The 144,179-nt window shown below is 33.5% G+C and overlaps 1 protein-coding gene across 4 annotated transcripts; it reads left to right on the top strand.

The window, feature by feature from the left end:
* The first annotated feature begins 60,132 nt into the window (after nt 1-60,132).
* Nucleotides 60,133-140,492, top strand: LOC127856057 (MAM and LDL-receptor class A domain-containing protein 1-like). 4 transcript variants are annotated; one of them, XM_052392045.1, is made up of 9 exons: nt 60,133-60,166; nt 62,576-62,610; nt 135,899-135,997; nt 136,466-136,532; nt 136,689-136,772; nt 137,425-137,589; nt 137,927-138,192; nt 139,931-140,069; nt 140,211-140,492. In XM_052392045.1, exons 1-9 carry the CDS (start codon nt 60,148-60,150, stop codon nt 140,300-140,302), a joined length of 966 nt encoding a protein of 321 aa, XP_052248005.1. In that variant the 5' UTR covers nt 60,133-60,147; the 3' UTR covers nt 140,303-140,492. The 4 variants fall into 4 exon arrangements, 2 of the variants coding, with proteins under 2 accessions (XP_052248005.1, XP_052248004.1); XR_008037831.1 differs by lacking the exons at nt 60,133-60,166; nt 135,899-135,997; nt 136,466-136,532; ... (3 more) ...; nt 139,931-140,069; nt 140,211-140,492 and adding exons at nt 63,177-63,243; nt 63,418-63,502; nt 64,151-64,315; ... (3 more) ...; nt 67,277-70,296; nt 71,178-71,370 and having other exon boundaries at nt 62,297-62,709; XM_052392044.1 differs by lacking the exon at nt 60,133-60,166 and having other exon boundaries at nt 62,297-62,610; nt 140,211-140,487.
* The last annotated feature ends 3,687 nt before the right edge of the window (nt 140,493-144,179 follow it).

Below are 144,179 nucleotides of genomic sequence, written 5' to 3'. Positions count from 1 at the left end.
CTAATGCGTGTGTGTAAAATTTGAGAGCGTCTCTTTCCATAGGAAAACAATGGATTTTGAATTGGTCGATCACTATTAATGTGTTTTTTAAATGAATGAATCGATTCAGCATTTCTAAACTCTTCTGGAAGACAATTCCAATCGGATACTGTAGATGGTAGAAATGAATGTGAATAAGATGCGGTTCGAGCATAAATGGACTGGAAATGAGACGCATTTCTAAGAGGGTATTGGCTAGATGCTCCGACTGTGTCAGGAAGAAGTGACTGTAAATAGTAAGGTGCTTCTCTAAACTGCATTTTGTACATTAATACTAACTTATGTTTTCGTCGTCTTTGACTGAGAGTTTCCCAACCTATCTCATTATAAAGATCTTCAAGTGACACTAATCGAGTACAACCAGTTGATATACGAGCTGCCTCTGTTTGAATTTTTTCTAATTCATCCTTTTCATATTGGGTACAATTGTCAAAAATAACATTTGAATACTCAAGTATTGGTCGTACGAATGCAAAATATATAGTTTCAAGAGATGTCCTATCAAGCATTGATTTGAGACGACGCATTATATTAATACGCTTCCACGCTTTTTCTTTAATGAACGTTATATGTTCATGCCAAGTACAGTCATTTGTCAAATATACTCCTAAATGTTTGTGGATATTTACTATAGGTATGTCAACGTACCCCATTAAAAGTGGAGGATGATGCGGTTTATTAATTTTACGAGATATCAGCATTGATTCTGATTTGGAGGGATTAAAATGTACTAGCCATTGATCAGCCCATCGTGAAATTTTATCTATGTCTGATTGCAAAACAGCTGCAGTTTGATCCGGCGAGTTTACAATCATAAAGAGACTTGTATCATCGGCAAATAGGTTTATTTGGGCTTGTATATCAGCTACTATGTCATTGATGTAAACAAGAAATAGAAGGGGACCTAATATAGACCCCTGTGGAACACCAGCGATAATTTCTGCAGGAGTTGATTCTGCTAAGCAATCTTCGTAGTTTCGTAAATTTAAAACGACAACAACAGAACTCTCCAAATTATTCAACCGTTTCGCGTTGCAACGCTTTATAATTTTTAGGTTTTCAAATCGTCAAAAGATGCATATAATGGCTATATTGGACTATGGTAAATGTTCAGTAATACTGTTTCCTCACAAATATCATAACTGAAATGAAAATTTGCGAATCTGAAACAACTTTTTTCAATTTTGTCAATTTACCAAACTGTGAAAAGATCCCTTTAATGGATTGCAGACACTTTTTCAGAATATCAGTAACCAAAACCTGTTAAAATAATCCGTCATGTGCGTAATAATTTATATGTATTGTACTCTTAAAATAATTTCCTAATTTACACACGTTATTGTTATCTGAAGTTCCATTGATTTGATGCATGACTGCAGAAAGGAAGCGATATTGGGTCGACGAGTAGAAGAGCGTAGACGAGTAGAAGGAAGTGCATCTAGACCACGTCTTTTCATGCATATAACGCTCAGTGTGTTGTCTGATATATAAAAAGAAAGCACGTATATTGTCTTTTAAGTACAACAAGTACGTGCCGGATAATTAGTCATTATAAAAACTAATACACCATGGGTCTTCGTTATGTATTGAAATACAATAAAGTTGTATATTCAAATCTTATTGTATTGCATTATTTTGGTGCCTTTTTCATGTTTAATTGTTGATGAAGAGAATAGTGTGGAATATTCACTTAATACGAAAAATAAGCCATGTAGAAATCGTCTCATTTACGTATGTGAACCTTTTTTTTACCAGTTTTTATACTAAGTGTAAAAACATATTTAAGCAGTAATTTAGAACAATGCTAAGAGTTGATTTGAAAAATTGCTATTTAGCTTTGGTCATGATTATATACATCGCTGTATAACAATAACCAATTCAATATTAACGTTTATCATGAACAGTCGATGTAACGTATTGTTGTCTGGTTTTATTGTAAAAGCCATATGTGTGGCAATGATCAGATAAGTTATAGAAACTTGAAGATACATATTTTTCATTTTTTATATAAAAAAGCGGTATAGATGGCACTATGTAGATTTGTACCGGAAATTTTGTTTCGTAAATAGTCCGCACTATTATCCTTTACTTTTCAAGATTCAAGATATGTATTTACATTTTAACTTTAGCTGGTAGTTAGATTCATTCTAAAAGCATTACGATGTTTTTTATTTATTGCAATGGACCGTTCGATAACAACACGACGAGTTTCGAATATACGAGTAAACAATCACTACTCACACGAATGAAAAGTGACGTCGCCGCCCTGGGTAGGCAGATGAAAACCATTCGACGTTTGGATCGGTTTAGGCTTAATGGTAAATTTTTATATAGTGGATAATTACATTACCATTTGGGCTGAATCAGCATATCCTAATAATTGAATGGAACGTTTGAAAATGTCAATTATTTGTACACAATGTTACGGTAAAGACGAACGTTGAATTTGTAGTGACTAATTATCAATTTGAGCTTTAGTTTGCATCTATCTAACCGCTAAAATTTATAAACCGACAAAATGTTACCATCATCAAAAACATTAATTAAAACGTCTAACCTTTGCTTTTGACGTTAAGTCAATTTTCAATCATTATGTAATTTAATCTGTTGACAATATGTATTGTACGAAGCTACTTTATATTATGATTGTCGCTTTAAAGATGATTTCATTAACAATATTTTTTTTTATTTTAAAGTTGAGGTCGATTTTAACATAGTTTTGTAGGCTTTTAATCACCAACATACCATTTAGTACCTCAATCGAATCTGACAAAGAGAAGGATAGCACTTTTGAAAGATAATACTATGTACTTTACAGGCAGTACGTAAGCAGTGGTCCTAATATTGATTCCCACGTTTTTTACATTTCGAAGTAAAACATATACCCTTTCGACAAGACCACAGAAGTGTGTTGTCAGATTTCTCTTGAAATATGGAGTTTGCATGTGCGTAAGAATCAATGCATTGACGTTTTTCTTCTATTGATAGTCTGCGCCGGTAAAAGGTCGAGGAACAAATCAGAAGAAAATATATTTCCGATCTCTTTGACAAACATGCTTTTGTAAGCGACGCTTTTATGAAAGTGTTGGTCACAAATCTCAATCCTATAGATTAAAACCGGAAACGAAGCTTACTCAAGAGTGTAGCTGTTGTTTCTATTTTATAAAGACCTATAGAAGTTTGATTGATACAAACATGATTGTACATTCACTTCTTAAGAGAAAAATGGGAAAATATATCGCTATTTGTGAGTTGGCTGTTTTAAACGAGTATATGAGTAGCTCAATCGTAATGTTTCAAACTGTCGAAACTGGCGCCGTTGCAATGACGTCATTACTATGACGTCTATTTGTGAAGTGACACTCGATCGCAATTTGCTCTATTCTCCACAAGTTATGCCTTTGTATAAATGTTTGTGCTCACCATCATTTCAATTTAAGTTTCAACAATACACCCCGAGTTGTGTTCAGTTTAAATATTACAAACACGTTTTTCAAAAAATCAACTTGGAAATTAATGGCACGGCTTATTGGTTGTATACTTTCAGGATGAAGTTGAACTTTCCCAATTAAATCAAACGCTTTCTGTTCTCACATAGGAGAAGAAGTGCCTTGAATAGAAGCCTGCTGTTTCTCGTATGTTTTATTTGAATTATTTGTTTCCTTTTACTTCCGAATTCCACACACATCTATTATCGCGTGCTAGGTTTTATAACAGGAAGATCAAGGGGTTCATGCTTGCTTTTTTGTGATCGTTTTGTTCCCGATTATGTTTTTCCCCATACACTTGATTTGTTTTTAATTTGTTGTGCCTTATTGTTTTTCTATCGTTGAAACTATATTAGCCTTATTCGATAAATACATTTGTTTCAACCCTATGTATTCATGAAAGAACTAATTGGTTACCTTTTCGGTGATGACATTGATTCAGAAATGTCCTGATATTTTCCTCGAAAAACTATATTCACATGTTTATATGTAATTTTAATAATAACACAAATAGTGTAACCATTCTTAAATCAAATTAGGTAACATGCGGATTAAACAAACATTTTTACAAAAAACTTAGACATATCCACAAACTCCAAACTAAGCTTTCGGTGTTTGGTGTTGTTGTTTTTTTAAAGTGGATAATAGCATAAATTTCTCTGCTGATATAGTCTCTGGAGTTAAATGGTTTCGCTATAAGTAATACTACAACAGTTTTATGTGTGCGTTGTTGACGCATCAATTATGTCATATTTCAGTATTCTTTGGCTGTAAGCAGAAGAGCTATGTTTGTGATGTAGATGAATTTAATTCACGATCATTCTAACACCTACATTTTTTTTACAATTGTATGTACATACATCGCAAACCCAACAGTTTAATATAGCTTATATGTTGGTTATATTTTGTGTATATTGAAAACTTAAAAATCATATCCACTTATATGTTATAGAAAAACACAGACACGCTTCATTTCGAGGGTAGGAATAGTTTTGTTTTCGGTCTGGTTCAAGTCGTTTCACATTTGAGCATGATAGTTGTGTTTATGATACAATGGCCCTGGAATTAAACTTTGTATATAGAGGAGGGCATACTATAAATATATTCCCTATTTCTGAGTAGCAAATTTTAAATATTATTGTTAGCTTCTGTGTATGTACAACTGATTATTTAGTCGGGTAAGGCGGATTCTTTATGTGAAATAATTCATTTTTAACATGTAAGGGTACATTCTGTTGAAAGATCCATCTCGCATATCGTACTCAAATTGTGTAGAAATTATACTTTACAATATATTTTGATCTGACATGAATAGAAACTTGACGAATGTCTTAAAATAATATAATGCAATTCTGTAATACTTTATCAATCCAGACAACATGGGAAATACAAAAATTCCTGGTAATTTATCTAAGCCAAACAAGTACACATGATTTGTATTGACATTTACAATCTGAGACCCGCAATAATAAGTTGGTCGATCTTTACAATGCAATGTCCAGTTACCTTACACCAACCTTGTTTACCAACAAATGTTTTGACATGAATAGCCTGCCATTTAATGCTCGAAGGGTTTTCACCAGTAACAGCTTTAAACAAACATAAACCAGTTAATATTGGCAACTATATCAATATCGAAAGAGACATAACCAGATGTTTTTTTTTTTTTAAAATACGCTAATCTGTTATATTAGCGAAGAGCGGTAATACACGTGTTTAAACGCTCATTAACGGGTATGCACGTACTATATTGATGTTGTGGAAAGAACCACATCTATACTGATATACGGTGTCAATGTCGTTTATTTAACTCGGGCAGTATGTATCCAGAATGATTAGTAGAAGACGCTGAATTCATACCATTTCCAACGCCGAAACGTGTTCTCAAATAGTGAGAGTGGCAGCTTCAATATGTAGAATTGCCACCATTTATGTAAATAACATTATGTTTTAAAAAAATGAACTTATGTTGTGCAGCACTTTCCACCATACAAATTGGCAAAAGCCATATCATCAATTATCAAAATGGTTAATATCACCTTTATAGGTAATAACATCAGGGATTTTGTTACCCGCTAGGTGTTACTTACCAAAAACCCAGTTATAAATGTCTAGTGTGTGTCGAAACACAAGTGAAAACACTGCTGTGTTTATTTTTTCATAAATTTAATAAGTAAAGTAAATATTACAAGTGCTATTTATAACTTACACAACCATTACAAGTAGTAACATTGATCATGTCCGTACTCGCGACACTCAATATATGTTTAATTACCAACTTTTCCATTATAGAACATTCATTTGTTTCAGAAAACTGATTAAGTTGTGTTCGGATCACCATTACAATCATTGATATATGTCATATGAGCAATGTTTTATGTTATTAGTATTATCTTTTCATGTTATAACATGTGGGATTTCGGTACCCACACTTTGCGAAACCCAAGTTATTAATCGTTATATAATGTTAAATAAAAGTGAAAACAATGTTTTGGAAATATTTTCATTTCTGTTTTCATATTTTGATAATATCGGTTTATACTACGGTGGAAATATTATATTTTACAAAAAAAAACATTTCAATAAGTATTATTGAGGATTTCGGTATACGCGCATGCGTATGAGGGCTTGTTGAACTTACCGTTAAAGATAGGCAATGTTATTTAATGACGAATTGTGTTTCCATTTTCGTACCCAATAAACGATACATAATTTTTTCGCCTGTATAACAGAGGATAAAGCACCACAAATGATACCAAAATCATCCGGAATATATCATAATCTAGAAGTAAAGACGACACTTTTGGGTTAGCTTGTCGAGGTTTTCCAACCCCTTGGCCACGTGATTAAGCGGGTGGACCGACAATCATCCAGGCGAGATGCTTATTTATACTATAAACTGCTGGGCAATTTTCTGTCATATTTAATCCCGTTATGTAATTTTTTGCCGACAACTACTCTTTTTGCTAGAATAGTATATACTTGTCTGTTGTTTTAACAATCGCAACATCGGTGTGTGAACTGTTTTATTTATTAAGTTTTTCAAATATTCAATAAGAATCGTATTGATTAACTTATGGTGAATAATTTTAGCGATATTTGTACATATACAATTATCTCAAGCAATTCCAACACTAAATATAAACTGTATTGTATGAAGAGTCCAATGTGTTTACCGCTCACGTTTATATCTCCATTTAAATATATAACTATTGTTTTCAAAAACGGGTATAAAGTTTTGGTTTATCCTGTAAATATTGCTCATATTTTTATGCTATTGACAATCGTTGAACATAAGAAAAGTCGGCAACTTTATGTAAATTCCATTTTTTTAAATTTGTAATATGTAAAACACAATCATTATACTATTTATGATAAATACTCACGTCTCGAAGACGTCTAAAACACGTGAACATCCATCTGCACAAATAGTATTTGTGTAAGGCAACTTGTTATTTAAAGTTGTAGTTATGACGCAGAGTTTGTCATAGTATTCAAATGACTTTCTTAACTCTAATAAGATGCATTAATTCTTAAGTTTCAACGTCTAAAAAGAATAATACTTATTGAACGTAATTGTATTGATTTTTTTAATACAATGCTCCACAAAATGCTCATATTTTGCTTTACAGGCACAAACAATGTAACAATAGTAGTACAAACAAAACAGCATAGCAAAAATGTTTTGAAGACATATGTTGTAATGTCATGCAGCATTAAACAGCATTGTTTTAAAGGGACGTATTACATGTACAAGTATATTACAGTTTTCTAAATATTGCCGTGCCTAAAACATGTATACATTAAATTAAAACGATTAAATACGCATAGGAACCTTGCAACCAAAATTAAAAAATACGTGAATATGAGTAGAGCAAATAAAATATGTTATTAAGTTCATAAGACTGAATGAACCATTGATAGTGCCTTAGAAAGGTCACGGGTACAAATTCTGGTGAAGGTAAAACAAATATAAATCATTTTTCCCGTAAGTGTAAGCATGTTAGATTAAACAAGCACTTTTAATACACATAATTCACTTAGTAATTCTTGTTTATATTGGTTGTTTAAAAGCGATTATATTCTTTACATAAGTTTAAAAAACATAATCATCTGGTTTAGTTACCATTTAGGTATGTGGAGTCAAGTATGTTGTTTTCGTACGAAGAAAATAAAACAAAAATAAAATGCGAAATGCATTTTGTTTGAACCACACATTTTCATATTTATTATATTTATATAGATTCATCGATTTTTTTACCACATACTATTTAGATGCATACATCGTCTACATGTTTGTAAAAACTGCATATTTTTGGTGATATAGCAAAAGAAACAAACCATGTATCCATATAACAAGGATACATAAAAATCAAACATCTTTCCTGAAGCTCCGCCAATGTAACAAACAAGCTGTTTATGCCCAAATTGTATCTTTTCCCTCTATATGTGACCTTTCCCTGTGGAGTAATGAAACGGGTTACATTAAGTATTCTAACAGTAGATATGTGCGGTAAGCTATTTTCAAAGTTCGAAATGTCTCCCAAATGTAGAGCCGTGATAGGCTGTTTAATGGCAAAATGTGACTTTGGACCGCTGATTGTGACCATTTTCCTCTGAGATAGATTCACATTTACACAAAAAAAAACACAAACAGACACATCAATGTTGGTTATCAGAGGTAAGTTATTTTAAATAGAATGAAACACTTATCATTTACAGCAATTAAAAAAGTCCACATAAACTGCTTTATGGACAATTTGACCTTCGAGCTCTAAGCTCAAGCTTGATCATTAAGGTAGGAATAAAATTGTAAACAGAGACATGTGGTATTTTGGATTGCATTTGTCCCTGTTTGTATCAATCAATACATGGCAACGTTACTACTGAGGTAACCATTTTTAAGCTGATTTACTGCATTTTATCTGTAAACAATAACCCTGAACTTTCCGATCAGGAGACGGGTGTTACACGAACCATGTCGTCTTCTGATGGTCTACATTTGTACTGATATATTTTCGATCCATTAATATATGGCTAAGTTATGCCTAGTACGGGAATAGTGTATGTGTGTTATGGCCGTCTTTGATATTTGTCTTGAATGGTTACCTTTCTCTTTATAGTAAGAAAACGGGTTATACACGCCACATGTCGACTTAAAATGTAAAACGTGCTTGACAAGCTAATGTAAAATCCATTAATACCTGTACATAGATAATCGCATTATCAAAGAGGCAATGTATCAAATAAGTCATCCATTGTGTGATTTGTTTAATTCTTGTCTGCGCTCCTGCAAAATGCCTGCTTGTTGGACAATTGCAAATGTGTGCCCTGTTTTCCAAAAAGAGTGATCCAGCCTTAACGTCAAACTACCGACCTATTTCACTCCTTAATAATACTGAGAAGGTCTTTGAAAAGTACACAAACACATTTTTAATTTCTTTTATGCTAATTCATTCTTTGCGCCAACTCAATCTGGTTTCTTGCCTGGTGATTCGACTGTTAACCAACTAACATATATATATAATACTTTTTGCAGAGAACTATACAATATGAGAAAGATGAACTTGAAAAAAATCCATACTGAAGCCGCGCGAATAACATCTGGATGCATACGTCTAGTCTCAATTGAAGACCTTTTACATGAGCTAGGGTAAGACACCATCAGCCAACACAAATAAATATTAATGTATAAAATGAATTCCACCAATGTCCCAAACAATATGCAATCTCTCTTGCCTCCAACAGTGGGTTAATGTTACAATTATTCTCTAAGAAATTCATCACATTTACAAACAATTCAAGCTAGAACATCATTATATTCAAGTTCTTTCTTACAATCTACTGTATCCGAATGGAATCGTCTACCCGACGACATCAAAAATGCTGAAACGCTCCATTCTTTCAAAAGAATAATAAACAATGATCGCCCGATCTCAAATCCTTTATTTTCATATGGCGAAAGGCGCTTTCAAATGTTACATACGCGCTTAAGAACGGAATGTAGCGCTCTTAATGATCATCTGTTCAGACGCAACAAAATCACATCGCCTCTATGGCAATGTGGACTTCACGAAACTACGTCACACTACTTCCTTGAATGCAATCAGTATATACACATCCTTGATGAACTCATTAACACAATATCAATGTATTCGGCCCCATGCATCGAAACTATTATTTATGGAGACGCATCACAGGACTACTTAACCAATACTAAAATAGCTGATGCAAGTCACACATTTATTATTAATAGTAAGCGATTTGATACGTAGCTATGCTACAGAACGATTGACATACTTCTTTTTCTTTCTCGCTCGAAATCAACACGTCTTTACAAACATCTTTTTTCTTTACTTTCCTAACCTTTCTCTTTATTTATTACATTTAAAAAATATGTCAACATATTATTTATATTAAGCAAGTATACTTCTATAAATATAGCTTTTTTGTATCAACATATTGTTCACTTTGCCTTACATAGCCAATTATGTCCGTTAACATGTAACGTTTCATATAGCAAAGGAGAAGAACCATATAATCCTGTTCGAACATGAAAATATGAGTATTGTGTATGATATTCTATGTATAAATAATGTCAACTTGTTTGAAATAAATATGTATAAACTAATACATGTACATGTATTGGCTACTATTTACCGACTTACGGACCTTTCGATCACTATATGTCGTCTTCTTACACATTATGTCCAATATCGCAACACACGCTCTAGTTAATCAACAGAAATATACAATATTATTGAGAATGGGAAATAATGTATATATTTTTTAAATAAACATCAATTTGATATACAAGCTTCTTATGATTCAATCAACACATTTCGATTTGGAAACTTACAAAGAATTGCAAATGCTTATTAAAAAATGTTTTAAACTTTCAAAACTGTCGCAGATCCTACGAAAGAAGCAAAACAAACACACTGCAGTTCGGAATAAATTGAATAAATAAAAATAAATTTAGTGTCGCAATACATGAATCAATCCGTTGCCTGTTAAATCTCAATTAATGAAGCAATCTCATTTTTTTAAATTTTGTTTTAAATTTGTGATTTTCTCAAAACAATCTTAATATGAGCAATAATCACTTGCAGATTATAATCTTAAGGCGCATTGGTATTACACTATAATTCATACTACATTTATTTACGTAGGGCACACTCATCATCGAACATATGCGCAAGTGAATTACTATATATTATATCTCAACTGGCAATTGACGATATTAAAACGTCTGGAACTTTTTTGATGGATGTAAACCCGTTCGAGAAAGTAAATGTATGCCCGCTGCGAAATATGAGTCAGTAATTGGTATCATGCGTAATGAAATGTGGTCTTTCTTTTGCGGATAAACTATATTGTCTCGCAATATCGACCACCATATAAACACTGTCCATATTATAAGAGCAACACAAAAGCTTGTCTAGAATAATTACAGGGCTTCAGTAGTGAAAACAAAGGTACCGATTTACGGAATACAGTCTTAAAGTGTCGATTAATATAATTGAGAAAACGATTGTTTTAAGAAAACCGTATATACATTTTTATACCTGCTTCATATAATAATCGATATTTGTGCCGCAATTTTCGACTTATTAAAATTGTTTATGTATCCACGTTTCCAATTGTGTTTATTTGTTATATACGTCATTAGCTCTATGTTAGCAACTAATAAATACTGGTACACAGGAAACGAACCCGAGAGTGTTTCAATAAGTCATAGGCTTTCGGTACAATCGAGTTTAAATAAATAGGATAACTCTGAAAAGAGAAATGTTTCATTTTTCAAATAAATATTAAAAAACATGTTTCAATTTCAGGTCCAGATGGAGCTCAGAAAGGCCTGGTACCGGTTGTGCCAACGGCCTGACCCAGTCTATATTCAACAGAGGCAGTATTTAGTGAACGCTAATTGGCAACGGCGGCAGAAAAACTCCCGGCACTCGCTGAACTCCAGGAGCCACGCGTCGGAGAATCATCCGTCGTCGTCGGATGGTTCGACTGACACCGCCGGCTGTCTGTGTAAATGGACGCTCAACAAGAACGGCAAATTAACGCGCACGTTTGTGAACGCGAGTTCGTTGAAAAGGAACAAGTGGCAAAATGTTCTGAAGAATAACAACGAATCGCGGCTATGAATGTAATACAGGCAAGTGTAACTTGGTTGTAATGAAAGTAACCATAGGAATAGTCGGTCGTTAAAATCTTAACGGGGTTCGAGAGTCGAAAAAGGTAACAGTACACAAAATATCAATGAGTCGCGACCAGAGAATACGTGAACATTATTTATCACCAATATTTAATACCATTGGATGAAGCGGTCATTTTTAAAGCAGATTTAAGCAGAGTTAATAAATGAGAGGAAGTTTTGGAAAATAAATCGTTTCTAACTAAGTAACTTTAATTGGGATCTTGATGTGAAGTTAAGAAAAAATAAGCATTTTTGAAATAATGACGTTGATGGAAGTTTTATTATGAAAATACTGCATTTGTTTACTATCAATACTTATGCACTTTGAGTTGAATTTAAGTACTTAAAGGATAACCTTTATTCCACAGGACGATACTTGTTACTCAAACATGTCTATATTAAGGGTTCAGTTGAATTAGTGACACAATAACTAACATGATACGTAACAAATTTGATGAATACAATAATATTAATATATGGTATAGGCTTTACTGAAATGGAGTTTACTTTTGCGCTTGATATACATGATAAACAAAAGCTCAAGCGATTCCATCAATGATTATAAACTGTATTGTATGAATAGTCCCATATGTTTCTCCGCTCATGTTTACGTCTCCATTTAAATATATATTTATAGTGTTCGAAGGACGGGTAGAAAGTTTTGGTTTATCATGTAAAAATTTCTCAGATGTTCATGCTATCGGAAATTATTGTAAATAAGAAAAGTTCGTCAAATGTTTGTGAGTTCCATTTCTAAATGTTCAATATTTAAAACACAATCAATATACTATTTATGACAACTAACTACTCAAAGACGACTCAAGAACGTAAACATCAATCAGCACAACTAATATTTGTTTAAGGAACCATGAAAGGCATTGTATAATTACCTTGAATGTTAAACTGGTTACTTAAAATTATGGTTTTTTCCACAGAGTTTGTCATATTATTTAAATAACTTTGTCCCTCTCCTAAAATGCATTTATTTTGTATAATGTTCTAAAGATTTAACGTTTGAAAAAAATATTACTTATTAATACGAAACTGTAGTTATTCTTACATAAAATTTTGCAACGTACATGTACGTTTCTTAGAAGGCACAATACATGTCACATGAGAAGTTCGAAAAATAGCATTGCAGCGAAATGTTTTGATGATATATTTGTTCATGTCTTTAACATTTTAGAGCATTGTTTTCAAGAGACTTGTTTCAGGTATCTAACAGTTGTCAAAATTTTGTCGAAAACATTTACTTTAAACAATTATAACGCATTTGCAACTTGTATCGATATTTTTAAAAAATAAGTGAATGCTAGTAGAGCAGATGAAAACGCTTGTAAGGTCTTAATCCCGTTGGTAGTCCCTTAGAAAGGTCACGTGTAAAAATTATGGTGAAGGGAAAACACACATGTTTCATTTTATCGTAAAAATTTAATACAAGAAAATTTGTGAACAAGTCACACTTAGTAATTCCGTTTTCATATTGATTGTTAAAAAGCGATTCTGTGATTCCGAAACACAACTGTATTGTCCACTATAAAGAGGCAGTAAACTGCATTATATTATTTTATATTATATATTTAACTATCTCTTCGTCAAATACATAATCATCTGGCCTGCTCACCCTTTAAGTATGTGCAGTCAGTTATGTTGTTACGTACGAAGAAAATAAAAAAAATCATTAGGCGTGTATATTTTTACTTGGTTACCATACCAAAAGAGCCACATATTATGGATTCAAATAAACATGCGAAATGCATTCTGTTGTAACAAACAATGTTGATATATATATATATATATATTCATTTATTTATTTATTTATTTATTCGTCTTCATGTTGTTTAATAGAACATTTTTTTAGTATAACTGCAGAGGAAAAAACACATGTATCCATGGGGCCAGGATGCACTTAAATTTCACCTTTGTCCTAAAACTCCGCTAATGTTACAAAATAATGCTAATGGCAAACTTAAATTGTTTACCCCAATGTTTGACCTATACATTTGGGGAAATGAGACAGTTAGTATTCTAACAGTAGTGCGGTGTGCGGAAGCTATCTTAAAAGTACAACATGAATCCGAAAGGTGAAACCCGGAAAGGCTTTTTTTGGCACAATTTGGCCTTGGACCGCTGAGTGTTACCTTTACCTCTGAGGTAGATACACTTTCTACACACAAACACACGAAAAGGCATCTCTTAATAGTGGTAATAGTACTTAAACAATTATAACATTACAAAATCCAGATCCACGCGACACGTCGACTTATGATAAAAAACATGTCCTCTTAGTTTTTCAAAATCTGTCAATACGTGGCAAAGTTATGGCTGCGAAAAACCGACTTACGGACCATCGACCGCAATATGCTGCCTTCCTAGCAGAACCCTGTGGGATAAATATGATTTGTTTGTTAAGAAGACATGAAAGAGTATTGATATCAGAACGTTTTAAATGATAATTTACCTATCTGATTAGATCGGCCATGTACCGGAATTGCACGAAAACTCGAAATTCCGAAGTTATATTTTGTTTGCCCGTCTTGTGCTCGTGAAATCCAATTATCTTAAAATAACCCGATACTAATAAAGTAGGATAAAGACGCTCCATTTAATGGAACTATGCGAACTGTTATACAGGACTTTACGGTGAGAACTCATTTGCTTTTCAGACATTACTGGTTTGTCATGCCATGGTGTTTTCACAAGAAGAATCCTATTTTTTATCAACTTATTATTTCAGATACAATTCTATTTAATAACAGGGTCATAGTTTGCTTCGATTGGTTTCAACAACATTTTGCTTAGTAGTATAAATTTCAAAGAAGTACAGATTAAGATAGGGCATATATGCATGTCGGACCAAAATTGAAAAAGATTGTTAAGAACAATAGTTTGTGTAGGCAAAACATATAGATGAAATTATATAACAACGGAATATAAAAACACAACAACATGTAATTCTTTTGAAAAGCTTACATTTTAGATTATATATGTTGAATTATATAGTGTTCTAAGCGTGTCATGCAAATGGAACACAAAAAAATGAAACGACACCATTCTGAACGATATTTTGAGTGTTTCATTACAAATAGAAAAAATAAATTATTACAAAAATAGAAGACAAAATATAATTTAAAAACGTGTCTTCAAATTCTTAAGACAGAATGCAATTTAATGTGACATAAAAGCCTTCAATTAGCAGTTCATTTTCCGCAATAATTGCATAAAGTAAGTTTCAGACAACAGACGAATAGTTACTTTCTCGAACCATTTACATGAACATTTTTTGGACGAATTTACATTCTGTCCCATATCGCAACAAAAGGTTCTAGTTAATCAACAGAAAGTTATAATATTAATGATAATGTGCAACATTTAATCATTATATTTAATTTAGACAACCATTTGATATACATGCTTCCAGTGATTCGATTAAGGAATTTAGGTACAGAAACTCACAAAGAATTACAAATGTTTCTTAAAAATGTTTGGAACTTTAAACACTGCCGAAGATCCGAAAAAAGATGCAAATCAAACAAACTTCAGTTCGGATAAAATGACAATTATGTCACAATATCATTGACAAATAAATTCCCAATAAGTGAATCAATTTGTTGCATGTTTACATTTAATAAATGAAACAGTCTTACATGACGATATTTGCTTTACAAAAAAGACGTTTACTTTTACTCTTCGTGTATAACAATGGCTACGACGCAAACGTTAAATGTCTTAAAACGCAAATGAAATACAATGACACTTAATTCATCAGGCGCATTGACATGAGGCCTCAAAATTGTCTTTCGACGTCAATCCCGACGACAAAATGAGTTCAATTCCACAAAATGCGATCATATTACTCCATAAAGTATTTTGTTGAAGGAAAATAGGTGAACTACTTTTGAAACACAAACTGGTATCATTTGGTTTGCCACTTGTGTCAGTTCCTTTGTTACAAAGACAAAGTTTCTTGCTGTTCAGTAAAGAAACTTTTCTGACAGCTCGACACCAAACATTTTCGCTGTATTAAATAGTTGTTATCTATTTTTGTGGTTTGTGTATATCATATACATATTTCTCCCATAAAATCATTCAATCATACAAACATAAACAGAAGCAATTAGTGTACAACAATATGAAGAATACATATGTTACTTCTTTTTAACCCATGAATATACAATAGCATATATGTCTATACGTACACATTTCATACATAACACGTACAACTTTAATACAGCTACAATTTATCCACACATTTCTACCGTTTAAAACATCGCAATACAAAATATATTGAGACTGTATTAATTAAATTTATTCCTGTGAGTGATTCACATGTAAGTCAAATGTTGTATATAATTTAACATTGTACTTTGCATGCTGTGCACTCAATTTTGCTATACGTCATTATTATGCTAAATAAACGGTCTATGGTTCAATCAAAAACCAATTTTTGTATCCGAATTCGAATGTTTTTTTTCTGTTTGCAACATATTACAATACTTATAAAATGAACCATATTTTCTATTGAAAAATATTAATCTATGTACACATAAAACAAACCGAGACTTATTAGATTTATGCCATCAAAAGAATTCCGTAAGGACCCCTTTTTAACGCCAGCCAATTTTTTTATCGCAAATGTTAAGACAAACTTGTACCCATATATTCGCACCAAATGAATCTGTTGCCATTTTATCTTAAGTGTATTATATATGTATATGTTGTAATTAACATATACAACTCACAGGCACACTGGTCCCATTCTAGCATCAACTCTGAATATGTCTGCTTTTATAACATGTTGATCATCATATTTTGTATATTGACATTGAAACAAACTGACTGCATTAAGTAATTATTTATTTGGAGTAATTAGGCATTATTTGACAGGTACTAAACTGTTATTTGTGATATATACCAGCACATTTTGTGGATAGTTCTGTTAAAACAATACAAATACCTGTTGATGTATTGATTTTCAACATGATATTTGGTTATTAATTACACGCTGATGGACAAAATGATAAATGATAGATGCTGTAGTCGTCTCTTTGATTTGATTAATTCGAACGGTAATGAACTAATCGTATTAGTTACTTACTTTCGGATGCCGCTGACTTTTAATCGTATTTACTTTAGGGACAAGTTACCATTAGAATATTTGCACAGAATGGTTAGCGTTGAAAATGTTGTTTCATTAAATACAGTTCTATGTCATCATGCAATAAATTGTTCCACGTCCCACACCTACAAATCATGAAAATTGTGAACAAAGTGTCCATAACTAAACGCGATCCGGTGAACACAATGCATGTACTATCATCGTATGGGATGATTAGTATGACATTTATTTCGTGGATTCAAGTGTACCATTGAATAAGTAATCCATGATTAACAGGATATTTAGTTTCAGAATTCAGATGCAAGATAATGCAAATGCAAAATTGGACGTAACTATTAACGGCATCGCGTTGAAGACATTTCTACTCGAAAGCATGCCACTGGACTCCAAACTTGCCATACTTTCAATAATTCATTATTTATATACATTCAAATAGTACAATAGATATTAACATCATTATGTTCCAATGAAACTAAGTGTTCTTTTTGGTATATAGCATTGGTTCTCTACAAATTGTTTTACGGCAATGACCCCGTGTTCACAACTGACTTCTTCCCGGGTTAACATTGTTTACTGTATAGTAGCAATTGTTTACATATTTCGACATTGGACGTGAAGGGACATTTAAGTCTTTTATGGAAGAAGCATTATGCAATTGACATGAATCAATTTTAAATAATACGATACGGTCTACATTGTAATGCATACATTGTAATTTATGTTATTTATCATTTGATTTTATACGATTGCATTAACAATTTGAATTCAAGATATCACGCTTATAATGACCCATGCATGATGTTACAAAGTAAAAACATACTTATAAGTATACGAATCTCTAAACATTTTATTTGCATATTCTCTCCTGCTCGAGATACTTATATTTTGAACTAGTTATTGTAATGGCGATTAGGTTTTAAAATTGTCAATTACCTAAGTAAACTATGTTTGGATCAAAACAAACATGATTGTCTTTTCACTTCTAAAAAGTATCAATCAATGAATCAATCAATAAATCATCCAATCAATCAATAAATCAATCAATCAAGCAATCAACCAATCAATCAAACAAGCAGTCAACAAACTAATACAACAATCACTGATTCAATCAATTTAAGACAAACATACTTAATTATTAAGCTTTTATACACATTTAATACACACGGAACTATTTAAAATTTCTCAAAGCTTAATTAACCCTTTAATAAAAGGTTAAAGTAACTTAAGATGTTTATGGTACCCTCTGTCTTTCGATATGTACATACACCTTTTTTATACGGTGTTATCCCTGTGTGCTGATATATGTAACACAGTTGTAGGTGAACAGGGTTGTCTGCGTGTTGAAATGTAAAACGATTTTGCCACACAGCTTTCTTTTTTTGTAATAAATGTCATGAATGGATCGAATAATTTTACAAAGCGACTTCGACATTTGATGTAATGTTACATTTTGTGGCTAGGAAAAACATTAGGATATGAGCATAATATCTGAATTATCTTCCAATCATAATATAGTGTTTATTTAGATTGCTCGTAGATAAATATGGTAAATATAGGTTATAAAAAATATGTGCGTTACGTTTCAGGTTATGATACGAGGATATTGGTTCCAATAACGAAACTTTGTATTTACATTTAAAATAGAGACAGTCCATATGTTTAAATCAATTGTATGTGTATTCGTTGGGATTCTTTATGATGTGTCTCGTGTTGTTTTTACAATTTATCACTCGATGGAAGCCAAGTATCTCCTACAGCAATAACGTATTCCATAAGGCTGATTCAGCTGGCGTTTAAATTTATTGTTTTATTATTAATATGATGTTTTGCTTTTGCTTTTGTATAAGGTAATATATAAATATTATTGCTAAAGCAGCAATTGTGTTCGATCGATATTAAACTCATAATGCTGTTTGATTGCTTTGATCGTATTTTAGCAATGTTAAATGTTTGAATTACCATGTACTATATGGGTGTTTGGTCACTTGCCTTAAACAAAATGTCTTAACGATAAAGTTATCTCCTAATAATGTGTCTCAGATTTTATCATTCTTAAATAAAGGTTAAATAACATGAATGAGTACACATACAAATAACCTTATGTTTACCAGGGAATGTCAACAAAAGTATGAAAAACTATTTTAAGAATGTTCCACAATTTTGCATGTGATAAAATAAAACCAGTATCTTTAAACATTTTGCAATGTAATGAGTTGTTTGTTTGTCAAGATAACCTTGAGATGTGCTTTGATATTTCCTTATCGTCGGAAGCCGGCTTCAATTAATCACCCTTTGTAATAGTCCAAATAATTAGACGTAAGCTACCCCGCTTACGTCTAAACGGCTACCGTCGTTTTCCTATAGCAAATTGAGTTCAACTTAAACTTCAGTTTTTCTCGTTAAATCTTTGCTAATGCATAAAATTATCATTAATTAGACATAAATGTGAGCGATTACCTCTTAAATGTGTAAAAATTGTGCTTTTAAACCAGTTATGTACATTTTTAAAAATAAACATACACAACACACGAAGTGTGTTTGTCGTTTATAGAATTACATTGAATTATCTTGAACGAAATTATTTTTTGAATATGTTACACATAACCAATTGTTGTTGTACAACAAACCACATCACTTTTTAGCTTTCTGTACTCTTTAATTAAATGAAACCTATATGTGTGTGTTAAAACTACCAGTTGTATCGCGGAGTGTATATTGATAGGAGATGAATCGAGTATTTGACCCTTACTGTAGTAAATTCAATCTTATGCAAAAACTATTCATCCGATTTTATTGGTTTATACGTTATCTTGTTGCTTATTAATTCCTTTTTCAAAAAATATACGTTTTAGTATATTCCCGTTGTTATTAATGGATTTATAGCGAGATAAACACAAGAAATACACATTTTATGTTTTACCACCGCGCGTTTTACCGTGTTGTGGCTATCGATCTTGTACAATTAGCGTACAGCGAAGCGCCGAGGTTATACATTTTGATGTACCCACTCACGTCTTTTGTTGAATTATAGTTTCATTTCTCGGCTGATTTTGAAAAATTATATATCATTAGAAAGCTAACGTTACGTAGTAAACAGATATATAAATATATATTAAGTTTTTCTTCTGATTTCGACAGCCCGGCGAGTTATAACTTTAACTTTTGCAAATATCATACCGTTTTGGAGTTTTAGAATCTAGATTTATGGTTGACATGTTTGTACTTAATACCAATTTGTAGCGTTATTCTGATTTCGACAGCCCGGCGAGTTATAACTTTAACTTTTGCAAATATCATACCGTTTTGGAGTTTAAGAATCTAGATTTACGGTTGACATGTTCGTACTTAATACCAATTTGTAGCGTTTATATTTGGAGTTCAGTTTTAAAAATTAGATCTTGCTTAGGAGAATAGAATTCTGTATACGATAGAAAAAAATGTTTAAAAACGAAAGTAATTAAGGAATGAAGGCGGAAGAAAGTTGCGCGCGTTCCTAACGCACTGAACTGATGCTACGGTCTTGGCGATTATGCTTTTGTTTAGAAACCGGCCATTGAATTTCCTTTGCCATGATTATTATATTTTTTATGGAATATATTGTAGTATTTTGTTCACGAAACATATCAATAAAGCTTATTATAAATTAATCTTAATAAATTAACGATTTCAGCTCTTGTTTATAACACAGAAAGGGTGTTTAATTTATGATGAAACAGCGTATATAGCGGACCCTCTCGATTTTATTCGGCTTTACATGCATACTTGAAATAAAATGGGTGTCAAAAACATTCATCGTTTGCTGTTAATTATCAACGAGGGAATTATGTATAATTATATGAAATGTTATTTACCTTAAATTATCAATTTATTAAAGATTCTTGAAAATCACGGTCGGTGTTACGCGGGTCATTTCGTATTTTGACATCAGGGCATCATGTCCAAATATTCAAAATCAGATTTTTTTCACTGGGACGATGACGGCTTAGATTTAGACAGGCAGACAGGTAGTTTATTCAGACTTATACAACAATACATCGTGTTCAACTCAAATATATAAATTATTTTTACTTTTAAACGAATTGTTAGGTGATTACACATATAGCAGTGATGATTCTGAGAATGTTGCCATGTTTCTTATCCGTGTAATCTAGAGTCCGTGGTTTGAGCATTTTCATCGCGGTGTTCAATAAAAGATATCTCAATAATCTTGTTTATTGATAGATCTGTGGTTTTATTGCCCCTGTGTTCAGCACAAACCAATTATCTCGTTATGATCAGACACTGTGCCGACCAATACTAAATAACACTATGGTGTCATACGCCACAGCAGGGACCTATACTTGTGATCATGGAGTCTAAGTGCAAGACTTAAAAAAGTATGTTGTTTCGCTTGCGGTTGTTAAATCCAAAACGGGGCTTCCCAGCTGGCACAGCTGATGATATTCGAATCTGAATACTTAAACTTATTCAGACCTTATTCTTAACCGTTGCGCGTATTACGATATCGGATTTTAGGCGTGAATACAACTCAGTGAAACTATTCAATTTCTTATACAACATTAAGCATATTAACAGTTATTGAAATTAACAATATCAGCGACATCTTTTTAAAGACTAAACACCTTTTCAAGTATCGAATTTAACATGTCAATAAAATATATTAATACCAAAAAAGGTTTCATTTAATATTGTTCACATTAAACCTTTAAACGAAAGTGTCGCTTTAACTATTTTCCGTGTCTTATTAAGCCGCGAATCGTTTGCTAAAAACAGTTAACAAAAAAGGGCTACACGTTCTAATTCTTAATGAAATACAAAAAAAAGTATGACATAATTAATGACGTCCATAAACACACACGGCAAGATCAAAGTTTTAATGGAAAACTAATATGACATTCCACGTAAATTATTATTTTCGTCTAAATCGAATACTATATATATAGAAACAATCTATTTATAACCGACCAATGAGGTAACATTATGCAACTTTCAATTTACACAGTGCTATATGGCAACAATATGGAATTTGAACAGTGGTAGTGTTTTAAGGTCTGGACTATCATTACTTGTAAGTTTGTATAAACATTTTTCTAATGCAATTAGTAAAATAATGTTTATATTTTATGTTTAATAATTTATTGCATGATTATTCTGTGCTGTTATATGAATTTGATGCCGTTAAAGCTTCCGACATGAATTCATGTCGGAACGATGCTATTGCAAAATAACGTTAAACGATATGAGGTCGATGTAAATCGACCTCATATTTATAGGAGTACCTTTGTAAGTGTGGTTGTAATAAAGTAGAAATGTTCTAAGAAGCTTCGTTTATATCCGATCGGGACTTCGACATGTGTGGTCGTTGTCTCCGTATATGCAGTACGGACTATATTTACATGCTGATGATTACTTGTTTTATATAAATAACACAAATACAGTTAATTCATTAGGTGAATACATTTGTTTTTAATTTAGCGTTCATGTCGTGGAAAAAGAATCATTGTATAAAATGTATCAAACAAAATATGTGTTTGTACTTAATATTAAACAATTATTTTGTATTTAAAAGATTGATAATGTCAACATGTTATGCTTTATGCAGCAGTGCCGGCGTAGTCAAACATAATGCAAACGATTTATAATAGTAAATACAATTGAAAAACTTACTGTTGTTTGTATCCCTATTTTTTAAACCCAGCAACCGAATATCAATTTAAAGTATTATCATCAATATATTCTCAGACCATAGGCATATTTTACTTTGTCGATGGTAAAGAATGTGCCGAGATATCGCATCTCACTATCCATTAAGGATGACTTGGAAAAATGCTTGGAGTCACGTCATTTAATGTCTTCTGAAAATGTAATTTCTGTAAAAAAAATTTACCTTTTCTAAATAAAGAATAACTTAAGGAATTAACAAGAACGTTGGCGTTACATACATCTTTTCCCAGTCAACGGCTGTTATTTTGCAAAGTACAGCATGACTGAGAACATATTCCACGTACACGACAAACCTAGTATATAAAGAATACTTATGCTGTGTTAAAATAACAATTTGCAGTGAATAAGGAATAAATCATTCCTGCGCACCTTTATTAAGTAAACACCTGTTTTTGCAGCGCTTGAAGTGTATAATCGTGGCGATCTAAATGAAATATTCCTTTAATCATATGATTTGCTTGATGTATCCTACGGTAAAACATAATTAAACGCTAATATAGACAGTGTTTGTTCATCGATTGAACACATTTATCTGAATATAATTCACCAAATCGTGCCTAAATAATTCCTCATTTTCATGATAATTAACATTTATTGTACCCTTAAAAATAATTGCCCGATGAACTAACGTCATTGTTTTTGAAGGCCCGCTCATATGATGTATGACTGCAATAAGAAGGCGATATTGACAGCGAGAAATAGCAGAGCATTATCATGATTATACGAGTAGCGGAAAGTATTTCAAAATCAAGTAATGTCATGCATACAATGCGTATCGTGTTGTCTGATTAATAAATAGCAAGAACATATGTTGTCTGAAAGGTACAGCCAGTACGTGCTGGAAAAAAACAATTAAAAACTGAATTAATTATGTGCATTCATTATGTATTGGAATTAATTTAAGTTGTTTATTTAACTTTTATTTCAGTGCATTATCGTGATATTATTGTCCCCTACCGGTTTCACCGGAGGGGACTTATGGTTTTCGCTCTGTGTGTCCGTCTGTCCGTCTGTCCGTCGATCCGTCAGTCTGTCACACTTTTCTGGATCCTGAGATAACTTTAAAAGTTCTTCATTTTTTTCATAAAACTTAAAACATGAATAGATGGCAATATGGACATTATGCACGTCAATTCATTTTCTTCCTACGTCAAAAATTCTGGTTGCTATGGCAACAAATAAAAAAATAATAATTTTGACAATGGTGGAGCCGGTAGGGGACATATATTGCTTGGCAATAGTCTTGTTTTAATTTATTATTGTCGATGAAACAGTTAAGAGAATAGTGTGCAATATATAATGATTACAAATATGAGCCATGTAGAAATTGTTATGTTTAAGTATGTGAACATACTGTTCCCAGTGTTATACTTATTTTAAGCAGTTTTTATACTTATTTTAAAGCATATTTTAGCAGTATTTTAGGACGCTGAATTTTTTTTTAAATTGCTATATTGACATGGCAACAATGGTATATATATCAATATTGACGTTTATCATGTACTGTCGATATTACGGATTATTTTCCAGGTTTATTAAAGAGGCCATATTTGTGGTAACGACCAGACAAGTAATGGAAACAAGATATATATATATATATATATATATATATATATATATATATATATATATATATATATATATATATATATATATATATAAAGACATATATTTTTTACTATTTATATTTAAAAAAAAACACTTTATGTATTGCCCTTTTAGGACTAGTATCGACAATTTTGTTTCTTAAATAGTGTGAATTAAAATCTATTAATTGTTCCGTTTTTCGATAAAAAATTTTAAGTTCATTTCTCAATGTTGTTATCTGGAACTGTTATGCTTGTGAAGTGTAAGACAGAAAAGCAATGTATATAATAACTGCAATCGACACTTTTTCTGTAAAACTCCGTCGCGTTTCTGTGGCAAGGCTTGCTTTAGAATTGCATATTTGACTGTTTGTCGGTTGATCTGTGAAGCACGTGTTCTTGTTTACCCTTGATTACTTAAAGCAAAGACAGGTCTTCCCCATGATTTTTTGTCAAAGCACAGTGACAAAGAAGCGCGCTTAGTGGCTTTGACGGACGGGGATTGCCTTAGGTATTATAGTCATTCAGACGCAGAAGAAACTGGAAGGTCAAGTGTTAAAGCATACATTTATGGTCTGACACATAACCATTGTACCTGCAATTTTGTATAAATATTGAGGACGTTCCGAATACTTTCGGCGTGTCAATAAATTAACTTCAGACAGCGAATAATTTGCCCTATATGAATCCTATTTGTAAATGAAAACATTTACAATCCTTAAGCTGCTGTCTGCAACATTTTTGTTTCTTTTTCCACAAAATGTCTTTGACATAAAAAGAGAAATTTTCAAGAAAATACGTTTTTTACATTATACCATATATATTCGCCAATTACACCACGCACTCCATATATACGAATAAAAAACACTCAACTCACAAGATTGAAAAATTAGGTTGAGCCGTTCAAATTGGTTTACACTTAATGGCAATTTTTTATTAATTTGATAATTATATGTCAATTGGGACTAAATAAGATCATCGTTATGAATTAATGGGGACGTCTAAAGTTGTAAAGTATCATTACAAAATATATAATTTTTTAAGAGTGACTAATTATCAAATTGACCTGAAGTTTGCAAATATTAAACCGTGTCATTTATGTTAAACGACAAATAATGACCATTTAAAAAAGCCATTACACTTCCATACATTTGCTTGTGAAGTTAAGTCGTTCTCACAATTGTCAATCATTATCGTATAAAATCTGCTGATAACAGTTTTTATACGAAGCATACCTTATATTATTTATGCGGCTTAACATTTGAATACATAAACAAAATTATAACTTTTGCAGTAATGGTTAATTTTAACTTAGTTTCTAAAGTGGAAATATTTCGATATTATTAAGATTTTCCCTAATGGTTTCAATTCTGCAGCATGCAATGCAAAACTATTTTCTTACGATATTGGTGATGGTGTGTGGATAAATGTTGTTTTATTTCACAATTTATTTATGAAAAGATGCATTGATTTTTCTTTTTCACGATAACGGACAAACATGCGTCTGCAGCATTTTACTGAACATATAACGTATACTTCGGAAAATAACTAAGGCTTATAATGCCTGTATGGAATTTGAACGAATCACATCTGTTATATATTTCCGCTGTATTTTGCATTTGATTTAAATACACTTTTTTTTTTTCAGAGAAACAACTCAATATGATTGCTTGGGCCGTTTCATCAATTGTGCCAAAAGATAGAGCAAACAGATGCCTCCAATCAAATTATATGTATAATAGTCTACAGAAAAGGATAGCACTGTTGAAAGAACAAGTATGTACTTAACATGCGATGACGTCAACAGTCTTTCTAGTTGTGAAGTCGTAAATATTTGAGTTCCCACGTTTTAGACTTTCCTGACAAAACATACAAGCTTTCAAAAAGATCACAGGCATGTTCTGCCTCAGACTTTATTCCAATATGGAGTGAAAGTGGGAGTGAGGATCAATGCATTGACGATTTTCTTCTATTGTGAGTCTGCGGTAACAGGTCGAGGAACAATACAGATGAAATGCATTTTCGATCTCTTTGACAAACATTCCTTCGTAAGCGAAGCTTTTGTGAAAGTGTGGGTCACTAAGTACCTATAAGAGTAAAACCAACAACAAGGATAATACAGGAGTGAAGGAGTTGTTTTTAATAAAGCTATATATAAGTAACACAGATGCAAACATTCTGGTGCATTAACTTCTTAATAATAAAGTTTTATATTCTTGCATCTGATGTTTTATTTGAGTATAAGAGTCTCCCAAACAAAGTGATTCCAAACTTATATATCTGGTGTGGTTGAAATGATGCCATAGCTTGGACGTCAATGTGTGAGGTGTTTAATCATAAAATAATGTGAGATCGCACTTTGCAACATTCTCCATAAAATATTACTGTGAAATGGTGTGTGCTCCAAACGCTTTCTATTTCAGGTTTTAACATAACAGCCTTGTTAAGCTCATTTTTATATTAGAAATAATCAACACGTATTCAAAATAATCAACTTGGCCATTTATACATGAGTTTGTGATTGTATACTTGCAGGATGAAGAGCAAATTTCCCAATTAAATCAAACGCTTGCTGTTAGCAAAGAGGAGTAGTGCCTAAAATATCAGCCTAGTGTTTCTAAAATAACGCTAAATGTGGAACATTTCGTTTCGCACATATTTTTTTCTTTGTATAATGTGTTGCCTTTTACTTCCGAATTGCACACAAATCGATCATCGCGTGCTTAGATTCGCACCACAAAGAACAGGGGATTAATGTTTGCTTGTTTTGTTATCACTTTGTTCCCAATTGCGTTTTTCCCAAAACATTGCCATTCGATTGATTGTGCTGTTTGTTTTCATATCGCAGTTCTCATATTATTGTCACTCGTGATACATATCATTATTAATACAATTGTTTTTATTCGTTTCCACTGCGTTCAAGAAAACACTCATTGTTTACCTTTTCGGGGATGCTAATGATGATACAAAAATTCCCGGATATTTTGAAAAATATTCAGTTCTGTCGAAGAAGCAATTCCCTACATATCCATATTCACGGAAATATTTTTAAAAGTCTTATGTCAGGCGTATTTCGCTGTCCGCACTTTATAATATTTGCAACTTGTGAATTTAACAAACAGTTTTAACCATGAAACCAATAAGCTTCCGTCCTAATTCATTTGACACATAACTTATAACGTACATCTTTTTTAAGTTGAATTGCTGTATTGCATAAACTAGTGTACATGTACATTAGTATGGTAATAAATATGTTTAGGCTGAAAAAAATATGTATATGCGTACAAAATGGAAAGTAGGTATAATTGTTTCAAAATTTAACCTGTTTACATCTTGAGTTAGTGTATCATTCTAAATAGAAAGAAGCAGATGCCTAAAGCATTTGATAATATATGAAGATATTACTAGATAAACCTCTAGTCAGATAAGATATAATTGTATATTTAAGTAAAATAACATACACATGAAGACGTTTTACAATTTTCTTAACTACTAATACATCACAAATCAACTCGCGACCAGCGCGTGGAAAGCATTAATAGTACTACTTAATAGTATGCCATGCCCACAACTGGTCACTGCCAGTTTGATTCATTTGTATTTTTGTGTACTTGTAAGTCTCGACTAGTACCTTTAATTTGTGTCCTGTAACTCTTATCTAGTACCTGTGTTGTATGTCTCCTTGTCTGATAATTGGTCTTTCGCCATTAATATCAGTCCGACTGTTTTACTAAGATTTCTCTCCAACGGCATATGTTCATCTTTTTATATATTAATTGAACGCTTATTCATAAACAATGTCTAACAACAAATTCGAATCAATAGGTTTTGTGTGCTTATAAACGTTATACTTAAACTGGCCTTTCCATGATGGGCGTTTTAATGTATGAATAAACTGTCCCTATTTATATAAGTCTATACGATATATTGCATTTGCATACGGATTGGAATCTATATAAGTATCCTTATAAACAATTTGAATAGTGATAAAAGAGCGGTTTGTTATTATGGTTCTGTTTCGACCTGAAACACTTACTACCATATAAGATTTTGTCAGGAAATGTATGAGCCTGCAAGGCTATTATGACAAATAAGAGCTAGGAAATATGGTTTAAAATTATAAATTCGCTTCATTTCGAGGGTAGGAAAGGTTATGTTTTCGGTTGGCTTCAAGTTGTTTTACATTTGATTATGATGATTTTGTGCATGCTATATTGGCCACGGAAATGTGCTGTGTACATAGATCATCACATTTTAAACATAAACAGTATTGTTAAGTAGCAAATTTTAAATAGTATTATTGTTCCCTGCTTTGCCTTAAGGTCTGTTTATTTGAAGGATCATTTATGAAGAATGTGGTACTGTAATTATATGAGCTAATGCCTTCTTTTCGTTTAAGGCTATGTTCTGTTAAAAGAGTCATCGAGAATCTGTTTCTCATTTTGTGTAAAGAAACAACAAATAAATAATTTGTTTTAAACTAAAGTTAATAAACACTTGACGTATGGCTTAAACAACATAAAAGTACATTCTATTAAATATAATTTACTAGTATCATTGACTATCTGAGGGACGTACAATTCAGCTAGTCGATCTTCAAAATGCAATGACCAGCTGCCTAACACCGACTTTGTTCATCACCAAATGTGTTTGGCATGAATAGCCTATATTGTATTGCATGTCCAATTGTTCACCAGTAACAAGGTTTTTCGAGATTAAAAATCAAAATCAAATAATGCTGTCAATTTATGATAAATGAGACTGAATGAACATTCCAATATACTTCTTTGTACGTCTTTTATTTAAGGCAAGACTGATAACATAACTTGGACGCTCATTATTAACAATGCACATAAAATATTGATGTTATTTTTTAAAGAGTACAGTATACTGTTATCGCAACTGTTACAGCCAACTGAGAAGTAATTAAATAGTAAAAGGAATGTATTGGAACAATAAAATAAATCGATGTAGAATATACGCCAATTGATGTAATAACTTTGGGCGTAGTTTGAAGTTTGGAGCTCGATAAAACCGGGGTTAACTTTTTATCTTTTAAAGTATACATGATTTAACAAACTTTATATCGTCGCTGTGTCGGTTTGTCAGTGAAACCGTACGTAGCATAAAACGATGAGGAATATAATGGTTATGTTTTCAATTAACTCGAACCTCAAACATTTTACTAAAAACTAGAATTTTACTTCGATTGTATCGAAAGATATAGACTTACAACGACATGCTCATTTCCGTAGCGTGTAATGTAATACTTAAGAATTTAAAGAAAGACCGTCGCCCTATTGCGAGGCGGATACCATATACACCACAGCATTACGACACCGCGTCATTTTATTCGACTTTCAATCGAAAAGCTCCATAGTTACGCTTCTTCTCAGGTATGCTAAGATCGATTTAAGTCGCGCATCATTTACTAAATCGAGATATACAAATGCGTTTATCCTTCTCAAAAATTCATTATTGCACCGTTGATATGAATTGGCATCCTGCAAAATGATAAGGCTGATTTCTTTTTCGAAAGGAAAGGTGGTGCTTATATATAACACATATGTTTACACAACCCGTTGAGAATGTATTCTACTTATTGAACAATATGGTTTGAATCAAACTTATATTTTTAATAATTTTTTATTATGTGATAAATAGTTATAGTAATGTTAATGTTAAAATAGTAGAGTAATACTTATGAAGGTAATTGTTCAAATTTGGGTTTATTGACATAATAAAATAATTGTACAACTTGTCATTATTGTAATTAATACAATAATTATTCAATGCACGTGTTTGTATGGCTTGCAATGTGGGAAAAGCCATGCCAAGACATGTCTTCCACGCTAGTAGTTTTAATGCCTTTAAACATGCATATTATTGTATAAAACTGGTTTTATGGTGATCATGGCCAATAACACGTGTGTCTTATTAATTGTAAAGTATAATTCTACCCTTCGTTATCGTGTGCATTGATGTACAGCAAATGTTTTATCGTCTTGACGGATACATTTAAATAAAACGCATGCAACATCGCCCTATTCAGGTCTTAGTGATGTTAACATTCAACAAGATCTAACTGTTAACAGTCTAACCTCATTGAAATTAGAAATAAACATACTCGATATGACATGATAGTTAATAACATAACCTATTCTGCAGTTTTTTGTACATACTTTGTCCATGCCCATTAACTGCAATTCGACCAAATTTGAGATGTCGATGCTTGATAAAATATTATTATAGCCATAATATTAAGACTACAATACAAAATATGGATTGGTGTTCTAGAGGTGACTTAATGTTCAGTCGGTGTACTTACACACTACATTTTTAAGATCACATTATGATAAGATATATGAGTATCATTTATATTAGCAATCATGAGCAAGTGCATACAAAGCTCATTGCGCATTGTTTTCAATTTAATGACTACTTTAAGTATGCGACTTTTTCGTCAATTGTAAACAGATACCTTATTTAACTTTACAATTGTTTATATAATTTGTTTGGCAGCTTGCACAAAAAATGTGGTCCAAAGGTTATTTAAGTTAAATTAAGGTTACGAAATTCCTCCTTATTTAACATTCCAACCCTTATTGTTTCGAAAAGACATTATGACATTAAAACATGTTTCTAACAATACAGCCATGGAAACATATACTATATTTGATGCATGGCAATTGTTGACTTAGTATTGACATTATGAATCTTATAAATATGCGCGTTCACGTAAAACATTTCTGTGTTTGTTAAGTAATAAAAAACCTTATTGGTAATATGTTACAGTCTGGTTTGACCATTTTAATTCATAGTCTTTTTCAGTTGCATAACATAAACACTTAAACGTTAACAAGATATACTAAATTGAAACAGAGATAATTATTACGTCTAACAAAACACATAAGCGAATACCATGCATGCAAACCATTTGTTTTAGATATTTCATTAAACTGAATCTGTAATAACATGGTTTATACTTTCAAATTTGGAATGATATTTGTACATGCAAACAAAATATGTTATCTTTAAATACATGATATATAATATATATTATTTATATGCATAAATATACATTTATGACGAATATTTAAATATTACTTATATTACCATTACAAGTAGTAACCCCGGGATATGTGCATACGCGGGATCATCAATTTGTAGAATTACCAATTTTTCCATTATAAAACATAATTTGTTTCTGAAAATGACCAAACATATTTTTGTGATGAATTTTTCATTATAGGGGTTAATAAATATTATACAAAACAATGATTAATTTCTATATTATCTTACATGTAAACATGGATGATTTTGGTATACCTTCGGCGTCGGAAAACTGTGTTCTACACAAAATCCAATTAATAAATTTCATATCAAATAGAAGGGGAAACAATGTTATTATAATACTGTTGTCGTTAAAAGTCGTACATTCTATGGCGGAAATCTTATGTATTACTAATACCGCCATTTCGCGAAGTTACATTAAGGATTTCAGTACCAGCGCACGCGTCAGAAGGCGTGTTTAACGCTAATATAGATAGCTAATGTTATTCTAAAACGTATTGTTTTCCCATTTGCATGATAAATAAACGATGCATAACCATCTAACCAGTACCATATTGGATGCAAACACCATAAAACGTTCACAAAACTCATCCGAAATATCGCGTAATCTATAAACATTGGCGCCCTTCCGTTGTAAGATGGTCTAGGTTGTAACAACAGCTGGGTCACGTGATTTACGAACAATCGAGATGTTAATTTACTGTACTGGTAGGCATTTTTTCTTTCATATTGTTTCTCATAATGTCTGTAGACATGTTTATTTTTCAATTTCATTACTCTATTTAAATTGTTGTTGTTACACGCAAAACATCGATGTGTGTTACTGTTCTATTTATTGAATTTAAGGTTTTCGGTAAGCCTCGCATTAATTCACGTATTGTTAATGATGAAGCTAAGTGATATTTTGAGACGTAAAATTAAATATTATTTTATTTGAACTGAATTTGTAAATATTTCTGGATTGTGAGCGAAAAATAACATTACAAATAATTTAAAGTTAATTTAAGGATTAAATGTACAAAAAAGTAAACAATTCAGCTATACTGTTAAATATATTAATTAAATTTCACCGCATTGCAATTTAATTAAGTTGATATGTATAAGAATTATAAAAAACATATGATATCGGGAGAAGAAAATGCTATTATGCAAAACATAAATTCTTTGAATCTGTAATCATCTGACACTAAAACGTAAATAGATGCTTTAATAACCGGGAAAAAACCTTTACGGTTGTCTGTTTTGAAATAAATAGAGGGAAATAACATGTTCATATGTAATATTGTCGGTTGTTTTTGCTTTTTAAATCGCGTACTAGCTTCAAGACATGGTATGGTTATTACCTGATGCGTCAGCATAAATTAATACGACGGCCATGACATTGCTTCAAAACTAGGACAACTAAACAAAATATCAAAGTTGAAAATAACATATTTATTATGATAAAAATGGCAAATATAATAGTAGTATTAAAATAAAATGCAATACTATTGTACATCAAAAATACAGTCAAGCACATTATGTTTTTTATAATGTACCATATCGTTTATAATGTGTAAATACAATTTATAATCATAAACTAATAATTGAACAAACTCATCAATAATTCCCGGTGCGGCTTCCTCCATCTCAAAAATAGTGCGTACCCCATCTTCAACTCTTTTAGGATTATAGGTTCGTTGAAAGGCGACAACTGTGGACACGATGACTCGAACACATGAATTAAGACAACAGCTATTCTAAGAGACAAGTACAACAAGTTTTCAAGTTGCATGCCACACAACGTATATATCATAGTCACTAACGCAGTTTGTGGACCAATTAAAACCGGTTTGCATGTCAATTAGTGTTTACTTTTCGTCATCTCAGGCAAATGCATTATCTGTAAAATGAATGTTTAGTCATATATGTCATATTCAATATCCTTTTGTGTGGTGATTATTATCAATAAAATAAAGAATTATATTGTTTTTATTTTATAGTTGTGTATATGTGATTGTGATTATGTTTGATGTACATGTATATTTTGTTTAATTAAACATATGCAGTTATGATTTAATGACATAGTTTTCATTCATCATTACAAATAAGATAACAATTGTTTCGAAGTAAAGGGTTCTCTGTGATCAATTTGCTGTTTTAAAGACTACCTTCAGGAAAAAAAATATAATTATTGTTTGTGTTTTTTATGTATATAAAATAAAAAAATATATAATACGAATATATTAATAACAAAATGAATTCCACGTCAACATAAAAATGGAAATGACATAATTACGGACGATTCGAGCTTGTTAACCGAACAAACCTGACTTTAAATGCGATAAATATGATAACAATTACTGATCTACTTCAATCGCATCAACGAATTGCAGATAATATTACTTCCTGAGGACAAAAAGGGCGACCAAATTTTAGGAACAGGGGCCGTTGTATCTTGGTCAAAACTATCATTACAGTATTACATCCAATTAATATACTCGCACATATTATAGCGCAATAATAATCACATTGGATTTATATTACATTCACCCGATCTTTTTCATGAAATTGTTTAATTGTTTTAATATTGGTTACATAAATAACCAACCTGGCGCAAACTAGTGACCCACAAACAGACTGTGTTCAGTTTGTTTCGTCTCCTTTAAAATGCATTTAATAGCGCTATAGCCTAACGGAATTGCGATTGTCATAAGTCATACATGGTTTCTGAGATGCATATCAACATCTACAGTAGAAATGACACGACGGTACTGCGTAGAAAACTAATGAATTTGACAGTTTCCAGCACGTTAAACTACATTTAAAGCGATGTTAATCATTTTTCATTGCATCTAAAATATATTCAAGTGTTTATCAGAAAACTTACAAAATGCTGAATCAAAAGTATTTATGAACGAAGAACAAAAATCGTTTCATTATTTTTTACTGAGTAACATAGACTGTAAAATTGGTATGGTTACTGTAAGGTCATGGCATTGTTGATCACTTCGCCTTATTCGCCCTGAATCACTTTTACACTGACTTATTTTTAAGAATGTCATTTATCAAGGTGTTTCATATTCATATCGGTTTTTCTGAGATACTTCGTCACATTTGCCTTGCAATTGTATTTGTCTTTCTTAGTATTCTTACATACTATATCACTTTTATATGAGGCGATAAACACGATGTTAAACAGAAATGCGTCATCATTATATGAAAGTTCGATATAAATTCTTTTATTGTATCACCAACACTAATTGCATGTCAGTTATATACCACAAACATTTTGTTCTTGAAGCATTGTTAGCATACAGTCACCTATTGAATGAGACATGCGCACATTGCGTATATTGGGACTGATTACTTTTGCGTTTGATTTTTTCGGTTTTCACCCATTTGTGATTCATGCTATCGTCAAATTTCGTGATCAGAGACATCAGATGATGCAGTAGATTAATGAACACACACTAGCACCATTGCTTCCGAATAATTATGAACCCGAATGAATACTAATGCAAATGATCGATTAACACTTATTATTTTGCCGTAAATAAGAACAGTATGGCATTTCGTTGAGTATTTTCTTTTTTGACCTCGGACAAAATATGTAACTTAGCTTTTAGAACATTATGCCGATGTTTTTCCGTCTTCCATAACGTGTGCACATATAAGTAAGAGAAATATATCGTGGCTTCATACTGACATCAGTAGCTGACAGGCGAACTTTATTAACTAAAGAATGTAGTCGTTGTATTGGTTGTAAACGCAAAAATGGTAATATGGTCCTTAGCACTTCAATACAAAAAAAGTATCAACAAGTGACGACAATTATGGGTTAATGTTGATTATACAGATATACACCAACCGTTGTTGTGACTACACATAGATGGAATAAAAATGTTAAACGTTAAGTAATAATGCAAGGATCATACTGTAGAAGGACCTACATGATGTTGAAGTGAACATGCTCAATAGTTATATACATTTGAAACTGAAATGTTCCAACCTTGTTTATATCCCATTTATTAGTATTATCACATTACTAGATATGTGAAGTATCTGGTTGTAGCTTACATAATACTTTAAGATATGAAAGATTTGCTACGCGTGGGTAAAGGATAGCCATTAAACCGGTGCCAATCTAGTTTAAAATCCCGATGATTCTTAGATTCGGTTGGTCTACACAATTATTTGTGTTTAATTAATATGTATCTATGATTTCGTTTTTTTGTTGCTATCGCTGCACAATATAAATAAGAGGCTTTGTACCTACTGTCTTACGGGTTGTTCATTTCTTTTTTAAAGGGGCCTTTTCACAGATTTTGGCATGTATTGAAGTTTGTCATTTAATGCTATATATTTAAACATTGAACATAAAAATCTCCCGTAAATAAAACAACAAGAATACAATTACAAAAAGTAAAAAAAGTAAGCCTCAACTGGGCTCTAACCACTGACCCCTGGAGTCCTGGAATAAAAAGTTTCCCACTTAGACCACTCGGCTATCCGTGCTCATGCTATGATGGTTTGTATTTTTTACTTTATATAAGCATTCCTCGTAGATTCACACAATATAATGACAACAGAACTTTCCAAATTATTCAATCGTTTCGCGTTGCAACGCTTTATACTTTTAAGCTTTTCAAACTGTCAACAGATGCATATAATTGATATGTTAGAGCATGGTAAATGTTAAGTAATACTATTTCCTCACATATATCAAAACTAAAACGAAAATTTGCGAATCTGAAACAACATTTTTTTTATTTTGTCAATTTACCGAAACGTGAAAAGGCCCCTTTAATCAGTTGTAAATATGTAATCTATAAAGGCAACTTTTAAACACAGTTGAAACAGATACCGATTAATGATTTATAGATCGTAAATACTGGTTAAAGACGTTTGATTCGGCAGATAACGGGATCCGATATAATATTAAACGGTCATCAGATAAGAAAATATATACGTACACATTTTTGGTGTGCACATTTGGTATGATAAGGATTAGATGTAAGCTGTTTCATGTAAACATAATCCCATTCAGTGTGATATCCAATACATAATGCGGGATTTCCGTTTTTTCTCTCTGCTACTGGCCGTCTGTATTATGATTTATTTAAAGTAGGTATTGTCTCAATTATAATGTCTCGAATAAGAAATCAAATCACTTGTTATTTTAAAAGGACACTACTTAAATGTAAATGCGTTCCTAAAATATATGTACACTAATTAGCAAAGTATACACATACGATAGGCCTTCGCGTTCAAAGGCGACATCTTTAAAGATCATATGCAGCATAAGTAGGTGCGTGCAATGTTTAAACATATATACTCGCTTTGTGTATTAAATACAATAATCCGTTATGCTATACCCAAAATATATTATGTTTCAATGGAAATAAAACATGGAATTACAAAAAGGCCAGATATTGTGCATTAGCTGAACAGTTATTAATATCATGGTAGACACAGCTAAAATATCATTTGAACAAGGTATCATTAAAATCAGTTATCAGGATTTAGATCTGTACAATACAATAACAGATCAAAACATTAACACGAATCAAGGTTTGCTCACAGGCATAGAACGGTCAACACACTAAAAGGGGGGGGGGGGTCAACAGTTACACATATTGTGAGCTTTTTGTTGTCTTAGTTACATTAGTATGCAATGGGCATGTGACATTCCACAGAAGAAATATAACTTTGTTATAAGTGTATATAGTGTTATAAAATGTATTAGCATGATATATATTTTACACGTGTTTGAATCGTTTGTATCAATTTTCGATTTTAAGCTAAACAAATTGAAACAATCTGTTTTGAATTTAGTTATATATTTGACAAATGGGGTTCTTTAAATTATATACAGCAATAATCCAATGGAATGTGTTTACTTAGTTAGTTTTGAATCGTTTACAATATTTTAACTAATTTCGAAAACACACAACAGTGCGAGTCAAAAGTGCTTTACAAGTTACCATACATAGTCGCAAATACTGTAGCAGTTTTGTTCGGATTATTTAATTAAAGATAGAGTAACTCTAACTGCAAATGCGTTAAATAATTAAAATAACCAATCCTCGCTTCGGAAAAGTCTGGTTATAGCACATGTAAGTCGCTGAGCAGCGTAGGTGTATTAATAACTGTATGACTACAATTCGCAATTTACCACGTTGCTGCTTTTGACAAAAGATATCTGCTGCTAAGCACGCATTACCTCATCAATCAATTATTTTAAGTTGTGCGTGACACAGATAACTGCTGCAAATTACAAATGTTTCGCTTAAGTTATTCACATAGGTTCCAAAAATTATTTTTAACTGGTTTTAATCATGATGTTATATGCTATTAAACATAACATGTCAATATCATTTTCGAAATAAGTTGCTATATCGTGCATAATCTTATTGTCCGCTAAATATACGGCGTATTATTATTACATGTAAGCAAAAGGGCACAATCGCTGTCGTGTCCTTTCATTGCATATTGAACAGTTTCAAGTTTTGAGTCGGATGTACTTTGGACACAGTTCTTATTTGCTTGCATTTAGCTATTTGTAAGCATTAAGCTGGCTGTAAGAGTAAACATAAACATGCTTGATAGCGTGTTCCTTCTTCTAGCATTGAACATACAAGCTTCTTATCACTCTATTCCACTACGTCCTTTCGGCGAACTACATGTGGATCTTGGTGGAAGGCCTGTATCTACACGTCATCGTCTACGTGTCTTCTCCGAGATGGGAAACGTAAAGTGGCACTTCGTGCTAGTATGGGATGAGCAGTTAGTGGCGTGCATCCTGTGTGTACACCCCCTCCCCAATTTGAGCTTATTAATATACTTACAAGTTCCCGCCAATCTGCTTTTATATTGCACAAACGATAACTTAATCTAATAAACCTAGTGTATGCATATGGTTTTACATTCAACAGGTAATAAAATGATTATATCCGAGCAAACTATTGTATCTAATGAATCGCGGGAAGATACTCAATATGTAGACATTGATTTGAAATACGTTTAAATTATGTTATTAAAATTGATTTAATTGTGTAGCTCTGAAAGTCTGACACATCATTACAAAGGTTCCTAATAGGACTGTTCTTTATGGCAACCTTTACCAGACACATTATAAGAACTATCGGAATATTCGTTTATGATGAGTATAGAATGACATCAAGTAACAGATAGCTTAATCAGTAGCTTGATCATTTATTTCCCATAGGGACATTTGCATAAGGAGGTAATCAATTGGTTCGAGCAAAAGGCCGAGATAAATATCTTATATTATAAATAGTTTTCAGATAATACATAGGGATATTGCTTTTTCCCAGAGGTGCACAACAACAAGCAACGTATAATCTATTGCAAAACGCATTTATGTGTAGGATGACACGGTCTCTATAAACTGAATTCGGTAATGCTTGTTTACAATATGCGAATATCAAAACTTTAACATTGTCAAGAGAAAAAATGCATTAGCATTCGTGTCTCTTTTGTATTGTAAGTGATCAATAGCATATACAAGTCTTAGTCGAGTATATAAAATATAATACTAAAAACAATTTTAAGATGAATTATATAGAAATACGTGTTGCATGTCTTTGTTTTTTCAGACATACCTTTGCTCAGTATACTACTGTTGGTTACAATACGTCTAGTGCTAAAATATATATTTGAAGTAAATTGATTTAATTATATAAAGGCATAAGATGTTTACAAAACAGCATTGTACTTTTTATTGTAACCGACAGCGAATGGCTGCAACTCCTGATTCAAAGCTAACTTAATTGTATGTTTTTTATTTAGGTTCTTTATAACATTGACAATTTTTCAATCTTATAAAGAACTACTAGACATGAAACCGATCTTATCAAATGTTAAATAATCTGCGTAGTTGTTCTATAAAAAAGGCTGAAAGCTTAACAAGACTGTTCATAACATATATAGCGAAACCAAAGTAATAGTATCGTTGATATATATCCTCCTTTTAATTTGTGTGTTGATATATAGGCTTCTACTACTTATATCATTGTTTTTTATATTAATAACAGTCAACCTTGTTTACTTATTACAAATTGATCGAAGGAGCGTATACAAATTGGATATATCTGTTGCGAGGCCGTTGAACCGTGCCAATGAAAAGAAGTTAAAGTAATTAACTCTCTCAAAATAGCCATGCAATCGGAACTTAACTTCGGATGATATTCTCAACCAGCATTCAATTGACGGTATTCTGTGCATTACAAGCAAGAACATTTCGGAACATTCTAGATATAGCGTTACGCAATTTTCTCAAGGCAATCAATAAAGCAGGGTTGCTTCCTGAGAAATTGTAAACATTCTTGCAAGAACATTCAACCACGTTCAATAATATTGACTTCAATGAATGCAGTATAACACACGAAGCGATACACAGTTTTTTGCGGTGCTGTCTAAAAGTATTGTATATGCATCTAAATATTTTACTGTAAAATACACGTATTTGAGTAGTTGTTGTTTTCGTCACTATCGTTCTAGACAAGCTCTTTTTGTCAAGTTATTACAATGTTTTTACAATGGAAAATTAATTAAGCCGTTATTCGACAGAAAATGTCAATTGCCTTTAAATAGGTATGAAGCCGAAAGGTTTACTTTATTTTTATTGCAAAGGTGTTAAATACCACTTGACGTTGCTAATATGTAGATATTATAAACACAGTTCATAGCCATTTATTTAGTCTTCATTTCATATTTCTGACCGTACAATTATAAAATTGTGTTTACGTTCAACATTTAAGTAATTAATTAAAAACTCATTAAAAATAACAGTGTTATATTGTAACATACATGTACGTAACACATATATAAAACATCTAGTTTTTGCATGATTCGATGAGATGCGTTTATCTGTTCACTTTGTACCTATAACGAAAAATAATCATCAAGGTCGGGTTAGTTTTCATCTAACACACGTACCGAATATCATAAATCTTGGACATGCGAATTCAAGGAAGAATAATTTAAGTTTTCATCTTTTCAAACCGTTTTGCAGAATCGAGTTCAAGCTGCAAGATATGCATGGCAGCTAGAGATAGGAGTTATTGCAATTGTTTACCCGAATCCCCAAAGCAAGACTTAGAACAATAAGTGGGATAGTTGTACTAAATTTAGGTCAGATTTATGGAACTTGATCGGTGACTTTACATAATGACCCAGAACACAAGTCAGAATTCAACTTTGATACATGTAGTAGAAAGAGTGTTATCGAGATGTTGCATGTTTACCTGAACCTAATTTCTATTTACAAATGACAAGTACCTCGAATAAATTGAATGCCATATGTATCCAACATTTAACTGACCTAACTCAATGACCCCGAACACATATGTAGGGTTTAAACTGATTACCTGTACTAGAAACTGTGGTATTGAGTTGCACGTTGACCTTAATGAAATGTAAATCTTGACCTAAATTCGAAGCGCAGAGGCTGGACATAATTCTGCTAAATTGAAGAGCATAAATATGGACATTGGCCAGTAACCCTGAATAATGACCCCAAACACATGTGTGAAGATTTGATATAACGAAGAAGACGCCGTTGACGACGACGCGGAAATTTTGCTGAGTTATACAGCTCGACATATCGGTGAATAGTCGCTCTTAAATCAATGGTTATATCATTTAAACAAAATGGACTAAACACTTACGCGTTGATATAAATGATGCCTACAAAGGTTTAGGTAGAAAAAAACACGATGTATGTCATTCAAGAATAGCGTGTAGATTGTATCTTTCAATAGAAATAAATCTTGTTACACATATTGGACCTATGGTAATGCGTATGTGAAGATATATTATTTTCAAGCAGCATTATATTAGCTTCGGCTGTCTGCAGTATTGTTTATTAGTGTCTGCTATTTTATGGTCGTCAGTGCAAGAAGATCATATGTTTCACAAGATATTATACTGAGACCATCTTACAATGAAGGAAGTTTCTTTAGAAAAATGGGCAGAGTAACCCACATTTAGGACATCTGTTTGAGTCATCAAAATTAAATAAGATTTGTGTTGATTGTATTTAGGCCATCTTGGAACGAAAGCAACTTAATAAATACTTATGATCAAATTTCTGTCAGCAATGTTCTCAAAATTTATGTCGTCTTTAAACGAACTGTTTGAAAATGTTAGCCACTTGTCAACAATTAGAGAAACATAAAATGAACCCTTCAATGTGATTCTAAAACAAACTATATAAATGAACAACTTTTATCATTTGAAAAAAGATCTGATAATTCTAGTAAGCGCTTATAAAGGAAAATAATAAAAAAATATATAAAAGGCAAAAACTCTTTGAAATATTAACGAAGTGGAACGAGCTGATAACTTGTGCATGTCCACAATCTAAGTGCAATAAAGGACAGCGAATGATAAGTATAAATAACTCTTTAACAATATCAAGAGACATTGACAATACGCTTTGAAACACTTTTATTTATTTGATCTGTAAAAATAATCATGCAATCGCGAAACCTTACATGTAGCATTATGAGCTGAAGCCATAACATATAGCTATTAAGAAAATTAACGAAATTAAAACAAACGTAAGGTAAATAATCGGCAATTTGATTTAAATGCGTAGAATTCATAAGTTACAAAAGTAATTGAAAATCGAAACTTGTACTTAGCCATATTCGGTCAGGTTTTTTTAATTGAACACATGTCTAGATCAGTGGCCTAGTGATCCAATAACTTAACGTCAAATCATGACAGTATAGGTCGCTAATTAACTTTTATCTAAGCAGTCTTTGACAAACAAGCCACATCTGGTCCTCTGCAATCAATATCACGTACAGCCTGGAACCAAATGGCTTTTACATACATATTTGTTTACCCATTTGGGTTTGCATTCATTGTTTTTAGTTTAGTTGTTCAGGATGTCAGCTTATATTTTTTCGAGGACTGTTGTATTTTTAGCTTTAATTTTTATATCATTCATCTGATATATAATTTCAACGATTAAATTAACAAAATACATTTTGTCTCGTAATAAAGCATCCCTTTATGTCGTTTATCACTCTTATAATTTGTTTCCGTGTTATTTCAAGCCATCAACACACCATTTAATCACTCTAAATATAAGTATGTTATTGTTTATTGTGTTTTTTTTTTTATGTGGGATTAGTATTTCCATTTTAGTACTTGTTCAAAATTAGAGCAGTTGAAAAAGATATAGCTTCGATGTATCAGTTTAGTTATATTTAGAAGCAGAAGTAAGCCCAAGATATAGTAGTAGTCATGATAGTGTCAGTTCTCTAGACGAGTAATAATTCAATATTGTTTTATAAATAACACACTGATATTTTTTACTGTAAATTATTACATTAATTGTGAACTATTTACAAAATGTATGTACATAATTCTAATTTTAAAATGCTTCTAAATTACAAATACATGTTCATGTGCAGTAGTATGATTGTTAAATCATTATAAGGATACAAGGCAAACATTAAAAATGTATTATAACGAGTTGTGTTTTGCCAACAATATATCCACTAATCTGTTCGTTTCAGAACAAGTACCAAAAAACAAAAGGATTATGGTTCTCACAATGAACATAAGTAAATTATTTGTTTCTTCTTCATAGTTACGCTTTGTTTCGTATCTTAATTGTGAACATGTGTTTAGTTAAATATACATGGTCTCCTTTATCAGAGATTATGGACCATAGTATTACAACGAAAACAGATATCTTCTACCCGTGTGAATTGCCTATAATTATCTAAGGTACAGGCGGAACTCTGTACCGATTATGTGGTATGGTTGTTTCAGTTTATGCATTGTGGTTAGAAACACATTGAAGCTAATGCTCTAAGGATTTAGACATATATTAAACTAAGGAATAATATGGTGTCGGACGCTTCTTTGTCTGTGAAGTAGTATAGTACATTAGATAGAAGCACGCGAATGCATAAGCCGATAATATTTAATGTTAAGGAACAGATGAAATTCCTGACAAAAATGAAAGCGATGGCATGTTAGTATTAGATTTTTTGAGTTGTGGGATACGAAACAATAATATGCTTTAAAGGCTGAAAAAACGTATTTAAGGTAAAGATGAATTTTTCGTTAGTTTTAATCCGTAACCGTATGTGAGCTATACTTGTTATGTGTAGCTCTACAGTTCACGGAAAGAAATGCTCTCCCACAAGAGAGGAAAAGAGGCTGCCGTAAAGTATCGGTGAACGCTTAGCGACCGGGAGATCACGGTTTTGATTCCCATTGTGGGAGCGTTCTTAATCTGCCCCAAAGACTCTTAGTACTGGTTCTACCCGTAAAACGGACTCGGGAGCATTTATATAAGCCTTAGGCGTTCGATGCACTCGAGCTTAAATAAATATTTTTACTCAAAAAAGGAAAAGGTTTCAATAGCAGGTCAAGACAGAGCTCAGACAGACCTGGTACCTGGTACCAAAAAGACACAAAGTGCAGATTCTTCCAAGGTTAAGTACTCAAGAAAGTATAGAGGGAAATGTTTCATGTTTAGGTCCAGATGAGGCTCATAAAGACCTGGTATCTGTTGTGCCACCTGCCGGGCCCAGTCTATATCCAGCATATGCAGTATTTAGTAGTCGCAAATTTGCGGCTGCGTCGGGAAAACTCCCGGAACTCGCTGAACTCCCGCAGCCAAACGTCGGCGAAAAGCCGTCGTGGTCGGATGGTTCGACTGACGCCGCCGGCGGTCTGTGTAATTGGATGCTGAACAAAAACGCATTAAAATGTTAATGCGGACGTTCGTCATTGCGAACGCGACTTCGTTGGAAATGAACTAGCCGCAAAATGGTCGGAAGAATATCAACGTTTCGAGGCTATGAACTTAATGCATCGCCAGTTTCTGTTTAAATGAACGCTCAACAAGAACGGCAAGTTAACGCGGACAATTGTGCGCGCGAGTTCGTTCAAAAGGTACATGCTGTTTTAACAGTCATTTTAACGTACAAACTATGAATCTGTTCAATGTGAAGTACACGAGAAGACGACGCAAACATGTATAAACCCAACTCTACAATTATTATTTGTGTAAGGAAGGAACCATGCATGTTATTGTATTATAGTTTCCCCAAGGGATAGTTGTTAAACTGACGTTTGTTATATTATAAACATAATTTTTTCCAATCCTTAAATGCATTTAATCTTTTTGAGGTTTCAAAATGTCAAAGTCTGAAAATAATATGTTTTATGAAAACGACAATGTAGTTATTATTCCATTAAATTGGCATATCGTTAGTATTTTGTTTAAAAGGCACAGTACATTTCAGGAGAGTAGTGCTAACAAAATATCAAAGCAATTAAATGTTATTCACATTTTAGAGAATTGTTTTAAAGCGCCGTGTCAAGGGTATCAAACAGTCTAAACAGAATATTGCCGTAAAAAACACATTTATACATTACGTTCAAACAAGTATAATACATATATTATTTGTGTCGATATTTTCAAATAAAACGTACATACTAGTAGAGCATTTAAAACAGGCTAATAAGTAATTAATCCTTCATGACCATGTTGTAGTTCTTTAGAAAGGCCACGTGTTTAAATCCTGGTGAAGTAAAAAGTTCTCGATATAATATGATAGTCTAGATTATGTCAAGAAAACCACTTTCAATACACTAAAATCTGTGAACAAAACCCGCATTTTTTCTAATTGATTGTAAAAAGGCAATTCTCTGAATCTTAAACGCAACTATATTGTCGTTATTAAAAAGGCGGTACACAATATAATATTATATGACAATATATTATATTTTATTATATTATATTATATAACATATTTCTATATATGACCTGAATCTTGTTCACACATTTCTGACGTATACATGGTCTTCTTGTTGGTAAGTAATACACATTGGTGTAGAATACACATTACTTAGATGTATAGATTTTTTTAATAGGTCATGCATATGCATATGACAAGTATACATTAAAACGGCTTAATATTATGAAGTAAAATTAATTTCCTGCAATATAGTAAGAAATATTTCTTGACACATTGTGCACACTGTAGTGTGCATATATATTAATTATTTTATATTCCAATATATGTGATAAGCCAACGAGTATACATAAATTCGTTTTTTTTTAATACAGCAAACTATTTTAAATCCATTTATTTCTGGTACAGTTATCAAATTAACTTTAGGTCGATATACATTGCTTACATTTTATATTTACTAAGAATACAAAAGAACTTAGTGCCGATATAAATGTTAAGAATACACGAATGTTTACTGATGTTATTATGTATTTAGATCAAATATAATTCAATTAATTTCAAACTGAGAAAGAAAGACAAAAAGAAAGACTAAAATTATACTTAAATTCGTTTTATTCGTTACATCAAACTATTTTAATCTATTTAATCCTGGTACACTAATGAAACTAACCTAAGGTTGATATAAATTAAATACATTATATATTTACTAAGAGTACAAACGTACTAAGTGTCGACAAATCTGTTAAGAATAAACGTTTGTTTAATGGTGTTAGTTGCAAGTTGGGAAAAAAACAATTACTTATAAAAGGAAACAAGACATGTTTCAATAGGGCCCAGATGCTCCTACATTACACTTTTGTCTTAAAACTCAACGTATTTAACAAACATGCTGTTTAAAACCATTGTTGGACTTTGACCACAAACTGAACCTTGAACTTTGAGAACTATGAGAACGGTGACAAAAATTATATATGGTAAACTTTTAAAATTGCATTACGAATAACAAAGTGCCCGTCACTAAAGACTGTTTTAAGGCCAAATTGACCGCCGACCTCTTAGCGTGACCTTAACCTCACACGTGACCTTTACCTCACAACTTACCTTAACCTCACTCGTGACCTTAACCTCACTCGTTACATTAACCTCACTCGTGACCTTCACCTCACAAGACTGTTTAAGGCAAAATTGACCGACGATCTCTTAGCGTGACCTTTACCTCACACGTCCATACACAGTAAATGTCGTATCTTGGTCGTGGTCATTATTTGTAAGTTATGTTATGCATGATACATTACAAAATAACAATCAAGGCAAGTTGTTTTGTTTTAACCTTTGAACGTGCGACTATACGTGCGACTGTGACCCTTGAGGTATGGAGAAATGTATGTATGTATTTATTTTGACCTTGCGGTCAAGAATAACCCATTAAAGTGCAAGCACTTATTTCCAATAGGGTCCTTTGGTTTTTGCTGAAGAGACAGCAAGCAGAAGAGACAGTATTGGGATAAAAGGAATCCGGGTGCGATACCCTACCTCTTTGCGAATAGTTACCTTGGTTCTTTTACGTGCTCAGTGTATAGCACCGATACACGCGAAAATTACCTGGATTTCATACCAGTACATCTCTAGTTGGGTGGGAAACACTTGAGGCATTTCTGAAATATCCAGTTCCCCGGCCGGGATTTGAACCGGGGAAACTTACTGAGATTGGAACTTTTAAACTTTTCACATCAATTTGACGTGTACGTGTGACACTTACCTTTCAGAGATGAAGACGGGTGTTGCACGCAATATGTTGTCTTCTGATGGTCTACATTAAAGGCATCTTTTCACGGTTTGGTAAATTGACAAAATTGAAAAAAGTTGTTTCAGATTCGCAAATTTTCGTTTTAGTTATGATATTTGTGAGGAAACAGTCATTACTGAACATTTACCATAGTCCAATAAAGCTATTATATGTATCTTTTGACGATTTGAAAACCTAAAAATTATAAAGCGTTGCAACGCGAAACGATTGAATAATTTGGAGAGTTCTGATGTTGTCGTTTAAATTAACGTAACAACGAAGATTGCTTAAAATACTAAAACTGTGTATACCCGGCGGAATAGCCGAGAGGGCTAATGCGTTTTTACTTCAGACTAACTCCAGGACTCCGGGGGACACTGGTTCGAGCCCTGGTCCCGGCTACATTTTTTCATTCTTTTTAATTTTATTCTTGATTTTTTACTGGATCTTTTAAGATCCAATGTTTACATCTATCAATATTAAGCATTCCATGACAAATTTCGAAATATGCCAAAATCTGTGAAAAGGCCCCTTTCAATGCCGAGCTAATTCAAATCAATCAATTTATGGCTAAGTAATGGCTCATACAGGATTTTTTATGTTTTATAGCCATCTCTGATATTTGACTTCTAAATGTGACCTTGTTATTAACGGTATGAAGACGGGACATACAAGCAACAAAATGACTTATAATGTTCGATATTTTTTTGAAAGTGACATCAAACTTGATCAAAACATGGCAAAGTTTTGGCTTCGACTGACCGACGAACGAACATAGTTACAGATATGCTTCGCCTTTTTAGAAGAAGGTTTGAATTTAAAGTTGGTGTTGGTCGCGAAGACATTAAACAGTTTGCATTAATGAAACAAAGTTTTGACAATGATTTATCTTTATGACTAGATTAGTTATGTATGTGACTCCAAAATAAATAAGCGTCGGCACATTATTGGTATTTTATTGTCTAATGTGTTATCATATTCCAGGCAACACTATTATCATAGTTTCAACGACTCTAGTTGTTATAGTGTGTTCGCCCTTTTGTTCTCGTGAAATCGAATTATCTGAAAATAGTCGGATGTTAATAAAGTAGAATAACGACGTTCATTTTATGGAATGATACGATTTTAGGGAATGTATTAGACGGGGAAAATCAGAAGCTTTTTCCAGCATTACCAGCGGGTCATGCTGTTGTTGCAAATGAAATACGATTTGTTTATCAAATTATTATTTTATTGAGCTGCAGCCAATTGTATAAATCTGGATCACTCTTATCCAGCGGGTAACTTTTGGTAATCTTTAATTTTATGTTGAGATAACCAAAAGTTATAAACTGGATCATAGTTATCTAGATTTATACAATTGGCTGCTGGCGATAATTTTTGCATCAGCACTACGAGGTTTCTTACCTACGGAAAATGACCAGTTGTATATACAATCGGACACAGAACAAACACAAGCACACATGTACAACTGTAAATGAATTATTTTGCATTGGCAAATCGTCTTTTATATTAAGTGTAAAGTATTACGGGTGTGCCTTTGACATGAAACTACGACCTCTGGTTATTTCACAGCACATGCGCAGTTCAGTCAGTTGTTCATCTCAGTGTTCTCGTGAAAGTGTGAATGAGGGTTCAGCTTTCTGAATCAGTTGTTTGTCGACGTCAAACCCCACTTAAAATGGTTCAACACCACTCAATTCGATCTTATTATTCCATAAAGTATTTTGTCAAAGGAAAAAAATGAAAAACTTCTTTTTACTGGTATCATTTGGTATGCCTCTTATTGGGTTAGTTACTTTGTTTAACTAGGTCACGTTTGGTGCTAGCAGTTCAGCAATTCAATTTCTGATTGCTAGACACGTACAATAACCATTTCATTTAATTGTTTTTATATAGCCTTTTCTTTTTGCATAATATACATATACAATCACATAAGTACTCCAAATACTTATTGGTTTGTAAGGATCATTCTTTGTCGATTGCTTTCAGTATAATCTAATTAATATACTTTTCTGGATTCTCTTTTCAGTATAATCATAAGTCAATCGGAGTATCTTTTTCAGTAAAACACAAGCAGAGTAGACATGATAAAATAATGTGTAATTTCATGTATTTCATCAATACAATCATGCAAAAAAAGACGAAAATGGTCACATGCAAACTGTATAACAACAATCTGAAAAACACAAAGTCATGTAAATGCTTTTTAAATAAGTGCGCATTATAAGCGAAAACGTTGAAACGAACATCCAATAATAGCCAGTAATATAAGTGTGTGCGTACAAATATCATGGAAAAGACAAGCGTTAATATAGTTTTAATTAAACCACACACTAATCTTTAAAACATCGCATGATGAGATACAATTTGGCTAATTGTATGCTTGTTGGTGAGTCGTTTATTAGTAACAAGTTTTAAATACAATTTTGTATGCATGCACTTTCCTCGTTTTTTGTTAAACGCAATTTTGTTGTTTGATGTCCCCAGTAGAGTGGAATATAACAGTGGAACTGTTTGTCTGTCCGTCTCTCCGTCCGTCCGTTCGTCCGTCCGGTGTTTTTCAGAGTTCGGTTACGCAATGCTTACGGATATTGAGCTTTTTTGTATGTGATTCTACCTTCATTATCTGCTGATGAATTTTGAGTTTCGTTCCGGCCAAAAATATTATTAAAGGCACACTTCAAACAAACGGACTATATGTTCATATTTCCAAGATGTAGAAATAGTTTATACACCGCTACATGTATTGTATATTTTTAGCGTAGACATAGATAAACTCAAGTTTTAGTCGATATGCGCATATTCTAAATGGAAACATAACTGGAATTCCATGGGGATTGATTCATCTGTTGTATTTTTGTGAATGTTACGAACATCATTTTGTTTAAAAATCAACTGATGTTTGTTTGCCTCATATTAAATACTAAAGATAAAACAATATTTGTTATTAATTATATTTATCAATTTGCAAATGATGAAATAATCTGAGACCTATTAAATATTAATGAATTGAACACATCCCTACAGAAATTTTTGGATATAGTCCAATGCTTTTTCCGGCAATGTCCATGGATAATTTACGCATCTCTTGTCTTAAATTGATTCATTTATCAACGTACTAAATGTGTTATATATGTACCCGAGGAAGTTAACATATATAACTCAGGCAAACTTAACTATTACTGGCGTGATACCAGTATCATCTTAAATATGTGTGGTTAAATTAGTTTTACCATCATCGACAACTCATATTTCGTATGTAATAATGCTGGCAAGTCAAGCAAATGTCTAGACGCAGGCATATATTTAATTATTGGGAGTCATTATACATTATTTGAGATGTATTTCATTTCAGGTAGGAACAAGTGCATATTGTGCATATTTATTAAGTATTAAATATCCTTTATGATTGGTTGATTTTCAACATTACTTTGGGTCTATAAATAACTGGCTGATTGTACAAAAGATAATCTACATATGAAGGAATTATTCAGACGGTTACGGAATAATCGTACGAGTTACGTTCCAGCTAATTAAGCTTGTTCTAGGCCCAGAAAACGGACTTTATATAAGCCTTAGGCTTTCGAGCTATAATAAATAAGTTCAAACTAATTCAGCTGGCGTGCAGTCGTTTTCGGGGAAAGTTAGCATTTGCATGTCCACACAGAGCATCGTTAGCTTTGCAAATTATGTTTTTTATTGCGGACAGCCCCATGTCATGAAACAATAAAACCTCGTAGACCGTGCTAATGTGATATAAAATGTGTTTTCTGTTGTCGGAAGTATCGATTGAAATGGCAAACTATTGCATGTATAATTACAATCATCGCGATGCACACGCAAAGGCACAGTCAACTTATAAATGACGAAGAAAATGATAACGAGATGATGAAAAAAATATCGACATTTCCTATGATCAATACAAATTTCCTATGTTAACAATCTGTGTAAGTGAGAGTGTACAATGGTAATCATTATCAATGGTTAACAGTATGTGTTTTTTGAGGATTTCCATGCAACATGATAGGCAACTTCAAAACCGCATGTGCAAAGCAACGACATAGCGTTGAAGACATGTGTATTCGTCTCTTTACCTGTGTAGATATTTTGTGTTACAATTGTATGATTAAAGATAAAAATACATTAATTATCACTACATCTATCCTGCATCGGGTTCTTTAAATTATACAAACGTACACTTTTTGAAATGTTTGTGCAGTTAGATCGAAATTTGCAGTTGAAGATTGACTACACAGAGAACCTAATGCGGCGTGTATGTCTCTTTTTTTTAATTAGTTTATTGGGGGATTGGCTTTTTGTTTAATTATACAGACAAAAAAAATGGCCATATATTTAGGAAAGCTTAACATATGTGTGCATAAAAAGAAATATAGAAATTCATTCTCATATTATATTAAATAAATAAAAATATGCTTGTTTTATACAAGCCATCAACAAAAATCTAGAATAAATGCTTTATATACAAAATATTTAATACCAACGTACATTACCCTAAGTAAAGCTTAATTAACTATACAATATGAATAACTAAACCTACTTAGACAAATGAAAATCCCATGGGCGAAGATAAACAATGAACAGAAACATTACAATAAATTAATGCAAGCAAAGTGACATTTTTCTTGCTGAGAAGATAAGCATGAAATATCAAACATCAAAACAACGGTTCACATCTTTTCCATTGAAAACACAGTGTTCTTTTTGGTATATAACATTGGTCCAGTACAAAGTGTTTAAAAACTATATCAAAGTGTTTAAAACTAGTCATGCCCTATGCAAGAAGCATTGACTGTGTAGTAAAGAATCTTTGTAAGAGGGTTATAGCGGCTATGTATGTATCATGTAAATATTTCTCAAATTACATTGTACTTCTCTTCACCAACCATCTTTTGTAAACATAACTTAAGAGAAGCCGATTTCTGGTGCAATGAAGTAGACTACAGCAGTGCAATTTATATGTTTTTAGTCTGTAGTAAAAATGGCATCCGCCTTATTATCAGGGGTCGTTCATAAGATGTATTTTTAGAAAAGAACTTGCTCTTCCCACGTCAATGACTTGGAAGTACCTCTTCGCGGACATGGGATTACTATATGAAGGACCTGGGAGTACTACGTCACGGACTAGGGAATACAACTTCAAGGATTCATAACAAACAACGTCACGGACCTAGAAGTAACAAGTCACGGGACTTGGAGTGCAACGTCACGGCATTAAGAGTACCACGTAACGGACGTATCTCCACAGTTCTATGATTGAAGATACAATCTTCATTGTATTCGCTCCTTTTAAAAGGAAAACAACTGTTAACAAAAGCAAAATATTATCCGGCAACATATGCACTCATGGTCCACTTATAAACAAATACATCTTGTAAACGTTTACGTTCGAAAATCTTTGGTTAGGTTAGGTTTATAATACTGTTTCGCTAGATGACATTGGTATATATACTATAATATGTCGAAATCGACCATTCACAAATTACAGCGCAAATAAATAGTTTTGCTTAACATATGTACATTGTTTAACAGTTGATAACCTTATTGAATTGCTAAGATTCAATTGCGTACTTACCTTTAAAGGAGTTAGTGTTAAAATGAATCAGATGGGTATGGTCTCAATTTATGGCGCTGTAACATGTCGGCGATCGTATAATAAGTGTAATTTGGTTGTTAAATAAAACGAGAAGCGCAATCCAGTTTCGACCTTTTACTACCGTTTAACATGTACAAATGACAATAATAAACAACAATCACAATAATATTGACGTCTTCAGAACGTGAATGTTCGCGCTGTCAGCAACGTTGTACGACGTCGCGCAAAAATCACAACATTCTCTCGGCCGCGAAAAATAAAAAAAACACATAACACATAAGATAAAACAGCACTTTATAATTTAGTGTCAGTGTTATCAAACTGCTTGCGTCAAGAATTCTGTCTCTCATTGTTCATTTCTATGGGATGAAATTTAGAAATCGGCCTATTTGTACACTTGCCTTTTCTGGTGCCCACTCGTGCAGCTCGAATAAGTCGGTCGAGTCCGGTAATGACATCAGTAACGACTGCGATCTTCCAGTTACATCTTTATAACTCGTCATGTATTGGAAGACCTAACCGACCCTTATCGTCTGGTCGTTGGATCCGATTACTCGATGTCGCACACGAAGGGCTGTAAGGTTGCCGTTCTTCCATCGACCCAATAAATGTCGGATGAGTAACGTTTTCCTCTTAGCCAGCATTGTGTCATGGCTATCAGGTGTTACTCCCGATGTGGTCAGCAGAGTCCCCATGCAAAAGTGTCGTTCTACGGCAACCGTCAAGCAGATGTGGAGGTGTCCACGGCGCAAAATCATTTATGTCAGATTAAGTGAATGTCAATGGACGATCGTTAGTGACGGCCTCGATTTCGGTAACGATCGTCTGCAACAACTCCACATTGATGCATTCACACCCGAGAACCTTATTTAGGCTTGTCTTTGTAAGTCTAATCAGATTCTCCCACCTCCGACCGTATCATGAGGCCATCTGTGAGATAAAACGTCACGTGACCCCTACGTTGTTTAATTTGTCTTGAATCGAGGTTGAGGATCTGAGTTTCATCAACTCAGACGAAACTGAAACAAATGTGGTGGCGTTGTCGGAAATCATAATTCTAGGCACTGATTTCCGGCTTCAAACTCTTCTAAACAATTGAAGAAATGAATCTGTGAAAAGGCTTGTGACAACTTCTAGGTGGACGTCCCTCGCTGCATCGCATGTAAATATCATATACATTCGTGTCACTTCCAGACGCCTGTTTGATGTGAACAGGCCCGGTGAAATCCACTCCCGTAACTGTAAATGGTGCTGATTCTTGTAGTCGTGCTTTTTGCAATGGAGGTGGGTCTGGATCTGAGTATGATCTACTGGAAACACGGCGGCATATGACACACTGTCGCAGCAAAACTTGGACACATTGGCGTATCGAAGGAACCCAGCACTTTTGTCTTAAGTACATTACAATAGCGTTCACGCCTGCATATATATGGCGGATGTGCGTGTCTTGGTCAGTAAGTCGAGTAAACGTGTGTTTCTTCGGCAACAACCTATGGAACTCGGTATCTTCATCCACTGCCGTATTGTGTTCTCATCCACAACATCGGAGAATCCCGTGATCATCCAGAAAAAGATCTAGTTGTTTCACAAGTGGTATTCTGCTTGAACCTGACTTCAGACTGATTATTTCAATACCAAATGTTATTTGTCGGCAATGTTTAATTTACAGTCTCTCAGCTTGAGTAATTTACTTTGTTGAGATTCGTGATAACAATCGTTATGAATTTCAACACAAATGCTATCACACGAAGTAATTTTCTGTAAAAACTGTATCTAGATATCAATAACGTTTTGAATATTTGATTTTGCCGTTTCACAACAACATTGAATTTGCACCACATTGTCCGTTATAGCATGCATATGTGTGTTTTCGGGTTTCCATGGTGATCACAATTCTCTGTCACATAGCCATGTAGGACCCTTATGCCACATTTTGTTTTGTAGCATTAAATCAGCGGAAATCCCACGTGTCAATAGGTCAGCAGAATTGTCGTTCGTATAACAATATCTCCATTCATGCAGTTGAAAGAGTTTTGAATTTCGCACACTCGATTTGCAACGAAGCGTTGAAACGTCTTTGTACTTGATAACTATTGAAGGAAGATTTGGCTATCCGACCATAATGTATTTTTGTTTGCCAACACGGTTGACTTGAAATGTGTAGCAGACCTGGATCCAAATTATGCTCTCTTTAACTCCTTAAATTCGGTTGTGGCAATGTCAGCGATTTGAGTGGGGCAATCCGATTATTCGCCATTACTTAACAAGCGAAGACCCCGTTAGACAAGTATGCGGCAGCACCGTATGACTTCGTGCTAGCGTCAACAAATATGTCTGGAGTTCGGATGATAACGTTTTACCATTGACGTCATCGGTGTCGGGAAGAAATTGCCGTTTGAATTTTCTTCTATGTGGCTTTATTAAGATCATTAGCAATGTTGTGCCAGGTTGCTTGAATTCCGACTGACTGGAAGGCGCGTGTCCGAGACCTAGTGTTCTTTCCAAATGTCTTTAAATAAAATATTTGCTAGAACTGTAACTGTAATAAAAATACCAAGGGGATCGTAGATCTGAGACGAAAACTAAAGTATTATTTTCATAATGACGTCAGGTACAACTGGATTGTTCTTTTTCGCAAACTACATCGTGTCAGATGAGGTTTGCCACCGAAGTCAAAGAACCTTTGTGGTATCATCGTCGTCTAGAACGTTTTCTTGTAATGCTTGATTTTGTAATTGTGTACTGTTTGATGACCGCGATTGGAGGTTCATTCCAGCTACAGACATCAATATTCGAGCTTCTTGAAAATATGTTGATAGTTCCGCCTCACAATCGAAACTCGAAATGATGTTGTATACGAACATGTATACTTCAAGTACTGCGTATCTGTGGGTACGACGTATCGATGCAATCCGAAACATGCCAAATATCCGCCACATAACTTGTTAATTCCGGTGCCGATGGATAAAAAGTTTGTTCCCGCGTTATTATAAGGAAAAATACCCCGTAAATGGCCTAGCTATAGTATGTTCTATTTTATGGAAAAATTCACAGAATCTTGCACAGTTGCATAAGTTTTGATAAGGATTAAGAGAGTATTTTACGATTTTTGAAAGCTATTATATCCAATAAAAACATGTCATAATTAAATGACGTCACATGGCGATGCGCGCGTTAGATGGCGTTATATTTTGACATATATGGGCATGCTACTACGATTACAATTACTCGCTCAAACTTCATACCAGTCAATTGAAATACAATGTTGCTTTTTTTCTCGGATATTTTACCTGGGTATTTCCGATTATTGTTGTTATTTTCAGTTGCCCACTATCATCAAATTTGATTAATTAACAGTTCAAAGTTATGGCTTAGTTGTTGTTGTTTTTAAAATTCGTTATAATGTTTATATTTGTTATTATGTTTGTATAAAATGCACCTATATATTACATACATATATATATATACTGCATACTTCTTAAATAAAAGGTAAAATGTAATGTTTTTTTTAACTACCCATAACTCTTATATAGTACACAAATGACATGTCCGAACTTCATGCTAGTAAAAGCGGCTAACCGTTAATACAACGATACGCAGTACGCGGCGTCCAACCATTAGTAGTACCAAGACGATATCGAGATTAAAAGCCCCATCATTTCATAATATAACTTAATTTCTTCACAAAATGGATAAAATAACAATGAGGAGATGTGTTTTCTTTTATTTATTAAGATTAAATAATATTTTAAGACAACGGCTTAATACACCGATACACGGTTTCTCAAGGCTAAAGGTCGCGTTTAATGATATTCGCGGTATTGATATATATGCTTTTGATCAAGTGTTTCAAAGGAGTAGATTGGGAATGAACAGCGAACAGGTGGCACCAAATATCAACGCTTTGAAGCGATACACTATAACTTTACTATGCGGATCGTTCGGATCTTAAAGCAAAATAAATCTCGTCACGTGTCGGTCAGTCTCGTGGAGGCCGACGTGAAGAAAAGCCTTTTCTATGTCGGTATTGACGGCATACCTGTGCATTCTAAATCGTACAAGCAGCGTTGTCGAATCGTTGTGATCCGGTAGTGTAGACTTCATGAAGTCGTTCTGACTTAAGTGACTTGCATACTTCCGGCATCTACTATCGTAGACGCTACGAACAGGGGTAGTAGATGATTTTTTACGAACCGGATGGTGTCGAATGTAGTGCACTGCGGTAGATGGAGATGTTCTGTCAGCTGCAATCCTTTTCATTAATCCGATTTGTCATGTTCCTGGATGATCATTTTATTTGTGCGGTATTTCCGATTCACGCCGTAGTAGCTTCATTATAAGCTCAAAACTCGAAGGTAGAGGTGCATGGTCTTGTCTCCACGGTAATGTAGCCTGGTACTGTCCATCACTAAACTCAATGCACTTGTCCTGGTATTCTCCTATGTAGTCTTTTTTCGATTTTTTACATCGGATATGATACCCATGCTATTGAGATATTTCAAAACCGCTCAAGTATAGAATCTTATAGTGGACGAGAGGTGATGACGTTCATAATATGACTCTCTGTCATGATGTTCAATAAAGCCCTCTTTTTTGACAGGACCCGACAGTAGATAGCCTACCTTGGGCTTTACCGCGGAGGGACAGGACCCGACAGTAGATAGGCTACATTGGACTTAACAGCGGAGGGACAGAACCCGACAGTAGATAGCCTACTTTGGACTTAACCGCGATTGGACAGGACCCGACAGTAGATAGCCTACCTTGGATTTTACCGCGGAGGGACAGGATCCGACAGTAGAAAGCCTACATTGGACTTAACCGCGGAGGGACAGGACCCGACAGTAGATAGCCTACCTTTGACTTAAACGCGGAGGGACAGGACGCGACTGTAGATAGCCTACTTTGGACATAACCGCGGTGGGACAGGACCCGACAGAAGATAGCCTACCTTGGACTTTCACGCGGAGGGACAGGACCCGACAGTAGATAGCTTACCTTTGACTTAACCGCGGAGGGACAGGACCTGACAGTATATAGCCTTCCTTGGACTTTCACGCGGAGGGACAGGACCGACCGTAGATAGCCTACCTTGGACTTCTCCGCGGTGGTACATGACCCGACAATATATAGCCTACCTTGGACTTTACCGCGGAGGAACAGAACCCAACAATACATAGCCTACCTTGGACTTAACCACGGAGGGAACGTCTCCGCGATTGTCAGTTTCTCCAACAAAATCCTAGTAGTGATCTGTGCCAATCAAAATTGAAATTTCAAGCCTGACATCGATGTTTCTTGCTTGGCTGACTTCAATTTTCGTAGGTAGGAAAGTGTTGCTGCTTCTGAGTCGGTCGAGCCCGATGACGATTTGTTTTGCTATTTTCGGCACAATCATAACACTAAACTGGGTCTTCTCGTTATTGCCGTCCTTGATAGTAGCGCGATCAACATGTTGATTCCTAGAAGTGTTTCCACAAAACGATGCAATGGTTGATGTTTCTGTATCACCAACCGAAAGGTGTAGTTGGTCAGCAAGCTGTTGTGTGACAAATGACCTCTGAGAACCCCCGTCAAATAGGGTAAAAGCATCGATCTAAGTCTTCTTGGTACCTACTAGAGGAATAGCCGTCTTCAAAAGTACACAAGACTGAGCAGGTTTCAATGAAGAGTGGAAACCGCGGCTCACGGTCTTAATGAGGACGCTTCCGGTGTTTTTCTATGTGGATGATCCACACTGCTACTAGCGTTGCAAATGCTTGTTTGATGTTTCCATTTGCATAACAGACTTTGCTTTTGCGACATTTCATTGGCTACGATATGACGACCTTTAAGACCTTAAAGCATAACATCATTTCTTCCGCTATTTGTAATCTTATCTTAAAAGTGCATGAAATCGACAGATTTGTGAGATTCGTCACATAATACACATTTGATTTCATTTCTTCTCCTTTCATTAGATGCATTCATCGGTTTTCCTCTGTTCTGTTAACGTCGATTTTTTAGAATCGTTTCAGTATAGAGCATAGCTGTTAGCTAACTCGTTAATATGCGTTAATATGCCTGTATTTCCTTCTTCTAAATATAAACTTCTTTCCTCAATGCCATATTTAGATCGTCCAGCAGTCAATCGCCAGCACCGTATTCTCGAGATAAATTATTTCTAATGTCCATGCGCAGATTTTCGAGGAAAGCGTCGCGCCAATTTCACAACGAGGCACTTAGGTATATTTTTGTTGAATGTGTTGAGTAAATACATGTATTTGTAATAAAGCCAATTAAGACTTAGAAAGCGCGTTGTTGCGTTTATGTCTTAAAAAATTGTCCGACATCTTGTTTTGTAATGTCAACGGCTGATAACGGCAACTTAAGCATAGTCATTACAAGTATTTCTTTTTGTTAAAAAACTACTCTATTTACTGCTAAAACAATCTAGCCGTGAAAAATAATCTATATTAATTTAAATAAACATTATTACAAGTGTGTTTTTTATTGCAAAGACACAAATGTATTCAAAACAATGTCCCGATTAAGTCACATGATACTAATGAAATTATATAAATTTACGCTTCTAGTTTCCTTAATTATATTTATTTACTCCATTAAAAGCGATGTTTGTCAGGTGTTATAGTAACACACTTGTCCTATAGTACATTTTCTAATGCACAGCAAGTGTAAAGGGTTCGATTTTTCCACACACATAACAATTTGGCTCATTTGCAATTGGTCACTATTTTTCTGACTCACTTAAATACAGGCATATGTGTATGTAAAATGGTACTTGTTAATATTAAACATTACGTTGATAAGTAAGTGGACGCTCTTTTCTTGCTTTTATTTAGACAATGAAAAAAATGTTTCGACATTTTACCAATATTATATGAGTCAGTACAGTAATCTCGTTTTGCTTGATTTTATTCTTGCTGCTGTTTAAACAAGAGCATTTATAGAATAATTTCTTAATTACTTAAACACAACATAGAACTAGTTTTAACCGTGACCCAGTCATCGTCTTCTTTGAGTTCATCGTGGAAACAATCGCTGCTGTCAAGAGACCCGATCATGTCTGATTGGAGGTCTTGCTTGCTATGCACCGGTGTCATTATAAACAACTATTCGTGTACAGGCAAATGGTGGTTTGCGAGCAACGAAATTGCAGCTATGCTGAGCATATAAATACACATAAAAGCGTGTCTGTAGCCATGTTTAAGCAATTAGTGTTAATCGAAAAACAAACTGAATACAGCTCAAAATTCCAGATTGCTTATCTATTGAAAACCCTGATCACGAAATTTAAAATTTGCGTCACATTCTGTCTCATATTTGCGTAAAGGCCACACATATATTTAGTTCATTCATACAGATAAGAATCATTCTACGTCATTATTTACAGTCATATTCCATTTGTGTTTAAAGGACCTTTCAAAGATTTCGGCGTGTATTGAAGTTGGTAATTAAATGCTTTTAATTGATAAACGTAAATATTGGACCGAATTATCTCTAGTAAAAACAAAAACATATTTAAAGAAAGAACAAAGTAATATTCACATTTGCTCGAACCTCTGACCCTTGGAGAAAAATTTTGGATTATAAACCACTCGGCCATCTGTGCTTATACATTGAGTGGTGGATTTCATACTTAATATACGCAATTCTAGTAATGTAATACAATACATGGATAACAACAGAACTATCCAAAGTCTTCAATTGTTTCGCTTTTTAAACGTGTTATAATTTTCAGGTTTTTAGATTGTTATAAGTTGCATATAATGGATATTTTAAAGCATGGTTAGTGTTCAATATTAATATTTCTTCACAGATATCATAACTACAACGAAAACTTGCGAATCTAAAACAATCTTTTCCGATGTTTGTCAAATTACCAAAACTTGAAACGGTATTGTACAAAATGTACTCAGGCAGGTTACCAAATCAAGTTTTAATTCAAACTAGAAATGCTCACAGGCTGTGAGTTGTGTTTTTTTTTCGAATCAAGAAATTAAACATTTCCTTGTACTTTCATTGTTCAAGTATATTATGTAACCATCGAACACGTTTCAACTGTTTTACAAAATTAAAAAGTAAATTATTTTGACACAACAAAAAAAGTGTTAAGCTGTTTTACAAATATCATAATTCGTTTTCTTTAAATCTTTTAATATGCTTATATATTAACATTAATTAAAGATATGCCTATTTGTGGTAATTTTGAAACTGATTTTAAATCCTGCCTTACTGCACGAGATCTTTCAATTCGTGTTGTTACTACGCGAGATATGGATGACGATAGGCAAGTGTCATGGTGCAAGCCACAACATGACCAGTTGGCTGTTGTCAAATCATGTGGGTTGGGGAGTGCAACACTTCTTTAGGTAAAATAAGACACGATTCGTATGTTTAAGGACGGACAGGTTTTGACCTGTAAATGAATAATAAATAAATAAATCGTGCAAGGCCTCTAAGAGGCTCACTTTTAAAAGGGAATCCTTTACAAAATTTACAAATTACAATTTTACAACAAATTCTTTATTCTTTAGAATCATTTTTTTCATCACAATCACTGTACACAAGGGGGCTAAGTGTTGCATAGTTTGGACCTTTCCTGCGTGTGTATTAAATTTCTAAACATTTGCGACAAATGTCTGTTATACATCAGTCAGCAATCAACCAACGTTCTGCTAATGCAACTGGCTCCTGTGTTGTGATGCTTTCACCATGTTAATCAACATTAAATGATTGAACGCATTTATAACTGTACTGTACCATAGTCTAGTCAATAATCATGGGTTTGACTTATGCCCAGATGGTATTATATTACAACGGATAGTCTTACGGGATGTTGAAAATTCATGTAAACTTACTTAAAATTACTTCTTTAAATGGCTTTTGGTACTATTCAATTTTTATATTACGATTACCTTCGAACTTTACCTTTTACATTTTGACCTTAATATCGATGGACGTGCGCCTATGCTCCAAAGTGACCATCATACCGATTCGCACAACTTACCGAACTTCTGACCAACCCCCCTCCCCGACCTACAAACGTACCAACAGAAAATTGAGTCAACATTCGTGAAACAAAACCAACGGAAAATTAAGCCGAAACCCATGAAACAAAACCAACGGAAAATTAAGCCAAATCCAGTGAAAACAAATCTTAAAGGAAAAAAAGTATATTCACCCGTCATTTAATAAGTATATGGAATAATCAACTTAAGCATAAAGTATAGACGTATCAGTACCGTTCACCACACGTAAATATATGATGTGTTGAATTCTTTAAAAGTAATAATTCCTTTCAAAATCAAGTCAATTGAAAATTAAAATTCAATGCAAAATTTTTAATATTATAACATAGCGATGAAAATAGATCGCCCAAATGACGAACTGTTATGAAAACCTAGTTTTTCCTCTTCTTTCGTTCCCAAATATTGTGTTATCCACATTTCATTTACATGTGATCGTGTGGGCGCTTTTATCGTTGAATGCTGTATGTTAAAACTTCAAAAAACAACTGGAAAGGATTGCTAAAGTGAATCATAAGATTTATCTAGTAATCTGTTACCCAATCATTTTATTCATGTTGGCATATATGTGCATCGTAATGGGACGTTTAAAAATGCCGAAAAACACGTTCGCTTAAAAAGACCGTTATTGAAATTTTGTTTTATCTTTTCTTAAGAACAAATTATTGTCTAAAATTTAAACAAAATGTTAAAAATATTAAGATTAATTATTCAAAGGTTAAGTGTAAAATGTATTGTACGTCTATGTCATTAAATAGATTCAAACACATTTCGACGTTAAAAGTAAGAAATAAACTAACGTTTACATTGTAACTTCGATGGCCAACAGGAAATGTAGTATTTGCAACATGTCTATTTGGAAACAATCTTTACAATCTAAACACTGACATTGTATGATAGCTGAACAGGCGTGATTTTTAATTTCTATATATGGACCAAAGTTCGTGGGGCGATACTTGCTAAACGAAACTAAATTATTGACAGATATATTAAAGCGTGTTATCAATTCGTATAAATTGCGACCATAAATGCTATGGAAACATAAGATACTTTCCTTTTGTACAGTTCGGTTGTACCAACTTCATGCGGTCTGTGAGTTTGTATATTTTAGCGCTGCTTGAGTGGCAAGTATGCTTTACAAATGCGACCGTTTGCTTGTGTGTTGAAGGTCTTAAGTCGACTGAGGTACATTCCCAACCAGACCTCCGATCTGACAGCCTCGGTTATCTTGACAACGGTGAATGTTTCCATGGATATTATACGGAAGGAAATGATTGGGTCAAAGTAATCGATGATGCGACGGTAATTCTCTATAATACTCAAATTAGTTTTACATAAAGATCAAGCGGAACATCCAATTTTCGTCTCTGTATGTAGGAAATGTTAAATTTTTAGCTTTCATGAACAAATGCTGAAACAGTATGTGTATTTATTTGTTTTTGCATATATCATGACACGATTTAACGACATATTTTTATTAATTTGAAAGGAATTCAAACTTTGTGTAACTGTCATAATTGTGTGGATAACGTATATTCATCAGTAATCTATGTTCATGTACTTTCGTGCCTGATAAATATGTAATATATTAATTGAATAGAACGGAATAACCCCGCATTGAAATTTATAACATCGTTCGTTTTCTTGTTGAAAACATCAGTCTCAATTAGTACGCGTTCCAAACAGACACCACATTTAAACCTGAACCCTTTACAAATAATGCCACAGGTGAATACTTTAACGCATACATGTGATCTTATTTCATTAAGGAACTTTACATTGGACGGGGTTCCTTATTTCCTTGCGACCCGAAGATGTTTCCTAATGAAGATATACGTATGTTTTAATTAGCGATTGAATTTAAAGAACTTACATATCAAATCGTATTCAAATTGTATACTGCCATTTAAATGAAACTCCACCTTTTAATTTATCAAGTTTGTTAGTGTTTGTTACGAATTTCTATTGTTGAGACATGTACTATAATAAACGCATTTGTTTATATTTCAGACGCCCGCTTAAGACGTCCACAAAAAAAAAGAAATATTTGGAAAACACTTCTTGCGAAGCATTGGCTTCAAACGGTTTTTATTAGGTGTTGGCCATACGAATACATTTTAAAAATACGTTATTCATTTAGTATTACAATGTGTTTTATTTTAAAGGCATATGTTTTTAATATAGTACTATTGTTTAAGTCATGTCAAACTATAAAACCTTTACGCGCATAGCAACTATGTGTACATGTTTATGAATATTTTTATCTTTTTTAAATTAAAATTTTAACGTTATGTAACTTTCTAACTTGATGTGCTTAACCAAACGTTGTTCAACCTTAACAAAGAACAGTTTCATGACTACAATGTATTTAATAAATTGTTTTAGTATAACGTTCGTTTGACGATATAAAAAGCCAAGTAAATTGTTTTGGCTAAAACTTAAGTGTATAGCCAAACAACATACATTAGACATGTAATAGCGGTGTTAATAAAGGGTGATTCAACAATGGTATGAAAAAGTATGGTAAATATAATGGGCATGAAATAATACTTATTGGTTGAGTGAATGTTTACATCTTTAACAAATACCTATTTAAGGGAAATGTGTATGTGTGCATGTTTTTTTTTATGACGCATACTAAGTTAAGTAGATAATTTACCTAAATCGATAGTAATAAATGTTAATTACCAATTTATCATGACCTATACGAAACGAACTTATAGGTAATATCGAATAAAAATAGATACCCATAGTCTGAACCGAGCGCAGTGCAACTTTGATCTGGACTCGCTGTGTTCCTGGAAAAATGTCCATGGTCAGGATGACTTCGATTGGGTTCTGTACCAGTCCTCCACACCAACGGACGATACTGGGCCGGACTTTGATCATACCTTGAGAAATGCCACAGGTGATCATAAGTTGGTGTTTGTAATACAACATCATTTATTGCATAATGGAGAGAAGCAGATTATACTTATAAAGGATTGCACTTTAACTTGCATCTGATCTCCTAATCAATAAGTGGTTTAAATCGGCATCGATGTTGTCTAAATGCTACGCTGTATTGTAACAATTTAGTTTTTATGCCCCCGGTAGGGTGGCATATAGCAGTTGAACTGTCCGTCAGTCAGTATGTCAGTATGTCAGTAGGTCAGTCAGTATATCAGCTGTCCGTCCGTCCGAAAAAACTTAAACATTGGCCATACTTTTTTTAATATTCAAGATAGCAACATGATATTTGGCATGCATGTGCATCTCATGGAGCTGCACATTTTGAGTGGTGGAAACTTAAGGTCAAGGTCATCCTTCAAGGTCAAAGGTAAAAAAAAAACATTTCAAAGCGGCGTTCTCATGAAGCTGCACATTTTGAGTGGTGGAAGTTCAGGGTCAAGGTCATCCTTCAAGGTCAAAGGTAAAAATAAATAATTCAAAGCGGCGCAAAAGGGGGCATTGTGTTTCTGACGAACACATCTCTTGCTCGTTATTATAATTGCGTCAAAGGTCCCACTAGCCCCCCTTCGATGTCGAAATCAAAATTTAATTTCAGTTTTTAATAGAGTTAGGATTGGACTGTTGACTGCCAAAATTAAATTACGATCCTTTGATGTGAGCTTATTGTATTAATTTATATTATTGAACAGTATGTCTTTATTGAGTCAAGCGCACCGAGACGATTGTTTGACGCAGCCTGGTTACAGAGTCCAATTATCGAGGCTACTGGGCAACTCGTTCAATGTTTCCGGTTTTGGTACCACATGTATGAAACATCTTCAGGCCGACTGGACGTGTACCAAGCGTTGGAAACATCTGTTCCTGGTAACCTTATGTGGTCAGTGATAGGTGACAATGGCAATGCTTGGTTACAAGGTCAAGTTGCCCTTGAGTCTGCTCAGAACTATTCAGTAAGTGTACGGTTAAGTTAAAGCGTAACTCGTACGTCTCATGTATACATGTTGTATGTAACAAAAGTCCTTAAAACGTTAATTAATTGTTATTACAAAGGCATATTGCATATCATATTCAAAACTTAAACGTTGCTAAGATGCATCGTGGTTTATCCTTAAATAAGTATCAGTAATTGGAGTTCTCATCGAACATGCGCGTACGTAAACTGTTAAGCCTAGTTTAAGATCCATTCGTAAACTTATTCTTATTTATTTGACATATTAACACACATGTTTTATATGATAAAACAAACAAGAAAAATCGTGAATTTTCAAATAAAGTACATAAACAGTTTTTGAAAAGACATGAACGTTTATAGCAGAAATACACATTTAGTATTTCAATCGTTTCAAAGCATTTTCTCTTACAAGCAAAAGGGTACGTTCATTTATACATAATTCAAAACCTTAAGGCTGTAAATGAACGAACAAACACAACCATCATTACAAACAGAGCGCAACGGAGAGACAACCAAATGTAGCTTTAGATAAACCAAAACCTTTATGGTGTAAATGAACGAAAAAAGTAACACCATCTTTACAAACAGAGCGCAATAGAAAGACAGCCAAATGTAGCTTTATACAAATGCCAAAACCTTTACGCTGTAAATGACCAAACAAATAAACACCAGCATTACAAACAGAGCGCAACGGAAAGACTAACACATCTATTTATAGACAAATGCCAAAGCCTGTATACTCTTATTGAACGAAGCAACCACATCCATTATTGCAAACAGAGCATGATGCAATGACAGCCACATTTAGCTAAATGCAAGCTATTTTTAAATAAAATGCTTCTATAATTTATGTTTTGATGTCAATTTGATGGGACATGCTATCATATATTACATTTTCGTATTTCTTTTAGATTATCATTGCGGGGTTTGTCGGCAACGGTTACCTAGGAGATATCGCTATTGATGACGTCAGCCTCTCCGATGGCTACTGTGACGTACAACCGCCCAGCGCATCTAGATCTGATGTGTCTAACTCGACATTGGCCAGAGGTTGGTCGCCGTGTTTCTACTGTGTATTACTTTGATAAAAAATATACGTATGCTAGTATTGGAGTTATGGTCCGTTGTGTATAACGGAATGCAAAATTCAGTATTATATTCATGAATCTGCTTGATATGATTTTTAACATATACAATAGAAATGGAATGGATGCCATGGACTACTTGTGACGTAACATGTGGTGGAGGAACACAGAGTAGAACGCGAGAATGCTATATTCAATCCAGAGTTACACATGGGAATGGTTGCCAGGGGACAGTAAAAGAAGCCCGCACTTGTCATAGCGAACACTGCCCCGATTCTGGCATATTCAAAAATGTCTTCTGCAGAAATGCCACTACAATTATATGCTCGAGTGGTTTTGAAATTAAATGCGGGTCAGATGGACTATTTTACCCAAACCTGTAAGTATCTTCAGGTTCATTTAACAACAAAACATAAACAAATGTAGACATCGATTGCAAAAGTGCATGAACGGTTTAAAGAATAAGCAATCGTGCAACAAATAACACTTTAAGGTCGAGTGTATTCTTATCTGTTTGACGCCCCTCATCCTCCCTAAGTATTTTTAATTGTACTCCAGTTCACTGGCAGCCTGCTGCGCACTCAGTGCAGTGGACCTGAACCAGTTGAGATACACTTTTGCGATTTAATCATTGCATTAATCTATTGCGTAGTCAACTGTGAGAACATAATAATGATAAGGATAAAAAAGGAAGAATCGTTGGTGTCCCACTTTGCGGAGTTGATTATCCCCTTAAATCGCCGGACATGAAATTAAATATGCTTTTGCGTTTGCAATGCCATTAAATAACTGGACAACCATCAACAGAAATGTAATACTTTTGCAAAAAGACGAGTGATGATTTTTTGTTGTACGTTCTAATTCTTAAAATTGTGTTTAGGTGCGAACTCGCGAAAGCCAAGTGTTATGACAACAATCTGACGATGGTCGACATGAGCTATTGCGGTGCAGGAAAGTAGCCTCTCTGATATGTAGAAAACAATTATTGATGAAAAATGTTTGTGTTGTTACTGTTCCTTTTGTGTCTGTGTTGCAACAATGTTTTCAGTCGCTTTATGCAACGCTATAATTCTGTTTTATTATATGGTAAAGGGATACGCAATACATATTACATTACATGCTAGCTCAGTTGGTAAAACCTGGACAACAAATGCATAGCCCGGCAACATTCCTTGTGGGAAAATGACGCTAGCATCTGTTTAGGACCATCCCCCGCCACTTCTTCTGAGTCAAGTAGGGCAACGCGACTTACTGACATAACTGTGTACTCTTAGAACTGATAAAGGAACTTTCCAAGCAAAAGTATAAATTGGTTAACTGACCGCATCATATAACTAATTACTGTTGACAATAACTTGCAAAACAAACACTAAAACAATTCGTTTCTTTGAAGATCTTTTTTCAAAGACATTAATAGATTCCAAGTAATACTTTTATAGAATGTCATGAGGCATTGACGGAGCCCGCAGGGATTGTTTAAAAAGGTGCTCAGTGCCTATTTATGTCAAACATGAGTGAATTATTTGCTGATAATAAAGAGTGTGCTTGCATCAACCTCCGTTAGTAAACATTTGCAGTTTATATGTTTTTAGTCTGTACTAGAAATGGTATCCGCCTTTCATCAGGTGTCTTTTATAAGGGTTTTATCAGATCACAATACTTGATCATCATATGCCAGGACATGAAAATACTGACACGGACACGGATTTGGGATTACCACATCAGTGACTTGGGAGTACTACGTCATTGACTCATGAGCATATTTTTAAAACGCTATCCAAACAGTATAAGATCAATTGAAAAGAGAAACAACTTAAAGTACATGTGCAATATTATCCAACATATAGGCACTCAAAAACAGACACATTTTGTATAATTTCGAGCATGTTTTGTTCCGTTCTTTATGCTGTTTCTTTAAATGACATGTATATGTATGTTTATGAAATAATCCAGATATTCAATTGGAATACTTACGTACCCACAAAGAATATACTCATGTGTTTGTACTTTGCACGTGCCTTGATCATACGTCCAAATTTAACTCTAGATTTACCGTTAAAAGTGTATGACGTAAATGAGTAATAATCCAATATATATGTGAACTGTTCAACATTCGGCAACCCTTGAGTTGTTAGAATTCGATTAAATCAGTTAATGTTAAAATGGTTTTGATTTGCATGGTTAAAATGCATGGCGTTCGAAATTAAAGTCCACGTCAGTCATCCTGAGTGTCCGACCGTTAATCCGGATTAATATATATATTTAAAGTCCACAATATAAAGAAGTGACCAATTGCCAAAACAGTCGCATATAATTAAAGTGGAAGTACCGTAAAATAAAATAAAAAATACAAATATTAAAGGGGCAGTACTGTTAAATCGAATAACCAATAAAACAAGCTTTGTTAATTAAATATTATAGAATCAAAAATATAAAAAAGTCATTCCATTAATAATTCAAAATTTTAAGAGGTGACAGATATAGTGAATCGAAAACCAACAAGCATTCGTTTTTTAGTAAGTCAACATCATATTCTTTTAATGAAAATGTGTTAATTAAATTGAAAAGTGTAATATTAACATTTTCTTTAAGATATTTTAATTTGCAAACACGCTTCAAAACATCTCCATAAAATGATGCATGGGTGGGAAATTCCATCAGTTAAATGCCATTTTAAAGAAACATTAGATTTTGAAATTAAATCACCATACTTTGAGTGAAATTTAGCGAATTTACGTCGTAGGTTTAGATATAAAAAACGTGTTTTAGCAATTTCTTCGTTAACATACGATTACGATCATTACAATCTTAAAAAATTGAACATGCTCTGGCGTAACGTACTAACTGCAAAATGTAAATATCATAATATGGACCTTTAGTGCTATTACCATCTAACGGATTTATTGTTATTTTGATAACAATTTCTAAGTTTAAGTCATCCCGTTTGTCGTATAAACTTGTTTTAATCATATTATTATTAATAGTAAGATACAAGTCTTATAATGCTACAACAAGATTAAGTAAAGTGCCTATATGTCTCATACTAAAAGCGTTAAAGGGCATATGCCATGGTGTAATAAAGACCGCAATCCTAAAAGCGTTAAAGGGCATATGCCATGGAGTAATAAAGACCGCAATCCTAAAAGCATTAAAGGGCATATGCCATGGAGTAATAAAGACCGCAATCCTAAAAGCATTAAAGGGCATATGCCATGGAGTAATAAAGACCGCAATCCTAAAAGCGTTAAAGGGCATATGCCATGGAGTAATAAAGACCGCAATCCTAAAAGCGTTAAAGGGCATATGCCATGGAGTAATAAAGACCGCAATCCTAAAAGCGTTAAAGGGCATATGCCATGGAGTAATAAAAACCGCAATCCTAAAAGCGTTAAAGGGCATATGCCATGGAGTAATAAAGACCGCACTCGCGAATGATTAAGACTTCTTCAAAATTGACATTAACAATAGTCCACATTATATACAACAAGATTGAATGATGATTGTCGATCACGTTCACATACATAATGATATTGTTTATGAATTGCACACTTAAATATATTTTAAATAAGATAAGTGAATGCACGTGTTTGTGATTTAACGAAATATAAGGTTGCAAAACACCAAGTTGCGTTTATCTTTAAAATCTATCTGACATCTTGTTCTGTTACGTCTACGGCTGATACCGACAACGTAAACAGACATAACAAAGGATTCTTTTTGTTTCAGAAACAAGACACAATGCACTGTTGAAAGAGTCATGTATGAAGATTTAAAGAGAGAAATTCCAATTAACACCATGGCACGTGCGAAGTTTTGTATGTGCATATATACACAATGTATACAAATAAAATGTCCAAATACAATGACACGATGTCGTGGAAGATCAATCAATAAACGCCGGTAGTTTCCATAAGTAAATTTTATTTACGCTCCAATTAAAAGCGAGATTTATCATCGTTGATAAAAATCATGATTGCCCTTCAGTATAATTTCCATTGCATACCAAAAAGAAAATAAAGTGTAAAGCATTCTACGGAATCAATCGATACATGATCGTATTCATACAGACTTGTATACTAAGTTAGCTCCGATGATGTTTTCATTTGTCGATTTGGCTCATTTATCCTGGATCTATATTTGTCTGACTTACCTAAATTGCAGCATACGACACTTTCATATTCTGTATGATCCTTAAAGATAGTGTACATCATGTATAACTAAGTGTTAAAACTTACTTCGCGTTAAATAAGAAATTGACACGAATGTTTCGACATAATATTATATTTTGTTATAACAACTTAAAAATTATATGCTACAACAAACCGGCACATAGCTTAGTGTTGGCAGGATGAAATATACTTTTACTGTTAAAACAAATATATTTAACTTCAAATCTGTTAAATTTCTTTAACAGCTTTGTTTAAAAAATCTATTAAAAAAATACGTTCGAATGTTTTGAAAAAATATTTTTCAATATTTATACAATTTTCTTTTATGTTTTGCGTAATAATTGTTAAAATAAGTCGATATCGGAGAACTGAATCATTTAAAGATTAGGTTTCTCAGGAACCGAGATAAAACGTCATTAAAATGGAAACACAAGGTGAATAACGTCCTTTTTGCATAAACATTAGTCGAAAGATGCACACTTGATTCCAATATTATTCTATCTCTACTGAAGTCTGGCGATATTATGTAACAGAGAATAACTGGAACTATTCTTAATTGATGTGATACTTTTCATTTGCTGTGTTTTACAGTTTAAAAGTTTTATATTTCAGAAAGGATATATGTGTCTGCTGTGACAATATCAGACAGTCAATGCTAACATGAGAAAAGACGGTTGTTTTTTCCATCGACAAAGAACATTTATTGTCCTGCCTTTCTTTGAGGTAGCTTATTCGGGGTTTAAAAGTTCATTGAGCAAATAATTACAATTAAATTTAATACCAAGGTTAGTAAATGTATCAACAATTGCAATTTATTACGTGATAAATGATCATAAATATGTAGTTGTTTTTTTCCTTTCTACACGTTCACACATTAGGAAATAGTTTTTTATCACATTTTACATATTTCCTAACTTCTCTACCCAAATTCTAAGAGGACTTTCTTTATATAAATGTTTTTTCAAGTGTACCTTTTTCAGCAATACTTAGAGTTTTTTACTGATTATTGAGCATCTTAGCACTATCAAGTTTTAAGTTTCAAATGGCTTGCAACAGCCATCCCCATACATTCTTCATAAACAACTATATTTTGCTGATTGGTCTATTATCAAATATGTTGCTTTAGTTGTTATATATTAAGCTTAAATATTTGTTTCCTTTAATTTAATTATTTACTAGTTCTCTGCTATAAAAACGCGTTTAGTAATATAATTTACTTTTTGAAGCAAGTGATCTATCACGGCATAAGAAGAAAACATTGAATCTTATAATTACATTGGTATTTATAGAATTGAACGAGAGCTGTGTTTGTAAAACACAATGCCCCCAACTGCGCCGCTTTGAAGCAATATATTTGAAATTTGACCTTGAAGGAAGACCTTGACCTTTCACCACCCAAAATGTGCCGCTCTATGAGAAACGCATGCATTCCAAATATCAAGTTGCTATCTTTAATATTGCAAAAGTTATGACCAACCTTAAAGTTTTGGGACAGAATGACCGACAGACAGAATGACAAACAGATAGACAGGCCAAAAACTATATACCCCCGATCATTCGATCCGGGGGCATAAAAGGTACGATAAAACATTGTAATGTTACTAATGACCAGGTGAGTAATCTCAAATAACATTTTGGACTCAAGTTTCAAAGGCAATTCTTGCACAATCTACAATAACTTACTTTGGTGTTGTCCTAACAGTTTTGTCCTTACAGTTTTCTCTTGAAAATGATACTTTGAGTGTTTTAATAGTGAACTGTAGCATCAACATTAAAACGTATCAACCTTAAAGTGTCGAAAACCTAACGAACTATTAGACCGATATTCGCTGTCACAATACAAGGTAGTTAGTAGTACTTCAAAAACTAACTGAAGGGCTGTCGTTATGCGGTAAACATTTTTCTAACAAACTGCATGATTCACGATGTTTTCATCATCATCTTATATTAGCATGACAAATAGTTGCAAGCATCCGACCATTTATCTCATCAAACCACTTGACATCTTTTCCATTCTTGCTCAAGAACCGAGTTGTATTCTTGCTCAAGAACCGAGTTGACACTATTCCGATAAAATGTGAGATATGAACGAGATAAACCGTGTTGATTTGATCTTATTTAAAGCTCGTTTTCCACCAAAGCATGTATACCGAAAACCGTTATAACATAGCGATGATTTGTGTTTTACTCTCTTTATTTGACGGTTTTATTTTGTTCTTATTCTGACATAACTTTTTGATGAGGTTTCATCAAATTGTAAATTTCCCTGATAACTTCTTTGTTTTGAGTTCTTGTTAAATTGTTGAATAAAGAGATTTTCGATACACTGTTGTTTTTATTCGGCTTTTTTGTTTGGCAACAATGTACTGCAAACAATATTTAACAAAACTCTTACAATTTTTAAAGGAAGTAGTTTTCTGTATATTATAGTCATACAGTCTTGACATTAAATGTATGTCCTAATTACTTTACTTAACACGGTTGACTAGATGTTTTCCAGGGACTTGTCGACGTCCACAGGCAATTACAGATTAATACAACTGTTGAAGAACTTAAACCACTTTATGTAGACAGTTAACAAAATATTAAAACTTGTGAGTACATAAGGAACCAGCAGAAAACGAATTACTTGAATCACCAATAGCATCGAAAGAAGATGTATCAGAACATTCGGATGCCCGTTTAGCATTATGGTTGGTACTCGTGCTTTTCACCTATACAAAAATGAATATATTTCAATAACAAAAAAAACATTAAATTTGTGGCTATTTCCCAGACGTTATTAAGCAGTGCTATGATTCTGCTTGACTTCAAGAAACAGCCTCGTGTAAAAGGGACCTCATAAATTGTGTAACTCACATCCGCTCATAAAAATCTATTTTGGGACAAGCTTCTTCATTTCTCATAATTTTAATGAATCAAAATCAAACCATCAAAATTAATATGATCGGCACTTAGTAACAGCCTTCCAACGACCATTGTGAAGAGTATAATTGCTCAAGACATACTTTTCCAAGCAATTGGTGAAAGGCCATCAATTCAATCACTTTAAAATGCAATCACAAGATAGCTTAAATAAGAACGTTTACTCCCAAACTGATAACCAATCAACAGATCCATTAAGTTCAAGACAAACATGTTTTTCAACAGATTAGTGGAAATACAGCACGGTTTTCTATATTTCTTCTTCAAAATGTAACCCTATCCTATGATATCGTTCACAAAACAATACGTCGCATATTGCGATCATGATGATAGATTTTAAGAATTCTGACGTATATTATCCCATTTCATCGAGAACATCTGTCCTTAAGTGGTCAATTAATATTAATTGCAGATTACTGAGTAACAGTGGGCTCCTAACTGAATAAATTTAAAAAAGCATTAACCCTTTCAAGGAAAAAAGGTTTACAAATGAGCTGTTATTTTTAACAGATAACATTCCAACGTTTTACCGATTGTTGATGTTTTGTTCGCCTTGAACTTCGTTTAGTAACACATTTAGGTAATACAAAATTTAAACCCTTTTTCTTCTTGATGTGTCTGTTTACTTAGCCTTGTGCAATTTCTGTTGTTTTGATTTCTAGATCGTATCTATAAATGTAAAATATTAAATGGCTTACATTAAGAAGCAACCTTGTTTAAATGATGGTGAAAATCTTTTTAAAACACACACATCATAGTCGCTTACTTTTTTAATCCACTGGCCTAAGTGAGGAGTTTCGTTAAACATAATCTTGGTTTTAGTTCGCAAATGGCAATACAATTTAATAATATTGTCATCGCGTTATAAAGGCATAGTTTATGAAATGACTGGGTCCCACAGGTACTCTCCGCAAAGTATATTGGTCTACTATAAATTTCTGAGTTTACTGCTGCATACTCACTTGCAAAATAAATTAAGAAGCGACGTTGTCTATAGAGAATGTGTTATTGTATCAAGGGACTAAATTCCTTAATGGATCTTTTAAATATAGGAATATCAAATTAGAAGAACATTGGAAAGAGATATATTCTGCTTAACCCAAAAAGTTTGTTTAAGGCAAGTGCCCATTTGCCTATACGATTCAGTACAGCACATACAACAAAACACACCGACACTGCTGGGAGCACCGCACTGACAACCAAAAATGAACATCATTAGGAGTTTAAACAAGTTCATTGGATATCAACATTAAGCCTAGAAATAAGTACCTAAAATTGAAAGTTCACAATTTACTAGATAAGCAGACAACAGTTACGAATACTTTATATTAAGCACCTATGGGCGCAGGAAGGAAAAAATCAGTTTAAAGGCTAGCTACCTAACCAAAGAACCGTGTTCAACCATTGCATCAAATAGATATTTGTCGATTTCGATGTATGATCGAATAAATGTGGCAAGTGGTTAAAGAAAAAATATTAAAACAGATATTTTCACTAAGTGTAGCCAAGAGTTAAGTATATATTAAATCGTTCCGTGAACGCGGCACAGTTTCTATTTTCTTTTGTTTGAGAATTCCAAACCGCTTTTCGATCAAAATAAACATATACAAATATAAAAATATAAAAAATATAAAATATAAAAATATAAAAATATAAAAATATTAAAATATTAAAATATTAAAATATATAAATATATTAATATAAAAAATATATATATATAAATAAATTTATGAATTTATGAATTTATAAATGTATAAATGTATAAATTTATAAATATATACATTTATAAATATATACATATATAAATATATACATTTATTCCGTTTGAACAGGCAATGCCAAAGAACTACTGAGATAGATACAAGATCTTGTAAGTAGTTTTTTATCCACGAAACAGCTAACGCCCGCACGAGCAATGCTTCATGGACTACTGCGTTCGATACGTCTTGTAAAGTGGATCGTCATCCAAGAAAGAACTAACGTTCGAACAAGCAATCTAAATGAAGCCTGAAGATATATCTCGTTAATGTTGTTTATACATTTTCTTATTTCGAGTTGACGTATTAATAGTTTAAGAAATTACTGTTTCATAATTATTATTGAAATATCATGCTGTGAAAACGTCCGCCGACAAATTCATTACTAAATCTCATTACCGTTGAGGGATGTTTTAATGACCTGCAGGAATGTATTAATGTAGACTTGACCTTAACTGCAAATTTGCGTTATGCTTTATATAAACATTTCGACAAACCTCATGGCTTAGGAATTACGTTACCTATGGATCACTATGCATTAGTGAGATTAATGACCATGACATGTTATTTAAGTCTCTTGAAACGCTTTTATTTCAGAAAGCAGCTCACTACCCCATTTGTTAACCAAGATTCGTTTCATTCATCTGGTTAGAGTTATTTGAATAATTACTACAAAAGTCAACTTTGTCAATAACATTTTTATTACAATTCTTAAATGTGTTGCATAACGTTAATACAATTTGATATTCTATTGTTGAACCATATTTATCAAACTAGGAACAATACAAAAAGATCAATGGAATTTATTGGCCAAATGGCGGAATATAATTTACACCAGACTAGCACTAGAGTAATAAACACCTCAGCTATAGACTAGCACTACAACTGAGGCATGTCGCGGAGGCGACCGGAAGTACTGCCCTAAAGGTAACCCCCAACCCAGATGCACTATTAATTTAGCTTCTCGTTTATGCAACCACCGCCACCAGATAATGCACCGCATTCTATGCTATTTTGCAAGAGCTCCGCAACGTGCTCACATTTATTTATGCAATTCCTATTTCAACGAACACCTGACTGGTTCGGAAATATATATCATTATACACGCGCAATTGCTAAGGCCAACGCAACCGGCCAACTAAATTCTAGGTACGCAGTACCTGCGATTGTCAAGTGCAACATATAAAACAATATTCGCAATGCCACAATTTCCAAAGCCAAAAGGAGCTATTCCAAGTACGCCTAAGCACGCAGTGCCATCGAGCGAGTATCAGAACACCCATACTATCCCGAAAATAATTTTGAAAGCATTCCTGCCATCCTCACACAGACTAGCACTACGAGATGGATGACGACAAAATGCAAAGTTTACCTCCCCTAGACATATGTATATTATCCTATAGTTAATTATTTATACCTTTAATACTTCCGATCACCTCCAAGACATAGACTTTCCGCCTAAATGGCATATTAATGAATTATCAAACATATAAAAATGAATTAATAATGACATATTAATTGTGTTGTCAGATCGTCATAGATCTTAAGAATTAACTGTAGTGATATAAAACAATATCTAACTCAATTATGCGGCAACTAAATAACGTATTAAGAGACATTCATTTCGTGACAACAAAGGCACAAATCACAGCCCTTGTACACGGCACATTTCGTAGCAGAAACATTTAAACACACTGAATAACACGTTGTTCCAAATAATATCCATTCACCGAAGTCTTGTCCCAGCGATATCCTGGATATTGACCTACTTCTGGTCGATGGTGATGTATCCATGCCATGGCGTTGCCGCTATGTTCGGTTCGAGGCTCGACGATTAAACCGACGTCTTCCCCACGAGTCGTGTACAGTTAATAAACGTAAGCCAAACGTGTGCCGTGGTTGCTCGCAACAGATTGACAGCCATTCTGTAATAGATATCTCGGCAGTACATTCGAACATAACAAAAACATAAAAAAACATAATTAACAGCAATCTATTTGGGCGGGTGGGTGGGTTGTTTCAGCGACAGCTATTTCGAAAAGAATTAGAAGGCATTGTGCTCTGGTTTATAAACCTATGAGTGACGTCAGAAAGTTACTGAGTGACGTCAGAAGGTCACTATTAAATCGTCATGGATTATTATCATCTGCTAGTATCTTATAATCGCACGAGATTAAAACCTTTCTTTACCGAAGACATGTATTCGCTACTTCAACAATTATATTGGCAATGTACTGTATTTTAATTTGTGATATGTATGTGATGTTATACTGTGTACATTTATGAGACTATAATGAAAATATGAATAAATATTTGTAAACTACAGTTGTTTCGTCTTTAGCTGAATGTTCGAAAACAAATGTGTCATATATTTGCTTTCAAAACGAACGAAAACACATAATTTGACGTAGATGTGTGTTTTTTTAACTGGATATGAAATGCAGGTTTCTTAAAGTTAAAGCACGTTTTGTTAAAAAAGACATGGGGATTAAAACAATCTATTGTAATATTTGTGTTTGCAACCATCCAATCGGGATTAGAGAAGAAAACAAAAGTGTCAAATTCAAAGTATGTATCGGTGTAATGACGGGCTTTAGGTTTTAGATTGTGTGCTTATCAGGAAGATTATTACATGACACCCGTACATTAAAAACACGTCTTTATGGAAATTATATAAAATAATAAACAACTTTAATTTAGTGTCGTTATTTATTTTATAGATGATATTAGACAATAAAAACATATATTTGACTCATAATAAAGATAGTTATAAAAAGAAATAACAAGTACTCGTTTGACGATATTGACTAATAATAAATTAAACTGTTCATTACTTATTGTTAAAAGACTATATACTATATGCGGAGCAACTATTAACCATGAACGCCTAAAGTGATAATATAATGGTTTATATGTATTTATATATTTTACATCGATGAATAAATGCAAACTGCGACTATATAAATGTGCACAAATTATTTACAAATGTTTCAAATGAGCCAATTGTTGTCTTTCGTGTTTCACTAAAGAAGAAAATGTGCACGATTTATTTACAAATGTTTCAAATGAGCCAATTGTTGTCCTTTCACGTTTCACTGCGGAAGAAATTCAAAGAAACAAAGAAAAACACAACGCCATCAAAATAATGAACCCACATGTCTGTCTTTTAATGGAAGTGAGCAATTTAGTTTGTACTGTATGCTATTTCAGAGATCAAACGATTTATCGTTCGTTAAATATACCAGAGAACCTCTTTCCCATTCCGTCTAGTTACTTTCGGTCTAATTTGATGTTTGTCGGGATAAACCAACAGTTGATTGACTTTGTAAACGTGTGAACAATATCACAGTCTGTCAATTTCAACATATTATACTTCCTTTCCAATTAGTCTTTAAATCTTGAAAGGCTGTTATCGAACACATGATTTATTAAATCGTGAACCTTTCACTTAACTTTTCATAGATCTAACGTTGTATACAAAAAACACGCAATCGCGAATTTGTCGAAGTCTTAACAAAACATAAAAAGAACTACAGCGTGTCCGACTTTCCTCGTTTACATAATTTGTTAGCTACATAAATACCATTTCTATAAAGGATTAAATATTGTTTATGCGCACGTTTCTTCATACGTATCTTGCTAAGTATGTTGCATGTCAATAACTGTTACCTCTTGACAGGGATAGATCTTGTTTATAGGTTAAATGGTACGCGGAACCTATTCGTAGGTAATAATCTACGCCACAATTGACATAAGTCGGACAAACATGTTATGGGGCATTATCATCAATAACACTTCTATCATCAGTGTCAATGTCATATGAAGAACTTCGTTATTTATCGCATAACATAAAATTAATATTTTTGTATCGACTTTTATAATGTGCGAACGTTATCACATTCTGTAAATCTCAACATATCTTACTTTTTTTCAAATTTGTCTTTTATTATTGAAGGTTGTTAATTTACACGGGATACTTTATATCTAAATCCGTTGACTTAACATGTCATAGATCTGAGGTTATATACAGAAAAGAGCAATCGCCACTATGTCGAAGTCTCAACAAAATATAAAAGAACTACAACGTGTCCGACTGTTCTCCTTCAGCTACATAAGTAACATTTCTATAAAGGATATAAGGTTGTTAATTCATTCACTTCTTCAAATGTATGTTGCTAAGTGTGTTGCATGTCAATAACTGTTTCCTCTAGACAATGACATACCTTGTTTATATATTAAGTGGTCAGCGGAACCTTTTCGTAGAGGAACCGATAAGTAATGATGGACGCCACAATTGACATTATTCTGACAGACATGTTATGGAGCATTATCGTCAATAACGCTTCTATCATCATTGTTTTACGCATATAGTTATTTACTGATACAGACGAATTATGTGGTATTTGAAAGCCTGACATTGTTATTAGTGGTTTTTTAAAGCTACATATCATGAAGTCGGCTCGATTGAGCTCACAACATAATACAATCTGTGATATCGATATCTTCAATCAAGAAACTCAAAAGGTGTGTCTTAACGTGTGCTTATCAAAGTACTGTTGATATTGTGTGTTTTTTTCTAAACATAATTATCAACTTAGACAAAATATCAAGAAGGCACATGAAGATATTACTGTACTAAACCTTGTTGAGATGAAATTTGCTCTTTTGTTGTTCATAAGATGAAACAGAGCATGCTTGTGTATGTTATTTTCTTATTGCATCAAAAATATAGATACACGCGTAACATTTCATTATTATTTTTTTGCCAAATGGAAAGTTTTTAACAAATATCGCGTACTTTACTTTAAAATTATATGATAGTTGTGGAATAAAAGATATGAACTATATTTCAACAAAGTTGTACATCTATGCATTGGCTCCACTTTTCTTACACTAATACAGAAAAAAAGGTGTTAAACATAATATCTAATTTTTGATTTAAACATATAAACAAAGAATATTGCGTGGCAAATGTCTTTTCAAAATGAACGCCCTTTTAGATTCAATGTATATATATAAATATATAAATATATAAATATATAAATATATAAATATATAAATATATAAATATATAAATATATAAATATATAAATATATAAATATATAAATATATAAATATATAAATATATAAATATATAAATATATAAATATATAAATATATAAATATTTCAATATTTCAATATTTAAATATTTATATATTTCAATATGCATACCGTTTGAACAAACAATGCCAAAAAACTACTGCGATCGATACAAGATTTTATAAGTAGGTCTCCATTCACTAAACAGCTAACGTCCGCATGAGCAATGCTTCGTGAACTACTGCGATCCACACAGGTTTTGTTAAGTGGATCGTTATCCAAAAAAAAACTAACGCTCGAACAAGCAATTCCAAATGAAGCATTAAGACTGCGGTACCCAAATATCGCCTATACGATATATCTCGTTAATGTTGTTCACCGATATTCTTCTTATTTTTAGTTGCCGTATTATTAGTTTTAGAAATTACGTTTTCATAATTATTATTGAAATATCATGCTGTGATAACGTCCGTCGACAAATGCATTTCTAAATCTCATACCTGTTGAGGGGTGTTTTAATGACCTGCAGGAATGTATTAATGGAGCATTGGGCTTAACTGCAAATTTGTGTAATGCTTTATATAAACATTTCGACAAAGCCCATGGATCAGGGAATACGTTACTATATGCTATGTTTATAAAGTGACATATGGATCACTATGCATTATTGACATTAATGTGCATGTCATGGTATTTAAGTCTCTTGTAACTCTTTTACTGCATTTTAATTTGTGATATGTAATGTAATGTTGTACATTGGTGAGACTATAATAAAAATATAAATAAATATATAAAAAGACAACAGCTGTTTCAACTTTAGCTGAATGTACGAAAACAAATTTGTCGTATATGTGCTTTCAAAACGAACGAAATCATATCATTTGACGTAGACGGATGTTTTCTGAAATGAATATGAAATGCAGGTTTCTAAAAATTAAAGCACGTTTTTTTTATAAATGACATAGGAATTACAACAAGCTATTGTAATATTTCTTTTTGCAACCATCCAATAGGAATTAGGGAAGAAAACAAAAGTGTCAAATTCAAAGTATGTATCGGTGTAATGACGGACTTTAGGTTTTAGATTGTGTGCTTATCAGGAAGATTATTACATGACACCCGTACATTAAAAACACGTCTTCATGGAAATTATATAAAATAATAATCAACTTTAATTTAATGTCGTTATTTATTTTATAGATGATATTAGACAATAAATACATATATTTTACTCATAAGAAAGATAGTTATAAAAAGAAATGACAAATACTCGTTAGACGATATCGACTAATAATAAACTAAACTGTTCATTACTTATTGTTAAAAGACTATATACTATATGCGGAGAAACTATTAACCATGAACGCCTAAAGTGATAATATAATGGTTGATTTGTATTTATATGTTACATCGATGAATAAATGCAAACTGTGACTTTCTTTATAAATGTGCACGAATTATTTACAAATGTTTCAAATGAGCCAATTGTTGTCTTTCATGTTTCTTTGCAGAAGAAATTCAAACAATCCAAGATAAACACAACGCCTTCAAATCAATTAACCCACATGTCTGTCTTTGCATGGAATTGAGAAATTGTGTTTGTTTTGCATACTATTTCAGAGATCAAACAATTTATCGTTCTTTAAGTCATTTATGCCTAGCGTCTAGAAAAAGGCCTTGGCAAAAAGCATTATGCGGCGTCTCATCAGGGTATGCGCTGTTTGCTTAAAGGAAGTTCTGGAAAAAATATTCTAAATATAGAAATAAATATACTAGACATCCCTAATTTTTGAAATAAATTGATCCAATTTAGAATAATGGAAGAGTTCACTAGGCATAAATGGGTTAAAGATATCAGAGAACCTCTTACGCATTACGTCTATTTACTTTTTCTGTCTAATTTGATTTGTATCGGGATAAACCAAAAGTTGATGTACTTTGTAAACTTGTGAACAATATCACAGTTTGTTAATAACACCATATTTTACTTCCTTTTCAATTGGTCTTTCAGTCTTGAAAGCTGTTTTCGTATACATGATTTATTAAATCGTAATCCTTTCACTTTTAATAGATCTGAAGTTGTATTCAGAAAAACGGAATCGCCACTTGTTAGAAGTCTTTACAAAATATCAGACGAATAACAGTTGGTCCGACTGTTTTCTCTTACAGTAATATGTTGGCTACATATCAGTTTTCTATAAAGGATTTAATATTGTTTATGCGCATATTTCTTCATACGTATCTTGCTAAGTATGTTGCATGTCAATAAATGTTACCCCTTGACAGGGATAGATCTTGTTTATATGTTAAATGGTAAGCGGAACCTATTCGTAAGTAATGATCTACGCAACAATTGACATAAGTCGGACAAACAAGTCGGATTTTCACCCTTATATAACAGGGGCCGAAATTCGGTACCTTCCCAAATGAAAATAAGGTCATTTTTTCCCAAAATTGATGGAGGAATTTCCCAATTTGTAAAACAACATTAAAAAATATATTTATTTTTTTTACTTAGACAAATTGGGTATCTCCCAAATTGAAAGCAATGAGCTCTAATATGATAAAGAATGCACCACAATGTGTCTTTAAATACTTCTGCACACTGAAAAAGACACTGTTTCAAAAACTTAAAAAAACACACGTCCTTCCCAAAATGAGCAGTTATCGCGCATGAAATTCCCAATTGCAAAGGCTAGGGCCTTTTCCCAATTTCCTGATGAAAATCACTGTTATGAAGGATTATCATCAATAAAATTTCTATCACTATTGTTTTAAGCATAGAGTTATTTATTGAGTCAGACGAATTATGCGGTATTTATAAGTCTGGTATTATTATTGTTTCTTGTTTTTTTAAAGCTACTGATCGTGAAATTGGCTCGATTTAACTAAGATCATTATACAATTGCTGATAACGGTTTTTTTCAATCAGGAAACACAAGTGTGTCTTAATGTGTGATTATCAAAGTACTTTTGATCGTGTTTGTTTTAACATATCAATATTTACTGTTAATTAATATTTACTACTATATTTAGCAAAGTTTTAAAGCTATGCATTGGATCCACTTTCTCACACTAATACAGAATAAAAACTTGTTTAAGATAATTATTTAATTTAAGCTTTAAACATATTAACAAAGTATATCGCGTGACAAATGTCTTTTCAATATGAAGCAATTTGAAGCATATACATATACATTTATGAAACGTAAAGAGCAGTAAGCTGTTAAAATAAGTAGTAAATGTGATTTAAGTTGTGATATTATTTAATAGTTATGATTTGCTGCATGCATGTTTAACATGATATTTCTTAGCAGAATCGACAATATGCTTTTTCCATTCTGCTTGAGGGGGGGGGGGGGGGGGAAGGCTGGGGCAACTGGTTAACGTGTGTATTTTCATTCCTTTTTTTATTTCACCCGTCCATATCAGAATTTCGAAAAATGTTTCCCTATAAAATAGCAATCAAAAAGTTGACATTCAACGGTTTATCGAATAGTATTCTCACATTTGCAGTTGAAGTATGCGTGGGATATCTAAATAGAATCATTAACTTATAAAATAACTGCTCTGCATACGTACTTCTCAACTAAACTAGACGGATTTCATTGGACATAAAACATACAAAAATATATATTCTTAACATAACTTCATCAGATTGACAGTAATTAACAATTTAACCGTATTATATTTATTAACATTGGCAGTTTCTCTTTTTTGCACTGACTTATCTTTTAAAAAAACTTAAATAAACAACGATTGTCTACTTAATTGGCAATCCAAGAAATAACTTTAAGTTCAAGTAGGTTATTTTGTCAGTAAGACTCGATTTGACATTGTCGACTCGGGTACTACTTAAATGTTCCCAGGGTACTTTTAAGTATACTTAAGTCTACCTGGGGAACGGATAATATTCTAAAACTAACCCGGAAATTCTAACACTTAATTTAGCGTTGTCGGCATTTTGTTTTTCAAATCAATTATTTTAATAGTTATGTCAATATTCTGATACACGGCCTCTATATTATCAAAACTACTTAAATGTTCCCAGGGTACTTTTAAGTATACTTGAATATACCTTGGGTACGGAAAATATTCTATAACTAACCCGGAAATTCTAACACTTAATTGGTTGTTGTCGGCATTTTTTTGTCTTTAAATTAATAGTGTTCATAGTTATGTCAATATTCTGAAACATGGCCTCTATATTATCAAACAAACTATTACTAAAAAAAAAACATGTCGAGGCACTTTTTGTTCAAAGAGATTTGTTTTGTATTCCGTAGCGCGTTTTTCGACATCGGATTTTGGGCGGTAATTAAACTCGGGTACAGTTTAAATTGGCCGGATATGTTAAGTATAGTTTCCGTACCCGGGGTACATATCTTGGGTATACTTAATAGTACCAGGGTACATTTAAGAAGTACCCGAGCCGACAATGACCAATCGAGCGTCAGTGCCACGCTTAAGATATGCACAACTGGTTTCCGTTTAGATTTTTATTACAAGATGTGCACCACTGGTTCTCGTTTAGATCGATATTACAAGATGTGCATCGATAATATTCAGAGATATACATGCTCTGTGAAGAGGTGGTTTTATGCATTACGCGCATGCATTAAACCCCTTTTTTACAGATTGCGGCTAATGTTGTTTTCTTATGAATATTGCAAAGTTCGTACATACGGCTAAGACACCTAAATGCAGTTACAGGCGTGTTGGAACTTTTTAAAAGAGGCGATGTTTCTGGCAGCTTTATGATTAGATAATAAGTTTTTCAACGTGCCAAATGAAAGGAAAAGGAGTTGACAACAAAATTACTAAGATGCTTGCAAAACATGGTATATATGCATTCAATGAGAAATTAAAAAATGAATTCTCTTCGGTTTTATAAGTAACAACAGGAACAGCAATTATTAATATGATTTTTTTCAGTTTTTTTTCTGTTATTATGAAACTGTTTACATGAAAACAATAACAATATTTGCATGAGAGCATTGTTCACACTACTGACACGTCGGTAAACGTGTTTAGGAAAACAAGCGTTTACAACATAGTTTTTCTTACGATCGGTTCGGTGCTATTTGATAAACAAAAAACATACGTTCTCTAAATTCAAAATCACCCAACCAGTTTTTGTGCACGTCATTTTATCTGTATGATGAAAAGATTAACTTTGATCAAGAACCGGGATTTTTTATTTCCCTACCGTAAAAATTTGAATTGGGTGAAAATGTATATTCAAAGCATTAAAAACATGTTTTGCCAGTAAAACGTGTATAATGAAAATTAACAATAGCAAAACATAAAGTCAATACAATTCACAACAATAATATAAATATCACTGAGAGAAGAGTTATTTTTATAGCTTCAAGTGCTGTCATTCGTGTGTTGATATAATACTATTTATTCTCTTAAAAGATGGCGTAGAAAGTTCGTATCTTCCGTCGGAACATTAGTCTTTTGTACAGTGAAAAGAAAGCGGGCTCTAAAAGCCGCGCGGAATTGTTACATGTCAGTCGGAATAATAGTCTTTTTTACACTGTAATAAAACGTGAACAACAAATCGCGTGGTACTGTTGTATCTTCCGTCGAAGCCATTCAGCATTTAATTACGGTTGAAATATGGGTTTCTATTGGTTCCCACATAACAAGGTCAGATTTGTTCCGAATCAGTGAATCAACCAGTCAGAACAATAGCGTGGAACTTTATTTTCCCGTCGGAACATTTGTAAGTGTATGTGTCCCTTTGAAATTCGTTAACCCTTTGCATGCTGGGAAATTTGTCGTCTGATAAAATGTCGTCTGCTGAATTTGTAAAATAAGCATTTTCTTCATTTTTTTTCAAAGAATATCATCAGAATAGCAAACAGTTTGGATCCAGATGAGACGCCACGTTCTGTGGCGTCTCATCTGGATCCAAACTGTTTGCAAAGGCCTTTAAAATTCAGCTCCAGCGCTTTAAGGGTTAATTCAGATGTGAAACAGATGGACAAAATACTTTTCAAATATCGGGTTACCCGCTAAAATTCTTTGATTTGTTCCGATACCAAGTTACAACTAAATGCAAACTTTGTCACAAACGCGACACCATGTCGACTTTTATATTGTTTTTACTGAGTTTGTGACCGCGCCTAGTTTGGAAAATTGAAATTAGATTAGATTCGCACCATGAGAATCGACCAATTCTAAATTGGTTTTGTAATATGCGTGAAGACAGTTCGTCATCTACTTTATACCGTTCCTAGTGTCAAATTTAATTCCAAATAAGAACACAAGTAATCACGTGTAATTATTAAGAAATAGTGATGTATTATTTGGGAACTAGTTACTCTGTGATAGTGTTGTTTATTAATAGTTAATCAAATTTGAAACACTATTCAAAATATATATTCTCCATTAAGTTTCACCAAACCGCGCGCACTGCAATTGTCATGATCATTAATTGAATGACTTAAACAGTAATCATTTTTTTTATTTACTTTAACTACTGTTTTAATAATTCAGATTTTTGGTTGATGTATAATCGTTATACGGTTATATTTCCAATTGCATAAAATTTTAAATTACACCAAAAGAGTCCACAAATTCCTAAGTGATTTTTGGACGTTAAAATTTTTGGTTAATATATGTTTTCAATGTACAAATTGATACCTTTAATTTAGTTATATTGTAATTGTTCACATAAAAGTTTGTGTTTCTTCTGTGTACATCAATTTTGATTGGATACAATTAATAAGAGTTCTACTAGAATTAAAGTACAATACTGATAGAAACACTTAAATGTACAGTGTCAGTGAAAAAGCAGGCTTCATACCTGTGCTTTTCCATATCCTCATGCATATAATATTGCACCATGTCATCGACAAAGAATGTAAAACAACATGATGTTTTTGCATGTTTAGCTCACCCAAGAAAAACGAGTTGATATTTTATGATGATCTGTGTGCGTCTCCTCTATGTTTCGTCAACATTATCCTTGTGAACAAGCCAGGAAGCCTAGTTGATTGCCCAATCAGTGTGAACAAGCAAGGAAGCCTAGTTGAATGCCCAATCAGAACCCAGTCAGAACAATTGTCCCAATATAATTCGACCGTGTTCAAAACTGAGTCCAGTGCGGTCAAACACAAGATCAATGGGTCAAATAGAAGAACAAGTTTGTTAACACTAAAGTCCACGTGTAATACCCAATCTTATTTTAACCTGGTCTTAACTTTATATCAATTACTATTTTTATTTCAATAACTATTGACCCAATATCAAAATCTATATGCTGTCATGTGGCTGACCACAAATGCGTTGAAATTTTTGAAAAAAGTCAAGAAATAAACAAGTTATAATCACTATTACATTAAAGAGTCTTTCTGCACAGAATCTGGTGCAAACCAATGTAGATACATGTTACAAGTTTACAATAACACAATCAACTCTCTTGCTACCTTTACATCGTTTCATTCTTAATGATCCCATGTGACAGTGCGCACAGGCTTAATGCACAGGCTTTTTTATATATTATTTTTATAATTATGCGTAAAGTGTCGTTCCTGATTGGCCTTTGCAATGCGCACAGGCTGCATAGGCTGATTTTTTATTATTATAATTACACATGATGGTTAGGCATGATTATGCGCAAAGTGTCTTCTCGGATTAGCCTTTGCAGAGCTCACAGGCTAACTGCACAGGCTTGCGTAAAGTGTCTTCTCGGACAAGCCTTTGCAATGGGCACAGGCTGCACAGGCTGATTTTTTAAAAATTATTATTACACATGATGGATAGGCATAATAATGCGTAAAGTGTCTTCTCGGATTAGCCTTTGCAGTGCGCACAGGCTAACTGCACAAGCTAATATATATATATATATATATATATATATATATATATATATATATATATATATATATATATATATATATATATATATATATATATATATATATATATATATATATATATATATATATATATATATATGAAAATCTATATGCTGTCATATGGCTGACCACAAATGCGTTGAAATTTTTGAAAAAAGTTAAGAAATAAAAAGTTATTCTCACTATTACATTTAACAGGTCCTTGTGCACGGAATCTCGTGCACAACGTGTTCTTTGTTTTCTTTCATAACTTTTGAACGCCAGCTTTGTTTTCAAAACGGATTTCAGATTCGTGATCAGCGAGAAAAACTTATCAAAATGTCTCTATTAAATTGTTACATTTTGAGAAAAAGTGGTTCACTCAATCACTCACTAAGTCACTCAATCCCTCACTCACTAACTTAAATAGTTCGCACTTTTGGATTTGAAAAGTCTTTTCGCTTAGCTCAAGGCACTTTTGTGTTTGTAAAATCGTTTCGCTTAGCTCAAGGCGATATTTATAACAACAAGTGATTGTCTTTCTTACATTGCACTACCTGGTGCTATACTTTTTTTTTAAGAAAGATAAAATCCTGGGTAGAGTATATATAACCAGTAGTAACCAAAAATGCATAAACAATCAACAAGAAAAATATACCTATACATATAAATGTTTAAAAAGAATAATAAAAAAAACAGCATAAAACAACAACATAATACAAAAATATAACATCATCACACATAAACAAGGACTGATGCTCGCAGACAACATCACCAGTCAGCCAACACGGGTGACTCACTGATCAACAAGTCCGTCAGAGATACGGGATTTGACTAAGTTACGTATCTTTTCTCGGACTTGTTGATCCGTGAGTCGAACCAAGCGAGCTGTACGCTTAGTGCGTACAGCTGCAATGGCGACCGTGACACCCGTGTTCGCTGAGCGGTCGATATCGTCCGCGAACACTCGCATAATCTCCCGCGTCTCAAGCGCCGTCACGAACTGCCGTGGCCTATCTGTCTGGACCCGGGCGCGCGACGCGGTGAATGTCTCCTCGTCGTTCTCGCTGGACGATACCCTTCTCGAAAAAAGTGCACTAAATGCGCATTTAATGCGCATAAAATGCACATTACATGCGCATTTAATGCGCATGTTATTTACACCGTATTTTTTGCTTAACAAGTGCATTTTATTCTGTTAAAAAAACACTTGTTACTAGTGTGTTTTTACATTAAGTGTATTTTTTCCACGAAATGATACACTTAAGTGCGTTTATTATGATAATAAGTGCGCTTAAGTTTATTTTGAAGTGCATTTATACACTTGAGTGTATTTTAAGAAATACAAATAATACACTTCATGGTCAAAGTAAATTTTGTAAAGCGCATTAATACACTTAAGTGCATTTCCAGTCATTCAAATAATACACATTACAGAATTAAAAGCGAGTTTTTTACGCGCATTAATACACTTAAGTGCATTTCCAGCCATAAAAATAATACACTTATCAGTAACTAAAGTAATCTTTCAAGTGCATCAATACACTCGAGTGTATTTTAACTGATACAAATCATACACTTCATGGAGTATTCAAAGTGATTGATATTTTAAGTGCATTAATACACTTGAGTGCATTTCCAGACATACAAATAAAACACTTTATTGAATATTCAAAGTTTATTTTTGTAAGCGCATTAATACACTTGAGTGCATTTCCACTGATACAAATAATACACCTCGCAAAATTGAAAGTGAATTTTTTTAAGCGCATTAATACACTTGAGTGCATTCCCGGTCATACAAATAATACACCTTACAGTATTAAACGTGAATTTTTAAGCTCATTAATACACTTGAGTGCATTTTCAGTCATACAAATGATACACTTTATGAAGTGTTGGAAGTGAATTTTTTAAGCGCATTATACTCTCAAGTGTACTTTTCATCACTTCAAATTAATATGCTTAAAAATTAACCAAATTAAAAAAAAATTCCAAGCATGTTGAAGTCAGCATTCATTCTTGAAATGAAAGGTTTGTGTAAACACATACATAAAAACAAAAAGTACAATTCAATATATAAGTACACATTTTTATTAGAATGTTTAACCTTAAAAAAACAAAAACAAATGTTACATATCTACATAAAAGAGATGATTCAAACGGGCTGTTGCCTATCTGGAATTAACAATTTAAAATTTCAAGCTCATACCAGTGATTTTTCTCCCCTCTGATTACCGGTAACTGATGAACAGCCAGATACAGGTGGTTTCCACTTCAAAAATATTAAAGTTTTCCCCTCCTTAAGCTATCATTTACTAGATTTTTATATATTACATTAATTCCAAATCCTTTTAAATATGGACAAAAGCAGCACATTTAATTCAATCATATTCTGGATCCTAATATATAATAAATGAACCGTATTTATGAAATTTATATAAATCTATACCTTATTTTTAAGATCTTCCTTTTTTTGTTCATTATTGCGCTAAAATATGCCCTTCTGAGAGCCAGTATGTACAGGTTGTTTTGAATTTCCAAAGAAAATCACTGCATACATGCTGACAATATTTAGCAGCTTAGCCCCTGTCACTATATTTGTTGTTATAAACTGTTCCTTACAAAAAATGCATTCATAAACAACCCTTTATAGAGCAGTTCACCAGCTGATCAGGTCTGAATACTACTGTCATGGTCTGCGAGGCGCTTCTCGTGCATGATCTCATTTGAGATCAGGTCCTGAAAGATATTTTATAATGTAAGTGTTAAATATTGCTGTTATGGTAATCTTGTTCAACAGTTGCTATAAGTATAATAAATTTAAATCAAAACAAGTTTGTTGGCTTGTTGTTTTTGTTTGTTTATTTTTGCAATTTTAATATCGTGATCACATGTGACTTAACGCTTTTCATAATAATTTAATATTATTTAATATATTTAATATATAATTTAATTTAATAATTATTTGAAGAAATGTCGTTTGGTAAAAAATACTGTTTATAAATGTACTAATATATGTGGTTTCCTTTGGCTGTGTGGACTGGTCGGAAGTGTGACGTCTTTGAATTGAAATAACCTTTATTATATAGTTTTACCTCTCAACAAATCCATCTTTTCTTGGTCCAGGACAAGCTACAGGGCACGGTTTTCCACTCATGTTCCCCTCAAGTTGGCCTGCTCGTGCAGGGTAAAACCTGGTATACATGTCCATACATCAGGTAGTCCCCTTTTTGCTCCCTTTTTTTGCAGGCGATGATGCACATTCTGTCCAATGGATCTTCCGATCAATGTAAATTTCACTTTGGGGTTAAACCTTCAAATATAAAATATAACAGTTCTTATTAAATATGGGGGAAAGAAATCTGTTCATTAATGACAAGAAATAGGTATAAATAAATTTTAAGATGACAATAACCATAAAATACAGCCATAATAATTCAAATGGTGTTTTTTCCTTAAAATTGCATTACATTTACTCATCCATTTACATTTCCCAGTGACAATACATAACTATGATAATGATCATAATTAATTAAATTAAAAAGAGGTGCAGAAATGAAAATACATACCTGTTACAGCTGTTCTTCAGTATTAAAAAAAAAAACGGCAGTTGTTGATCACTTTTACCACCCACTTTGATTCTTCTTTGCAACAAACTTATTGTTGATTTACACATTGTAGTGAATACACATTGTTTTCATCACACAATATTTCATGTGCTGAAAGAATTTCAAGACATTTGACACTAGAATTATAAGTCTTAATGTTGCTGAATTATACCTAAAAATTTAGCTCAATTTAAGTTGCTGTAACCAAATTGTTTACAAAAAATAACTTCCTGTTCTCCAAATAACTTGCTGTGCTCCAACCAATCAAAAGTGGTTTGCTTTCAAATAGATGGTGCCAAAACCAACCAAAGTTCTATAAACACCCCTTTTTTTGGCTAGATGGAGCACTGATAGAGAGGGATAAGTGTTTATGATGCTAATTGATCTCTTATCTGATCCTGATCCTATCTGATATTTATTGATATTAATAATATTATTTAAATTGTCTTTTAAAATGTATGTAAATAGTCAATGTGGTAGACATTAATTGAATTGGGGTTAATATCAGTGTAAGAAAATTCAAATACTTGTTTTTTATGTTGTGGAGATATACCTGTAATTGATTCTGGCAAGCCCACATAATATTTTTGACACTTTCAATATGTTTAATTATTTACCCACAGTCTGATTTAGTTGTACTTTTCCATTTAAAAGCTGCTCTACTGATTCGCATATTTTATGACCAGACAAATTGCGACAATAAGGCCATACACATTATGTGAAGATAAAAAAGAATTCAGTACAATCCTCCTATTAAACACTATATCTCTGTCCTTTAACTTCAGTTATTTGCTATAGTGTTGCTCTTTTTTATGAAGATGCACTAAAACTACACTTGTACAGAAAGATTTTTTTTTGCAAATCAGAAGATACACTAATATGCACAAAAAATGCACTTCATTAAAAAAAATGCACTTATTGCATTAAAAGATGCACTTTGTCTAAAGAAGATACACGTTAAGTACAGGAAAATACACTTAAAGATAATGAATATACATAAAAAATGCACTTTAGTTCACTTAATTATGAAAAAAATGCAGAAAAATACACTTTTCGGTAAAAATGCAGAAAAAACACTTTTTAAAGCGAATTTTGTTAAAAAGTGTATTTTATTTTGAGAATGGTAAGCGCAGGCTCCACTCCTCTTCAAAGACCTTGTCCTCCAAGTGATCACTGTCCACCGTCGTCATCAGATCTGGTGACGACGGTGGCACAGGCACGGGCACAGGCTTCATGGTGTCCTGGCGCTGGGGGGCAGGTGCGGCCTCCAACGGTAGCTCCGGGGCTGGTGGGACGACGGGGGCAGATTCCGGGACCACATAGGCCTGTCCAGATGTCGCCGTGGCCGACGCGGTAGTCCTAACTCTCTTGCCGGCCTTCTCTCGCCACCTGAACATACGCTCGGGGTCTAAACTGAAAAGAACAAATGTAAAACGCCATTTTTAAGTGTAAACTTTACCCCTAATAAACATCAATAGCTAAACATTGGCGAACCTGAAGTTATTTGTAACACAAACGTCAGCAGACATCACAGCAATTTACACCTGGTTCACCTGTTTGGCTGTGGAGTCGGGGGCAGGTGGTGTCAGCCCCGGGGTGGGGGCAGGTGGGGGCCCAGCCACAGGTTGAATGCTGTCCCGAAGGAAGCCTTCGTCGGCCGCATCGAATTGAGGTAGCGAAACCTCTCATAGGTCTGGGGGGCTTCTTGGTGGTTGCTCTGAAAAGGACAAATGTAAAACGCCATTTTATAATTTTAAACTTTTGCACTAATAAACATCAATAGCTAAATATTGGCGTACGTGAAGTTATATTACAACACAAATGTCAGCTAATATTACAGCAACTTACCGCTGCTGGGTCGCTCCTCAAAAGCCTCCTGGGCCAAGGCCGGAGTGGCTGTCCCTATCTGACCCCAAGGCAGCCGCCGCCGTATGCTTTGGTAAACCTCCTCAGACGGCCTTAAGGAAGGTATCAGGTGGGAGAATAGGAGTGTCGGCGGCGTAGGCGTCGGCGAGGCTGGGGTCTCTGGGGACGCTAGCGGCAAAAGCGGCGGCGAAGACGCCGGATCAACATCTGGGGTCGCTGGGGTTGCTAGCGGCGCAACCGGTGGCGAAGGCGCCGGCTCAACGGACAAAGGGGAGTCGGCGTTGGAGCCGGATGTCGACCCGGAACTGTACTGCAAGGCCGCCTTTGTGGCGGTGGCAGCGTGCTTCCGTGCCTTCATCTGAAAAACTTTTAGTCGTAATGATTGTATTTTTTAAATAACTGTTTGATTTATGTGTTTTAATTATATAATTTTAATGATATTTTTTCTTGAAATTAAACTTTGCCTTTGACGGTAGTGAGGGCATCGTTGACGACGTTAATTACGAATAATAATATTGATATCTGATTAAACAATTACGACGTTAACTCGACAAGATTTAAACAACGAATACTATTATCTTCGCTACTAGGGGCACCACTTCCCGCAGTTCGCTAGTTAAACTTTCGCGAGTTATACAAAACAATGGTGCCAATTATCATAACGGACCCTCTTTTTGCAACCACAAAGGTATTGATTTATTGCTAACTTATTATTCACTTACCTTCACCAGTTCGCTCTTGTTCCTCAAAAGCTCCTCCGACCCAGGTGTCAGGCCATGCGTGGCAGTGAAATGTCCCCTTTAGTTGGCGACTGCACGCTGACAGATATCGCAGCTGTAGTACGGGCGGCCACTCTACCCCCTACCCTTGGCGGCCCTTTGCTCTGAGAGCACTCGCCTGGTTGCCTCTGCAGACATTCCGTGTACTCGCTTTATGTGGTCGCCCCCCCCCCCTACTATACACGCGCATCATTCCCAGTACTGCACAAACGGGACAAGACCTTGCCAGATGTCTGCGCTGTTTCTGAAATACAATTTGGCAACATTGTATACGCTCAATGTAATGCTTTAACTTAACAAAAACAATACTCTAATAATTAAATTAATGAATAGACATAGACATTTACATGTTTATTACATTGTTCTGAAATGAAAATAAATAAAACACGTGTATGTTCGAAATACTATATGATTGTTTTATCGTATCATATATGTTGTCATATGGCTGACCATGAATGCGTTTAAATTTTTGAAAAAAGTTAAGAAATAAAAAAGTTATAATCACTATTGCATTATCACGATTGCATTAAGCCCCCGTTTCTCAAAGCCGCGTTATTTTAAAATGAAAAGTCACGGCGGTCACTTTAAAGTACATGGAAATTAAACAATAAGATAATGAAATCTATTGGATTTAATGTCGCTGACTCTGAATCAGTTGCTCTTTTTTCCATATCTTGAGCTGTTAAGGAAATATAGATTGTATGGTATAAAATTTGATAAAAACATCAACAACATTTAATATACAAACTTGCACGTAGCCGCGGACACCTTAAATTGCATGGAAATAAAATAATACGATAGTCCAATCTACGTGATTTGGGGTCGCCGAATGCTTAAATAATTATTGATATTTGTTACGAAATATGCAATGCGAATTGATAATAATGAAAGCATTTCGCATTGAATACATCAATGCTGGAATTGAAAACAGTTTCTCAAATGATAACTCTATACACATCAATGAAATGATGGAAAGAGCAATTTCTTTTCTTCTTGCAAGCGAGTTATTCCAAACTTGGCGATCTTGGAGGAGACGGCCTCGAACGGGACGTACTCAGAGTCCGAAGAGGATGCCCTCGACAGGGAGCTGGACGACCTTGACGTCCTTGATGACGTGGACGACGCGGCTGACGCGGGTGACATGGACGACCTCGACGACCTGAGCGGCCTGGACGCTCTGGACGACCTTGACGACCTCGACGAACTGGATGAACTGGACGAACTGGCCAACCTTAACTACCTTACAAACGTGAGAGACGGTGACATGGCGGTCTGCATGGCGGGCGTCTCCTCCATGATGGCCGGCTTCTCTATCACGTCGTCCTCTTGCTCGCTCCACTGTTGAAAAAGAATAAAACACGTGTATAATCGATATCATTAAAAAACTAAATTGTATCTATATATAAATATTTACCTTTATATAAATTTGTTATAAAAATCTATATGCCGTCATGTGTCTGAGCAACACTTCTTTGTCAATATTGAAACTATTTAAGAAGTATAATACAAGTAATTAAAACAGGCAATTCACTTACGATGTACACTCCATGTGTATTCGCTCGAATGCCCTTCTCGTCGGCCCACTCTACCCACTGACTGGCCGTCATCGATGCCTCCGACGGGTTAGATGCAGCCATCGTCCACAACTGTATTAAAAATGAAACACTTGTATAATCGATATCATATAAGAAATGTTATATCTGCTTTATTAGTGTGTGTGTGTGTGTATATATATAGATATATATATATATATATATATATATATATATATATATATATATATATATATTGTATTATGCCACCTCCACACATAATTTGGCAGAATGAGTTGTGTTTTTTTTTGGAAAAATGATTTTCCAGCCTCTGATAACAGGACGGAATCACATTTAATAAGCTTCATAATACATATTATGTTAATGAAATGCATACTACGAACAGGCTAAGTTAGTACTTTAGCAAACTGAAAATAATAATTTACCGTAGCGCTTAGCTGAATTCACGTGGTACAACAAAAAGAAAGAAAATATAAAATAACAACATCATCGAGGCGAAGACAATATACATAGTACACATGGACGCATTTACCATACAATAATAAGGCAAGCAACGCCGTTCTTTGTTCTTAGCCTCAACTGATATATTACACAACAGTAGGGCAGTTACCTGTTATTTTCTATGAACCGGCACAATTAGCGTGAATTCAAACTCAATTCCGCTCCTTTTTGGATGTATCACAGATGTTTTTCTCCTGATTGGAAGTTGTCGTTTTCGTTATGGTGTGCGTTGAAATCGTGGATAGGTTATATAAGTAATTGAATTGCGAGTATTAATTGTCAATTAGTGAAGGACGGTCCACATACAATTCGTTCAACTCGCCTGGGAGCCATCTGGTAGACCTTAACAAGGTGCAGACAACAGCATCGAATGTAAAACGTAAACGTAGACTAGCTTCATTTGACCCTAAGTGTTCATCACTGCTTGCAACATTCTTCACATTAACAGATGTGACATCATTATGGGGAAAGATCTTTATATCTCATATGCCGAGTGTTTCATGTAATCTTCAGACCGATATGCAGAAGAAGACAAAAATAAACGAGAGACACTGACGAACTTATATAGCTTTCAAAAACAAAAAACGCTTGTCATTATGAGGTATTTGTAGATTTCTTTGATAAACTGAAATGAAGTTTTTGTATGTTGTTAGCTTCAAACGGTTTGTGAAAAATATAACACTGTCCTTCTAAAACTTTTGTATTGTTGTTTTCTCTGTGGACTCAAATATATAATATGTTTGCTTGTTTGTCTTTCTGGGAATTTTAGTATGGTCTACTCATTGTGTACGAGAAATATATCCTTATTAAGTAATTATTACGTATATGTGATATGAACAATAACTTAATTTATATAAATAGTTTATGCTAAAGTATTTGTTGTTAATTGGACTGTATTGGGTTGCCAATGGGCCACTTGTCTAAAGTAAACAAAGGTAAGCGAATGGTAAGAAGCAATTTTGCCATCATAATTTATTGAACTGTGAATTGAAGATAATGTTATAAATAATTTATGGTACAAACAGACATTTAAATTATAAATTGTGTGGCGTATATCGAAACAGGAAGAAATACGGTGCAATTTATGCGGTTCTCAGTATTTCGTCTGCAAGTAAACAGATAATTATTTGATTGTTGTGCGCGCTATCACGAAGCATATCTTGTTAATAAGGTTGTCATCAACAACACATATTCTGTTTGCACGAGCAATCTCAAACTACAAGGATACAGTTCTAATTAAGTAGGTCGCCATCAACGAAACAGCTTACGTTCGCCTTAACAAGGCCAATGAACAACTAAGACGGCCGCAAACACAAATCTCCTTAAAGTCTTATCTCATAAATGTTGCTTACCGATTATTCTTTACAAAATATATTATATAAGTTAATTTAAGTGTACACATTAAGCTTAAAAAAATACGATTTGTTTTATTTTTTAATGAAAATGCTTGCTGTAATAACGCTATTATACAAATTTATGTTAAATCTCATAACCTTTAGTTTTAATAATCAGCATTTGTTTATTCAATGAGCTTTGAGTATAACTTCAGATTTGTGTGCACTTGTAAATCATTCACAATAATGTTCATGCATCTGATAAACAGCTAATTAGTGTACTCGAAAATAACACTTACATTTTCAAGCAACATTTAATAAATCCCATAGGTTCAAAGAAATAGTTCGTGACAACCTGTTACGTTATTTATAACTTTTTACGTAACAATTGATAATATCTAATTAAATGACGTCATTTGTAGCACGCGACCGTCAAATATGATACCGTTTTTGACACGTGTGCACACAATATAATCAATATTGCATTCCCCAAGTTTCACCGAACATTTCTGAGTATACACTAATCTTTATAACCTGCCAAAATGTTGAAGGCAATTTAAAAAAATGCACAATTGAAAGTAAAATTGCTAACAACCATAAGTAAAACCATACAATTATAATTACGTTTACGTTCTTTTTAAATGTAATTATATATGTTACGACAATGGATGAAGATTCTTGTAACATGCCGTTACAAAGAAACAGTGTATTTAAAAGATTTTGGGTGCATTTTAGCATGTACATTAACAATGTACAATGTCCCCTTATTCGTTTGAAATACTTTCAAACAATAAGGCCCCGCTTATCAACATCGCAGGGTAACGCCTGCTTGCTTTCCTTCTTTACCACTACAAAACAAGCGGCTTGTAATGATACTAGTATCATTATTTATACGTGAATATATCTGTTTTATAAACGTATCAATAATGCATGTTCACATTTTGCTTAAACACGTTTATATGCTTTGATATGTAAATGATGCATAAATAAACTTTGCTAACAAAAGAATCGTCGGTTTGACGCTACAAGGACGTGTCGCATTTAAATTCTCAAACCCTCTGAGAGAACTACGAGACGCAATTTGTATACGCAATCGTGAACATTCCCAATCGTCAAGGCATGACAAGTAGAAGAACACTGGTTTCTCCTTAATGTGATGTAAATAAGGTTATTTAATGACACATAACTATATTCAATGCAAAATGGCCGTCCAGGGTATTGCTCAGCACAAACATTAGTACAAAAAACAATTTAAACAGATGTCAGATATAGATCTGACTTAGCACTGATTTTCTATCCTATATCGAAACAGATATTTACACAAAGGCTTATAAAACTTCTCCTCTTAAATCAGCATATGGATTGTTTATGAGTATTCAATCGGGTCGGCTTTATTGATCGACCTGGATAAACCAATTTTTCTTGAATTGAATATGTTATTTATATTTCTTACAGTTAAAGCACGAATTATTACAAAGGACATTATATTACAAAAAGGTTGTGTTGTGTTTATATTGAAACCGTCCATATTGTGTAGGCAGAGTACCATCTGCATTACATTAACTTACACAATAATTCATTGATGTTATTACTGGCTTTAGTATTTAGCGTTTGCGTCTTTAAAAAGAATAACATGATTGATGCACAACATCTTTAATATAACTTTTTAAAACCCTTTTCACATATTTTTCAATCAATCATAATTTTTATTGACATAAAATGAAAGTTTTGGTTGTAAGCTCAAGTTAAACGAACAGGCAAAATAGCACCAATGACAAAGAAATACATTCGACATATTGGTCAAAATTGCATTATACTTTATTTTTAAAGCGTTCGCCGATTTTTATGATGTATTGCAAGAACAAAGTAAGAGCAAATGAAAAAAACACCTTTATGAATAATATATTAAGCGTTTATTGTAACAGAACAAAGGTTTAATGATCAGTGAAATTTACCAACCAATAAAAACAAATAAGTCAATGTGCCGTGGCTGCCTTCGGTGCCATATGTAAACGGACGACTTAAATCCTAGTGATCGGGGGATTAATGTCGAAGTCTGAAGGCTGAAGATGCACACGTTATCGAAGCAGACTATAAACAGCACCTCTAACCTTTAACCTTTTATTGTTATATTAGTGTATGCAACCCGTACATTAAAAAGGTCCTCGTGTAAACGGTATAAAATACGATCCAACTATACGCTAATGTCTTTGCTACCAAACACATAATAACAAGATAGAATTCGATGGTTATAAAAATGTTTATACCAAGAAATGACAAATACTCAGATGAAGTTAGTGACTGATATTTAACCCGTGCAATTGTTAGTATTGATAAACAATAATGTGCTAATTCACTTATGTACATGTATATATATTCTATATGGATGAATTATCACAATTTGTGTATTTTATATACATATACATTCTTTTTTACAGATGTTTTAAAATAACTAAAAGTAGTCCGTTCACGTTCACTGCAGAAGAAATTCGACGACACAAAAACAAACACAGTCCATAAAATCTTTAGACATGCTTGTTTGTCTTCGCAAGCAATCAAGAAATTAAGGTTGGTATGCCTGTTGATTCAGAAATCAAACGAGACATCGTTCTCGAAAGTTAGCAGATAATTACTCACGCATAACGTCTAGTTACTCTCAATCTCATGTGAGGTCTGATAAACCAACAGTTGATTGACTTTTGTACGTGGAAAATTATCACAGTCTGTCAATCATAACATATTTTACTGTGTTTCTATGTTGTCTTTAAATCTTGCAGGATGTAAACATACTTAGGATATTTTAAATCTTTTTTTTTTTAACTTTTCATAGACCTACGGTTGTTTACAGAAATAAGCATTTGCCACTATGTCGAAGTGTTAACACAATATACATAATAGTTACAGCGTTTCCGATTTTGCTCTTGAACAGTATTAGGGTTGCAACATTAATACGGTTTCTATAAATGATTTACTTTTGTATTTTGCAAGCATGTATGCATGTGTAAGTTGCTAAGTGTGTTGTATGCCAATAATTGTAATCTTTTGACAGTGATAAACCTTGTTCAACTGGTTAGCGAAACATTTTATAAGCGGAACCTATAAGAAATGACGGACGTCTCAATTGACGCTAGCAAGACAAACATATAATTGAATGTCCTAATCAATAACACTACTAAGAAATGTTTTCCTTTTATGTTGCGGGAGGGGGAAACTGATGGACTGATGTAGTTTCATTTTTCTTTTATTCCGACAGCCGTACTCAGTTTAACAAATGTTGGCCTTCTAAGGTATACCGAATAGCATTCTCACATTTAAAGTTGAAGAGTATGTGGTACATGTAAAAATAATCATTCACTTATATACTAATTATATTGAATAAGTACTTTTAAACTCTACAGTCTTCATAAGACATAAAACACACACAAGTGTACCTTCTTAACATTACTAATTTAGATCGACAGTAATGTATACAGGTGTCTGCTTCTCGTTTTTTGCACATGAGCTTGTACGTTTAATACAAGGATTGACACTGTTTACTAAAATATAAATCCAAGAATAATATTTCGGTTTTAAGTAAATCAATTGTCAGTAACATACATAACATGTGAAATATTGATAACTGCTGAGATCGACAAGAGATATCAAGTGACCGATGTGAGACATGCAGTTCACAATGTGGAAACAAACGCAATTCAAAACGTAATTCAAGTCTCATCTATTCAACATAGATATTACGTGTATCTTAATATTGTAGAGTAATTCCCTCTAGCTTTGTTGGAGTAAAACAGATTTGTGACTTTCAAGTATTACCATTGGCCTCATTTATAGCGTATATTACGAGTTAATTTGGTGAGATAATCGATACACAATGATTTCATACAGTGAGGAAACCTAGGTGCACTTCAGGCTTTGAAGTATGTTTGATGTTGTTGAAAAGTGTCGGTGTATCTGGCAGCACGTAGATTATATTTAGGTTTTCAAAGTTTCAAAGAGAAAGAAAATCAACACTAATTATATGACGAAAACACACGAATGTATTCAATCATGGAAAATAAATACTAGTAATGCTATTTCATTGGTTTTTATGAAAACAAAAATTATTATTTTAAACAAAACAATTGTTTAAGTTTGCTTTGTTATTATATTATGCCTCCCATAACTGTTTGCATGAAAACAACGCAATCATTTATATGAGCAATGCACATTCTATTGACACGTCGTTAAGGAGATAAAAGCATTTTTAACAGCTTTTTTTACGATCCGACCGCTTGCATTAAACAACAAATTTTCGTTGCATCTGTTTGCCTGCAATACAAGCGCGTCTATGATAAGTAGCGTGCTTGTTCAAGAAGTAATTATTGTTTAATCTCTCTTATATAGTACGGTTTATATTTGAATTGGGGAAAATATAAATGCAAATGATTTAAAACATTTACTGCAAGTAAAACGTTTTTAATCAAAATTAACAATATTAAAACACATGTTTTATATGATAAATACCAGAAAACAATCATACTGACAAAAGAGTGATTTTCATTGTTATCTTTTTTTTGCTATTGAGGTCCTATGTTATTTTTAATATCATAATATTTCCCTAATTAAGAAGTTTATAAAACGCTTGTTCTTTTGCGCAAATAGTCTGAGCTGTATGCTTAATGGCCTGTTGAATATGTGCATCTGTCCCCTTCACAACTCCGTCCAGCTTCGTGATATAAACATAAATATATCAATTTTATCATCAACTCCACCAATTTACATACTCAAAGGTCAACCGATCTTATTTTCTTTTCAATGATTTATTTAGCAAGTCTTCACTTATATACGTTTATCAAAAGTATGCCCCCTTTATGTGATATTTTACTAATTGATTTCATACCTTCTGTCGAACCAATTTTGTTTCTCAACAAGCGGACTATAACAAACGCGCGGGATTTTCATACCTTGCGCCAGAACAATGATCCAATTTACAATATAAAACAGCGACAAAAATATCGTGGGCAGCATTGAATTGTTGTACAAATCACGGATTCTCTCTGCTCCAGCGTTAAGGGTTTAATGTGTTCAAATACCTCAAAACAAACAATCAGAAACATACCGCGTGGAGTTAATTCATGTTGTCCATCCGAGCAAATAAGCAGCGCATAAACAGGTGACGGGCTTTGTTAGTTTAGGTGTCACGTGTGTTAATTAAGAAGCGACACCTGTAGTAAAATACATATCGGATGACCCGGTAAAATAATTTGATTTGTTCCACAACAACCAAATAACCCAAATAAACTTTGTCACAAACCCAACAACATGTCCATTTTTTATTTTTTATTTACTAAGTTTGTGATAACCACCGCATGTAGAGATCTTGTTGGAATATTGCAATTAAAAAATATTCGCACCATGAGTATAAACCAAATTGTAATGTATTTTTTTTTGAAACCTTTGTTATAGTTTGTAAATATCATGCCTGAAGTAAAATTAAATTCCAAATAAGAAACAGTCAACAACCTATTGCAATTATCATAAATAGTGAACTGTTTACTCCATATAATGTATTTTAATAATTGTTAAGCAAATTTTAAAAACAATTTAACACACATTCACCAAAACGTTTGACCAGAACGTATACACTGCATTGGTCATGACGAAGCATTGAACACTTGAATTAGTAATAAGTATATTTTGTGTTATTATTTTATCCAATATTTAATGATTCAATAGTTTTTGGGGGAGGCTAATGTGAAACCGTTATTGATTATAGTCCTTATGACATAAAATATCAATTTGCCCATATATAGTCACAATGTAAGACTCAATGTTGACGTATACACCTTGGATTAGGTAATATTGCAGTTATTTACAGAATAGCTCGTGTTGAGGATTTTCAATCTGATTTAAAATTTGCCCATGATTATTCAAATTGTACCAATCATGCGATTGTTTTATTTAACCTCATTGAACGTAAATTCACGCCGACATTACTAATTATTATCGGTCAGTGTCACAAAATGGTGTTAAGGCCTTGGTATAAATTTACTTGATACCGGTACTTAAGTTTCTTTTTAAGTGTTAATATGAATTAGCAACTGTATTTAAAATAAAATATGGTCGTTCATTTAATTGGATTTGATTTCCTACCAAATGGAAAATTGCTAGAAACTTCATGGACGTTTTGTATTGTATGTTATATTGCTTAGTCTTACATTTGTTAAGCTATTTTTTTGGTAACAATATGACCCCATTTCTCTGTTATAAATAACCATGTTTTATCACAATAATGTGTTTTGTACGTCATAAAAGAACTTGCCACTAGAGTCTGGAAATTAATTGATTAAAATTAAAGGAAATCATCCCTGCATTATATTTTGATTGTTGATGAGAGGAAACTATCCGTATATTGAGATTCTTTCTGCTTTAAAAGTTAAACGGATGGTTATTAGTCAGTTCCTTTAAATCTCTTTTAAAATCGTGGTATCCAACTATATTTAATTGACAATGAAATGGCAAAACATAATCCATTCGAATTATTGTAAATCAATTATTTCCGTAATTTTATATATATCAGGACATATGACATTGATACTAATTCAGCTACGTCATTTAGTCGTCATGTCACCAAAGCCTGCTGTGCTCAATTTGTCCATCCAGCCTGGATACCTGGTGAGCGGTCGTTGTTATTCCGGGCCCAGACATTCAGGGCTCCGGCTTGGTATTATTGTGTTTTGTTCTCTTCATTTCCTGCAGTGTGCTTGAGAATATCTTGGCGGCGTCCTTTTTATCTCCAAGAACTTGCAACTGGTGATACGAAAAGTGCCATCCCCAAGCTTCGTTTTGCTCGCCAACATAAACGGTTGCTAACTGTTTGATCTAGATCCCTGACCCAAATGAGAGCGTTGAGTTTAAGGTGGAGGAGACCATTTGAACTTTCAGAGCCCGAGTTTAAGAATGTTAGCATATGTTTACAAACTGGTTAATACTATACTTATGGTCTATTGAAAATAGATATTCTGATGCATGTATGATATACAACTTTTTCTGCAAAGACATGCTCAAATGCCTGTTACAAGCTCTATGTTTTGTAATGCCTTCCCCTCCTCCTAATTGATATTGTGCGGTGACATATGGGTAAGCAATCGATGGATGATTTGTGAGTCAGATGGTTGGAAGATTTAATCGAATGTATTGGCTAGTAACAAACTACTTTGTTTTATTACAATCACGCATTTTAGTGTGTGTTTTTTTCATCCGCTTTATTCCAAGAGGAAACCTCATTGATTACGAAATGACGTAAAATGTAGATGTTTTATTCGATAATGAAATACAGGAATACTACGACACAAAACGCTATGAAAATATCTTAATGAAATAAATCAAACGTTAACTCTGACGGTTGTTAAATAAAGTTATAACACACCAACACACCTATCTATCTATCTTTTATTTTCGGATAATGTTGAAGTCCCCTTTCGAGTATTATTAAATGATCGCTCTGTCAGTGCAAGAACAAGATTTATACAATATTATACAATAAAAGTATTGACAGTGAGACGCCAAAGAAAGACAGAAGTACTAAACAAAGTTTGAAATTATTAGTATAAGTATATAGTAAAAATCAGGTTAAAAACAAACCTTGCCGCAACTAAATGTATGTGATTGGCTTACTCCCAGCTTTCCACCTGAAAATATGTTCGTAATATTTACTCACGATTAATACCGTAAATAAGCAGAACATTGACCATAGTTATTATTTCTTATGACCGACTTATAATGACGTTATAGTTCACACAAAACACGTTACACATGTCGTCTTATCATGAACGAATATGTTATGTTTGGTGAAAAACTTTGTGTTAAATAATAAATAATTTAGCTTACAAGAATGAACAGGTCAAAACAGTTTTAGTAATATGTGGTAACTGGCCAATTGTCTGCAACTCATCTTGGTACCAGTTGTTTATAAAAATATATATAGTATATTCGATATTTTACATGACTGTCCCAGTCCTCTAAACCGAGCGAAACTGTCTTTTGATTAGGATCGGAGTTAGTGTTTGTGTGTCGTATGAATATATATCGTTGCAGGAAATTTAAATGATCCGTAAAACAAAATTATGTCTTTGTGTCGTATGAACGCATCTGCACTTAAACTAAATTTAGATTCATATCGTACATCGAATCATTTCTGTCGTCATTTGTCAAAACGAAAGTACGGTTGATATTCAAATGCATTATTTTTCTCTTTACGGGATATTATTTAAGTACGTTGATGCTGCATTAACAAATATAAGTGTATATGAAGTGAAAACACCATAAATAAATAACGGTTGTGATAGACACCTATAAACAAAGCATAACACTATTAGATTCTCATAATATCACTTAAAAGGGGCCTTTCACAGATGTTGGCATGTATTGAAGTTCGGCATTAAATGTTTCATATTGATAAACTAAACAAAATTGGACCTAAAATCTCCAGTACAAAAAACAAACAAGAATACAATTAAAAAAGGATAAAAGGTCAATCTCAACTGGGCTCAAACCACTGACCCATTGAGTCCTGGTGTAACAAGTTTCCCACTTAGACCACTCGGCTATCCGTGCTCATGATATGATGAGCTTTATTTTATATAAGCATTCCTCGTAGTTTCACAAAATATAACGAAAACAACAGAACTTTCCACATTATTAAATCGTTTCGCGTTGTAACGCTTTATAATTTTCAGGTATTCTTTAAAAGCTGCATATAATGGATATTTTAGAGCATGGTAAATGTTCAGTATTACCATTTCTTCACAAATATCATAACAAAACCGAAAATTTGCGAATCTGAAACAATTTTTTTTAATTTGTCCATTTACCAAAACGTGAAAAGGCCCCTAATTTTCAATATGGCGTCGGTTTCGTAATTTTCGCCGAGGAATTGCGCGTTTTTTTACCCGGTTAGCCACTTTATTCTTATATTGCTTTTCAATGAATACGTCTTTTTGGTTGTATCGTGTGTGTATTTAAAGATCGTCGACGTCGGAATAAAAATGTTATTGAAGGAAAACCGTCCACAAATTTGTTATATGATTACTTTACTTTTTGGATAAACGAATTCATTATATCTTATAATATACAGTATGTGCGCATGATTACAGTAAAATATATCATAAATCAAGATTATTTCATTTTCTCTATACCGTGTTATCTCCATTAATTTATTTAATTATAATGATTTAACCCCCCCCCCTCCACACTTTTTGGAACTGACTTTCTGTAAAGCATATTTTGGACCTGATCTTCAGATAAAAACACAGTGCGATTTATGTTAAAGGGTTCAACACGAAATAGTCGATAAGGAATTCCGCATTGTTGCAAATGTTTTGAAGAAATTTGTAACATAAGCGGTCAAGAGTTAACATTTTTTATTGTTTTGCAGTTGACCCAATATGTAATATATGAGAAATTGTTCAGTTTTAAGTCATACCTCAACGGTGATATAAACATTGATGTGTGCTATATATAAAGCATTTGAAGGTATTATTTACACGGGTTTTAAATGTTTATGTTAACACATTTGAAAACATTTATGTTGGAATATGCCTTAAAAGGCTTACTAGGCTTATTTAACGGAAAACTATGTATAATATATTTAGGTAACAAGACGCCAGTTATAGACGTTGAGGATGCCAAAATTAATATAAAAAAGCGTTACTAATTTTGTACCGCTCTAGAAAGCGAAAGGTACATGGAAACCCGTCCAACAAACAAAACAAAGATTACGTCAATCCACACAAAAACAATGAAATATGCGTTCACTCTAAGTGTCATGAAAGACATAAAAGGGTAAAGCCGGTTTGATACTTTTATAAGGTTGCTGGAACAAAATACTGCCATAATTGCGATTTGGAATATCTGACGAAAGCTTAAAAGATGCATATCAGTCGATCGATTTTTTAAAACTAAAAACTTCATTATTAACTGTTAAATTAAAACAATGACATATAACTAATTTGTCGACAATGATACGGATACATGTATGTAATTTTCATGTGACATATTTTGGACGACATACTTTAACAAAAGTTCTGTAGTTGGTGTATATATCATAATCACAAAAATTGGACCTGTGCTTTATAGAGAGATTTATTCATATGCAATACACACTTTGATTTTAGAAGCAATGATCAATATGTGGATGTATTGTATTCCTCTTGTATACGTTTTTGAATACATACTATTTAAGACCGTTCAATCGAATAAATAAAGTAGTGGTTTGGTTCACCTCGATATGTTATTTCGTTTGTTCCTTATATGGCCTGCTGATTGTAAGTAATATCAATGTGTTTAATGCATAACTAGATCATTCCGACTCACATGAATTTGTATCATGTATGTTAGTGCTTAGTACAATTCAAAATGTGTGAAGAGCAATCGTAGGAAGAAACGACGTAACGCATAAAATGGTTTATTATAATTTAGCAAAAAACATGTAACAAACTAGCATAATGACATAAACGGAACGAAAAGTGTAATTTGGGAGCAATTATTGCATCTATATGTCAGATTTGTTCATTAAGACTTTAGAAAAACAAAACACTACAAACATCAGCTGAACGTGTTTTGTTTGGTTCATGTGTACCTGCCGTTGGAAGATTCTGTCTGGCATCTTTTACATTAAAACTGATGCGGTTTATGAATAGGGAATGGTGTTCAGTCCTCTTCTATTTTAAAGTCCTTATGAAATATACGAAAGATGCACTTATTGCCTCCCTCTGACATCCGTCTCATCAAACAAGACGGTAAAAATAATGATTAAACAAACGTTCGCATCAAAATACGGTCGAAATGGCATAAAACACATTACATTCATTTAAATATCACTTAAAAGAGCTGCAAAACATTACATGATCTCGTTCATCAGCCAAACCACAACCCATCCTTTTTGAAAATAGGTGGAATGATTCCTTTTGATCGGTAATTTCGGGACATTTTCACGTTTTGATAAATTGACAACATTCAAAAAATGTTTCATATTCGCAATTTTTCGTTTTAGTTATGATATGTGTGAGGAAATAGTGATACTGAACATAAACCATGCTCTAAAATATCCACTATATGCATCATTTGACGATTTTAAAACGTTACAACGCGAAACGATTGAATAATATGGAAAGTTCTGTTGTTGTCGTTATATTTTGGGAATCTCCTAGGACTGGTTATATAGTTTAAAAATACAACCGTTCATAGCACAAGCACGGATGGTCGAGTTGTCTAAGCGGGAGACATTTTACTCCAGGACTCGAGGGACAGTGGTTCGAGCCTTGTTGAGGGTTACTTTTTCCTTTTTTAATTGTATTCTTGTTTGTTTTTTTACTGGAGATTTTTAGATCCAATGTTAAAATTTATCAATAAAAAGTAGGGATGGCAACGAATACCGATTTTGGTATTCGAATATTCGGTCATCCTTCCGAACGAATATTCGGATATTCGGTCAACATCTGTTTGAAAAAAGTCAACTTTGTTTACCGCACCATTACTCCAAGAATTCTACTTTCGTTTTTACCGGAAGTGCACCGGAAGTGACTAAATATTGACACAGCGTTGCCGTCGATAATTCGAAGCTGATTTTGTTGATTACTTTTTATTGTTAAAATTGAATGACAAAAACTGTTTTTAAACTATTAATATTGTACATCAACAATAGAACGAGAAACATAATATTACATGACGACAAAATAATTACATGAAAAAACAGAACTTAAACGAATTATGTACATAGCCACAACACACTTTGAACCTGTTTAACAGACTTAGCAGTCAGTCTTTTAAAGTTGCCACGTTTAAAAGTCACTTGGATCGGCGACTTCTTATCGGATGATGTCGTGAAATACTTCCAAGCAGCGGAAGGCGTAGGTGGCATTTTGCTTGGACAGAGATTTACTTTATGCGTGTAGCAATTCTAATATTTTCAATTAAATGAGGGCGAACTACCAAAAATTTCTTTAGGTATAAAACCTGATTGAATATTGAGTAATTAATTAAAGTTTAGACCATACGATACGCAAATACTCATTAGAGGTTGAGTAAATTATTTTCTAAAAGCTTTTTTGATTGGACAACGTGATTATAACCATACGATCTCTTTGTTTTACGCACTTCCTTCACTCATTTAATCTTGGATCATTTTAAATGTAATTCGATGTTTTAGATCAAGACGGGTCGGTGGTTTAATTGCCATACGGTCTTATTTGTTTTTTAAACCAAGTTGGCTTTTCCTTTACTCATTTAATCTTTGATAATTTTAAATGTAATTCGAGTCATTGGATCAAGTGCAGGTCGGTGTTTTAATTGCCGACGCGATTTGCACCTATCATAATTTTGACACAAAGTGTCTGTCTTTGTTAGGCAATTAGCGGGATTTATGACCGGTATAATGTCATCACCATAGCGACGCATTATCGCGCGTAGCAGGAATAAACATTATGACACGAGGAACAACTTTTTTTACAATGTTTGAAGCAATATTCACGAATACAAAGTCTTTGAAATTACTCATTTTTTTTATTTTTTCTTCCGAATATTCGATTCGGAAAACTGTATCCGAATATTCGGTCCGGGACCGAATATTCGGATATTCGGATATTCGTTGACATCCCTAATAAAAAGCATTGAATGAAAAGCTACAATGCATGCCAAAATCTCTGAAAAGGCCTCTTTAAGTATTGTGATTAAGAAAATACTTATATGCTACCATATAACATGATATAAAACTATAAAAATGAATTATCCATATAAACTTTGTGAAAGATGAGTAGGTATTTCGTGTCAAACCCGTTCAAATATGAAATAGCTGTTTATCATTTGAAAGTCAGGATCGTTTACGTGCTTCAAAGAAAGTCAGGTCCATAATGTGGGTTTAATCATTATATTTCGACAATATATTATTTTTAGAAACAAAACTGCGTCGGGAAAATAACATGTTCGTGATTTATCTTATATTTTGGAATAAGCATGCGCAAATACTATGTGATATAATACATGTATATTATATTCTGTGCTTACACTTTAGGTATACATGTTTGTTGTCATCATTTCGGATATCTCCGCTTATTTTAGCATTCTACTATTCAATTACATATTATTTGCACATGTCTCTGTCACATCTACATAAGTATATTTGTTGTTCGGTATAATTTTCCAATACATGAACTGGAAATCTTGATATGTATGTCTTATTTATGCACGACTACAAGGATGGTTGGTTCACTGGAACGGATCGGTGGGATCACTTCTTTGTTTACAACCGTCTTTGTCTTTGTTCACGCAATGTTGACTCGTTCGGCAACTGGTCACTTGCCATTGAATAAACAAATCGATCTGATACTTATGTTAGTGCAGGTGCAGCTGTACTTTAACTATGTTCCTTTTAATAAGACTGCATATGCAAATACAAATAAAAACGTTTAACCATTTATGAGTATGTATTCTACGAGACCTTACCATTAACGGCATTGCAGACAAATGTGTGACTAATTTAGTCACAGGATGAGGTTACTATTGTTTGGTGTTTAAAATGATTACTTGAAAATCATTATACACTCAAACCTTGGTGTAAAACACATAATATAGGGACTAAGCTTAATACAAATGGCAGTTTGGGGACATTCAAGTTTTAAACCCCTACCCTTTAAACATATTATGCCTCACGTCCACTTTTATAAACCGCAATCTTTAAAAATATTTACAATCGCTTGGTAACGTGTATTGGCAATAATTAATAGCATCAAGCTGCTTTTAATAAGGATAATACCTAATTATATATATATATGCTGGGAAAATACGAAATGATCCTAAAGTTCTAAATAATAAACAACACAAAAAAGTCACTAAAAATGCACACACTATTGTATTACTTTTAAGAAAGAAAATGTTGATCGAAATCAACGTCAAATGAGATTTACGTAAAATTGTATTGGTGGTCTCCATTATATTATTTGATTTCAAAAGTATGTTATTTAATACTGTATATCAGAGATATACATTGAAATATGCGTCAGGATTTAGGTAGCGCAATTTGTAAAGTAGAGTACACAAGCGTTTTAATCAAACAAACTAGCCAATCATGTTTTGTTTTTCTTATACATTGTAAATTATTATTGCATGGTAAACATTCGTATATCACTGACGGTAGCTCCATAAAAGTCAAAATAAAAAAAACGACCAACATAGTTCATTTCGGTTCTTTTCAGTCTCATCAATACGTCAAATTTGCCTTCACATCACATTACACTATCGATACAATCTTTTGCAACTCAAATTTCAACAGAAAGCTTTAAATAAGTTTGCAATAAAAAAAACTTTAGCAATCTAATTAAGACAACATAACTTTCGATTTTGTGTATAGTATAGATAGCCAAAAAGTGTAAGTTCATATCCGCAAAACACTTGAACCGGATTTTAAAATAAAGTGCAAGTATGAAGGATTGTATATCAAATTGTGTTTAAACAGCAACTCGTTATAGTACTTGCAGCAGTACTAAAACCGTTTAAAAATCGTTTCAGTGTTCACTTAACCACATGTAAACCAGATCGGTCATATACACGCCGACTGGATATCATAAACAACTTAGCAATGTGTGTCGTTCTAACAATTGTTATACGGTGATACGTAACTCTGTCAGTTTCAGGTTAGGATACACAGCCGATTGGAAACCCTTCCTAAATTATTGATAAGTAGTTATTTTATAACAAACTTATGGGTACTAATTTATATATTTATGCTTGGCAGCTGAGAGCATATTTGTTTGTTATATGTATTTGATTTGTTTTTATAATTTTGTGTGGACGTGTTGGTTGTATATTATCATGGATACACCGTATAGGACGGTATAGAATGATAACTGTCTAATCTGCCCAAGATAATCATTTCCAACAATGTCATGACGACATAATAGATAATGCGCAAATTTACTGCGATGGAAACTATGACCTTCTCTTAATTTGAAGGGCAGACAGGATACTTGGGGAATAGAACGATTAAATTATTGCGATTAAAATAAAAGCTATAAAATAAGTTATGACGAAAACGGAAGCGATGGTAGTCATCGTAACTCTATGTTTTAGATGACATTCTGGTAATTGCGAGAGCAGACAAAATCATGCTCATCAAATAACTTAAATTGTTGACAAATACGAGGGTCATAGCTCTATAAAAGCCATTTGATCAATGTAAAGGACAATGAACACAAATGTACGGTTGTCAGCCCCGGTGTTTCAAGCTGCATTTATTGTCCACGTAACAATCCAGAATTGTGTTATCCAACGATTCCAGTTTTGTTTGTAATTTCAGATGGGTTTTTCGGCAATCTCATTATTCGAATACAATAATGCCTTACTAGTGCTCTGCCCCGTAAGTCGGTGTGCCTGTCCATCCAAAAAAGTGAAATATTTGAAAATAACTTGGCAGAAATTGACAAGTAGAGCATATAAAAGCATGTAAAAAATTGGGTACGAAAACTGTTTGGGTACGAAAAAAAATTGGGTACAAAAAAATTGGGTACGAAAAAAAAATGGGTACGAACAATTTTGGGTACAAAAAAAAATTAGGGGGTACAGTGAAGTAGTATCCGCAGTGTACTTGACCCATTCAGCGAAACTGGAAGGCGAGTTACATTCTCGATCAAATCTAAAAATAACTTCATATTTGGGGTTTTCCCAGCGTCACAGCACCATATGGCAGTTTCGTGTCTGGTTACTGTCCCGAATATCTCGATAAATTTGAAAGAGGGCGGGAACTAAGCTGCCTTTACCTTTATCAATGATAATCAGCGATGTATGCCGATTGATAAAATTTAGCTAATTCAATCGGATTGGCTCGTTCTTTTACATAGGTCGCCATTGTTAAGATTTTATTCATGGTATGATAACGTAGACGAGCTGCTTCGCTGAAGCAGCATCGTCAAAAACGTAATAACTAAATGTTGCTAATATATTTTGGTGGCCAGTCACTAATCGCTTTTCAGATAATATTCACTTGCCCGTAGTTTAAAACGTCATTTACTTTCAGCCACTCTGGGTTTTAATTTATTATTGATTTGCTGTCAATATCTTATTAATTTAGGCATGCCAACAAAGAATCAATCATCAGTCGAGTCCATATGTATTTTTTAACTCCCGTTTCATTATTTCTCTGCTCACGTGATTTGCACACGTGACCATTACATGATTTTGCGTTGGTTCTCTACTCACGTGATTTACACACGTGGTCATCGGTGTATGTACTTAGTTAGTTGGTAAGCGAAACGCGGGGACGATGGGAGGAGAAAACGACCAGCCATGTAGTTAATTGCGGAATAAGACTGTTTCTTATCTTACTTAAGCACGGACGAATTTTGGAGAAATTAACTGTACATACAGAAATTGAAACCGAAATCACATTGGACTTGAATTTTTCCATGATTTTGCTGTACATTTCATCAGACATGATTATTTGGATGAATTGACAAAATTGGAATGACTTGCCAAATTCACCATGTAATAAACTACATTCACTCAGTTATGATTCAAACCGTCACGGCAAATTGCGCATGGCGTTGCTTATCGAACGAGCTACAACATGTATGCGGCAAAGTGTTCATGTATATGAGTCGGTGTATAGCTCACAGGAACTCTTGTTTACCTTTGAGGTGAAGGTCAGAAACGAAGATTATAATTGTCAAAATAGACAAGGTCTGCTATATAACTTGATCATTCTCTTAACGAGTTTTAGAATTTAGTGCGCATATGCAACATCAACATGGGTGTATCCGGGTCAAGGTCAAAGTATTTGAAGAACATGGTAAAAATAAAGCACTGTTGCCCAAATGGGCCTGATCCGGTCCATAACATGCATTCAAGATAATCAAAATATGAGTGGATGTATTGTGCACCAAATGGATATATTAAAGTCAGTGTCATAATAAGAAGTCAAAGAAATATGGTTAGCCCACTGTTTAACTTAATCATGCATCAACATTTTTGAAACAAGGCACTTATGTAATCTTTGTAATGACATTTTGAAAAATAACTTTTACGGTAAACAAGTTCGTTTAAGTTTAGCAATGCGTATGGATTTGCCATACAGTTTACCAGACACACAACAAACTTTTCATGTGATTGAAATTAATCTAGGTTCTTATTTATTTAATTGTCAGTCATAATCACATTGCACCCACACAAATGTGTTGATTGCACTACACTTAAAGACATTTGTCTGATTTTTTTTTTCTTTTTTAAATAAAACAATTTTCGACATGAACTAAACTGCTTTGTTCAATATAACCTCGACCACAAATATTTATAATCACACAATTAGGGAGTGTACTGTACGTTAAACATTGGTGATATAACTGGAAAATAAACAATTAAAAAACAATATGCGACTATTATTTAAAACACGACAGCCTTTAAATAATATGGTAATTTAAAGTTTCACTACAAAATGAAGACTTGACAGTTTAAAATGTCAACCTTAAAGAAGTGTCAGCTAACAAAAGGCAGTAAGCGTATAAACACATTGTTTTTAATGGTTCTTATACACAAAGCAATAAGTGCTTCTTTGATCCTGTCAATGAGAAACAAAGCAAACAATTGGGAAAGAGATAATACGTATTGAATACATTCAATGTCACAGCTGAATGGAAGCGCAATTTCAAAAGAATATATAGCATTGCTATTGAAATATTTGTTGTAGGAAAATATTTTTAAAGTTACAAAAATGTGTAGTGTTTGAAATTTACTGATGTATAATTTGTTAAGTATAATAACTCCCAAAGTAGAAGGCTTTTAGTATTCTCACTAATCCCATTGACCAGTCGAATTGTGGACTATAATTTTAATATACAGCCCAACAACTCACATGCTCCTCTGTCATTAGTCAAGGTTTCAAGGTTAACATGTTATCAATGTTCATGTACACTCCATACCTTGTATTATGTAACTGATATTACAAACATCTCTTATGACAAGTATTTTCTTCGGGAGCGTAATATGTCGCTTGCTGTGACAAGCCGTGTTTCTTGCTGTCCATATAAAAAAATCTGCTATTTTGTACTGGGTATCTATTTAAGCAAGAAAAAATATTTTGTTTAAACTTATTTTGTCGCTAAAAATTGGTAGATGTTAAATAGTTGGTTTTACTGAATATGACACAAATGAGATTTTAATAGCATAAGGGTACTATTCGTTTATTTTTTGTTTTATTTTAAATTTATTGCATAGAAAGCAAAAGGCTTATTATTAAGCTCTCCAGTATGTTTCCAGAGTACAATTAGTACTTGGTGCCTTTGTGGCTGATCGTAAGAACACTCCCTCAATAGGGATCACATTCAGGACCTCCAGCTTGCTTGAGGCAGGCACCATATCCTCAGTCAACTCTCAGTGTCCAATTAAATAGACAGAGTGTATGTCAATCACTTGCTCTCTATTTTATAATGTGTTGTAGTTATTGGCAAGCATTATTTTAAAAATATGAGCAGTCTGTAATATAATTCATTTAATCCCAAAAATGTCCTTGTCATTTACACTTTCTCTCTATAACTATGACACTGATCTTAAGAGAGGAAGCAATGTACTTTTCGTCTTTACTGTCCCTTTGACCATGTTCGGTACCCAGGACGTTCAACAACCAAAAGTACACAGATTGTGAAATGCCCTCTATCCAGGATCAAAATAAGAATCAGTGTAATCAAGTCTGACTTGAATTATTTATTATATATATATTAACTATACATTTGGTATTTGTTTGGAGCAGATACCGATACATATGACTGGAACTTTGAAGGATATACCTGTGATACACACGGTTTGTTGAATATGATTATGAATATGAGCATGAAAAAGAGCGGTCTAGCTTTTAAATCATTTGCTAAAGCTCTGTTTCTATAAAAAAAATTATAAAAGATATCACTATGAGTTGTCGAATTGGTATCAAACACCATTAAAATATATTATTACTACCTCAAAGTGGAAAACAGACACATGCTGACAGGGTTTTTGACATTTAAGTTTGCTCAAATCTTAAATTGTGTTGTTCACTTTCTATAAGTAGGCTGGGTTTATTGTGTCCATTTAAGAACTGTAAATTACAATACAATTGACTGATTTTATCTCATGCATGGCCCTTTATAATTCAAATTTGAAGATTCCATATCACATTGTTTAATAAAAAATTTGAAATATTTTTCTTTAAATCAAAAGTCTACCTTGTACGCTTGGCGACAGTCGGTTTTGACGAACATTATGTCACGTGATATAGCAGGTTTAAAGTTTTCAGAGCTAATCTAGAGGTAGTTTATCGTTGGAAGTCATTTGTAGATTGTGCATGTTAACATTAGGTTTAAGGACTTCTGTTGTTGCAAGTTGGATGCTAGGCTATGAAAGTTACAACACATCTTTGTTATATTATTAAGAGAGCATAGATTAACATTGCAGTCGAATACAAGTGTATTATATTACTTTATTGAAAATGTGTTAACAAAATGGCGACACATTCTGATCGGATTACTTTCTTTCGTTGTATATCATGCAAGGATAACAAGAATGTCGAAGAGTATGCATTATTTTACTGTGAAAAATGTCAACAGTGTTTCTGCAGAGAGTGCTGTGATCAACATCATGATTATTTGTTTAGAAAACATGTTAAGTATGACCGGGCAAATATGAGGTACTGGCCAGTGTCAAAGGAGTTGGAGGCTCTTTTACTAATGTGTGAAAGACACACTTATAAACAACTAGAGACGTTTTGCAAAGACCACAGTCAGCTGTGCTGCTCAAAATGTGTTTCCTGTAGTCACAGGTATTTTAACATTAAAAATCCTTTAGAACCACATAATGTGAGGTATTTCTTATTTGCCAAAGTAGTAATCCTTTGCTCAGCTCCATTTATTTCCCCGTGAATTAAAAAAAGATTTATTACCAAAGAACTTATGTTGAGGTACATTGTAGGTATACCAAGTACTCTTATACTATTTTTAAGTAGTGTGTAAGATGAAATTGCTTAATGAAAGCAGTCAAACAAATTACCGTTCATGATTAAAATACGCCCATTATTACAATGCTGACTGCAAAAAAATAAAATTCTAACTTATCTTGTTTTATTTTACCCATACAGTAAACGAACGGTAATCTATTAAGCCAACTGCTTGTCAGGTTAAAACAAGCGTCTTTAACTCCAAAAAATACGATATGTTTTGTCACGGTGTATTGTTTACTGCAACAACATGGAACTGAAATGGAAGATATTGAAAGGTCAAATATTAATTTAAAAAAACTTGAATACATTAATACCACAGTGTGTTTTTCTTATATATGGGAATGTTTTCTCTCAAACGGCCACTGATTAGCTTAAATTTCCCCAACACCGGATTTTCCGATACGTTTTGCTTCTTTTTTGCATAATCGTGCATTTAAATACCCGTTTTGAATAAACTGGGCTATGCCCGTATTCCCTCCTGGGACAAACACTAAAACTTCTAGAAGTCACACAGTTTCTTTCAACTTAAATTATATTTAAAACAGCGCTTCTTATTATCACATTTACAAATCTGTATTTCTTCATAATTGATCAATATAAAACCATTGCCATAAACTCGTTTATGTCATAGTAACTTGCTAATTCATATAAATACCCATGACAATAGATTTATTTGTGAGCTTTGAATAAATTTGGAAGGTGTGGTCGTGTAAATTTATCAACATTTTTTTTTAATTAAAATTTACGATTCGTATACATATCATGCTTTTACTTCTTTATATTAATGACTAAAATAGTCTAATATAATCTGCATTTAACATGTACATATTCATTGATTGCTCACCTTAGTTATCTTCTCACGTGTAAGTATTTTGCCTTCATGTATATCAGAATCCAAAATATGGTGATATTTAACTCATTTAAGATGATTGCGTTATGTCTGTTGTCTGTCGTCAACATGTGTCTGTATAGGCCACATATATAGATCAATCTTTAGATTGTTCAGAATAGTTTTCCCAATTATATCTCGGTCAATTTTGAAACTGCGTCTCATGACATCTGAAATTCGGTCAGTCGGTCGAATTAAAGAGAAAGCTTGTGAACACTCGAGAAGCCACATTTATAGGCATGAAACTTTGTTAGAACATTTATCCCAATGATATTTCGAACACGTTTGAAACTATGTCACATGGGATCAAATAGACGATCACTAGATCATATTAAATAAAAAGCTTGTGCGCACTTTAGAGGATTAATCATCATGAAACTTGCTGTGAACATTTATCTAAGCAATATTTGGCTTAGTTCAAAATTGGTCCATATTGGGTTATTAAGAAGGACGTTAGGTCATACAAACAAAAAATGTGATATCTAGAGGCTACATATATTTTCCAATCATCATTAAACTTGTTAAGAACATTTGTCTCAATGATAGCTCAGCTGAGTTTTAAACTGGGTCAAGAAGAATCAAAAAATGGGTCACAAAGTCATATTAAAGAAAAAGCTTGTTATCACTAAAGAGACAACATGTTTTGCAAAATCTATATGAAAATGTGTTTAATTATTTATTCCATATATAACTCAGTCAGATAACGTGGGGCTAAAACTATGTCATTACTCACATTGAAGAAAAAGCTTGTAAACACTCTATTGGCCACATGTATTGCCCAGTCTTCATGCAGCATGGTCAGGACATTTGTCGAAATACTATTTTGGCTGACTTTGAAACTGGCTCATGTGGGTTTGTTAACTAGGCCACTATATCATATTAAAGAAAAAAAGTTTGTCCACACTTTAGAGGCCAAATTAATTACGGTTCAATGTTCATTAAACTTAGTAAGAATGTGCGTTAGACTTATATTTTGTCATATTAAAAACTGGGTCATGTGGGGGTCAAAAACTTAGTTACTTGAGAACAGTATATAGTCACATTCCTTGTGTTATTTGTCATTAAATTTTGTCAAACTTTGGCCAATTTGTATCTAGTGTGCGTTCAAAACGGGGTCATATGCGGTTTAAAACTTTGAAACCATGACAAATCTTCATATAAAATGGTGAAAAGATATGTCCCAAATATATCTTGGCGGAGTTGGAAACAGGTACATGTAGCGTCAAACTCTAGGTTATAAGGCAAATTAAAGAAACAGTTTGAAAAGATTCGTGTTAGTGCAATCTTCATGAAAGTGCTCCAGATGTTTGTTCTTATTATTTATCCACCAATTAAGATAATATTGTTCAGGTCTATTGAAATACATACCCGCCATGAGGTATGGCAGTTTTTCTTATATTGCTGTAAAACACTCTAAACTGGATAACTCGCCTTTTTACAGAATTATCTTGCAACTTGTTGAGAACATTGAAAACTTGTTATGATATCTAGGTTGATTTTGAAAAGGAATATGGTTTGTTCAAAAACATGGCTGGCAGGTGTTGGGCAGTTTTCCTTGTTAGCCTATTGTGAGACCTTGTGACCACTTCCTTCTCAGAACAGTTTAGTCTCAGGTTACTGCCTTCTTGTTTCATTATATTGCAATAAATATTTTCTTTCAGAAAATGCAAAAACGTGACACTTAACTCAGCCAAGAAACAGGCAGCAGACGTACAAGAACTGTTTGAGAAGCTCCTGATCAATATGAGAAAACTGAGGAAGCTTCAGTGGTGCTGTGAGTCCGGAATCCAGGATCTGAAGAGTTCATACCATGGGCAAGAACGCATGGTACACAAAATGAACAACAATATTAAATCCACTATGTACAAAATTGGGCGGAGCTATTTAAAGAAAACAACTAAAGTTGAGGAAAATAAAATTCATGAATTAATGCATTACACTTTGTTTAATATAGAGAATATTTCTTTGAATGAAGCAAAAATGACAATATTAAGGCTTGAAGCTTCTCTCAAGACTGGTGTTGAAACCTGCATCCGTCATCATCATGAATTAAAAGCACTCCATGAACTCCTTCTATACAGCAATGACAAAAACAAGAAGAAACTCTGCTTTATAGCAAGTCAAAAATGCAAGAACAAAATACAACAAGTTGAATCATACCTGGATGAGAACAGTGTTAAACTTGAATGTTCGGTATTAAATCAAACTATTCAAGTCACTGAGCAGTACATCGTCAAACTGTCAGGTCTGGGGAGGCTGGTAAAGAGTATGAATGCATACACTGACATTGAACTGTACTTGTCTAAACTGTCAGGTCTTGTGAGAGTTTTATGGCATACCGATTTGGTCACTGTCTGTGGGAAGTCTGAGCACACTGTGAGAATACCAAGTGATACAACCACGTGCTTTATCACAGCCATATGTGTCCTTCCAGATGGACGAGTTCTGGTTGCAGACTGGGGTAATAAGAAAGTCAAACTGCTGAACCAGCAGTACCAGGTGGTGAGTCACTTTGGTGTGATTGGTCATCCACAGGACATGTGTCATATCACATCCAGTGTGGTTGCAGTGACTGTGAATGCTAGCAAAACACACGAGGTCCAGTTTATTACAGTCAGACAGGGCCAGCTTGCTGAGGCAGGGAAGCTTGAATTACAACATACCTGTAGTGGTATTGTCCACCACCACGGAGACCGGTTTATCAGCTGTTATTATGCACTGTTAAAGTACTCACTGAGTGGCAAACTTGTATGCAGCCTCTATCAATACAAATCATGTAGACATATAGGTACGGAACATAAAGGATTCATCCTACACCATTACAAGTATTTATTACAAAGTTATTGTAAATTTTATATAGTTTACGTTTTTCATTGATTGTTACAATAGCCAGAAATAATTTCACTATTATTGATTTATATAACCATGAGTGAGTATTTTTACTATATGACATGTCTACAAATACTGACTGAGTTCTTAAAAAAGAGACACTTTCGGACATGGTGTTCATATTTTGTGGCTGTCAACTTTTTGTACAATATGGTTTATAAATTGAAAACAAATCATAACATTGTATAAAATAGGTACTCATTACATAATTGTTGTTGAGTTTCAAGAAGTGTTTAAAAGTATTAATTAATTATAATTCATTTTAACAGTTTGCTGTTGTAATGCAAATGGTAAAACACTAGATAAGAAAGCATCAACATTTGTTGTTTGAAATCTTTTTTATTTTTCTTGTTCTAAACACTTTAAAAACACAAATAAAGTCTTAACACTGCATATGTATGAAGTCTTCTTCTGTCAATTTCACTTATATCAGTACATTGCGATCACATTTGTACATGTGTGGGAAATCTATAATTGTTGCATGTATTAACATTCATAATAAACTAGTGTTTTTTTTTTAATGTGCAATTATTTCCGTATATGTAATTGTTCTCTTCTATGTAATTGTGCTACACTTCATTAACTCACCATTCAAATTTCAACATGGCAATCGTTTACACAAGAAACTGCAACTATTTATATAATTGGATTGTATGCATATAATAAAGATGTGTGAAGGCTTATTTATAGCAACATATGCATACAACAATTCCCCTACAGTATGTTTAATAAGATTGTTTAACGTTTACAGTAATTCAATATCTTGATGTTGCTCTGTTTTGTGGTAGACAGGTGTGCTGTGAGTCCCACAGGAGACAAGCTGTACATAATGAGCTACCCCGAGAGCAAGCTCCTCACCCTGGCCAGAGATGGAACAGTCCTGGCTACATGTACAGACACAGAGCTAGTCTGCCCACAAGGAATACATGTTTCCCCTGCAGGCCAGCTGCTGGTGTGTGGAGGTGTGTCTGAATCTATTATACAGGTGGACAGTGAGGGGAAGAGAAAGCTGGCCACTCTGGCTACACGGGAGAGGGATGGTTTGAGGAACCCAATGTCAGTCTGCTACAGCAGCACTACATCCTCAATAATTGTGGGACAGCAGTCGGACAACAACATCCTGGTGTTCAGAGTGGAATAGTGTGTACATGTATATGTTAGTTTCTATTAGTGATTGCTATTTGAATTGCAATGTGTTATTGATAATAAGAACATTGCAGTGTATTATATTTCAATACAACATTGTGTTTCTGGTTGCAGATGCAACTCACTTGTGTACAAATATTGATATTTACGTATACAATGTTAAGTTTTTCTTTGAATATTAGATCTAATACATATAATGTGTTGATGTCTTAAAATTTGTTTCATAATTGTCATTTAATTAAAAACATTTTAACTGTGCATGAAAAAAAGGATTTCGACTGAAAATTTAATGTTTGTACATAGAAGCACATGTACATAGCAACTGAGGCCATTGTTGGATTTTCGGTTCTATATACACCATGTTATTTAAGAAATGTATCTCGATGGATACTTTTTTATAAAATATGAAATAGTTGTAGTAATCTTTGGAGGAGTATATATATTGATGTTTTGAGTCTTGTTAACAAAATGTTCACACTTGATGTGAGATTTATTTATTTACTTCGTTTTATGCTGTTGAACATTTGTTAATGATTTTTAATTGCATTTATATAAATGTGTGTGAGTCCTAAATATACATACAAGAAATACATCAAGCTATTCTGCTGCTTCGGTCGCTGCTGAGTGAGGAAAACGATGCTGAGGATGTGGTGAACAAGAATGAAACGAATACGCACAAGGTAACATAGACGCTTAAATTGTCAAGCCTTTTTTTGGCCATATTGGTGGAAAATGCGATTTGGGGAATTGGAATTTTTCACTCTCGAAAAGTCCATTTATTTGGGAAAAAACAAATATAATATAATTCTTTCTGATACTTCATATTTTAGGAATAAAATAATATTATGCTAGTCGTTTACTTTGTTAGAACTAATTGAAATATGATTGAGATATATTTATCATAAGGCACTTATTTTTTTTAAACGCATTGGGTATGAATCCCTTTAACAGACCTATACGTACGCAAGGAAAAGGCCTGCTTTGGTATTTCTTGTTTATAAAGAATGCAAAAAGATGAGGTCAAAAAGAATAAACATAAGGTAAAATATCCTCTTTAATTGTTTGTATAGTGTAAAATCATTTATATGCGTCCACCTGAAATTTCGTAGTTAAAAAATACTTTCATGGACACAGAAGTTAATACGTGGATTTCTCAGTTTGAAAAATAAATGAGGTATTTGTATCAGTTATTTTCATGTGTGTTTGTGATAAATCTGGGGATCGTTCAACCCTTAAACTCAACAAAAAATATTGTCCCACGAAGAATAATGTTTTTTTTTCAGTGTAACCTCTGTATTAAGAACGCTAAATATTTAGTAGCAAGAATAACATGATTTCACAGAAGGTAAAATGGCGTCTTTTCTTTTGTATATCGTGTTTACAGCACGACTTTTATATTTGAGGATCAACAACTAAAAACCTTTTTTCAGCTCAATGCTTTCCAACTTACCGATACAGAAACCTCAGTAACACACCACCTCAAGAATTTCTGTCTTCCCATGTGTCCTTTAGTTTTTATAAAGTTGTGAGATATTTGATTAAGTTTAAATGATTGGAATCTATTCCATTGAATTCCTTGGTCGTATTGAGCCTGTTCGCGAGGAAGTGTTAAGTTCTTGGTGTGTATACATTGTTGCTGTTTATTTTCAAATTTCGAGTCCGAAATCGGCCCCATTCCCAATTCTACAACTATGATTTTTTCCCAAACGACTTCCTAATATTTCCAATTGAAGGTAAAGTGAAATAAATAAATCACAATATCTAGAGTGACAAAATCACTGTTTTACGGACACCTTAAGTTTTACCCATATTTCCTAAGCCTGCAAGTTCCATTTCTCTTCCTAGTTCTCTTCGGGTGCTCAACCAACTACGGGTAACCGTCCCGTCTAGTCAGTCGTCAAAGTAAGTTTTGAGATTGGCTACAGCGAGGCAGAGGCAAAGAAATCTCGCATCCTTGTACTCAAGGTAAGCAATCCGGTAACATTTTACTTGATGTAAGAAACACATCAACATTTTACTAACTGTAAGGAACCCAGCAACATTCTACTCACGGTAAAAGCATAGTAACATTCTACTCGGGTAACAAATCCAGCAACATTGTATTCATGGTAAGAAACCCTGCTATATTTTTGTCAAGGTAGGAAACCCAGCAACATTCTACTTACGGTAAGAAACCCAGAAACATTCTACCCTGGGTTACAAACCCAGTAACATTCTACTCACTGTAAGAAATATAGGAATATTTTACTAAAGGTAAGAAGCCCATCAACATGCTACTCAAAATTACAAACCCAGCAACATTCTGCTTACTGTAAGAAACCCGGCAGAATTTTACTCAATGTAAATCAGCTTCCAGTCTGTTATAGAGTGTTTTTCAAGAAACATATGTGGCTCGCTCTGGGAAAAACAGGACCAAATGCATGTGAGTAAAGTGTCGTCCCAGATAAGAATGTGCAGTTTACACAGGGAAATAACGAACGACAATTTCCACATTTATGGAATATTTCGTAAAAAGGTAGTCTCTTCTCAACGAAATTCCGTCTAGCGGAAAGTGTTGTCCCCGATTAGCCTTTGTGGCTGTATGGGCTAATCTGGGAAGTCACTAAGTTCACAATTTATAAAGCCCTGTTTTCTCATAATGAGGGTCAAAGTAAGTCCCCCTACAGTCTATTGTTCAAGATGATACCAGGTGAGCCTTGTTCTGGGAAAAGAGTGCTTAATGTGTTTTAAGTCCCATTCACAGAAAAGCCGGTGCAGTGCGCACACAAACTAATTAGCGGTAATTCCGTTTCCTTTTTTCCTTTTGAGGTTCCGTTTTAAGGGAATTTCTTCTAAACAAAAATCAAGTCTTGGTGGAAAGTGTCGTCTCATGTTAGCCTGTGTCGACTGCACAGGCTAATGTGGCACTATACACATTCATTAAGCCCAGTTTTACCGGAATATGGCTCAAGTTTAGTCCGCTTCCAGTCTGTTGGTATTGAAAAATTCGGATTAGAACAAAAATGTTATAACAAACAATATTATTAAAAAGTGGTAATTAAGACATTGGTGCACATGTAAATGCAAATTAAAAATAATTGTTGAGCGATACTTATAGTAGTTCAAAAGGTCCCAATTTAAAGAAGTTTGCAGTTTTTAAAGAGTTGCTACACATTTTTTCACAATAATGAAAAGTTCGAGACTTATTTTTCACAAAATATCATTTGAAACAAAGTTATTGTTTACAATTTACTTGGAAAAACAAATTTCTTGTATAGGTATTAGTTACTGTGTAAATATTGATTTATGGACATCATCAAAGTACAGGCAAACTAGTGTTGTTAGCTGGTAGTTATTAAGGGCAGGTGGCCTGTAACCTAATTTTACTCCCAGGTGTATATGAACATCCTTTTCTTTTCTTCTTTATAAAGTACGCGTAATAGGCACTGAGCACTGAAACTTAACATTTCAGCAAAAACGCATGAAAAGGAATATGTTAATGGGATTTGTGCAATTAAGTTCCATGCAATTAGAAAGACCTATTCCCAAATTTAAAGATATTACGCTAGGAATTTTCCCGATGTTAGATATTATTACACAAATTTTCCCAATCGGTGTGGTACAGATACTTTTTTCAATTGGGCAAAAAAAAATGCTGGTTTATGACTTACTTACTAGTTCAAAAGACTGACTGGGCCAACATATTTCATATTGGTTCGCTAAATGTTACAGCAAATGCTCAGCAAAGAAGAGAACCATCTAGTGAAAGGCTCAGCCGTATCAACGCCCAGCAATGTGAGTGTGACGCGGCCTTTCCATGTCTGCGTATTGCATCATGAAGGACATTTTAGCTGACACTTACAATGGAGAGAACTGTAGAACTGCACTAGCAGTGCGTTTTTCTCTGTAATTGCTGTTTAATTAGTTTAGATGACACTGACTAGAGAGAGAACTGTAGATTTGTACCAGCAGTGAATTATTGCCCTTAAGTTGTTTTATTTTTTATTTATTTTTATTATGTCTTACAACTTTTGTTACATGTTGATTTACTTTGAAATTGTTGTCTAGTGCGAATTTAAACAGAATTTAACCGTCAAGGATCTGTAAAGACATGGCAAAAAATTGTGTGTGTTTTTTGCAAATTTGGGAAGACATTAATATTAAATTGTTGCCTCCCATTTATCTTAACATATATTAAGAATAAAACATATGCGAAGGCATTGTAAAAGTAAAGTGATTAATAGAATGAGTACAATTAAAAAATATTCAATTTTTGACAAGATGATTTTCTTTTTTTTATGCAGTAAAAAACTGGCTAAAAGATAAATAAGCAGTGATGTGGAAAAATGGGGCTTACTGCATGTGCTGAAATTGTTGTCACAGATTAGCATGTGCAGTCCGCACTGGCTTATCATGGAAAACACTTTCCTCTTCAAGGTATTTTTTTTTGTTGAAAAAAGAATCTTCTTTTTGAAAATCCAGTCTAGTCAGAAAGTGTACTCCGTGATTAGTGATTAGATGTGGCCTTCACATGCAAATCTGGGACGACACTTTCTAATATTGATGAGTCGCAAAATGGCTTATTAAATTACATCTCTGAATGTTAAGTAAGACTAATAATTATGAATTTACACTTTTAATATTTTAATACGAAATGGTTTAATTGTATTAATTGTCATGCTATTATGGACAAGGAACCAATGAAATGCCAAATAAGAAATTAATGAGAATGAAGTTTTGCTGTTAAAAACCATCACATCCAATCAAGAGGCAAAGTTTGTTATAGATTGTAATATATGTATTTGGTACAAGTTCCTATAAACTACTGTGCTGTTGTTGTTTTTAGGAGAGCACCAGGATTGATATTGAGTTGGCCAATGAACAGCACCAGTCCGCCCTGCAGAAGTCCCAGTCCAGGACGACCCTTGCCAACCCCTGACCTCTAACTCCTCCCCATTGACCTCCGGCATCAAAGGCTCAGCATCATTGAGCAATGCCGTTCTGCAGGAAAATCTGACCATATTGAGTTTTAACACGCTGTTCTCAACAACCGTAATATCCGTGTCGAGTTTTCCCTAATAAAACCCGAGTAGTTTTGTTTAGCTCGAGGGCCGGAGTGGGATTAGTGTTACAGACACGAGAAGTTATAGCAGAAGTTATGGTAACGCTAACAGCTAGCTTTTGCTGAGGACATCATGAAGAATCTCACGGAAAAAAAGTTGAATAACTTGTTTCATTCTTTATGCGACATACATACATTCTGCTAGGAACGGGATAATATCAAGGAACAATTGAAGCGATTTATTCAGAAGTGTAAGATTTCCAAGAGGGATACTTTTGTTGTCGATAGGTTGGACAGTAGTAGCGTATTGGACTGTCCCGGTTTGTCCTCTAAGGCGTCCAAACTGTCCAAACTGTCCAAAGAGAACACGCTTTTGACGCTGTTGCAGACAAAGAGAGGCAGTAACAATTTCATTGTGAACACCCAGAGCATGCTACATCCATGGGTTGTGCCTCAGACGCGAATTCCACCTAATATTGGAAACAAGGTGCTTGAAGTGAACACGTCCGGTTTTGTTAAGAGCACTTGACACTACGAGCACAAAGGGCAACGCATTTAACTCACGCTAAGAAAGGCTTTGCAAACTTACAGCAGTTATGTTGTGTTGTCCAGTATGCCCTTTGACTGTGGACCCGACGTTTATCAGAACTCAAACTCGGCCCTTGTGAATATCAGCGAGGCTAGCATGTCATCTCAGCTTCCTGAGCTTCAAGTTAGACTTACAGTGGTATTTACTTTGTCGAAGTTGGCGCCGAAATTCAGCCCAATTCCTAACCTCAAAAAGTCTATATGTTACATAATTACTGGCGCTAAAATGCTCAATTCAACGTTTGCCATAACAAATTGTTTTAATGGGTTGCAAAAACATATTTGTTTAATAGGTTGCAGCATTGAGTTCATTTCCTTATTTAGCTCTATAAGTTGAACCTAAGTGCATTAAATATTGATTTATTCTCAATTTATAAATATTTGTTAGCATAAAATGAGTAATTTTCTTGTGGATTTTAGTAATCTGATAGGTATAAATTGATCTAAAGTAAAAGGATTGCATATAACTTATTATTTATTAATTCCTTCTGATAAAAGAATATGCAAATAAGAAATGTTGGCAGATATTGTTGATCTATACAGTTATCACGATAGTATCCCGATATTACATACAGATACCTGGATATGAATTCTGGCATCTGTTAAGATCCTTTCTAGTAAAACGGTTTCGGCTCTAACAAAAAAACAAAATAAGCTTATTTAGTGAAAAGTTATCATTGAAATTTTGAAAGCTTATCTCATGGTTTATATAATTAATTAATATTGGTTTGATGGCTGGATTAAAGGTCTATATGATAAGTATAATTAATAATACACAAATGGTTTTAGTCCAATAAAAAGAGATTGATTATTATAATGGCACTTTGCATTGCGCATGGTGTTTGTTTTGCAATTCAAACTTACTGCCGTTAAAATATGGTTTCCACTCAATAGCTTAAAACATGAAATTATATATCCTATCTGTATTGTTTATGCATTATTGGTTCAAACTGTTATCTATTGTTTAACAAGCATAGCTTTACATGTTTATTGAAGGTGCCGGTATGTCACTTTAATGACTTTGCTGCTTAAATTCCAGCATACAATAGGCGGTAATTAGCGTATAAGCACATTGTTCTTCAAGAGGTTAATTATACAAAGCAATCAGTTCTTCTTTGTTCCTGTCATTGATAAACACAGAAATGAACTGGTTCAGGGTTGTTACGCCTCAAAGAGACTAAACATGATATTTCTCCCCAGTGAATTCCGATCAGCTAAATGGTCGTGCAAGCTCAATAGAAGATATGTTATTCGTATTGAAAGGTAACTCAAATGAAAATAACTTTCAAATTACAAATTATTTGGTTTGTATTCCCCCGGTAGAGTGGCATATGGCAGTCTCACTGCCCGACCGTCAGTCAGTCTGTTTCAGTCCGTCTATCTGGAATCTGTTTCAAACGCTTTCAGACACTGACCTTTTTGTTGGTGTGTGAGTCTTACCTACATGACACACAGATCAACTTCGAATTTCGTTCCGGCATATTGATTTTTGACGAAGTAACGGGCCTTGTACCTGAAAATTTTCTGTAAACTGGCTGCTGTGCAGTTTCAAAGTGCAGTAGCAGGCATTGTGTTTCTCAAACGTTACTGATTTATAATGTGCACGGCGAAATAATACAGCATATATATATTGTAATATATTTGAATACTATAAAGTTTAACCCGTATTGAGATGGGTGTGTTGGTGTGTGTAATTTGTCATGTGAGAGGTGTGTTGAATCAACCATAAGACCAAGCATTTAATAAAGCGAAGTACATGACACTATTAAAATGTTATACTAATACTATTTTACATTGAATACATATCCTTTTACAGTTAATGACACTGTTAATGAATTATTTTATACAAGTGAAAAAAATAGCCTTGTCCTAATTTAACTGTATATTCATGTATATTGAAATCTCTAAATTAGTGATTATGAGTGATAAATATACATCAGTTTATGTCATAAATTCTAATTCTTCGAATTTTGTAAAAATTATTTAATCCTGTTGTGGCCAAGCAAACATTTTTAAATATGTTTTTCCTTACACTACCATTCACTCTGTATAGGACTACGTAATGACAGAGTTTTATTTCTTCGGCACTTGCTAAAGACATTAAATGATTAGCATTACATGTTTAAAATATTTAAAATGCATAGGTATCAAGCACTTAAAAAATATGATGAGAATGGCCAATATCTATACAGTGTTTAGTTTCGGACAATCTGTTTTGAGAAATGAGGAGTAAAAACTGAAATAAAAACTACAGTAATCAAACAAACATCACACAATCTACATATAACATGTTAGTTTCTACGTAACTAATGTGAGCAACCTAGGGCCTTTAGGCCCTCTTGTTATGTTAAGTTTAGTGTAAACTTAAATATTTGAGATTTATCACATCACAAGCCTAAGGCTTATGGAGAAGCTCTTGGGAATGTTTCCTAGATAGAACTATGTTTCGTTTTGCATAACAGACTTCTCTTTTGCGACATACCTTTTGCTACGATATGACACCCTTTGCGACATTAAAGCATAACATCATTCCTTTCACTTTTTGTAATCTTATCTTGAAAGTGCATTTGTGAGATTCGTCAAATAATGCACATTTAATTTCATTTCTTCTCCTTTCATTAGATTCAGTCATCGGTATTCCTCTGTTCTGTTAACGTCGATTCTTCAGAATCATTTCAGTGTAGAACGACGCTATTGACATGTACTCGTTTACATGCGATAAGAGGCCTTTATTTTCTTCTTCTAACATATTAACTCCTGTCCTCAATGACATCCTTAGATCGTCCAGCTGTCAATCGCCATCACCGTATTTTCGAGCTAAATTCTTTCTAATTTCCGTGGGCAGATTATTGAAAATAGCGTCGCGCCAAAATCACAACAAGGAGTTTAGATATATATTTTGTTTTAATATGTTGGGTAAATATATGTACTTTTAATAAAGCCAAGTGAGAGTTAGAACGCACGTTGTTGCGTGTATGTCTTTAAAAAATGTCCGACATCTTGTTCTGATATGTCAACGGCTGATAACGACAACGTAAGCATAGTCATTGCAATTATTTCATTTTGTTAAAAAACAAAACTCTATATACTGTTATAACAATCTAGCCATGTAAAACAATCTATATAAATTTAAATAAAAATTATAACAAGTGTTTTTTTTTATTGTAAATACACAAATGTATTCAATACAATGTCCCCATTACATCTCATGATACTGATGAAATTATATAAATTAACGCTTCTAGTTTTCTTAATTATATTTATTTACTCCTTTAAAAGCGATGTTTGTCAGGTGCTATAGTATCAAACATGTCCTATAGTACATTTTCCAATGCACAGAAAGTGCATACGGTATAACAGAGGCTTCGAAAGGGTTCGATTTATGTCACTTAGCCAAATTGATTTGTATAATGTAGTTAGCTCCCAATTTCATTTTCCACACACATGTCAATTTGGCTCATTTGCCATTGGTCACTATTTTTCTGACTCACTTAAATACAGGCATATGTATCTGTAATATGGTCCTTGTAAAGAGTATACATCACGTTTATTAGTAAGTGGGCGTTCTTACCTTGCATTCATTTAGACAAGGAAACGAATGTTTCGACATTTTAACAATACTATATGAGTCAGTGCAGTAATCTCGTTTTGCTGTATTTTATTCCTGCTGCTGTTTAAACTAGATATGGTATTTATAGAATAATTTCTTAATAACTAAAACACTGGACACCATAGAAGTAGCTTTAACCGTGTTACCGTGTCACCTGTCATCGGCTTTTTTGAGTTGATCGTGGAAACCCTCTTGTCTGATTGTAGGTCTTGCTTGCTATGCACCGGTATCTTTATAAACAACTATTTGTGAACAGGCAAATGGTGGTTTGCGAGCAACGAAATAGCAGCTATGCTGAACATATAAATACACACAAACGCGTGTCTTTAGATATGTGTAAGCAATGAGTGTTTATTGAAAAGCAAACTGAATACAGCTCAAAATTTCAAATTGCCCATCTATTGAAAACCTTGATCACGAAATTTAGAATGGGTGTCACACATATATTTAGTTCATTCATACAGTCAGATAAAAATCATTCTACGTCAACATTTACATTCATATTCCATTTGTGTTTAAAGGACCTTTCAAAGATTTTGGCATGTATTGAAGTTGGTAATTAACTGCTTCAAATTGATAAACGTAAATATTGGACCGAATTATCTCTAGTAAAAACAAGAATAGATTTAAAGAAAGAACAAAGTACTATTCAACTTTGCTCGAACCTCTGACCCTTGGAGAAAAAATCTGGATTATAAACCACTCGGCCATCTGTGCTTATACATTGAGTGATGGATTTCATACTTGATATACGCCATTCAAGTAATGTAATACAATATATGGATAACAACAGAACTATCTAAAGTCTTCAATTGTTTCGCTTTTTTAACGTGTTATAATTTTCAGGTTTTTAAATCGTTAAAAGTTGCATAAAATGGATATTTTAGAGCATGGTTAGTGTTCAATATTATTATTTCTACACCAATAGCATAACTACAACGAAAACTTGCGAATCTGAAACATTCTTTTCCGATTTTTGTCAAATTACCAAAACTTGAAAAGGTCCCTTTAAAAGATTGATTCAAGTTAACCGTAAGGCGATACGTTCACATGTTCGCAAAAGGTTCGATGGCAAATACCTGTTTAGTGATACTAAATTGACGAAATATAATTATATAAATGGTGAGAAATCGTCGGAGTTACAATATGTCAATCCAAAATGTACTCAGGCAGGTTACCAAATCAAGTTAAAATTCAAATTAGAAATGCTCACAGGCTGTGTGTTGTTGGTTTTTTTACAGAATACAGAAATTAAACATTTCCTTTTACTTTCATTGTTCAAGTATATTCTGTAACCACTGAACACGTTTCAACTGTTTTAAAAATTAAAAAGGTTAATTATTTTGACGCAAAAAAATGTGTGTAACTGTTAGTACACATATCATAATTCGTTTTCTTTTAATATTTTAATATGCTTATATATTAAAGGGACTGTCAACCACGACGACGAAGAAAAGAAAAGTTGTAAAATACCGTATTTTTTACAATTATTAGTTAATATTGATTAAAATATTACGACTCGTATATTACATTACTTGAAAAAAGTTGTAAAGTTTTCATATTTTCTGACTATTTAGAAATGAATTTTACTAGGTATGTCTACCAGGTAGACTATAAATAACGCCAGTAGATTGATCATAATCGACACGTGGTAAACCCAGGAATGCAAATTGTGCATGCGTAGTGAATTGTATATATTTTATATATAAAATGATCAATCTACTTGCGTTATTTATAGTGTGTACATCGTTATGTCACCTATTTTCGCGATGTACTTTCGATTTCACATTGCGAAATTTTATTACCAGATATACTGAAAATATGAACTTTTTTCAAGTAATGTAATATACCAGTCGTGATATTTTAATCAATATAAACTAAAAAATATATAAAAATACGGTATTTTAGAACTTTTCTTTTTTCGTCATTCGTGGTTGACAGTCCCTTTAACATTAATTAAAGATATTCCTATTTCGAAACTGCTTTCAATTCGTGTTCTTACTACGCGAGATATTGATCGCGATATGCAAGTGTCATGGTGCAAGTCACAACACGACCAGTTGGCTGTTGTCAAATCGTGTCGGTTGGGGATTGCACAACTTCTTTACCTAAAATAAGACACGATTCGTATGTTTAAGGACGGAGAGGTTTTGACCTGTAAATGGATAATAAATGAATAAATCGTCCTAGGCCTCTAAGAGGCTCACTCTTTAAAGGGAATCCTTTACAAATTTTTAAAATTACAATTTTACAACAAATTCTTTTTTTCCTTAGAATCATTTTTTATCACAACCACTGTACACAAGGGGGCTAAGTGTTGCATAATTTGGACCTTTCCTGCGTGTGTATTTAATTTCCTTAAATTTGCGACAAATGTCCGTTAGACATCAGTCAGCAATCAACCACCGTTCGGCTAATGCAACTGGCTACTGTGTTGTGTTTGCTATCACCATGTTAATCAGCATTAAATGATTGAACGCATCTATAACTGTACTGTACCATAGTCTAGTCAATAATCATGGGTTTGACTTATGCCCAGATGGTATTTTATTACAACGGATAGTCTTACGGGATGTTTTAAATTCATGTTAACTTACTTAAAATTACTTCTTCAAATGGCTTTTGCTACCATTTAATTTCATATTACGATCACCTTCGAACTTTACCTTTTACATGTTGACCATAATATCGATGGGCGTGCGCCTATGCTCCAAAGTAACCATCATACCGATTCGCACAACTTACCGAACGTCTGACCAACCCCCCTCCCCGACCTACAAACGTACCAACAGAAAATTAAGTCAAAATTCGTGAAACAAAACCAACGGAAAATTAAGCCGCAACCCATGAAACAAAACCAACGGAAAATTAAGCCAAATCCCGTGAAAACAAATCTTAAAGGGAAAAAAATGTATATTTCTCCCGTCATTTTATAAGTATATGGAATAATCAACTTTAGCATAAAGTATAGACGTATCAATATTGTTCACCACACGTAAATATATGAAGTGTTGAATTCTTTAAAAGTAATTCCTTTCAAAATCAAGTAAATTCAAATTAAAATTTAATGCAAAATATTAAAATATTATAACATAGCGATGAAAATAGATCGCTCAAATGACGAACTGTTATGAAAACCTAGTTTTTCCTCTTTTTTCGTTCCCAAATATGCTTTTATCGTTGGATGCTGTATGTTAAAACTTCAAAAACAACTGGAAAGGATTGCTAAAGTGAATCATAAGATAAATCTAGTAGTCTGTTACCCAATCATTTTATTCATGTTAGCATATGTGTGCATCGTGATGGGACGTTTAAAAAAGCCGAAAAACACCTTCGCTTATAAAGACCGTCATTGACATTTTGTTTTACTTTTCTTAAGGACAAATTATTGTCTAAAATTAAAACAAAATGTTAAAACTATTAAGATTAATTATTCAAAGGTTAAGTGTAAAATGTATTGTACGTCTATGTCATTGAATGGATTAAAACACATTTCGACGTTAAAAGTAAGAAATAGACTAACGTTTACATTGTAACTTCGACGGCCAACAGGAAATGTAGTATTTGCAAGATGTCAATTTGGAAACAATCTTTAGAATCTAAACACTGACATTGTATGATAGCTGAAAAGGCGTGATTTTTAATTTCTATATATGGACCAAAGTTAGTGGGGCGATACTTGCTAAACGAAACTAAATTATTGACATATATATTAAAGCGTGTTATCAATTCGTATAAATTGCGACCATAAATGCTATGGAAACATAAGATACTTTCCTTTTGTACAGTTCGGTTGTACCAACTTCATGCGGTTTGTGATTTTGTATATTTTAGCGCTGCTTGAGTGGCAAGTATGCTTTATAAATGCGGCCGTTTGCTTGTGCGTTGAAGGTCTTAAGTCGACTGAGGTATATTCCCGACCAGACCTCCGATCTGACATCCTCGGTTATCTTGACAACGGTGAATGTTTCCATGGATATTATACGGAAGGAAATGATTGGGTCACAGTAATCGATGAAGAGACGGTAATACTCTATAAGACTCAAATTAGTTCTACATAAAGATCAAACGGATCATCCAAATTACGTCTCTGCATGTAGAAAATGTTAAAACCTAAGCGTTTCTGTACAAATACATAAACCAGTATGTGTATTCATTTGATTTTGCATATATCATGATACGATTTAACGACACATTTTTATAAGTTTGAAAGGCATTCAAACTTTGTGTAACTGTCATAATTTTGTGGATAACGTATATCCATTAGTAATCTATGTTCATGTACTTTCGTGCCTGAAAAATATTAAATATATTAATTGAATAGAACGGAATAACCCAGCATTGAAAATTATAACAGCGTTCGTTTTCTTGTTGAAAACATCAGTCTTAATTAGTACGCGTTCCAAACAGACACAACATTTAAACCTCAAACTTTTACAAAGAATGCCACAGGTGAAGACTTTCACGCAAAAATGTGATCTTATTTCATTTAGGAAATTCACATTGGACGGGGTTCCTTATTTCCTTGCGACCCCAAGACGTTTCCTAATGAAGATATACGTATGTTTTAAAGAACTTACATATCAACTCGTATTTTAATTTTAACTGTCTTTTCAATGAAAAAGTACCTATTAATTTATCAAGCTTGTTAGTGTGTGTTACAAATTTCTATTGTTGAGACATGTAATATAATAAACATATATGGTTATTTTTCAGACGCCCGCTTAAGACTTCCACACAAAAAAGAAATGTTTGGAAATCACTTCTTGCGAAGCGTTGGACTCAAACGGTTTTTGTTAGGTGTTGGCCATACGAATACATTTTAAAAATACGTTATTCATTTCTTATTACAATGGGTTTTTCTTTAAAATGCGTATTTTTGTTTTATTTCATATAGTAATATTTTTTTAAAGTCATGTCAAACAATTAAACCTTTTCGCGCATATCAACTATGTTTACATGTTTATGATTATTTTTATCTTTTTTAAATCAAAACTTTTAAGTAATGTAACTTTCTATGATGTACATAACCGAACGTTGTGCAACCTTAACAAAGAACAGTTTCAATAATGTATTAAAACAATTGTTTTAGAAGCATGTTCGTTGGACGATATAAAAAAGTCAAGTCAATTGTTTTGGCAAATTCTTAAGTACATAGCCAAACAACATACATTAGACATGTAATAGCGGTGTTAATAAATGCTGATTCAACAATGGTGATGAACAAGTATGGTAAATATAATGGGCATGAAATAATACTTAATGGTTGCGTTAATGTTTACAACCTTATCGAATACCTTTTTTAGGGAAATTTGTATGTGTGCATGATTTTTTGTATTACGCATAAAAAGTTAAGTAGATAATTTACCTAAATCGATAGTAATAAATGTAAAATCCCAATTGATCATCACCTATACGAAACGAAGTTATATGTTATATCGAATAAATATAGATACCCAAAGTCTGAATCGAGCGCAGTGCAACTTTGATCTGGACTCGCTGTGTTCCTGGAGAAATGTCCATGGTCAGGATGACTTCGATTGGGTTCTGTACCAGTCCTCCACACCAACTGACGATACTGGGCCGGACTTTGATCATACCTTGAGAAATGCAACAGGTGATCATAAGTTGTTGTTTTTAATACAATATCATACACTGGTTCTGCTATATTATGGAGAGAAGCGGAATAAACTTTTCGAGGATTGAACTTTAACATGAATCCGACCTATTCAATAAAAGGTTTAAATGGGCATTAATGTCTTCTAAATGCAACGTTGTATTGTTACAATTGTGTTTTTCGTTATTATAATTGTGTGAAAAGTCCCACTAGTCCCCCTTCGACGTCGAAATCTAAATTTAATTCAGTTTTTAATAGAGTAAGGATTGGACTGTTGACTGCCAAAATTAAATTACGATCCTTTGTTTTGAGCTTATTGTATTAATTTATATTATAGGAAAGTATGTATTTATTGAGTCAAGCGCACCGAGAAGATTGTTTGACGCAGCCTGGTTACAGAGTCCAATAATCGAGGCTATAGGGCAACTCATTTACTGTTTCCGGTTTTGGTACCACATGTATGGAACATCTACAGGCCGACTGGACGTGTACCAAGCGTTGGAAACATTTGTTCCTGGTAACCTTATGTGGTCAGTGACAGGTGACCATGGCAACGCTTGGTTACAGGGTCAAGTTGCCCTTGAGTCTGCTCAGAACTATTCAGTAAGTGTGCGGTTGAGTTAAAGCGTAACCCGTACGTCTCATGTATACATGTTGTATGTAACAAAAGTCCTAAAAACGTTAATCAATTGTTATTGCAAAGGCATATTGCATTTCATATTCAAAACTAAAACGTTGCTAAGATGCATCGTGGTTTATCCTTAAATAAGTATTAGTACTAGGGGTTCTCATCGAACATGCGCGTACGTAAAACTGTTAAGCCTAGTTTAGGTTCATTCGTAAACGTTTTCTTATTTATATGACATATTAACACACATGTTTAATATGATAACAAAAAAGCACAAAAGTGCATTTTCAAATAAGGTACATAAACAGTTTTTGAAAAGAAATGAACTTTTATAGTATTTAAATCGATTCAAAACATTTGTCATGCAAGCAAAAGGGTACTTCATAAATACATACTTTCAAACCCTTAAGGCTTTAAATAAACGAACAAAAATCACCATCATTAAAAACGGAGAGTCAATCAAATGTAGCTATAGACAAATGCAAACACATTTAGGTTGTAAATGATGGAACTAATTAACAACATCGTTACAAAAAGAGCGCTATGAAAAGACAACCAAATGTAGTTATAAACAAATGCCAAAACCTTAAGGCTGTAAATGAACAAACATATAATCACCATCATTACAAACATAGCGCAATGGAGAGACAACCATATGTAGTTATAGACAAACGCCACAACCTTTAGGCTGTAACTTAACGAACAAATGAACACCATCATTGCAAACAAAGCGCAATCAAAATACAACCGCATGCAGTTATAGAATAATGCCGTAACCATTAGGCTGTAAATGCACGAACAAAAAACACCATCATTACAAACAAACCGCAATTCAAAGACACCCAAATGTAGCTATGGACAAATGCCAAAAACTTTTGGATGTAAACACACTAACAAATAAACACCTCCATTACAGTCAGAGCGCAATGGAAAGACAAAGACAAATGTAGCTTTAGGCAAATGCCAAAACCTTTCGGCTGTAAATGATAAATCAAATAAACACCATCATTACAAACAGAGCGCAATAGGAAGACAACCAAATGTAGTAATAGACAAATGCCAAAACCTTTACGCTGTAATTGAACGACACAAATAAACACCATCATTACAAACAGAGGTAAATGGCAAGACAACCAAATGTAGTTATAGCCACCCAAAACCTTTATGCTGTAAATGAACAAAATAACACCAGCATTACAAACACAGCGCAATGGAAAGACAACCAACAGTAGTTATAGACAAATGCCAAACCCTTTAGGCTGTAAATGAACGAAACAAATAAACACCATCATTACAAACAGAGCTAAATGACAAGACAACCAAATGTTGTTATAGGCACCCAAAACATTTATGCTGTAAATGAACAAAATAACACCAGCATTACAAACACAGCCAATGGAAAGACAACGAACAGTAGTTATAGACAAAAGCCAAAACCTTTAGGCTGTAAATGAACGAAACAAACAAACAACATCATTACAAACAGAGCGCAATGGAAAGACAACCAAATGTATCTATAGACAAATGACAAAACCTTTAGGCTCTTAATGAACGAAACAACCAACACCATCATTGCAAACAGAGCACAATGCAATGACAACCACATTTAGCTAAACGCTTGCTATTTTAAACTAAAATGCTTCTAGAATTTATGTTTTGATGACAATATGATGTTACGTGCTATCATATATAACATGTTCGTATTTCTTTCAGATAATCATTTCGGGGTTTGTCGGCAACGGTTACCTAGGAGATATCGCTATTGATGACGTCAGCCTTTCCGATGGCTACTGTGACGTAAAACCGCCCAGCGCATCTAGATCTGATGTGTCTAACTCGACATTGTCTAGAGGTTGGTCGCCGTGTTTCTACTGTGTATTACTTTGACCAAAAAATATATGTACGCTAGTATTGCAGATATGTCCCGTTGTGTATAAAGGAGTGTAAAATTAAGTATAATATACATGAATCTGCTTGATATGGTTTTCAATAGATAAAATAGAAATGGCGCACAAACGTTCAGACGCACATTTTCAGTTAACGGTGCATGGAATGCGTGGATGCCATGGACGACTTGTGACGTGACATGTGGTTGGGGAACACAGAGTAGAACAAGAGAATGCTATATTCCACCCAGAGTTACACATGGGAATGTTTTCCCTGAGAGCGCAAACGAATCCCGCACTTGTCATAGCGAACAATGCCCTGATTCCGGCATATTTCAAAATGTCTTCTGCAGAAATTCCGCCACAGTTGCATGCTCGACAGGTTTGGAAATCATCTGCGGGTCAGATAGACAATTATATCCAAACCAGTAAGTATCTGCAGGTTTAATGAACAACAAAACATAACAACAATGTAGGCATCAATTGCAAAAAAAACCTGAACAGTTTTAACAATAAACAAAAAAAACACTTACAGGTCTAGTGTATTCTTATCTGTTTGACGCCCTTCATCCTCCCTAAATAATAAGTATTTGTAATTGTACTCCAGTTCACTGGCAGCCTGCTGCGCACTCAGTGCAGTGTGTCACATTATGGTTAGAAATTATGGGTGGAATATATAGATTTACCTCATATAAAAAATATTGAAAATTTTATCAAAATGGCCAGTAAACATGACAGTCACAAAGTGCACATATGTTCAAATAAGCTTATCGATGAGGGAGAGATTAAAGAATAGTATAGTTGACACAAGGCCAGGTATGTTTGTATTGGTCAGGCAATAGTGTTTATTCAGTTAAATCTCTCATCAAAAGGTTGGATAAAGCTTGTAAATATTTTAGTGGTTTGTTTATCCCGTTCCCAGGGCTTCATTGATTCAGTATCTTAAGTAATGTATCCAATAAGAAACAACCACGCATAGAACACTGACCAATGGAATTCATAACTGAATTTCACGGGGCAAATGTTAGAGGGAAATAGGGAGTTAGCGTTTAGACTTGGAGGTGTACGGATCGAGAAAGATACGATCATGTAGCTATCAGACTGTATTTGTATAACCGAAAATATTAAGTATGTTAGACATTAAATTGGACTAGAAACTGATACATGGTGTTGTTGAATATTTTATCCTGTATTATGCAGAGAAATTAGCATAAAAAGAGAGGGACCGACTTGTCCCATGCGCGGCACGAGAAAATGGGAGTTAATGCAAAACTCGTCATCTTGGCAATTCGCGCATGACGAGATATCGAATGATAGGCTACATACCGGTAATTTTAGAGTAATGAACATTGTTAGTAACTATGTGTCGTCTATGAACTATGAACGATTACGGGACACAGGACGTAAAATGGTGCTCGTGAACCAAGGATTCGAACAAAGAAATACTACCACTTACGATTACGAAGCCACGGAAAACAACGCGAAGAAACTCCGTTTCATCAACTTCTGTAACCAGTAACAACAACCGTGAGCCGGGAACAACGACATCAGACCGCACACATTCTGCAACTTCCGGTGAGTGACTGTTTTATTTCCTAACGCTTGTATCAAAATGGCAAATCAAATAATCCCTGAATTATTTCAAAATTTAAATGAACAAATTAAAGATGTTAAAACCGCCATAAGCACTCAGACTATTTCACAGGTGGTACAATCATTTGATGGAAATTCAAAAGAATTTAAACATTGGATTAAAAATGTAGAAAAATATGGAACACTTACCAATTTAGATGAGAATAAATTAAAATGTGTTGCTTACCAATCTAGTAAAGGGCTTGTTAGTGATTACATACATCGTTTTTTTGACTGATGATCCGACAGGGACATGGACTGATTTAAAGGAACAGCTTAAATTAAGATTTGCAGAAATTCAAGACCCACAATACGCTTTCTCATTATTAAAGACGACTAAACAAAAGACCAACGAAAATGTTCAAATATACGCTGAGCGACTTTTATCTCTTGCGACTGACGCATACGAAAATATTGAAGGAAATTTAGACTATAAAGAAAAACAGTTAGTAGAAATTTTTATCGACGGATTATCGCACGATTATTTGAGACTTAAATTAATGCGCGAAAATCATGCAACGTTATCAAATGCTTTAAAAAGCGCTATACATGAGCAAAGTGTCAGAGCTAGGTTTGAGTTACGATCACAAATAAATGGACTTGATAACATTACGACCGATAATATTCAGAAAGATATCGATTATATAAGGTCATCTATTGTTTGCACATATTGCAAGAAACACGGACATTCTATTGAAATCTGTCGCCGTAGGCAACGCGAAATAAGTGCATATACGGTAGGGCGGAAGGGTCATACGATAGATCAAAACGGTAACAGGCGCAAGAACGAATATGACAAAAATTGGAAAGATAAAATTGATTGTTGGAATTGTGGTAAATTAGGACACTTTAGTAGAGAATGTACTCAAAGAAAAACGTACATTAATCGAAAAAACTAGGAAATTCTTACCAAAAAGGGGTCTATGGTAAGAATGAAAAAGTCGAGACATATAATATCGCTTTGTGTGGTAGTCCAAATTCTTGTGTTATTTCAACAAGTGGTTATCAATTTAGGAGCTTGATAGACTCGGGCGCTCAAGTCAGCATCGTGAGTAAACGTACTTATGATATGTTAAAACAAAAACCCGCACTGATATTTCAAAAATTAAATCTAAAGTCGGTAAATGGAAATTCATTACATGTCCACGGAAGTGTAAAATTGAGATTCAAAATAGGGAGCATATATAAAGAGCACATGTTTTTTGTAGTAAGTAACATAAATAGAAATGTTATTTTAGGAAGAGACTTTTTACAAAATAATGGTGTCCGTTTATACTTTGATTTAGGATGTTTGAGGATTGATAACTGTTATGTACCTCTAGAAGAAGATGTACATCTTTCAACGATAGCGAGATTAACTAGACATACTGTGTTAAAACCACAAACTGCCTATAGACTCTTTGCTCAAGCTAAAAGAAACTGCATACGTTCAAATACGAATTATGAATTCAATGGAATAAGCAATTCTTTCTTTGATAATGAACCCGGTTTAACAATTGTTAATTCAGTCGTCAAGACAACGCGTGATAAACAATTTCCCATTTTAATTATAAACAATACGCACAAAACAATAAGGCTTAGACGACACTGTGCCATAGGGCGAATAAAATCGGTAAATGATAATGAAATATGCTCAGTACAAGAAGTTATTAAAAATAATCAGCCGAAATCAGGTTTATCTAAAGATGAAATCTTATCAGATTTACGTGTAGATGAACATCAAAAAGAAAATATTCTACCGATATTCTTAAAACACAGAACTCTCTTCGCAAGAAATAATTTAGAATTAACACAAACTTCAGCGACATAATTTACCATAGATACAGGGGATCATCCGCCCATTAAATTAAGGCCGTATCGAACACCATTAAACAATAAGGTATTCATAGATAAAGCCATCGACGAAATGCTAGACGCAAACATAATAAGTCCATCAAGAAGTCCGTGGAGCTTCCCTATTGTTTTAGTAGATAAAAAGAAAAATAACCATGACTCAAACAAAAATAATAAAGACGAGAAAAGGTTTTGTGTTGATTTTAGACAATTAAACAAAATTACAAAACCAATTGCCTATCCATTACCATTAATAGATGATATATTGGCGTTATTAGGTAAAAGTAAATATTTCACCAGTTTAGATTTGATATCGGGATATTGGCAAATACCTATAAAGGAAGAGGACAGAGAAAAAAACGGCTTTCGCTTCGGGATTCAGGGGTCTATTTCAATTTAATGTTATGCCCTTCGGTGCCTCCTCCACCGGTGCTATATTTCAAGAATTGGCTAATAAAGTACTCAAAGGTTGTGAGAGCTTCGCTGTGGCGTATCTAGACGATATTTTAATATTTTCACCTGACTTGCAATCTCATTTATCACACGTAGATACAGTACTACAGAGTCTCAGTAAACATAACCTAAAGCTAAAACTATCAAAATGTCAATTC

This window comes from Dreissena polymorpha, chromosome 13, assembly GCF_020536995.1.
Source record: "Dreissena polymorpha isolate Duluth1 chromosome 13, UMN_Dpol_1.0, whole genome shotgun sequence".
NCBI lineage: Eukaryota > Metazoa > Mollusca > Bivalvia > Myida > Dreissenidae > Dreissena > Dreissena polymorpha.
The sequence above is the reverse complement of the archived record's forward strand: the minus strand, read 5'-3'. Positions and strand labels throughout refer to the sequence as shown.

Excerpts from the sequence above, each read along its gene's own strand:
- LOC127856057 (XM_052392044.1), top strand. The coding sequence starts at position 62,491 with ATGCGGTCTGTGAGTTTGTATATTTTAGCGCTGCTTGAGTGGCAAGTA. Across the intron at positions 136,533-136,688 it reads GTTTCCTAATGAAGATATAC|ACGCCCGCTTAAGACTTCCA; the intron begins GTATGTTTTAAA and ends GTTATTTTTCAG. Across the intron at positions 140,070-140,210 it reads TAACTCGACATTGTCTAGAG|ATAAAATAGAAATGGCGCAC; the intron begins GTTGGTCGCCGT and ends GGTTTTCAATAG.